This window comes from Schistocerca piceifrons, chromosome 1 (genome assembly GCF_021461385.2).
Source record: "Schistocerca piceifrons isolate TAMUIC-IGC-003096 chromosome 1, iqSchPice1.1, whole genome shotgun sequence".
In the NCBI taxonomy this organism is placed as follows: Eukaryota; Metazoa; Arthropoda; class Insecta; order Orthoptera; family Acrididae; genus Schistocerca; species Schistocerca piceifrons.
Genome location: NC_060138.1, coordinates 1,249,479,063 through 1,249,623,241, shown reverse-complemented (window position 1 = coordinate 1,249,623,241; position 144,179 = coordinate 1,249,479,063).

Genomic DNA, 144,179 nt, shown 5'->3' with positions numbered 1-144,179 from the left:
ATACACTCTGATCATTACAACATCCCCATTAGAACAACATCTGCTGTCTAGCCTATCAAAACAACTGCACACGACATGGCCTCAAATAGTACAGCTATCAACATCCTCTCAGCAAAGCACTAACCACCACAACTTCTGAATAAGCACTGCCAGTGGAGGCGGCGGAATACAACTCTTTGGCGCGATCTCTGCCGCTGTGACTCAGTGTAGCCACCTTTCAATATGAATCCTATTACGTCTGGATACGACTCTGTCAGGTGACACATACTAAGCATCCTCTTCGATCACCTGCATCCTTTCGTGTCCATTGTGAATTGCGACTTGGACGATTCCAGCAGGACAATGCAGTGCCCCAAACACCCAGAATTGCTACAGAATGGCTCCAGGAACACTCTTCTGAGTTTAAACACTTCCGCTGGTCACCAAAGTCCCCAGACACGAACATTATTGAGCATATCTGGGACGCCTTGCAACGTGCTGTTCAAAAGAGAACTCCACCCCCATCGGATTAATGAACAGCCCTGCAGGATTCATGGTGTCAGTACCTTCCAGCAGTACTTCAGACATTAGTCGAGTCCATGCCACGTTGTGCTGCAGCACTTCTCCGTGCTCGCGGGGGTCCTACACGATGTGAGGAAGGCGTACCAGTTTCTTTGGCTCTTGAGTGTAGCAGACTTCTCTTGATCAGGAATGCTCTTTTCGATTCTTCCAATGTAGCAGAACCCTGATGTTAAGTTTGTCGCTGTTCTCATTTTTGCTGTACCTCGTTACCTTCGACTTTCATCGATTTACTCTTAGTCCATATTTTATACTCGTTAGACTGTTCATTCCATTCAGCACCTCCTGCGATTCTTCTTCACCAACAAATTCCGAAAAATGGGGATCGTTCCTTTAAAGATTCGTTATGTGTGTGTGTGTGCGTGCGTGCGTGTGTGTGTGTGTGTGTGTGTGTGTGTGTGTGTGTGTGTATGTGTGTGTGTGGGTCGGTGAGTGGTTGGGTGGGAAGGGTGGGTGTGACGGGCTACAGGCGCTATCCTAGACGTGAAAACTGCTTACAAACCCCTATGTTCTGCCGACATATGTTCTAACTGACGTAGGAATATTGTACGTAGCGCAGAGAACGCAAGCGATACCTTCAATATTCGATGTTTCAAATTCCAACACGTTGATGATTAACTTGAACATGCACTGTAGACGTCATATTGGGCGTCATGCTGAATTCAGAATGTGAAAGTGATGATAAATGTGCATGTTTTTACCGTAAACTAGCGTGGATTCCAGAAAGGGAGACTTATCATTCCAGTCTTCCCATTCGTCCACTAGTACGACAACGCTTTTTTGAAGAGTATTTTAAAACTTTTGTAGACTTTGTGTTTGCGCGCCTTCATCTCTTAAAAATCTAAGTTCATCCTCATTTCTTGGATTTACCCATTCGAGATTAAAGTTTGAGTGAAAGAAATGACAGCTCATGTCAAGGAGTGTGTAAGGTAGGGTTGCAGCAATTCGCTACTGCTGTTCAGCTTGAACATCATAGAACAAAAGCTCGAGAAAAAGATGAGATACGTTTACGGTTCGCAGACTGCGTAGCCCTTCTGGCAGAAGTTAGGGAAGACTTAGAAGGCTAGCTGAAAGGAGTACACTGGATGCTTAACAGTAGTGTAAAAAGGAAAAGAGTGGTGCTAATTAGGAAACAAGATTACACTTAATGGCCAAAGAAAATACGTTGATTGCAACAAGAGAAGACAGCTTTCTGCAATAAAATGGCTTCACTGAATTTGTATTTTGAACAAGAATTAAGATAGAAATCTTCGAAAATAAACCTTTGCAGGAGAGCATGTTATGAAGAGTGAATAGTGATCCATCTTATATATATGGGGAACAGAAACTGGAAGCTGTAGGAATGTTGCGTAATAGAATATCTAAAAAGATCAGTGATCATAGACTGCTAAATGAAGTAAAATTACACATAACAGCAGAAGAAAGAAGACTCTTACCACAATAAGACACAGGTTAGGGGGATATCTGCTACAACGTCCAGGACTTGTTAACTTGGCGCTGGAATGAGTGGAACAGGAGAAAAATTATCTAATATTCAAAACAAATTACAGAAAGTGTAGGGTATACTAGTCACGTAAGGGTGAAGAAATTAACACGAAGTAGAAACAGCAACCTAAAAGAGAAGAATAGTGGTATGTTCAAGACATTGTCGAATATCTAGCATTTGTAACTGAGCGTGCAGTAAAATTAAAGGCTAGTAGTCTAAGAATCTATTACGCAAACCCTGGTACACTGCTGTGATAACAGCATTAGAGTAACACACACTTAGTACACTGCGATCACAGTACATAAACTTTTGTTATTTCAAGATGACCGATTTCGTCAATCTTACATTGCCATCATCTGTTCTAAGAGGAGAATATGATTATAATAGGGGCAGGGGAAGGGGGAAGAGACTTCAATTTCACAATGAGATTGTAACATCCCCCTCACTTATCGACCTTAATGATAGTGAAAAATTAAACCGCCTGTACCTAATGGAAATTGGGGAAAAGCAATCGTCACCGAAGTTAATCTGTCGGTAAAGAGGGAGGAAATGGTTACATCTAAATGAAAGGAAAAATGCAAATGAAACTAGCGGAAATTAATTTTGAAAAGGGGTAAAGTTAATAAGGAGAGTAAATGTGCGGCCGTTACGTTAACAATTAATTAGCGGTAGTTAGATATTTAAGATTTGCGGGAAATTACGGTCGCCAGTCCTATGGACAATTACTATAGTAACTGAAAAAGAAAGGTTATTACAAATATAATTAGCACTAGAAGCGTGGCAACTGAATGTTGACACGTTTATTGTGAAAACTGAAAGTCTGTCAGAAGTAATAAATTTCGCTACACTCTGACTTAATTTAGCAAAAGAATAAATAAAACCGGAAAATTGAAAGTTAATATAGTGACTGAAATTAATAGTGAGCTTTGTTTCTGAAGCACATCGAAATTCAGTAAAATAAGGTTACTCTTGGGCTACCTCAACAATCATTTCAAAAGCTACTTGAATCTACGCAATTTAGAAATAAGAGATTTAACTTTGAACTTGAATTAAATGATTCTGGACAATTAACAATAGTAACTTTTAGTACGTACCAAGCTGAGCTGCAATCACAGGTAAGCTAAAATATGGTAACAAAACTCGCACTCTTAATTTGTGCTTGTGTAATCTAAATATTGTAGCTAGCTATGAATACTTTAACTGAACTTTGAAATTAAAGCAGTGAAATCGTATGATATTACTTTAATGCTGGCGTTTGAATTTCAACGACACTCGGGTTCATTCCGGAAAAGGAAGGGACTCTGCTTGGTAATGCAATTGGGACAATGAGCAACAAAGGTTCATGCTACGTTGCTGTAATTATAGTTACAAAAATGGAACTGTTTGAAAAGCTGAGGGTTGCCATACAGTTCTAAAACTTTACGTGCTACCAGTCTTCCTTGTTGGTTGATTGAAGGTTTGAAGTCGTCTATCGAGGAGGTGGCGACAGTCACTCATTGTCGGCCGTCGCTGTTGCAGAAGCTGGATGTTGGCGCGCATTCTTCTCGACATGGTCGCCAGGCGAAACGGGCTCTTGATGTGCGCCAGCTAATTCTTCCCGTCCGAGACACCGTGTCAGTAACTATTATAGCAAGTCGAGCGCAATTACATGCTGCCAAACCCCGAAAGCGCGGCAACTCGCGGGAGCGTCACGCAACACACCTGCTCCACTGCACTACTCCAGCCAGACTCCCCTCTGCCCACGCTCCACGCGACAGAGTTAACACTACCAAGGATCCTAAACACTTTGGTTCTCCACATGGCTTATCGATGTAATCGTTCGATAGCATAGTTTTCCCTAGGCAAGACCCAGCGTAAAAATACAAACAATATTTACAAAACAACCAAGTATACATCGACATAAATGCATAAGTATATATATACAAATAGTAAAACAATTACAATATATAAAGACACAGAAACGTCATATTTTCAGGTAGCAAAATAAGGAAAAAAATTTATAGTACAATAGATGGAAATAGGATGATATGCATGTACGGCGTTACAAGATACAAACATTCATGTACCTTACGGAGCTTATAAAAATGTAATGCTACATTACGCGAAGTTAAAGCACAAAAGGCAGAAGGCACTCCACTGATACACAGGGTGAAGAAAAAAATGTCACACTTATAGCTGTCAGCACAAGATTTCTTATCACAATTCAAGACAAATTTGTACATACCAAAACTTATTCCCACTAATAAGTTTAATAGAAACGCGATTTCCAAAAACGAGTCCATGGCAACGCTATAACTGCGTGCAGCATGCCCAAGAACAAATAGCATGAGCTCTGCATTGTGCCGGAGCTGTCCCATCAGCGCAGACATTGAAAAGAAATGAGGAACGATCATGCAGACACACCGAGGTTCGAAGGGCGTTGGCGTCAAACGTTTTCTTTTCAGTTAAAGCATTAAATTTTATCCAATTTACTCTTTCACAATGGGGTACCTCGCTTATTTTTTTCTGTTACTGTTGCCTGTACTTAAACATTAAGATATAACAAGACCTTCATACAGACGTAAACGATCATTGTGTTTCATTCATGATACGTATAAAGCCAACAGGAAATAACAGTGAATACACTGACAAAAAACACATTAAGTAGGCTGCTGTAGACTGCATATTGCGCTATGCACAGTAATTCCATTCTGTACGTTTTATATCCTGGCTTATCTTCACAGAACCGAAACGTACACTTACGAGCTACCATCACTTTAATGTACAAAGCGAGCATCTTACATTTTCCAACACTTCACCACTCACTGGATCGCACCTTGCTGGATCCCACCCAACAAACTTGCAACCACCACTACCGAAGTAGCATGCACGCTAACTGTTCGGTCGTGTACATCCACGGGTGGAGTGCTATAAACCTGTTCCTTTAAGTGTCCGCACAAATAAAAAGCTAGTGGATTAAGTTTCAAGGGATTTGGAGGCAAGAACATTGTGTCTCATGACCAATCCGTTTGCCTGGAAACGCTTCTTTTAAACAGATACGCTTATTCATTTCAAAATTTTGCGGTCTACCAGTATGCTTTCGCTTGACACCAAGTGGAACCTGTCCTAATGCACCAGGAAAGTATTGCGAAGGAACGTACAATACAGTGGCGTACTCAACTTGTCCGGCAATAGGTAAGGGCTCGAAAGCACTCTTCCCATGAAGCCAGCCTACAGGTTTATGCCAAAGCGTGCTTGAAAGCCATGTTTACGGATGGGATGTTGGTTGTCTTTCTATCAATAACGTCTGTTGTGGAGGTTGAAAATATCATATTACGTTATTTATAAAATATTCGTTACCTTCCACTTGGTGCAAAACTCATTCAGAAAACTGTACACATCGAATGAGGTCTTGTGGCAGCTTGTTTTGAGTCACCGTGGAAGGTTATGGATACAGTTATTCATCGAGCAATGACCAGTCTTTGAGATGTTTGGAACTGCTTTTCAATATCGCGGATAGTTCGCCAAGGTGACTGTGCGAATGATTTCAAGGATCGTGACCTCTGTTTTGTGGTGTACGTATAGTCCTTGGATGACCTCCGTCCATTACTTGTGGACGAATACTACCGGTTTCCAGAAGGCGTTGCTCCAGGCGACGAAAAGAACTCTTATCAGGATGGAGTCTTTGAAGGTAGCATGCAGCATCACACCAGAAGCAGTAGCTTTGTTATTGGATGATCCCAACACGAAAAGTACATCCACATGTTTGTTCATCACTTGGGTACTCCATCGGGAAGTCGTCTACATAATCTGGACAGGACCAGTAATGGTTGTGCACTGCGTTGTTAGTGGATACATACATGAAGTTTAATGGATCCCACTGATGTGATACGCTATTGTCATGCGACAAAATAATGTCCTGCTTGTAAACGACGATAATTACGAAACGTAGGCCTAAAAATTAAAAAAAAGGAACTTGACAGAGATTCGAACCATAGCTCCATGGTGAATTTACGTTTTATCTCGCAGCACTCTTCTCAGGGAGCTACGATGGCCGGTGCAGTAGTGTAGAGTGATACTAGTGAGTGATACATTCTGATCCATTGAACGATGGTATAGTATTGCCAGCTCATCGTTTTCATACGTGTGTTTCAAAATACGCTCGATCTGATTTTGCTAGATAAACTTCTGTCTTGTATCTGGATGAGAAAGAGCATGCAAAGATCCAACTGCTGTATTTTCCCTTCACGCAGTATGCTGATTAAAAGACACACAGTTGATTACATCCTCGCAACATCCATACATATGGGCGCAAGACTATTGCAAGCCTGGCGTACAGTACTACGCAGAGAATTGTTAACCTTCTGCCCATAAGGTGGGGTGGAAAACCACCTGCCAACTTTTCTGCCATTTTGTACTCTTCCAACCAGTCACTCTCACAGTATTGGAGGAGTCGTCTGCTCCGTGGTATATACCACCCGACCCTGTTGCCGACGTCCTTCAGATCCTCCTTGTGGTCAGAGAGTTAACCTGCTTTAGAGACAGCATATCAGCTACAAAGTCAAATATCTCGCCTTAGGATGGTGTAAATAGTACGTCTAAATGATCACACGTGATAGTTGCAAGCAGTGAATACTGTGCAGCAGATGTAAAGATGGATTTTACAAAATGTCCACTGTAACAATTAGGAATGTCAACTGAGCATATATTTAAAATTACCATGGGTTTACGCTCAGCATAAAATCCATACTCATACATACCATTTGCTTATTGTACAGTGAGGAACTTACAGTAATAATATAAGAAATCAAAGAATAATAATGTGTATTTTCAGTTAACAAAGGAACATAACATGAAGAGAAAACCGCACTGGTGCTAGTGGCAATGTTAAGGCCAGATATGGAGACGTCCCAGAAAGTACTGGAAGCTAGCCTACGGTGGCGGCAGACACTGGCGGCGGTTCTCTGTCTGCCAAATGGCTAAAAAGTCGTGACCACCATACCCAAGAGGTGCCACATTCATCGATAGAGCAAGGAGATCTGGGAATAAACAGTGGCCCCTGTGTGGATTACCCCTGAGTTGGCTACCTAGACGTAACATTAATTTAATTACTTCAAATCCACAATCAAATAAATGACACCAAAGGGAATGGGAATGGATGTCACTGAAAAAATAATAACAAGGATCTACGGTATCACAAAGAGACTTATTAACTAATATCAAGGGCAAGAGAGAACAAACATATAAACAGAAACTTCAACTGTGTATCATTTCATTAACACGAACTCAGGTTGGTTGGTAGTAGACATGGGGAACCTAACCTGAATTGACGTGTAAATGAGACTGGCTTCTGTGAGTGGAAGGACGTCAGTCTAGGAAAGCACACTCTGCTATATCGTTCCACTGATTGGTCTCTCGCGTCAAGATACAGTTACGCATGCAATAGACACTGGGAGTGACTACTGCGAGTAAAAGGCTGCTATGACAAAAAGACGGTCGTCAAAACGATTGATAGGCTTCTGAATTTGACGAATCTGCGTAACGTTACCGATATAGCTGGTGAAAGAGGAGATGCTGTCGTCAGCGTGCGGGGGCTGCTGAAGCGTTGTACTGCGTGAGATAACCCCACGTCCTCCGGCGATTATCTCATGTCCACGAAAATATAAACTCTCGCCCAGCTGTCCCGACGTTTCATAACTAGCACCTCTCTCTGTAGAATCGTAAGATCTCTAGCGAGTGTACTCCATAACGGTCGAAAAGCAAGTCCTCGTCTCTCCCTTTTGCTCAAAACCTTCTGAAAAACATGCCCCCCCTCCCACCCCTATGTTCTCAAATAGACCTATCGTCGCCCTGCAGTTGTTACCATGTCAATCATGTTTTTTAGCAAGGAGACCCAATTCTCTTCAACCAATCACTGGCGTGCGGTACACATTCTAATCTCCGATAAAACAGCACACAGTGTCTGTAGGCCCAAACCCCCGGCGCATTTCACTAGATGAGGGAAGCTTGCTAGTGAAAACAAGCTCCATCTCGTCCATCAAACGATTTGGTGGGCGCCGTTTTGGCAGGGCGCGGTGGCATCTAAGAGACGCTACATCCGGAGAAATTCGTTGTCCCGTCCGTTCTTGTGATGAACACATTAGCCGGGCGCCGGCCCGACGCCGCTTTACCTGTACCAGTACACGAGATACAGGCTTCCACACCACGTCCAGTCGCTAATAAAGCAGTTAGGGCGGCACCAGGCACCAGGATGTCTGGCGCCGCCAGTTTCTAAAGAAGTGTCATTTCGCATTCAGCCATGGCGTTCCCACCCTATTGCTTGGACAACAGCGGAATAAGACTGACCACCAGAATGGCGGCCCTAAAACCACTGCCCTTCCGTGCCCACGGCCCACTTCAGTGGCAACAAAGGAATCCTCTAACTCGCTTGCTGTTCGGGGAAAGTTCTAAAGCTGCCCCTAATGCAATGCTCTCCTCCAGCGTCCAAAAATCTGTCTCTATAGCCGAGTTTAATATTACTACTGCTACTAAAGTCATTCAAGTACTGTGAGATTAATCAGTGGTTCACACTAACCCTAACAGTCCATCGGATTAATATCAGTCAGGGAAAATGTCGATGCCCCAAAGGCAAGTGAAGTTGTCTGATAATCACCGAAACAAAATGAAAGGGGAGGTGAGTGACGAGAATTACCACTGCAGTGGCCTGCCCAGAAAGCACCATCTTTCAGTACCACTCATAAAAAGGGTAAGCGTATAAAAAATCACGTCTTCCAGAGTCACCTAATTCAGATGTAAGCCTTAAAGGTGCGAGGTGCCTATTTTAAAGTCAAATCGAAATGATCTATACTACAAAAAGTAATGTAGACAACTACATTAAAATTAAATGTATGAATGGGTCATATCAGGCCGTATGCGAACATATAATGAAAGCGCACGACGGATATCTGTAATAAAAACTTCTATAAACGGTGGCATTTAAGCAAATAGTAGTGACGAACATCAAATAGCTGAGCTGAGTCCAAGGACGATATTTGGTATTATGGTTAAGAGATGAGAAGGAATCTGTTGTATCTGCTACCCCTCATGGTAACGCAATGATAAAGAATCAAATTAATGCCATAGGCAATACCCATTAATCCTCGATCTAAAGAATGTACCCTCTATTCAATGAGAATCATGTAGGACAGATTACCTATAACTCTTGAGGTAATGACATGGCACGTACATACTGTTCTATTAGGAGCACATCTATCATTGTTTATAGACCTTTTACGTATAAACCACCCAAGTTTAATCAGCAGTCTCCTCCATTGCCTCACCTAAACGTATAATACACCATCAAAAATGTTAAGTAATTTTAGTCAGCTGAATTAAATTGATCATTAAGATTGTGAACTGGGTATGTCTTTTTATTCGTCTAAATTTGTATGTTTTGCAGAATATTAAGAATTTTCTGAACAACAGCTTATGTCTGTTACACTGTGCTTAGATGCACGAAGGAGATAATGGTGGCTGTTTTATGTAGACTTTTGTGTACTCTGAAGCGGCTGATAAATGATCTCTCCGTATGGTCAACATAAAAGCCTCCGCACTCGCCACGGTATAGTTGTACAGGCAGCATTTCTGTACATATCTTTCTGATTTTTATTGTATATCTCAGTTTAGAGCGTAACGTATTAAATTCGTCAAAGTCAACAGCTATATCACTCACATCAAAAAACGTTTTGCATCACCCTGGTTGACAGAACTCATAAAGACTGAAATTGACTGAGTATTGTACCACAGACACAGTTCCTTTAACTGTTCAGAGAAGTCATTAAACCCCCTCAAAGATGTAAACAACCATGCATGAGCAGCGCCTATTAGACGGAGAGCCGACAGCCGATCAGTTCCAGTAATTCCACCAGGAATCAGGTACACGGCTCGTGTTGTCTGTAATTCAATAGAGCGGTTCGATCGCATCTGTTACTTTCTGCTAGGAAGGGCTCTCAACAAGGGAAGTGTCCAGGCGTCTCGAAGTGAACCAAAGTGATGTTATTCGGACATGGAGGAGATACAGAGAGACTGAACTGTCGATGGTATGCCTCGCTCAGGCCGCCCAAGGGTTACTACTGCATTGGATGACCGCTACTTACGGACTATGGCTCGGAGGAACCCTGACAGCACGCCACAATGTTGAATAATGCTTTTCGTGCAGCCACAGGACGTCGTCTACTGTGCGCAATAGGCTACACGATGTGCAACTTCACTCCCAACGTCCATGGTGAGGTCGATCTTTGCAACCACGATACCATGCAGCGCGGTACAGACGGGCCCAACAACATGCCGAATGGACCGCTCAGGATTGGCATCTCGTTCTCTTCACCGATGAGTGTCGCATATGCTTTCAACCAGACAATTGTCGGAAACGTGTTTGGAGGCAACCCGGTCAGGCTGAATGCCTTAGACACACTGTCCAGCGAGTGCAGCAAGGTGGAAGTTCCCTGCTGATATGGGGTGTCATTATGTGGTGCCGACGTACGCCGCTGGTGGTCATGGAAGGCGCCGTAACGGCTGTACAATGCTTGAATGCCATCCTCCGACCGATAGTGTAACCATATTGGCAGCATACTGGCGAGGCTTTCGTCTTCATGGACGACAATTCGCGCCCCCATCGTGCACTTCTTGCGAATGACTTCCTTCGCGGTAACGACATCGCTCGACTAGAGTGGCCAGCATGTTATCTAGACATGAACCGTATCGAAAATGCCTGGGATAGATTGAAAAGGGCTGTTTGTGGACGACGTGCCCCAGTAACAATTCTGAGGAATCTACAACGAATCGCCGTTGAGGGGTGGTACAATCTGGACCAACAGTACCTTGATGAACTTCTGGATAGTATCTCACGACGAACACAGGCATGCATCTGTGCAAGAGGACGTGCTACTGGGTATTAGAGGTATCGGTGTGTACAGCAATTTGGACCACCATCTCTGAAGGTATCGCTGTATGATGGTACAATGTGTAATGTGTGGCTTTCATGAGTAATTAAAAGGATGGAATTGATACATATGTTGCTCTCTACTCCAAGTTTCAGTACAGGTTCCAGGACTCTCGGAACCGACGTGATGCTAAACTTTTTTTGATGTGTGTAGAGTTACGAAATTGTTGCTCAATTTTCTACTAGAGTAGGCCATTGTAAGTCATAAAATATACAGGATCATTGTAATTGAAGTTAAACTTGCAAAAAGATGTAGAAATAGCATCACTGGTTAGAATGACGTCAAATTGTAACAGAACGTTATCTGTGAAGGGTGAAAACGTATGGCAGAAAAAAAAATAGTGTGAGAGTTGAACAACAGATGGCGCTGTATGTATCAGAATATGTAAATGAAAACACCTGTCATGCGCACGACGTCATGAAGTTGGAATAAACACGCAGGGTACACGGCTTTTAATCCTTCCGCGTCTGCGATGTTCGCCACGGCAGCCTCAATGCAGGAAAGCGCTCTTCTTGTAGTACAATATTACAAAAAGATGACTGCGTTCACGTTGATCTGCAGAAGTTCCGGACACTGAAAAAAGGAATTGGTCCCTTGAATGCCTTGGGTCTGGAGAAAATGATTCGGAAATTCGAACAGACGGGTTCCAGGAGGAGACGAGTGATGGTGTGTAAGAGTGTAGTGCGCAGAAAATTGTCTGAACATTTTACATACCCGTGAGCTCGGTGCGTAAACTCCTACGAAACATCCTTCTTTGCTATCCATTCCAAATTACTCACGTGCACGAGTTGCTTCCTGTTGACCTGCCACCAAGAGATGTTTTTGCTTTAGAAGTTCATGCTCGCACGAAAGTGGACAATGACTGGCCGTGGAAGATCTTGTGGACAGACGAAGTTCATTTCCATCTGACAGGATATGTCATTACACAGAATTGTCGAATATGGGCAACGGAAAATCCACACAAAAATCAACCAGTACCAATTCATCCTGAAAAGTCACTGTGTGGTGCGGGTTTACGGCATCATTTATCATTGAGCGTCATTCTTTAGTAGAGACAGGTGCTTCTGGTCCTGTTACCTGTACTGTCACTGGTAAGTGCTATGAGTGTCTGTTGTGCAACCACGTTATTCCACGATGTGTGGATGAGATCATTTTATACAAGACTGCGCACCTCCACACACTGCAAATCCAGTTAAATAGCTGTTGAAGCGCCATTTCGGAAATGCTACAATTATCAGCCGTCATTTCCCTACAGCCAAGCCGTCCCGAACACCTGACCTTAATCCGTGTGACTTCTGGCTGTGGGGCTATCTGACTATGTTCTGTTCATTGTTCCGATAGCTAGCTAAGCTGCCTTGAAGGCAAGCACTGCGCAACACATTCTGAAAGTGACCCCGGAAGCACTTCGATCAGTTGTGGAACATGCAGTTTCTCGATTTCGACTTGTTGCAGAAAACGGTGGACAGAATATTGAACGTGTTTTGCGCCAGTCACACGGAAATTAATAATCGGATTTGAGGCTGATTGATGCTTTTTACGTTGGTTTTGGCATCGGGTCAATTAAAAACCTATGTGATTGATGCTTTTTCTGGGGTTTTGGCCTCAGGACAATTGAAAACCGATGTGAGTGATGATTTTCAATGCGGTTTGCGTCCCTAGGACAATTAAAGACCGATTTTTCCCATCCGATGTGGTATAACCTTGTCTTGGTATATGGGCTTACGTAACTAACAGTATCACACCTGTACATGCATGCACACTGAGTAGTAGAGATTGTTTAACGTCAAACGTACACCTTAGGCATTGTCGTATAATTCATTTGTTATGTGTAGTCGACCACTGTTAAATTATGATGCTTACAGCGCCATCTATTGTTGCATTTTGTAACCATTTATTTTTCTTCTGCCATACGTTTCCCCCTTCTCCGATAATATTCCGTTGCAATTTGACGTCATTCTGAGCAGCGGTGTTATTTCTACAGCGATTTGAAAGTTTAACTTTAATTATAATCACCCTATAATTTTTCTCTTTTTTGTTATTAGTAGTTTTATTCTTTTTTTTTTCTTTTTCGCTCTTATACATTGACTATGGCTGGATCGTAAATATTTTTGCACGTGATACGCTTTAACGTTGGCATTTCTTACGTGAGACTACCTCGTTCCAGTGAAATACGTCATAGAATAAAAGTATGCTTCCTTGTGTTGGCTTGGGTGGCGTGAATTGGCATTAGTAATACGATTTATGGAGGTGGGTTCCCCTCCTTCATTTCCAACGATACAGATCGCTTCACTGCACAAGTACCTTACATTAGAGGAACAGTTCAACAGGTCTGTTCCGATAGCTTCATTACATTCCCGAGGCCTATGGGAAGTAAATGAGCTGCGAGAAGTGCGGTCGGCTAGACAACTGTGTTCACCGAACGGAAATAAGTTCTGTGCTGAAGGTCAGCTGTGCGTCTGTGTTGTAATTCTAGAGGGCCTCTATTTCTCCGGCAAATAACAGAGCAGCGTCGCCTGGATCCCATTTCCTGGCGTAATCTCTTTGATATACTGCGCATCTGGGGAGCAGCAACAATTCCGCGGCGCAGCTTCCTTCCCCCTTCCCCACTTCTTCCACCCCCTCCTCTCCCCCTCCATGCTCACTCCTGCTACAGTTCCAAGGAGTAGAGGACGCGAAGCAGTAGAGAAGCAGGCTGTTCCTTGGGTCGTGCCTGCAAGACATTCTCCTCCCCTCCAGCTAGCGGACTATCCACGGCTAACTGCCAAGTGAAAAGGGATGAAGTACACCAGATCTCTACATAAAACAAGTATATGTAATGGTTCTTACTCGCAGAAAAACACTGGACCAATATCACATTGATGCCGGAGTTTCTTACAATAGCAACGCATTGCATTTGTACGCAGCGGAACAAAAAATTGCAGCGCACGAAACATGACAGTAAAACCGTTTAACACAATCTTTACAATGCAGCCCAGGCGGCGTGAAACAGAATCCATCACTTCATTAGGTACACCATGTCAGTCATAGCCAGTCATTGGCGATTAGATTCCATAAAGACATAAAAGTGCTAGTATGTTTGTTGTTACATTTCACTTGCTGTTACAAGTGGTCTCAGACGTTCTCTATGAATTAAGATCGGTGACGTAGCCGGTAATCGAGGCACTATACGGTGCGTGCGTTTTCTTCGTCAAAACAGGAAGCATCCCTGTGAAAACTGGTGTTGTCATCTTGGAAGGAAGGTGTGTCCACAGCATATGGAAGAAAGGACAATATACCGACACCAGAGATGTTTAACTACCGTCCTTAACCATGTTTATGCAAATCTGATTGATTTGGCTTAAGTCATGGCTTGAAATAATATTCCCCATCTCTACAAACTTCCATTTAAACGCCTTATGGGACCGTATGTGGAATCGACTCTTTGTATCATTTGAAACAGGCAAAATCACAATTCGTCAGACGGGTTGAGGAATGTCATGGAATACCTCCTAACATCGTGTCAGACGTTTTACCTGGCGAAGGCCAGCGTTCTGACGTAGCATGGACTTAAAATGGTAGATGTAAGTCCCCTGCAGAAATAGCCGTCCCGCCTCCTTAGCCGTCCATAATGGCGAAAGTGTTGCCAGTCAATATTTTGTGTACTAAGTGACCTCTCGATTATGTTCAATAAATGTCCGATGATGTTCATGTCGGGCGACTTGGATGATCAAACCACTCGCTGAAACTGTTCAGAACAGTTTTGATCCGGTGCCATGGCTCACTCTCATTGATAAAAATTCCACCTTTGTTTGGGAACATTGTAAGTAGGCTGTTTAGGTTTTTATGTTGGTAACGCCACGTAGCGCTCTGTATGAAAATCACTGACTGTGCTGTGAGCAATCTGTGGGTAGTTGGACTCATTGTTGGATTATTCGCCTGTGTAGTGTTGGGCAGTTGGATGTGAACAGCACGTAGCGTTGGGCAGTTGGAGGTGTGCCTCCAGCAGTGGTGGATGTGCAGAGAGAGATGCCAGAGTTTTGAGATGTTAATATGAGAGGACGCTCTGGACGTGTGTACGTCAGAAAAAGGAAATTTGTGAAAATAGATGTCGAGAATGAATTTTGAACATTATCAAGGTAAATACATTGTTTTTTCTCTATCAAAGTCAATTCCTAACTATATGCCTATCAGTAGTTAGTGCCTTCAATAGTTAGAATCTTTTATTTAGCTGGCAGTATTGGCGCTCGCTGTATTGCAGTAGTTCGAGTAACGAAGATTTTTGTGAGGTAAGTGATTCATGAAAGGTATAGATTATTGTTAGTCAGGGCCATTCTTTTGTAAGGATTTTTGAAAGTCAGATTGCGTTACACTAAAAATATTGCGTGTCAGTTTAGTGATGATCAGAATAAGTAAAGAGAAAACTGCCTGAGTACGTTCAGTTTCACTCAGCTGTCTTTGTATCAAATAACGTAGTAGTTTAGTAGCACTGTCATTCATCATTTTTTCAAAGGGGACGTTACAACATGAAGTCTTTGAACAGCTGCAAATGGTCTCCAAGTAGCTGAACATAGCTATTTCCAGTGAATAATCGGTTAAATTTGACAAGAGGATCCAGTCCATTCCACGTAAACACAGCCCACTCCATTTTGGAACCACCACCAGCATGTACAGTGCCTTGTTGACAATCTGGGTCCATGGCTTCGTGGAGTCTGCATCACACCTGACCCCTACCATCATCTCCTACCAATTGGAATCTGGACTAATCCAATCAGGTCACGGTTTTCCAGTCGTCTAGGTCCAACCGATGTGTTCACGAGACCGGAGAGCCACTGCAGGCCATGTCGTGCTGATAATAAAGACACTCCCATCGTCCGTCTGCTGTCATAGCCCACCAATGGCAAATTTCGCCGCACTAACGGATACGTTCATCGTACGCCCCACGAAGACTTCTGCCGTTAAATTGTACAGTGTTTCTTGTCGGTTAACACTGACAGCTCTACGCAAACGCCTCTGCTCTCGGACGTTAAGTAAAGGCTGCCCGCCACTGTGTTGTCCGTGATGAGAGCTAACGCCTGAAATTTGGTATTCACAGAAGAGTCGCCTGCTGTTGTGGCCGAGCGGTTCTAGGCACTTCAGTCCGGAACCACGCTGCTGCTACGGTCGCAGGTTCGAATCCTGCCTCGGGCATTGATTTGTGTGATGCCCCTTAGATTAGTTAGGTTTAAGTAGTTCTTCGTCTAGGGGACTGATGACCTCAGATGTTAAGTCCCATAGCGCATACAGCCATTTGAACTCTATGAACGGAACACTCTTGTTACTTTGGATGTCGGAATATTGAATTCCCTAACGATTTCTCACATTTAATGTCCAATGCGTCTAGTCCCAAATGCCATTCGACGTTCAAGTCTGTTTATTCCTGTCGTGGTACCATAACCAAGTCGGAGTACAAAGGAAAGCACCGCCATTGCATTGCCCTTTTATATCTTGTGTATGCGGTGTTACTGCCATATGTATATGCGCATATCGCTAGTCCGTGACTTTTGTCACCTCATTTTACAGCTGTGAGGTTTATTGCAAATATTAGCTGAACTCAAGACATTTTCGTAGGGGCGCAGTTCTACATGGGCTCTGGTTGCTGGTGATAGAATGTCTAGACGATACTCAGCATCTCTACATGTCTTAGTTAGCATCTCTTTCGCCACGACCTCAGAGTCATATCATATTCATACTGAAAGGGGTTCCCCATACGAAGACAGTTACTTCGATTCTGTATTCTCAATACCGACCGTACGACGTCTGATAGATGATGGACTATGAAAAGCGAACTTACGTTTAAGCATTTGTAGACCTAGTGGAAACTTATGACAATACTGATTAGAATACTCTTTTTCCAATTCTAAGGATGGCAGTAGTAAAATACAGGGGGCGAAAGGCTATTTACAATTTGTACAGAAACCAGATGGCAATTATAAGTGTGAAGGGGCACAAAAGGGAAGCAGTGGTTAAGAAGAGCAAGAGACAAGGTTGTAGCCTATCCTCGATACTATTCAATCTGCATATTGAGCAAGCAGTAAAGGAAACAAAAGAGTAATTTGGAGCAGGATAATTCCAGGGAGAAGCAGTAAAAACCTTGAGGTTTGTCGATGACATTGTAATTCCGTCAGAAACAGCAAAGAACTTGGAACAGCAGTTGAACGGAATGGGCAGAGTCTTGAAAGGAGGGTATAAGACGAACATCAACAAAAGCAAAACGGGGATAATGGAATGTAGTCAATTTAAATCAGGTTACGCTGAAGGAATTAGATTAGAAAATGAGACACTTAAAGTAGTAGATGAGTTTTGCTATTTGGGCAACAAAATAACTGACTGTGGCCGAAGTAGGGATCACATTAAATGTAGATTGGCAATGGCAAGAAAAGCTTTTCTCAAGAAGAGAAATTTGTTAACATCGAGTATTGATTTAAGTGTCAGGAAATCCTTTCTGAAAGTACTAGTAAGGAGTGTAGGCATGTATTGAAGTGAAACATGGACGACATGAAGAGACCAGAATCTTTTGAAATGTGGTGCTGCACAAGAATGCTGAATATTAGATTGGTATGTCACGTAGCTAATGAGGAGGTACTGTGTAGAATTGGGGAGGAGAGAAATTTGTGGTACAACCAGACTAGAAAAAGGGATCCGTTGGTAGGACACATTCCGAAGCAGTAATGGATCAACAGTTTAGTACTGGAGGGAAGCGTGGTGTGTAACAATAGTAGAGGGTGGCCAAGAGATGAATATAGTTAGTTGATTCAGAAGGGTATGGGTCGCAGTCGTTACTCGGAGATGAAGAGGCTTGCATAGGACAGAGTAGCCTGGAGAGCTGTATCAGACCAGTCTTTGAACTGAACACCACAAGAACAACATTCTCAAAGTAAATTGGAGAGGTTATGTGAGATGGACTTGATGGCCATGATGTTGAAACCTCTTACCCATCCGTCTATCCAGTAAGGTGTATTGTCACAGCATCACAGATAAATTGGGCTACTTGTAATGTGTGATGTGTGATGTGTGTGTGTGTGTGTGTGTGTGTGTGTGAGAGAGAGAGAGAGAGAGAGAGAGAGAGAGAGAGAGAGAGAGATGCTGTTGGAACTCATGCAGAAATGTGCTCTTTTTAACTTCCTGACTTAAGGTTCCGTTTGGAAAAATCCTGCAGAGAGATGTCGAAGTGTATATGTGGAAGTGTATCCATTAAAATAACTTGTCGAGTTAATCTATCATTTCCAACAAACTGCACAACTGTACCAATTATAGTTCTTAGAATTTTTTTTTCAGAGATTGACTCTGTGCTCAGCTTGTACAAGTGAGAATACCTTACTTTTGGTGTTAGTAATTTTTCAGACCATTTTAAGTGAAGAAACAGGTGTGTGGCTTATAGTGCTTCAAATATGGAAAATAGCTATCTCGACAGTAATTACTTATTTACAGCGATTGTTTTACGAACCTCTTTTTAAATTGCTAATGACATTGCTTTCATTTTTACAGAATTTGCACGTGATGTACTAACTTTGAAACGTCCCCTTTTGATCATTTATATATGACTGTGCTTAACCTGACACACAATATTTTTTAGCGCAACGCAATCTGACTTTCAAAATTCCCTACAAAAGAATGGCCCTGACTAACATTAAACTATACCTTTCACAAATCACTTACCTCACAAAAATCTTCGCTGCTCAAGCTACTGCAATACAGCGAGTGCCACTACTGCCAGCTAAATAAAAGATTCAAACTATGGAAGGCACTAACTACTGATAGGGATAGTTAGCAAATGAAAGATATTAACAGAGAACAAACAATGTATTTACCTTGATATCATCATATATAAATATAGCAGTTCATGACAAATTTCAAAACTCCGCCATCTCTCTCCCCACATCCACCACTGCTGGCGGCTCACCTCCAACTGCACAACGCTACGCGCTGTTCACATCCAGCTGCCACTGCCCAACACTACAATGGCAGACAACAATGCAAACTACCCACAGACTGCACACAGCACAGCCAGTGATTTTTCATACAGAGGTGGCGTTACCAATAAAAAAAACCTAAACAGCCTACTTACATAGCCCCCATGCTCCCCACAAAAAATTTTACAAATTGGATTGGGCAGTGGCCAATACAGACTTGAAAAAAAAATTTTCATAATTACAATAACAAAGAAATCAAATGCACACACTTATTGATACAATGTTGGTCAAAAGCTAAAATTTTCTCACAGTCCATAAAGACAGTCCTGATTCATCACAGTAAAATTACAGTGTTTTTCCTTTTTTTTCAAAGTCTGAACAGTAAAAGAGAATGCACACAGAAGTAGTGGATTTCCATGCAGTCTTGAAGAAGTAGTGTCCTTCCATCAGAAAGACAGTGCTGACTCTTGACATGCTGACAGGTAATGGGCCACAACATAGCAAACCCACAGCAGAGTCATTCGACGTTTTGAAGAACATTGGTAGGTAGGTCATCACAGAGTAGACCCACTGCAGTCCTGGTAGAGATTACGGTATTAGTGGGCCATCAGAGTCGCAGACCCACTGCAGTCCTTGCAGAAATAATGGTACTGGTGAGTCAGCAAAGGTGTAGACCCACTGTAGTCCTAGTAGAAATAATGGTATTGGTGGGCCATCAAAGATGCAGACCCACTGTAGTCCTTGCAGAGATAATTGTATTGGTGGGCCACCAGAGGTGCAGACCCACTGTAGTCCTTGTAGAAATGTCCAGCAGCCATCTGTTGCGATTGTGCAGGTGCACATTCACCATCTAAGAGTCTTGCGGAGAACATAGCAAGTCCATAAACCACCACTTGTGCACTCACAAAGTTTTTGGAATTGTCCTTAGAACCAGCAATGCTGTTATCCAGTCCCTTGCTGAATTAGTAACACACGTGCAAACACTAACAGTCCCAACTTCTCACATATTGTCCATATACTATGACCAACAGAAACGTGTGCAGTGAAATGTAACTCACAAGTTACTTAATTTGATGAACTGGTGTCAAGTACAATTTTATAACATGAGAACACAATTACAAAGGTACAGAAAACATCATTGAAACATAATAATACAGATAACATTTGTAGATAATAGGGGCTTTACAAAAGAATAGAAATAAACATATACATCAATGTTACCGCAATTATGACATGAGTACATACATAAAAGATCGGAATAACTTTCGAAACATCAACTTCACACAGAATAAATAATGTCTAACATCTTTTCAAAGTAAATAACATATTATTAATGCAAATTATATTTGAGGATAACAGTATTCCTCATCATAGTGAATGTAGCTTAGTATTAGAAAAATTCTAGAATATAAGTCTTATCAGATAAACATATAAATACAGGAAAAACATAAATACCCAAGGGTACACAAACAAATAGCGGAATAATACAAGGAAAGGACAGGGTTTGTTTTACTGCAGTATTTTGCAAACAAAACTTTCTTTACTTCTCGGAGATCTCCCTTCGTTCTTCATTATTTCCAAAGTCCTATCTATACCTGCTTTCTGTACTTTTCTCGTATAGCCTCTCAGTGCATTTCTTCAAATTCATCGCAACTCATTCTCTTATAGGCTACCCCCTCTTAAGCTAACTTAAATCTACTGAGCTCAGATGCTAAACTAAGGGACGAGGCAATGCAGCATCACATGAAACAATTAATATAAACAGCAATGAAAAAGAATGGAAAATCGCAAAGCAAGCTACACTAAATCTAAATTACCAAGCAATGCAACATTACAACTAATATGAGGCAATGCGCAGCAAACAAAAAAATAAATCTGGCTTAGCAGAGTAACACAAATTAAAGTTCAGTAGCACTATGCCTGGCAAACAGCAGCTTATATCTAAACATGACATAGCTCAAGCAGAAAAAATAGTACACTAAAGATAACAATGCAGATAAGGGAAATGTATAATCACATCTTAATGTCTAAGTAATTAAAGTGGTGCACCACAACTACTTATTGTAAAAGAAATATTACCATGTACTTGAAAAGAATATTATGTATGCAGTTACTGTTACTAGTCCCTTCTTATTGTTCTTTCCTTTCCAAGTGCTCCTTTTTTGAAGAATGTGGATCACAAAATTATTATTTAACAGATCTGTTGACAGAAAGTGTTCACATTAGCAAATGCATTTAATTTTATTTTATGAAACCAATGCTGCAACACAGCTGGAAAACAGATGTCAAATGAAATAAGCAATTACGCAAACCAAAGCATAAAAATATCATTCAATAGTCATGTGGCATTTCGTAAGTCAGTAGCTCTCAACTCTCGTAGAAAGACACTTGTCATTATCAGGTTTGCAGATGTAAGAATATTTCCGAGGATAATGGCCTCCCCTTTTTTTTTTCTACCTGTGCCGCTGAAAGGCTAATGGCTTTTTTTTCGGGCGGCTGTCGCCCAGGTGGGTGCCCGCGACGCATTACGTGCAGGAGGTCACTTAACTTTCTTACGGAAATATTTACGACAGCAGTTTCCGCTACAGTGACAGTCTCACATAAAAATATTTCACAGGTCAAGAATTAGCGTTGCAAATCTGTAGAAACAAAATCCTATAAATATAAGTGTCCAAAAAAATTTTCGCTGGCATTGTGATACATTCACGCATTTACACACATTTCATAACTCTTAAAGTATGATTCTTGGTTTCCAACATCCTGTTTCACAAGTCAAGAGTCCCTACCCACTATTCATTACTCCTTACCTTATTACACATATACGTATCCATCGACACTCATCAATATTTCGTCATTATAAATATGAAGCATAATCCAATAACTCATATAGCCTCAGCCTATTAATCATAAACATACCTCAGCAGCATAATACACATCGTCGTCGTAAAAATTACATCAGAACACCTCAGTCAAATCTCAAAATCGTCGTAGCTTCCTCCAATAATTAAAAAAATTCTCTGCTCATGTCAAAAGTGTCATCTGCCTCAAACGTATTTTAAAAATCATGATCTCATACCAAATACATCATTCAAAGCTCTTATAATATCACAATGGGCCCAAAAAAATATGAACAGTTCACAAAGTACAGACAAAATACAATTTCGTAAGTGTGAAGTTATACAACGGTGTAATTACGTAAACATCTGTCCCTGACGTAATAAAAAAGTTTGTCTCTCTCAGTTAAATGATCAGATAGCTGTGTAATTTGTGTGTTAGAGAAATATGGTACCGATGTGTAAAGTTGTATAAGCAAATACCATATTAGCTAGGGTTCCTTGTGCTTGCCAAACACATGGTACACAAAGTAGGCGTATACCCCCCTGAGGATTAATGTAATTATACCCTCAGGTGTTACAGATTACAGCAATGGAATGAAATGTATCACGGAAAACTTTCTTTGTAATTCAAAAATCTTTAAAAATAAATGTTTTAAGTACAAAATTAGTCACTCAAATACGTGTCCTGTAGCGCTAAATATGCGTCTTGCTGTAAGATAATCTCTGTGGAAGTGTTGTAGTTATCGTCCTCCAAAAGCTAAGTTCTGCAGAAGTCAATGTACTGACCTCATGATAAACAAAGTGAAATGCTTTACGTATAGATATCATACTTATTACGCTTATTGCCGTGATGAAGAACGTACTGTACTGTAACGTATTGTTGTGCTACGGAAAAGGCAGTCTCATTGTAGCTATACTACAAAAGTTACTACTAAAACATGTTTTGCTTTCCAGAAGAATTCAGAAAAACTGTGCAGATATAAAACAGATACTCCACAAGAGCAACAATGTAAATTGTGTCACACATTAGTAACGTCGTGATAACATCGTGTAGCTGTCACATAAACTAACCACTGTGTCCTTTGGTATCTCACAGAAAGTACTTTAAACCCAGAATGTATTTTCAAGTAAACCAAAATGTTGCATTAAAATCTCATTAGCAGTACCAGTATGTGTCCTAAGTATGTAAGCCTGATAGTCGTTACGTAATCGTGCAACTAACAAGCAAGAATGTACAACTAACAACACTGTGTCATCTGTTCATTATAACAATGCATTCGTAATTTCTGTTTAAATAAGTTCTCTTGGTTCTTGACTGGATATTTAACTTCAAACATTGTTGTATGTTAACAGTTTCTTAAGTCTCACACAGCATACTAGTAATGTAAAGGGAAACGTTATATGGCAAAGACAAAGTTAAAAGGCAGATTATCTTTCAATAATCGGTTTTACATGTGAAATGTGGTACAATCTTTTACTCTTCAAAGTACTCAGAATTTCAGCTTGAACGCAATTATCATGCAGTATACGTCGGTAAAGAATACTGAAATTTTTCACAAGGTTAGCGTCAATGTTATTTTTCTCTGAGCCAGCCGGCGCACGTGGGTGCCTGCTGCACGAGTCATTGTCTGTCTCTTTGTTGGCGCGCGTTGTTATTGGGATTAGGAGACCTAACTTCTACAAATTCGCCTTGCCGAGAGGGCCCAGCTCTGTTAGAATCCCGGCAGTTCTGATGCAATTCAGGTCTGTCGTTACGATCACATCGTCTGTCGTCATGTCGGTAGTTCCTGTAGTTTCTTTCTTGTCGGTTAAGTTGTGGAGAATTTCTCCCTGAATCGTTACTGCGCGCTGGACCGTTGCGTCTAAAGTTATTCTGTCTCCCTTGATAATAATTGTTTTGGTTCCCATATTGTCTGTTTCTCTGATTGTCTCTGTGATAGTCACTACCGCGGAGAGGTGATCTTTCCCTGTAATTATTACTACTCTGCCAACGGTTGTCGTACGGGTGGTGTCTATTTTGGTCACGATTTGCGTTGTAAGAATAGACCTGTCGTGTCCAGTTACTGTTTCTGTCGTCACGGAATTGTGATGGAAGTGACCTGTAGTGCTTGTTTTCCTGTTTTCGCATCCCGCGACTGTCTGTGTCAATTTCCAGTTCTTGTAACAGTCCCTGAAAAGCCTCAATGTCTTCTTTACAACGTCCTGCTAAAATAATATGTCGTAAATGTTCAGGCAATTTGAGTAAGCAAATGCGGATGAGTTCTGAGGGGCTGTATGGGTTTGAAAGATACTGATTCTTATGCAACATGTCTTCAAAATATTTCATAAGACTGGAAAATTCAGATTGTTCGAAACGTTTCATCATTATGATGCTATGTTTTACTCGGTCTTGTGTGGCTTGAGACCAATATGCTGAGAGGAAGGCATGGTAAAATTCTCCTTCACTGTGACAATCGTGAATTACCGATCGCATTCTTACAGCTGGTTCATTCTCTAAATAGCCACACATAAATTCTAATCAGTGTTCTAACGGCCAGTTGGGAGGAAAACAATGCGAGAATTGATGGAGCCATGCTTGTGGATGAATGTCGTTGCCGGAATTCTTAAATGTTTTGAATTTACGTGTAGTAACGAACAGCTTATAGTCAAAATCATCATGTCGGCGAGTCGCATATCGGTCATTGTTAGGTCGTGTCGGCCGTTCCATCTCAAAATTCGGTGCACAATGCCAATTTCTTTCATAATTTCCGAAGCGTCCTGTGTTATTATTTTGTGGTTGTTCCGTATTTCTAAGTCCCTCTTCCCGTATTGGAGCGCGAGTGGCCTCTGAAATACGTAATTCTTGTATTACCTGTGTCAGCTGATCTTGTACTTCCCGGATTTCTCTTTGGTGTTGTGTATTAATTTGATTCTGATTTTGTTTGAATTTCCTAATTTGTTCGTACTCTTCCGTGTCATTAAAGACTACCGGTCTTGCGTCAATCAGATTATCATCAACCTTCGTAGATAAGTTAGTGAACTGATCCGAAAGTTCGGCTACTTTCTTCGATAGTGAACACATTTCCTCAATGTGTTTTTCTGAACCAAGTTTCAGAGTGTCCATTTGTGTTGAAATCGAATCTACTGTGTCCTTTAAGTTTTCCTGAGTTTTTGCAAGTTGCGTAACCGAATCGGTAGATGCAACTGAGTCAAATTTAGCTTGCAAGGTCTCATGATTTTCATGAACAATAGTTTGCAGTTCTTTTATGGCTGCTTCGTGATTCTGTAATGCATTTTCATGCCGCGAAAAAATAGGTTGAAAATGCTCACAAATTTGTGTTTTTACGTCATTACAGACTTTTTGACATTTCGATTCAATGTTATGTAACTCAGTAGTTAAATCTTCATGCGTTTGTTCAAGAGTTTGTTCCAATGAGTCTAACTTTTGAAGCTGTTGCTGTGTTTGTCTCTGATTTTGTTCCATTGTGTCTAACTTTTTGAGATTTTGTTCCACTGTGTCTAACTGTTGCTGTGTTTGTCTCTGGTGTTGTTCCATTGTGTCTAACGTTTTGACATTTTGTTCCACTGTGTCTAACTGTTGCTGTGTTTGTCTCTGGTGTTGTTCCATTGTGTCTAACTTTTCAAGCTTTTGTCCCATTTGTTGCATTAATTGTAATAACAATGCACTGGTGTCTGAAACATGTTCCTCAGTGCTTTTCGGCAGTGAAGTTGCACCGGCAACATTCACATTTTGACAAGCGGTAAATGTGTCTTGACTCATTTGAGAAAACGGTGAGAACCCAAAACCTGAATCTACAGTATTTGCGAAATTGTGTCCTGTCATTTCGGATTCCTGAGGCGAGCTGTTGCCGACCGATCGATCGATAATGCTTCCCTGTTCACTACCTGTTTCACTGTCTACACCATTGTTTGCAGCCCGCTCCATTTCCCTATGCACAATTACCAAATTACTACTTTGAACATCAGATAATTCATTACTCGGTGGCGCTAACACACTGCTTTCAATTTCACTGTCATTTCTCAGTTTACTTTGGAGCCTAGTATTACGTTTTTCACACGCCATTATTGTCACAGTATTTCACACGACAACAAAGAAAAACACAATTTGAAGATCAAAAATAAGAGAACACATTAACATAACACTGAAAATAATATCTAGTTAATTGCAGCTGCGAAATACTTGGTGCAAATCTACATGCATGCCACAACTGTTTTACTGTACAACAATGAAAGACTGCAACTACAAAGGAGATTTTCTCTACAGTTACGAGCTAGCAATAACAAAATCTACACTAATTACACAAACTACAACAAATGAAACGTCCCCTTTTGATCATTTATACATGACTGTGCTTAATCTGACACACAATATTTTTTAGCGCAACGCAATCTGACTTTCAAAATTCCCTACAAAAGAATGGCCCTGACTAACATTAAACTATACCTTTCACAAATCACTTACCTCACAAAAATCTTCGCTGCTCAAGCTACTGCAATACAGCGAGTGCCACTACTGCCACCTAAATAAAAGATTCAAACTACGGAAGGCACTAACTACTGATAGGGATAGTTAGCAAATGAAAGATATTAATAGAGAACAAACAAGGTATTTACCTTGATATCATCATATATAATTATAGAAGTTCATGACAAATTTCAAAACTCCGCCATCTCTCTCCCCACATCCACCACTGCTGGCGGCTCACCTCCAACTGCGCAACGCTACGCGCTGTTCACATCCAGCTGCCGCTGCCCAACACTACAATGGCAGACAACAATGCAAACTACCCACAGACTGCACACAGCACAGCCAGTGATTTTTCATACAGAGGTGGCGTTACCAATAAAAAAAACCTAAACAGCCTACTTACAACTTGACATATTTGACATTAATCCTACTTTTTCATTTCATTTGTTCTTTTTGCCTTTTATTAAATGTATATGTTTGTTTACAATGTTTTTAAGTATTACCCGTTGCTTATCTATCTACGCGAAGTTTATTACGGTAATTGTGCTATTTGGTGCAATGAGTTGGTGAAATAGGACTGCCATATAGGATCCGTCATCAAGCTAGTTGTTTTCGTCCAGTCAGGAAATACTTCGTGGATTTTCGTTAGTGAGGTGTTTAGGCTGCGACAGAACTAGAAACATGACAGATATTTAGTGATTATAGAATTGTTTATATCTTAGAACTCATCGTACTGCATCACTATAAAGGACATTACCCTCATTCCAGTAATAACGAATGAAGAATCATCAGGATTTTAATAAATTTTAGTTAAGTTAGAGCAGTAGCTGAAAATGTATTTCATAATTATTTCCTTTAACACTAATTTTTTGCAGTAGTAATATAACAAGGGAGACAGTTCTGTAATAAGCTGCATATTTGGTTGAGGAAGTTTCGTAGTAGTAGGGTAGTAGGGGAGAGTGTTGTACCTTGAGAATAGTGTATCTGGGGACACATGATGCTTCTTGGATGCATTTGAGTCTTCTGACTGATTTTAGAATCATCTGAAGGAATACGCTCTAGAGACTGCTACAAGCAGTATCCGCCACTTTCTATATATTTTGTTGTTGTTAGGCAGGACATTATGTTTTTTTCAGCAAGTTCTACACATTTCAGCGCTATATAATATATTCAAGCTGTTTAGAATATATTGCTAATTTTTCGAGTACAGAATTGTATGGCAAGTAAAATTATATACAGAGCCGGCCCTTTGTCAGGCTCTAACAAGATATAGATATTGTCGTTCGATACGAGTTACGATTGTGTTGTACTATGGTCTTTGGCTCAACATATACTAGTACATTCATCTCGGTGTTGGCTGAAGCACGCTTGATATTCCAGCAACGAGAACGTATTGTGAAGTAGTTTTTCAAGTTTGATAATGCCATTGAGGTGCAAGGTCAGTGATGGCGGGAGTTTGAAACAGAACTGTCAACCCGCCTAACAATTAAACGCATCATTGACAAGTTGGAATTGCGTGGAACGATTTGTGATATTCACAAAGGATGATCAGGAAGACAGCGTGCAGCTCTAAGCCCTGCTTCATCGGCTCTCGTGTTGGAAACGTTTCTTAATTCTCCACAGAATTCTGCTACGCAACGTGCACGTGAAGTAGGTGTTAGGACTTCAGGTGTACGAAGAATTGTGAAAGCTGCAAAGTGGGGAGTTAGCATTCCACGATTACTGCACGCGGTTAATGATGGCTTTCTTGATCGCCGAATGCAATTTTGCAAATGCTATGAGCAAATTCTAACTGATGACGAACAATCTGTTACGTGTGGTGTGGACTGTCATCTAGGGGCTTAGTAGGACGCTTATTCTTTTATACTACTGTCACCGGAGAAGTGTATCTGGAAATGTTACGCACATCAATTTTGCCAGGTATACGTGGGCCTTATAGACCTGATGAATAGGTCTTCTATCAACAGGACGGGGCGCCACCACACTACCACCTAGCCATAGAGCATTCCTAGATGACAATTTTCCGGGGCATTGGACTGGACGAAGAGGGCTCATTGAATTTCCTCGACGGTCGCCAGATCTAACATCTATGGACGCTTACTTATGGGGAACTGTGAAAGGTAGCGTCTATCGACGTAAGCCACGCCCGCTGGAGGAACTTCGCCAGGAAATTAAGTGACATGTGCAGCCATCTCCATTGTAACATTGACTGACGAAGTTGCGGCGACCGCTCGTCGTTCCGTTATGTGTATAGCCGCCAACAGTGAACATTGTTAACATTTAAAGAAATCACGTGCTAAACTGAAGGTTGTACAACATGTGTGAACAATTATTAAATGTAGAACAAACACGTAAGTAATACATCGCGTTCCTTAAAGTGTGTATACATTTTTCTGGAGGACTCTGTATTTAGTGGAGATGACTAAGTTATATATCGTCGGTCGTGCATAATCTTATAATTCGTAATGGAAGAAGGTATTTTAACATGGAAAAGGAGTATCTGCAAATTAATTGAATTTCATTAATGTTTTAAGGGTTTTACCTGTTTTGAAAATAGAAATTAGTGTCAATTTCCAGCAGCTTCAGCGTCAAAGTTTACTTGACTCTTAACTGGCTTTTGATAATATTTCTGCTCACCTTGATTTCACTTATGGGTTTTTGGTGTGTGGTACAATAAAAATGTAACAGGTAAACAACTAAGTACAGTGTGATTCTTCAGTTTCTCACGGCGTATTTGTTGCTCGGTCGTATATTAAAGAAACACCGAGTTAAAACCGTCTTTCGCCCGCCCAACAGAACACGGGCGTTACTGGGAAGTGTGAAAGATGACCTCGGTTAGAGGAAGGCCGGCATATACCAAATTCCCTGTGAGTGTGGGATGACTTATATCGGACAGATAGTACGCACCATCGAAGATCGTTACCGAGAACATCAGAGGCACACTCGACTGAAATATCCAAATAAGTCGGCGGTAGCAGAGCACTGTTTGTCCGAGAAACACGAGATGGATTATGAGCGTACCAAGATCCTGGATCAGGCCTCTAAATATTGGGACAGCGTTATAAGGGAGGCTCTCGAAATTCGCACCAGGGCAGATATCAACCGAGATTGCGGCCACAATCTCAGCAGGGCTTGGGACCCGGCATTGAATGTAATTAAGAAGGCTCTCAGCAAGAAGTACGAGCTGGCGACCAGGGCGGACGTAGCAACCACATCGACGCTACGACAGATTCCGACGCCCACATCTTCGCGACCGACAGAGAGCGGGCGCCGACGGCGAAGAGAGCGGGCCGCGGGGGGAGGGGATTTAAATCGGCCGCCCGCCCTCAGGAGCTCAGTTCGTCAGCGCATCTGATGATGGCGACATGTCTGATCGCCGAAATATTGTGCCCATTGGAAACCATGAACCGGCAGTATACACGTGGACTGTTCGAGGAACTAAGTACAGTAATGGCAAGATTTTCTCTATTCCTACAATTTTACATTTAAACAGAATAATTGTTTCTAGCTACATAACAACGTTGTAGCTTGTAACACGTTTTTGCATTAGAAAAATCCATAATTTTTCGGTGTAATTGCAGAAAAGGTGTGGAACACAAGAAAAATGTATTTTATCATTTAAAAATGGAATAAGAAAATATATTACACTTTTATTACCAAAGTAGCAATAGGCGGAAGTCTGAAAAGTGTCTCCTTGTATAGCACTCTACCTGAATATTGATTTTCACTGAGAGAAAATTGTGCCGGATTCGTTTCACAAGGTGTGTAATGGTTACCCCCCTGCAGTGGCGACGGATCCGCGAGGTGCCGCAGCGTCATCCAGCCGTGTCAGCACCGCGCCTCCCCCCTCAGACCAGTCCGTCAGCGGACAATGGCTGACGGATTGCGGGCGGTCACAAAAGGACAGCCGGCGACCCGCTTTGTGGCTCCCGCGCCGCTGCTGATCGATGCTGCCCCTGGCGGACGACCTGTCCGGTCCTCTCAGAGCTGAACAGGTGGCCCGCTAGGTCGGCCGAGTGTCGGGTGGTCGCTCGCACAGCCTACGAGTAGCACTACCACCCACAAAAGGGTTACACTCATCTACATCTACACCTACATGATTACTCTGCAATTCACATTTAAGTGCTTGGCAGAGGGTTCATCGAACCACAATCACACTATCTCTCTACCATTCCACACCCGTACAGCGCGCGGGAAAAACGAACACCTAAACATTTCTGTTCGAGCTCGGATCTCTCTTATTTTACTTTGATGATCGTTCCTACCTATGTAGGTTGGGCTCAACAAAATATTTTCGCATTCGGAAGAGAAAGTTGGTGACTGAAATTTCGTAAGTAGATCTAGCCGCGACGAAAAATATCTTTGCTTTAATGACTTCCATCCCAACTCGCGTATCATATCTGCCACACTCTCTCCCCTATTAGGTGATAATACAAAACGAGCTGCCCTTTTTTTGCACCCTTTCGATGTCCTCCGTCAATCCCACCTGGTAAGGATCCCACACCGCGCAGCAATATTCTAACAGAGGACGAACGAGTATAGTGTAAGCTGTCTCTTTAGTGGACTTGTTGCATCTTCTAAGTCTCCTGCCAATGAAACGCAACCTTTGGCTCGCCTTCCCCACAATATTATCTGTGTGGTCTTTCCAGCTGAAGTTGTTCGTAATTTTAACACCCAGGTACTTAGTTGAATTGACAGCCTTGTGAATTATACTATTTATCGAGTAATCGAATTCCAACGGATTTCTTTTGGAACTCATGTGGATCACCTCACACTTTTCGTTATTTAGTGTCAACTGCCACCTGCTACACCATACAGCAATCTTTTCTAAATCGCTTTGCAACTGATACTGGTCTTCGGATGACCTTACTAGACGGTAAATTACAGCATCATCTGCGAAAACCTAAGAGAACTGCTCAGATGGTCACCCAGGTCATTTATATAGATCAGGAACAGCAGAGGTCCCAGGACGCTTCCCTGGGGAACACCTGATATCACCTCAGTTTTACTCGATGATTTGCCGTCTATTACTACGAACTGCAACCTTCGTGACAGGAAATCATGAATCCAGTCGCACAACTGAGACGATACCCCATAGGCCCGCAGCTTGATTAGAAGTCGTTTGTGAGGAACGGTGTCAAAAGCTTTTCGGAAATCTATAAATACGGAATCAACCTGAGATCCACTACTTCGTGCGAATAAAGAGCTAGCTGCGTTGCACAAGAAAGATGTTTTCTGAAACCATGCTGATTACGTATCAATACATCCTTCCCTTCGAGGTGATTCATAATGTTTGAATACAGCATTGCTCCAAAACCCTTCTGCAAACCGACGTCAATGATATAGGTCTGTAGTTTGATGGATTACTCCTACTACCCTTCTTAAACACTGGTGCGACCTGCGCAATTTTCCATTCTGTAGGTACAGATCTATCGGTGAGCGAGCGGTTGTATATGATTGCTAAGTAGGAGATATTGTATCAGCGTAATCTGAAAGGAACCTAATCGGTATACAATCTGGACCTGAAGACTTGCCCGTATGAAGCGATTTGAGTTGTTTCGCAACCCCTAAGGTATCTACTTCTAAGAAACTCATGCTAGCAACTGTTCGTGTTTCAAATTCTGGAATATTCCATTCGTCTTCCCTGGTGAAGGAATTTCGGAAAACTGCGTTCAATAACTCCGCTTTAGCGGCACAGTCGTCGGTAACAGTACCATCCGCACTGCGCAGCGAAGGTATTGACTGTGTCTTGCCGCTTGTGTACTTTACATACGACTCCTATTTGTTCCTGACTGATTGTAGTTATGCGCTTAAACACACCTTCGTTAGTTATGGAAACGACAACACGGAAGATAAGAGAGTGGTATCTCAAATACGAAATCCTTTTTCCTAATGGATAGACTGTGAGCTGGATCCGTTTGTAACTCTATCTTCCGATACTAATTTTCCGACAACTTACGGATCTACTCCCTCGTTTTCTGTGTAGCTGAATATTGCGAGCTACTACGGACGAGCAATACCCATTTGTGAGCTTCGCTGGGTCGAGAAAACCATTTGCGACGTGCTACGGTTTCTCTCTATGCGCGATATCGGGAGGAACACATTGGCTCCACTGGATGGTCGCAATAATTTTAGTTCAATGTGAGTTATCTAGTGGCTCGAGCCCCCACGAGCTTCTGCACAAAAAAAAAAAAAAAAAAAAAAAAAAAAAAAAAAAAAAAAAAAAAAAACACGACAGTCGTCACCCAAGCACCTAAATACCATACATCCCCCTGGGGATCCAGTAAAATGTGGTTGGACTTATCTACTGAATAGGCTACGTTAGGTCTGAGGGGTGCCAACCACATCCTCTGCACTATCCCTAGGAATTTTAAATTAATGTCAAGTTTATGAAAAACAAATGTTAGCAGGTAGGAATTAACTTCAGTGAACACAACACAGTTTTACCTAACTGGAATTTACTTTAACATGTTCATCACAGTTTTGACTGAAATACTGTTAAGTGTTCATGATTTGACCTCAGACATTTACTGAGTTAGTTCAACAGCGGTTGTTCAGAGTTAAGGTTCGACACCACCATGTGGTAAGAAAATATTCTCAGTTCAACTCGTGCGCGAAATTTACACAAGTCTCACAAGCGCACCACCGAGAATTCTTCGACGTCCAGCACCACCAAACTGCTGAAAATCGCAAGTTCCATGCGACTTCGCGGTCCGAAAATATTCTAAATACAATTCGTGCACGGACATTTGCCAGTCACACTTGCTACCCCCTTCAACTCAACTGAAAGTCTGCCCCCACTACAGAAAATGATCGCCCTTAAAAGCCCTCGGTTTGAACACACTGAGTTCAAATCAAGTTTGTTTGGACATAAAATTTACTTTTACACTTAATATAGATGCAATGGAAATGAGCGGTTGGTGTCATTGGCCGGGGGCCCCTTACTGAGCAGGTCCAGCCGCCTTAGTGCAGGTCTTATTACGTTCGACGCCACATTGGGCGACCTGTGCATCAGATGGGGATGGAATCATGATGAAGACAACACAACACCCAGTCCCCGTGCGGAGAAAATCCTCGACCCAGCCAGGAATCGAACCCAGGCCTCTTAGGAAGGCAGTCCGTCACGCTGACCATTCACATATCGGGGCGGACAATACGGATGCAATAAAATGCATGTAACACTTTTATTAAGAAGGAAATTTTCCGCTGATTTCAGATTCATCATCAGAATTTCTATACGGGATCTTATTCTTGTATTATTAAGATTTATGTGTTCTTCATATAGAACTTTTCATTATTTAAAATACTTTCAATGGATAAATAACTGATATTATTATTCTATTACCTATTTCCTTATGTCTGCTTTTATTTATCAAAATTCTGCATTTTAATCACAAGAACAGCATTCTGGTTCCTCATTTGAATTTTTAAAAAATGTGAAAAAAAGTGACATAGATATCTTAATACTACTCACTCAGACCTTTCATTTGACACCTCGTTCGTAAAATTTTGTTAAAGCGTCTCCAAGATGTATAATTTACAATCTTACTTAGTTATTAAAATATTCAATTTATTATAATTCGGAAACTACCAGGGCGACTGGAGGCGCATTTATAGAAGCACAATCAGCTGATTTCCTGCTTTAAAACGAGCCTATAAGAGCTTTTGTGCCACATTGGGATCGGTTCTTCATACATTCACTTTGGCTCTATGCTACAAGCGGCCCAGAGAAAGCCTGCCGTGAGCCAGCAGGCCGGCCGTTGAGTGTCCCCGTCATATGGATGTGGTTGGACGCCAAACTGACCGTATTCGTTTTAAATTACCTTCATCTGTCGTTCAGTGCCGATGCTAGGACGATTCTGTCACTGTCAAGACGGCTGACACACACCCATCTTAGATGTAAACACGCCTGATTCTCGACTGCCACTTTGCCACGATTTTTACTACAGAAACTGCGGTCTTCACATTCCCCCCACCCCACCGCCCCCAAAGGGTCACCTCACAATAGTCACAAAAGCTTGGTAATCATTCAGCGATCCGATCGTTCGATGTGTTGTAAAGTATTTTTGGGCGAGTATTATTAAACTGAATAAATAAGATATGAGAAATTGTTGCACTTGTTACTATTACGAGATGATACTTTGGTTTACCGTCTCAGGAGCTATCAAGTGACCCTTGTACCAGCTACCAAAATTGCACCTTGTAGACAATGGTTACATGTGCAAAGGATTATTTCATGTTACTTGTCATTGGAAGGAAGGAGAGAACTGTAGGGATTTGACGTCCCGTAGATGTTGAAAACGGACCATAAGCTCGAAACTTTTCAAGGATGAGGAAGGATAGCGGCCGTGTCTTTCAAAGAAACCATCGCAGCATTTGACTGGACCGATTCATGGAAATCACGGAAAACCCAAATCCTGGATGGCCGGACTCGGATTTCAACCGTCTTCCTCTTACGTGAATCCAGCGTGCTAACCATTGTACCACCTCGCTCGGTAATTACCAATATGACCGTGGGCACAAGTGACCTCCCTCACTCCAACAAACATAGCAACAATATCCACACGGATGCAAAAGCGTTTGTTGTGACATGTAATAGCGAGCATATTGAGCGGTTAAACGAGTACGCCTTAACTACAGCGAGTGCACAAATAAATTAAAACGTACCACCAAATGCATGCTTGAACGTAGATGCAGGTAGTAGCGAAGCCTGCAGGTTGGACTGTTGTATTTGACCACGAACGATAAGTGTGCAATGTCGTTAATACATTGCCAGTATGAGTCATGGTCAGAGCAGTGTTCTGTGCAGTTGTGGGTGCATTATGTAACAATTCCTTCCATTCGAACGTGGGCCAATTGCTGGTATTCATATGGTGTGTGCTTCTGTAACCAAGGGAGCGGAAGTGTTTGGTGTTTCAAGAGGCACCGTGTCAAACATAGTATACAGGAAAAGTGATAGAATATCATCAGTTAAGTCACAATGATGTCGAATTTGTTTGTTGGGTGACCCTGACAAACGATCATTGAAGAGTACTTTGACAGAAAAGAACAGGACAGCAGCTGAAAAAGTCAATGCAGAAATGAACGTCGCAATCGAAGACACTGTCATCGCTAAAACAAGACGAAGGGAGCTCCACATGCAGGGAATTGCAAGGCGAGCTGGAATTCAAAGATCGCTCATGTTTGATGCAGATGTCAGTAACAGGAAAATATGGTGCCAAAGCCATAGTATAACCTGGACTCTGAAACAACAGGATAAAGTCATTTCTCGCACAAGATTCCATGGACCCATGGTTGCTCTGCAGGGTCGAATTACTACCAGCAGTTTTCTGACCATTTTGGCCAATGAGGTCAATCTCACAGTACAGTATCCCAAGACGACATGGCCCAGGACTGATGTGAGCGCAAAAATTAGCTGCTGTATCCGACCACCATGATCACCATATCTCAATATTAGTGAGATTTTGTGGTCGACTTTGGAGAGAAGAGCGCGTGATCGCTATCCACCTCTATCATTATTCCTTGAACCAGGCACAGTTTTGCGGAAGAATGGCATTAGAATATCTCGAAAACATATAGGATCCGTATTTATCCAATTCAAGACGACTGGAAACTGTTTCGAAAGACAGCGGTTTTTCTTGCACCATATTAGGCTTGATAATGTGGCGTACGTTTGGTGTTTCCATATTTTTGTCTACCCACTGTCTGTGTGAAACTTCCTGACAGATTAAAACTGTGTGCCGGACCGAGAGCCGGCCTTTGTGGCCGTGCGGTTGTAGGCGCTGCAGTCTGGAACCGCGAGACCTCTACGGTTGCAGGTTCGAATCCTGCCTCGGGCATGGATGTGTGTGATGTCCTTAGGTTAGTTAGGTTTAACTAGTTCTAAGTTCTAGGGGACTAATGACCTCAGAAGTTAAGTCCCATAGTGCTCAGAGCCATTTGAACCGGACCGAGACTCGAACTCGTGGCCTTTGCCTTGCGCAGGCAAGTGCTCTAACAAAGGTTCGCAGAAGAGCTTCTTGAAGTGTGCAAGGTAGGAGACGAGGTAAAGATGGAATTGAAGCCGTGAAGATGGGTCGTGAGTCGTGCTTGGGTAGTTCAGTTGGTAGAGCACTTGCCCACGAAAGGCAAAGGTCCTGCGTTCGAGTCTCAGTCCGGCCCACAGTTTTAATCTGTCAGGAAGTTTCACATCAGCTCACACTCCACTGAAGAGTGAAAATCTCATCCTGGCACTGTATGTGTATTTGGAAAATGGTAAACGCATAGTCTTCGGAAGAAGGGTGCACTGATTTGAGATAAAAAGTGGCGGAATAGCACAAATAAACTTGAAGCTGATTAATTTAACAGGGGGAGCAGTGTTTCAGCACATCTGGATGTCCACTAACATGAAAGTGTTTTGCCGTGAGTTTAGATGGTGGAGATTTTTTTAACGCCAAAAAAGCTCTTATTGCATCTGAAACGTGTTTCCAACATATAGCAGAAAAGGAAACGAGAGGTGCACATCTACTACAAGCAGCAACATGTCTACATGGAACGAAAAGCAATCCCATCTCTTCCTGGAAGCAAATTTCACACAGACGTGTATTTTCGAAAGCTTTCATAGTCCCATGCAGTTCTGATGGAAGTTTAATCTTAGTTCCAGCCTTTGCTGTACTCACTGACAGTTTATTTTGACAAATATTATCTACAATATCTTTATCCTTCACGAGAATCACAGACACTTGGAAAACCTTTCAGGCATCCATTACAATGTAAACACACTTTGATCTCCGTTACTCGTAAAAAGAATCCTGCTTCAGTTTCTTTGGATTAATAACCTGGCAGTTTCCAACGTGAAAGAAAGAATTACCGAAGATGTGTGTCCTAGATCTACATCGACGTTCTTCCTTTGCAGACCACTGTGAATTGTATGGCAGAGGGTACATCTCAATGCACCAATTATTACGGCTTCTACCCGTTCCGTTCAGATATGGAGTTCGGTACAAATGAAAGCTAAAACGCCTGCGTTGCACGTTGTAAACAGTCTAATATTGTCCTCGTGGTCCCTACAGGGAGGATACTTGAAGTGTTGCAGTATATTCTATTCAAGCTGGTTCTTGAAACTCTGTAAGTAGGCTCTCTCGGAACAGTTTCTTCCAGCATCTGCGTGACACTCTGCTGTGGTGAAACAGCCTGTGACCATTCGTGCTGCCCTTCTTGGTATACGGTCAGTATCCCCTTCAGCAATATTCTGCTATGTGTCACACGCGTGTTTTGTAAACAGTCTCCTTTGTCTACACTAGCTCTCTACCAATGACACAAAGTATTCCACCTGCTTCACCTTCAACTGAGCTCATCTAATTGTTCCGTTTCACATCTCTACAAATTTTCAAACGCAGGTACGAGGTGCTTTCATGTCATAACCCCTTTCAACTCTTTTCTCTGAATTAGAGACAGATAGTGTGGTTTGTTTTAAAATACGCTTGCACTCATTGTGAAAGGGTAACAGAGACGGAAGCACTGTAGAGCACACGGTGAGTGTTAAGGTAGTTTTTTATACTGAAAATTGCGGTGTTTTCACTACAAGAAAAGCTTGTGTCATTGATTTCTTCTTTTGCGTTGTGTGGCACCGGCTGTAATCCACGGCCAATTCAGTGAGACTGTAACGTCCCCTTTGAACAATTTTACATGACTGTGCTTAAACTGACACACAATATTTTGTTAGCGCAACGCAATCTGACTTTCAAAATTCCCTACAAAGGAATGGCCCTGACTAACATTAAACTATACCTTTCACAAATCACTTACCTCACAAAAATCTTCGCTGCTCAAGCTACTGCAATACAGCGAGCGCCACTACTGCCAGCTAAATAAAAGATTCAAACTATGGAAGGCACTAACTACTGATAGGGATAGTTAGCAAATCAAAGATATTAATAGAGAACAAACAATGTATTTACCTTGATATCATCATATATAAATATAGCAGTTCATGACAAATTTAAAAACTCCGCCATCTCTCTCCCCACATCCACCACTGCTGGCGGCTCACCTCCAACTGCGCAACGCTACGCGCTGTTCACAGCCAGCTGCCTAACACTACAATGGCAGACAACAGTGCAAACTAGACACAGACTGCACACAGCACAGCCAGTGATTTTCATACAGAGGTGGCGTTACCAATAAAAAAAACCTAAACAGCCTACTTACATAGCCCCCATGCTCCCCACAAAAAATTTTTACATATTGGATTGAGCAGTGGCCAATACAGATTTGAAAAATTTTTTTTCATAATTACAATAACAAAGAAATCAAATGCACACACTTATTGATACAATGTCGGTCAAAAGCTAAAATTTTCTCACAGTCCATAAAGATAGTCTTGATTCATCACAGTAAAATAGCAGTGTTTTTCTCAAAGTCTGAGCAGTAAAAGAAAATGCACACAGAAGTAGTGGATTTCCATGCTGTCTTGAAGAAGTAGTGTTGTCCTTCCAACGGAAAGACAGTGTTGACTCTCGACATGCTGACAGGTAATGGGCCACAACAGAGCAAACCCACTGCAGAGTCAGTCGAAGTTTTGATGAATATTGGTAGGTAGGTCATCACAGAACAGACCCACTGTAGTCCGGGTAGAGATTACGGTATTGGTGGGCCACCAGAGGTGCAGACCCACTGCAGGCCTTGTAGAAATAATGGTACTGGTGAGTCAGCAAAGGTGTAGACCCACTGTAGTCCTTGTAGAAATGGCCAGCAGCCATCTGTTGCGACTGTCCAGGTGCACAATCACCATCGAAGGGTCTTGCAGAGAATATAGCAAGTCCATAAACCACCACTTGTGCACTCACAAAGTGTTTGGAATTGTCCTTAGAACCAGCAATGCTGTTATCCTGTCCCTTGCTGAATTATTAACACACGTGCAAACACTATCAGTCCCTACTTCTCACATATTGTCCATGTACTATGACCAACAGAAACGTGTGCAGTGAAATGTTACTTAATTTGAAGAACTGGTAACAATTACAATTTGGTAACATAAAAATACAATAACAAAGGTACAAAATACATCATTAAAGAACATAATAATACAGATAACATTTGTAGTACAGGCTTTACAAAAGAATCGAAATAACATATACGTCAGTGTTCCAGGAATTATGACATGAGTACATACATAAAAGATCAGAATAACTTTCGAAACACCAACTTCACACATGAACATTAACACAAAACAGAATAAATAATGTCTAAACATCTTTACAAAGTAAATAACATATTATTAATGCCAATTATATTCGAGGATAACAGTATTCCTCATCATAGTGAATGTAGCTTAATATTAAAAGAAAAAAAAATTCAATGAAACTACACAGAGACAGGAAGAAAACAAATACACAAGGGTACACAAACATATAGTGGGATAATACAAAAGGAAAGGACAGGGTTTGTTGTACTGCAGTATTTTGCAAACAAAACTTTCTTTACTTCTTGGAGATCTCCCTTCATTCAACATTATTCCCAAAAAGTCCTATCTATACCTGCTTTCTGTATTCTATTCATATTTTTTTCAATATAATTATTTCTCAGTGCACAATACTCATTTTGGCCCAAGTCTGTTTCATATAACTTCGCAACGCATTCTTTACCTACTCTCCATAGTCAGTTTCTTATATAGTCTACCCCTCTTAAGCTAACTTAAATCTGCTGAGCTCTGATGCTAAACTAAGGGACAAGGCAATGCAGCATCACATAACAAATCAACACAAACAGCAATGCAAAAAAATGCAAATTGGCAAAGCTAGCAGCATAAATTAGCAAAAGTCAAATTCAATAACACTATGCCTGGCAAACAGCAGCAACTTATACCTAAATATGACATAGCGCAAGCAGAAAAAATATTACACTAAAATGGCCATGTCTAATACCTATGTCACATCTTAACATTAGAGTGATGCATCACAAAAACTTACGCTAGTAGATAAGTTACCAAATCGTAAAAAAATTATTTATACAATTCCTGTGAAGGGAAATGTCTTTTTGTGCTCCCTCATTTGTTTTGGATAGATCATAAAATTATTTACTGGATCTGTAGGCATAAAATATTTATATTAGTACATATATTAAATTTTATTTTAACCAATGCTGCAGTGCAGCTAGAAACTTGATATTAAACAAAATGTGTAAATAAATACATAAAGCAAGCCATATGGCATTTTTCTTAACTAGCAAGGCAATAGCTGTGAAATGTTTCTCATCGTTTCATTAGGCATTTCAGTAAATATCATAAATTACGAGCTCCACAGTATGCTTTCAACAAGGAGATGTCAGTAGTGCGGACAATGGCCTTCCCTTTCTTTTTTTTTCTACCTGTGCTTCTGAAGAGCCACTCACACTAATGGCTTGTTCTCCAGGCGTCTGACACACCTGGGTGCCCACGACGCATTATGTGCAGGTGGTCACTTAACTTTCGTACGGAAATATTTACGACAGCAGTTTCCGCTACAGTGACAGTCTCATATAAAAATATTTCACAGGTCAAGAATTAGCGTTGCAAATCTGTAGAAAGGAAATCCTATAAATATAAGAGTTCAAAAAAATTTTCGCCGGCATTGTGATACAGTCACGCATTTACACACACATTTCATAACTCTTAAAGTATGATTCTCGGTTTCCAACATCCTTTTTCACAAGTCAGAGTCCCTAATCACTATTCATTACTCCTTACCTTATTACACATATATATATTCGTCGACACGTCAATCTTGCGATGGCACTTTAATATTTCATCATAATAAATACATAGCATAACCAAATTCCTCATATAGCATCAACTTATTGATCATAAACATACCTGAACAGCATAATACACATCGTCGTCGTAATAATAACATCATAACACCTCAGTCAAATCTCAAAAACGTCGTAGCTTTCTGTAATAATTTCAAAACCTAAAAAAATTCTCTGCTCATTTCAATAGTGTCATCTACCTCAAACGTACTTTAAAAATCATGATTTCATACCAAATACATCATTCAAAGCTCTCATAGTATCACAATGATTCCGAAAAAATATGAACAGTTTACAAAGTACAGACAAAATACAGTGTCATAAGTGTGAAGTTACCCAACTGTGTATTGCGTAAACATGTGTCACTGATGTAGTAAAAAAAATGTTTATCTCTCAGTTAAATAATCAGATAGCTGTGTAATTTGTGTGTTAGAGAAATATGGTACTGATGTGTAAAGTTGTATAAGCAAATACCATATTAGCTAGGGTTCCTTGTGGTTGCCACACACATGGTACACAAAGTAAGTGTGTACCCCCCTGAGGATTAATGTAATTATACCCTCAGGTGTTACAGATTACAGCAATGGAATGAAATGTATTACGGAAAACCTTTGTATTATTGTACTTCAAATATCTTTAAAAATAAATGTTTTAAGTACAAAATTAATCACTCAAATACGTGTACTGTAGCGCTAAATGTGCGTCTTGTTGCAACATAATCTGTGTGGAAGTGTCGTAGTTATCGTCCTCAGAAAGCTAAGTTATGCAGAAGTCAATGTACTTACCTCATAATACACAAAAGTGAAATGCTTTGCGTATAAATGTCTTAGTTATTACGCTTATTGCCGTGATGAGGAAAGTACTGTGCTATAACGTATTGTTGTGCTACGGAAAAGGCAGTCTCATTGTAGCTATACCACAAAAGTTACTACTAAAACCTGTTTTACTTTCCAGAATAAAACAGAAAACTGTGCAGGTATAAAACAGAAACACTGCAAAAGCAACATTGTAAATTGTCACTCATTAGTAGCGTCGTGATATAGTCGTGTAGCTGTCAAATAAACTGACCACTGTGCCATCTCTCTGCCCACATCCACCACTGCTGGCGGCTCACCTCCAACTGCGCAACGCTACGCGCTGTTCACAGCCAGCTTCCTAACACTACAATGGCAGACAACAATGCAAACTAGACACAGACTGCACACAGCACAGCCAGTGATTTTCATACAGAGGTGGCGTTACCAATAAAAAAAACCTAAACAGCCTACTTACAAGACATGTGGTGATGGTATCATGGATAGTTATAATGTGCATTCATTCGTGAGTGTGACGGGCAGAACATTGTGTGACAGTAAACCAAGACACTCCCGGGTTTTCAGCAGCCGGTCTGAGATATGATCCATGGAGTGGAGAAACCTGATTTGGAAGATCGTCGAATAAGTGTCGTGTATGTTGCCTCCGAAAGTGAAATATCCGTAGGATCGGTGCACACAATCCAGTGTGAAAATGTGAAAATCAATTTCAGTCCTGAAATGCGGGGCCAGTCACACACTCATCGCAACCAAAACTATTTCATGTAAGCGCTTGGCCGAGCGGTTCTAGGCGCTACAGTCTGGAACCGCGCGGCCGCTACGGTCGCAGGTTCGAATGCTGCCTCGGGCGTGGGTGTGTGTGATGTCCTTAGGTTAGTTAGATTTAAGTACTTGCAAGTTCTAGGGGACTGATGACCTCAGAAGTTAAGTCCCATAGTGCTCGGAGCCATTTGAACCATTTTGTAAGCGCTAATGCCGAAAAAACGGTGGTGACCATGTTCAAAACAGCGATGGCGCAGTTCTGTCATTGCATTTCAAACGGTATTACGGTGACAAATGCATCACACGAAGGTTTTCTGAAGAACGAACTACTTCCAGCGATGTGTGAAGAACGGCCGGAAAATGCTGCTCGTGTAAGCCAACACACCAGTGCATAGGGCTTCGGAGTGAGTTCTCATGCTCTCTACTCGCCTGACCAGGGTCATAGCAGCTTTTGGCTGTTGCAGACATAGAAAGACACTCTCCCTGGTCGCGCATTCACTACCTGTGCCGCTATTGCATCAGCACTTTTCCAGCGGTCAAATCGGGCTCACAAAGAAGCGTTCGCAGCGGCCATGGAATCAAGGCGCCGACGTTGTTAAAATATGAATAGTTTCAGGCCGACTACACTGACAAATGATACTAGTTTCAAAGTTTTGGTGTGATTATTTTGTGAGATTAAAAAAGTCGAACTTTTTATAACTTGATTGCTCCTCGTATTTGTATGAGTTGACCGATACCAACTATCATTAAACCTCTTTTTCGCTTCGTGATGTGCTTAGTTTTAGATTCCCGGACAATTAAAGCGTTGTATCTTCTAGAAGATGCGGGACGGAGCGTACACAGCACAACACTGAGCTGCCTACAACTCAAGCACAATGACAAGTTTAGACTCCACAGAGGACGTACATGGCAAGGAAACCGTTATTGCTACCGTCTTACGTCACATAAACAGTTCATAAATGTACATCCATCCACCAGTCCTGAATATAGGCAGACACATGAATCCACTCAGCACATGGTACCTCAAGACAATCGTCAGACTGTTTTAGATCTTCGTATCTTAGAACTCACCTATGATCCCCACCATAGAGAGCAAAACTGGATGTTACACAGGCTATGTTTGTCATCATTCATTCGAACTGGCACTATAACTGTGTGTAAGAGACATATCAGTGCTCGTGAACATCAAAATAATTATAAAACAAAAGAAACGTCGTACAATGAAGAAATTACCGGAGTATGACAGAAATCGGTAGACGCGATTTTCAAACAAATAACTACGATTTCAGAAAAATTTGATGATTTATTCAAGAGAAAGACGTTGGCAAACTGAGCAAGACAGTTACCCATTGGCCCACATCTGGCCCTTACGCATTCCGTTATCCGGCTTGGCGTTGATTGACACAATTGTTGGATGTCCTTCTCAGGGACATTACCTGGTGAAATCAAAAGATGATGAGTATGACTTTAGTCGAAACGTCACTGTATCTGAGCCCGGCCACTCCGTCAAAAATCAGAGCTCTTCCTCTTTTTTGTGTTTTGTTTCCTGATGAAGTTGGCGTAAAGGAATAGACAGCAGAAATTCTGCGTCTTTTGTCTGTATTTGAAACCTGATGAATTAATCTACACAGAAATGTCAAGTGCACTCCCCGTAATTTAAATGCAGTACGTTAAATTATTTTATTTTATTTATTGCGTATTTAGCCTAACCAAACTGGGGCCTTAAATCTCTCTTGCAACTGACCAGGAACAACAAAAAACACTCGCAATAATAATAATGATAATAACTATAACAAAGGGCATCATCTGTACTATAAAGGAGTTCAGTATATTTGAAAACGTGTATTATCCAAAAGGGACACGGGAAAAAACAAGATTGACGTAATAACGACAATGTTTGGTTCAAATGGCTCTGAGCACTATGGGACTTAACAACTGAGGTCATCAGTCCCCTAGTGTTTGGTAAGAGACAACGTAATTTGAATACAAAATCTGCAGACACAGGCGAGGGAAAATTTGTGGGGAGGGGATACTGACCAGAGAGAGATGCCGTCAAATGAAACTGAAACAAGTGGAAAAAAGTAAGTAAACTGTTTATTATTTTAAAAGTAATCGCCACAACTTTTAAGACATGTGAGACTTACTGTGAGACTTGACTGGCAGAGCCATCATGGAAAATTGTCTTAGGTTGGCTGCAGAAACATGACTGTATCCATGCTTCGTTCGAAGCAAATCGACATCCACGACTATCTTTCGTTAGAGTTCCAAAAACAAACAGGCGGGTAGAAATCGGGACTGTATGGAGAATTTGTAGGGGCTTCCCAGCGAAACATTTTCAGCGTACTCAAACAACATTGGAAACATGTAGGCCCTCGAGATTTGGAAGCCCTCCAGGACAAAAGGTTTAATTGGGAAGACTTCTCTACCTCCTCAGCCTTATTCCAATACTATTTCTATTTCCGTTTCGTACAATGATTTTTTCAGTAGCTAATACTAATATTAGTGGTATTTCAATAAATGCTGTTAAATTTACGATGAGTGTAGTGGAAGTATAAACACATATCAATCACGTGAATTATCAAAGTATGGGTAAATATTCACTTCTAAGTGTACTATAAGAATAAATACAAATCACTCACCTAATTTTCAGCATATAGACACAAAAGCACTCAGAAAATATGTTTTGCATCTAAAGCTTTAGACAAATTAGGCACTGCAGTCGGGTACTGAAGACATTGTTCACGACGTTGAGTGTGATAAAATAATTACAACTCACTGATTGTGTACGGTGCAGAGCAAACAATTCATTTTCATACTTGCATCTAAAGAAAATGTCCGTAAATAAATCCGTGATCACAAGTAATGCAGTAATAGTTTAAGATATTGGCTGTGTAAATTACGCACAAAGCAATAGTAATCAAACGTGAAACAGAATTACATTCCGACAGAAGGCAATTTTGCTTCAAGTTAACTGCTATCGAACCAACCCACTCAACCAGCGAGGCTAGTACTGCAAAAACATTAAGCGTTGCTCCAGCAATGTCTGAGCATTAGGCTATTTCTTCAGTCTAGTATGAAACAAGAAACTTACATTATACTGTGTCTGTGTGCGGGGGTCTACATGTAAAACAGATCGGCACTGTAATATGGTTTCTCCTAGTGATAGAGAAAAATGCTTTACACAAAAGCATAATGTGATGCTAGTAGACTGTAGGTACGTGGATGGATGGTGGAAATGGATTAGCTGAAGTGTTGGCAGAAGAGCCAACACCGTGTTGCTAGAGGAGGCCGAAATGCACGCTTTTAAGCTCACGCAGATTGGCGTGAGGTCTGGAACAAGGTAAAGTAATTATCCTATAAAGAAAAGAACGTAGTTCTTGGAATGCTTAACTTTAATCCATAAGTGGTGTACATCGGTCTGACGGTACAGGCATCACAAGTTATACATCTATTGATAAAGGCGCCTTGCTAGATCGTAGCAAATGACGTAGCTGAAGACTATGATAACTATCGTCTCGGCAAATGAGAGCGTATTTGTCAGTGAACCTTTCCCAGCAAGGTCGGCTGTACAACTGGGGCGAGTGCCAGGACGTCTCTCTAGACCTGCCGTGTGGTGGCGCTCGGACTGCAATCACTGACAGTGGCGACACGCGGGTCCGACGTATACTAGCGGACCGCGGCCGATTTAAAGGCTACCACCTAGCAAGTGTGGTGTCTGGCGGTGACACCACATTAGTCATCCATCTCCATGCGACTTTCATATTTGTGGAACCCTGAAGAAAGACATTCGTGGCAGTCGGCTTGCTTTGGACAAAAAGGTGCACGTTGGGACCAGTTATGTTCCCGTAGTCAAACGCAAACATTTATCCACGGAGGCACTGGATATCTTGTTTCACAGTGGGGTAAACGTATTAACAGTTGTGACAATTGCTTTCCAAACAATAAATAATTTACTTACTCTTATCCATCTCTCGCGTTTCCATTTTACTGAACCTTACATACGAAAGAGTTGGCTATTTTGATAGAAGATGGACTATTGACTGTTTAAAAATTTAATATCTCTGATATTTCTAGGAAGGTTGTTCCAGCATCTGGTTCCTCGTACAGAAACTGAGTTAGAGAATATGAAAGTGTTACGTACTGCTACGGGGAGGATTTTCCTCGGTTTAGAATGAGTATTTCTGCTGTGATGGTCAGATACTAGAGTGAAATGCATACGACTGCAACGAAAGAAGCAAACATGTAGAATGGTAATCTCTAAACTCGTAGACTCGTAGCCTTGATAGCTGTTCGTAGGTAAAAGTGATATGGTGAAATAGCACAAGTCTTAAAGATATCGTACAAAAGTATTCACTGCCAGTGGCCGGTGGCCTGTGGTGGGAATGATTTACGTTTCCCATTAACGGCAGGAGCCGCCCGAATGGAAAGGCCTGTTGGGGTGCAGGAATGTAGCTGACTTAACCACATTGTCCTCTAGACGGCCGAATAGCGAACTAATACTTAGTATGTGTCGGGCAGCTTTAGTGATCATGTGGAAATTTAAGTACATCAATATGGGCGTGTGTTTGCACTGGACCATTATTCCCTCCCATGCAAATTGTCCTGTTCACTGCTTCTGCACATTTTGCACCTTTATTTAGTTGAGGGAATATCGATTGTGGTGTGTGTATCCAACAGGTGAAAAACAGTTGGAATACACGATCACTGGTTTTCTAGTCATTAGGACCACCTTAGATGACTTTGTAAATTATAAGGATGATTTGGAATCTGTTACATCACCGATATTGCTATTCGTAAGTGGGAATATCAGTTTCCTCTATTTTGTTTTTTCGGGTTTTCGTGTAAAGGTCTTTGCAGATGGGATAGGTTTCTAGTTACTCAGTGGTTTACAGCATGCTCCACCTTGGTAAAGTTTTGGGTTTCTAGAGAAATAATTTCCAATCTGTATCATTGGAATTATGTTGTGTGAGCAATATTGCAATGCAAGCATTATTGTTATGTGCTTCATATCGAGAAGTATTGCGAAGAAAATGGTATGATATTCTGGCAAACCATGCGAAATTATATGTGTTCTTGTAATCTCAGAATCTGGAGATTGCAGTAGATAAGCAAGCAAGCTAGCAGGTCAGGGCCGGAAGCAGTAACTCTTTTGTGCCAAAGGAGACGACCCCGAATTTGTAGAACAGCTCTGAGAGTGAGTTTGGTCTGCTGAGGGTGCTTTGGTCATGCGTTGGGAGTGGATGAGCATCCAACACCATGGGAAACATCTAGTGCAGTGAGGAGTATACCTACGGTGCATGTGCTTATGCTGTCTCTCTTGGCGGCATGTGTATGAGTGTGTGGTGGCCGATAGCTGTACGAATTATGTAAATGGAGCGATTTTGTATGGTACAGGATACGAACTGTATCTTTACTACACCGATAAGTTCTGCGGTGATATACTGCCGAGTTGGAGATCGGTTTGTCGCTCTAATATTCGAGCTCCCACCCTTAGTAGCAGAGCGGTGTAATTAAGTAAGAGTCTTTCCATATTTTACTATATTTAGGCCACTTTGCAGCATTTAATTGTCGGCGCAATATGGTGACCTTTTCAAAATAGCTTTTTGCCACTGAAAGTCTCATCTACAGAAAGAAAAAAAAGTGGTCGGTGCTTCCACACCGGTAGCATCAATAATTCGGTGGGTATATTCAGTAAGATTCAGTCGAAATGCTCCATTCATTCACAAGAAGTCCTTCATGCTGGGGCAGAGGAGTGCCTACAAACTGATTTGAACAAGATGCAGACACGGTATCTACAGAAAGTTCTGAGAAAGCTAGTGTTGAAAAACAAGTTGAAACGGACCGTCTATCTCTGGCTGGGATGCCGTCACTCATCTGCCACTGTGGCATAAGGACATGTTCAGACCAGTAGCTGTAGGATACCAAAAATTCCCGCCATTTTCCTGTTCTGTAGGGCAGTGCTTTGAATTCTGTTTGTATAATTGTTCTGATTTCCCGCCGTCTGTGCTTAGACTGTGCTCTTTTTCCAACCAACATGAATGGTTTTATGATTAATGGTGCTTTTGCGAGTGTACACAGATATGATGTAGGCTTTAGCGTTGAGAATGTTTAACATTTCTGATACATATGTTGACAGTAGGACGTCACGATTTCTAGGAAGGGAAGATGTGATGTCTCTTTAGAACCATGGGGAAGAATGCAATCGGTTTTAATCTGGGCTATCTTCGTAAACAGGGCCTTGTTGCTGTGCAAACATTTTGCAGTGATGCATCAGCCACACTGGGCAGGTAAGTGCCCGTGCATGGCTAGGCACAGCTTGCATGTCCCCTGAGGATTACAAGGGAGAAAGCAGTCGATTTTATTCTAGAGCATATTTCTATAGCGCGACCTGTGACGTTAGTATCCACAGGTGGAGAGGTTTAACGTAAGCAACAGTCAACACACGCTCGAGACCCAGACAATGACTTGGCACTTATTTACGTAGACTTGTGACATCAGTATAACGCTCGAAGAACTTTAACTGTAGACATGACTTTCATCTGCTTGCAGAAGGCGGCAGCGTCATGAGATTACTGACTGCCAGCACTGGCGTGCGTCTGGCAGTGCCTCATGGTGACATCAACATCTATGTGTGTAGGACATAGTTGTTGATACTTTGAAAGCGTTCTCTTTTTTTTTTTTTTTTTTTTTTTTTTACTTGCAATGAGAGTTCGTGCAGTGCTTCATTTTGAGCTGTTTAAGCCTTGTGAGCGTGTTTGTTTAGCATTACACATGCATTACCTTTTGCAAATTTTTCAGTTGTTTTCACGGTTGCACATGAGTGTACTGCAATAATTTGGTGCTTTATGAGTAGTTTGCAGGTCCGTATGGTGTGTACTGCATTATCTTGCTAATTTACAAGTTCTTTGCATGTCTGCACGTCAATGTACTGCAATATTTCGGTGGTTTACGAGTAGTTTTCAGGTCCGTGTGCTGTTTAGTCCATTATTTCGGTAATTTACGAGTTGTTTGCGTGTCTGTACATCAGTGTACTGCATTATTTCGACAGTTTACAAGTAGTCTGCAGGTTTTTAAAATGTATATTGTGACTTCAAGCACATTAGAGCGAGTGTTTTGTATCAGTGTAGTGAATTAAAATCTATGTGAAATTCTTCCCTAAAGAAACTGTTTGAAAAATAAATAAAGTACACTACTTCCTTCTCCAGCAGCCCAGCGCAGGCTGAGTCCTTTTCCCGCCATTTCTCCCCCATATCACCATTCTGGATTACATTAGGGGAGGGACGACAGCACCCTCTGGTGGCAGTCTCTGTACTGCATCAGTTGGACTCTGGGCCTCATAGTGGACACACTGGATGGAGCTACTGCCTCAGATTGTTTAAATGAACACTGCATGCAAAATAAAGACTTATGTCGATCATCTCTAGCAGCCCAGAACTGGGCGAGTTCTATTCCCACCTATTTCCCAACTCCAGACCTCCATGGGATGACGACACCCTCTGGTGGCAGTAATGTGCACTATGTCAATTGGACTCCAGACCTTGTAGTGAACACACTGGATGGTGGTACTGCCTGAAATTGTTTGAATACAGACTGACAATAAAGACTTATGTCCATCTTATCCACAACATGATGAGTCCATCCCCCACCAATTCCTGGGAAGAGGTGGTCCTGCGATGACTTGAAAATTTGAGTAGGTTGGTTGACTGTTAGGGGAAGGAGACCAGACAGCGTGGTCATCGGTCTCATCGGATTAGGGAAGAATGTGGAAGGAAGTCTGCCGTGCCCTTTCAGAGGATCCATCCCGGCATTTGCCTGGAGTGATATAGGGAAATCATGGAAAACCTAAATCATGTTGGCTGGATGCAGGATAGAACCGTTGTCCTCCCGAATGCGAGTCCAGTGGCTAAACTTTGAACTTCCTGCTGTCACATCATTGCGATGTTGCCATATCTATCACCGCCATTTTGGATCCGTTATCTTAAATAAATTTTTCAATAGTGGGGAGTAGGGTGATGTGCAGGTTATTCCACTAGTTGCATACACTGTGTGATTGCCTCTGATTCAGTGATGCACATGTTTGCAGCTACTCCCAATGTTGTTGTTGACTACTGTCTGACATATGATTAATGAGCATGTTGTTTGGCTGCTGTGGTGGCGGTGCTGTATTTTGCATCCAACCACTGGCTCTGGGATTCTGCCATGGCACATCTGCAGTCCCCGTATTTTTATTACAGTTGTTGTTATCAAAACCTATATTATATCGTCTTCTCCTGGTATTATTGTTGTTGCTACCGTTTGGTAGTTTACATTGTTGTTATTGGCAGCTTGGTGGTTATCACCATTGCCACTAGATTTTACCCAACCCTTATTGTTCCGACTGCTGTTTCTGGTGTTCCACCGTTCCACCATTTCTGCAGTTATCATCATTATGATGACTGTTATTGTTCCACTTGTTCTCGTTCAATTTCCTGTAGTCATCCTGTATGAGGACCAAGGAATCGATTACTGACAGGAAAGTTTCCAGCGTAGTATCAGCAACATTGATTATTTTGTTTCGTATATTTATGGGTACACGAGCCTTTAATATTCTGAGAACGTATCTATGAAATATCGGTTCATCTCCCTATGTCGTCATGTTAATAAATTGCCCAAAGTATTTTCTGAGATGTTTCCGCATTGGGAGTGTATAATTCTGGGTGGCATACAGGTTTCCTAAGATGTTCCTGCACACATGTAGGCCAGAACCGTCCTAGAAAACAAATCCAGAAAAGTGTTGCGTATGTCTGCAACTTGGAGTGCCCATAGTCATGCATCCCCAGTTACATGTGAGATAACAAACTGTCTTTCTGTCCATGATCTTGGTACGACACCTCGAATATTCATTATAAATACCACAGGATGGATATTCTTTTTCTCATCATTGAAAGTTTGGAACTGGCGATGTTTGATCAAACTTTCCCTTTGCATTAAATGTGTCAAAGTTGGTACGCCTGGTTCCGTGTTTTGTTTCGTTTGGAGCTGTTGATAAGATGTTTGAGGCTGTTGATTAAATACCGATATATCGATATTTTTTCCAAAAATATCACTCCATATCGGCAATAATTTTTTCTTCCATATATCGAAATCGATATGCCAATATCGAGTGCCGATATTTTTATTTTGTATTATGTTTTCTTCGCAATTTTCGTTACATATTTGAAATTATTCTTTTGAAAATGTAGTAGGTTTTACTTTCACTGTGTGAAGGAGTTTTATTGGGGGGGTGGGGGGCGGAGTGAATAGAACTAAAACACATTCGATGTGAAGAAACAGCACATCAGTTGCTTTTGAAAACAATTTTTACCCCCACTGGGATGCTATTTCTTCACAACGGCACTCTATCGAATCAGTTGCTTAAAATGATGAACAAAAATCAAAATGATGATGCTGGTCTTTGTGGTGGGCGGAGTCGTGTGAAGGCACATTCTGACATAATCGGCGCTCGGCGCTACCGACGGAAACAGCAGTGTTTAACTTCACCACGCAGTTTTGATACTTCAACTGCTAGGTCGCTGTAGGTTGCACAAATGAAAAAGCAGGGCAGTCGACATGAAGTGCTCTCGACAAAACGAATATGTGACGAAATCGAACGACGGATCCATCGGACACCTTTTATTGTGCCACTTACACGCAGTTACCATTATTACTAAAGTGGTTATCGCCAAGTGTAAACGTGCATCGATTTTCTTTACTTCTTGCTCCAAGGGGTTTAAGCAGGATGCAAGCTTGTTGTTGTACAGGATATCTGATACTTAATCAGTACTGAACTATACAGTTCTAAAACCAGCAGTATACTTACAATGTGGAGCGAATGTCTGTATAAGCTGGTACATCGATATTTTTACCGTCTATATACCGGCACTTTTTCCGATATACTGAGGTTCTGTATGACATTGTTTTCAAATATTGATGTATCGGATTCCGACATTTTTAAAAATACCAACAATCCTAGTTTGTCTCAAAACCGGTGTTATTACACGGCGTTCTTTCATCTATAGCCACGGGTCTGTACACAGGCAGTGCTATTGGTATATTACCATATTGAGGAACAGAGTAGCTTACATCATTTCGCTCTGCGTTGTTTTAATTATGTATATGCCTGTCAGGTTCTCTTACTTGCGTTTGTCGGTTACCTTGTCACATTGGGAATGTAGACTAAATGATTTCCCTAATACTAGTTAGCACATCATGCAAGGCTGGGAAGTTTCATCTTTGTCAAAAGCTACCTCCATTGTGGTATTTTCTACCTTTCTCTTTACCAGTGAATCTGCAAAGCAGTGATGTCTTCCTGAATACTGTTTAGATCCTCCTTTATATTCTCCGCTTTAGCTTTGTAGCGAGCATCTAAGACTACAGTTAGTCTTGATACTAACTCATCGACTCGAGCAGCTAGTGACTGATTTAGTTGTTTAATCATTTCCTTCTCTGTAAGGTCCTGCTTAGCATGTCTCTCTTCTTCTAATGTAGCCTGTTAGGCTTCACGCTTTATTTCTAATAAACCCCGTTTCCTGTCTCGTTCCTTTTCAAACTCGATCAGGAGTTGTTTTTCCCTACGAGGAATTCGTTTTTCACGCTCTTTTTCTAATGCAGCCTGTTGAGCTACACGCTCTTTCTCTAATGCAGCCCGTTTCGCTTCGCGCTCCTTTTCCTTTAACATCCAGTTTTTGTAACAGGATAGTAATTAAATCTGTTCCTGATAGATTCTGTGTAAGAGGATCATCTGAGGCTTCCCTCTCCACAGAAATATCTATAACATTTTCACTTCTGGACGTAGTAAACAGTTTCCTTTGTCTAGTATGTCCTGTTACGAAACCGGAATACTTTTATCTTTATTTTGGGTTTCTACTTCCCATGTGGGAATTGGAGTTCTCGGTAAAGCTCAATCATTGTCGTATGTGTTTCCTGTACACTGACATTCTGCTCAGTGTGTGGGGTTTCCATTCGCTTTGGCCCAACCATTGTGCTAATCTATTATTGAACCTCACACGCTATACACATAAAATACAAAAAATATAAAAAATAACTTATAACTAAACACACAAATGCCTACACAAAATTGTTTATCGGGCTGCTCTTAAAGTCGATGTAACAGTTTATGACTGTCCCGCAGCTGATATTTCGCATGTAATTCCTGCTGCGTTTATCTACACCCAGTTCAAAAAATATGCTGTATACACATAGCGTAAGCTTACTGGTAAACGACCAGAAAGTGAACACATGCATATATGTGATACCTTCTCTCAATAATACTGTGATACTGAACTGTATCACAGTTCAGTACAAGTGGTCAACTCCAGTTTGTTAGGTAATTGGATTTTGTATCCTTTATTTTCCTTCCTCTCAGTTCAATTACACGTCGAAGAATATGAAAAGAAAGTACATATTCTTTAGTACGACACAATCTGTGACTATATACACAGAACATTCAGATTAAATTTGTTTATCTGGCCCCACGTTATGGAGTGCCGGTGAAGTGTAATGCACATGATCTCTTTTGGTCCCAGGGGTTGAAACTTTGGGTTCGTATGTTTGTATACTTATAAGTAGCACACTGGTCTGTAATTTTAATGGCATGAAGCATATTTAGTAATAGCTGTCTCTGTAACGGCGCGACGGTGCGTACGTGAGTTATAACGTACTCGATATTTGTAGAGCAGAACGGCAAAATTTGCAACAGAAAATAAAATTAATAACGTATATGTTTTAATACTTTCATAAATACATAATTTGAATAAGTTATCTTAGTAACATCTGGGCGGGACGAACAGTGTTTACCAAAAAAAGGCCTACCAACCGTAATGGCGGACAAAAATAGGGTAAGATCGTAACTAATAAAACTTTCAGCAACTGCAGGAAAGGACACAATTCATCTTTAACTAAAAGATATTTTCAATAGTAACAAAAACCATTTGCATTCTGAAATCGATTTACATAAATTAACAATTACCACACTTTTTTACAGCCCTTGCTATCTTAGTTGTACTACCTGGAAAGATACAGTGTCTTTTCTTTTATCAGAGAAATGACAATTAACAGAGTATATACTGTCTTTTTTAACCATTGACTACACAGATAATAATTCGCGCTTATTTGCTTTGTCCTTTTCACTCGATGCACTTCACGTGAAAAAATATCAAAGTTTTTCACATAATACAGAAAAACATTAAATCATTTTTGGAAGTATGTTCATAGGGAAAAATACACCAGGATGCGGCACGGTAGTAAAGCACTGTAATGTTCAAACCATCCTTACGAGGTGGGACTGATTCACCTTGCCGCGTAATATCATTAGACTATTAAGGAATGAAGAGCATTAGCACTCCTAATCCAAGAAGAAACGATAACGTTGAAAATGTGACTGGAATAACCTTTCTTTCTTATCTTAATGGAAATGATCGTTGTAATGTCGGGGCTGGTTGTATAGTGGCATCGTTTACGCAACTGTAAGTGGACCAAGAAAGGACTTGCGCTGCTGACAAGGAGTTCACAAAGCAGCTGTACGACATGTACCCTACTTCGGTCTCGACACCAAACTGTGTTCCACCACAAGAAACAATACTGTCTTGTGGTTTCTGGGAAATTATGCCAGTTACATTATTTATAGCGGAGGAGATTATACGCGTACTAACATAATTACTTGCATGGAAATGGTGTAGCGTAAAACAACGAGTGTCAGTAACTTAAGAACACTTTATTTGGCATCATGATGAAAATAAAATTTGAAAAACACGGAGTATGGTACTCTACCGTCTGAGCTACCCAAGCAGGACTCACGACCCGTCCCCACATCTCTACTTCTGCCAGTATCTCGTCTCCTACCTTCCAAACTTCACAGAAGCTCTTCTGCGAACCTTGCAGAACTAGCACTCCTGGAAGAAACGATACTGTGGAGACACGGCTTAGCCACAGCTTGGGGGATGTTTCCAGAATGAGATTTTCACTCTGCAGTGGAGTGTGCGCTGATATGAAACTTCCTGACAGATTAAAACTCTGTGCCGGACCGAGACTCGAACTCGGGACCTTTGTCTTTCGCGGGCAAGTGCTCTAACTTCTGAGCTACCCAAGCACGACTCACGCCGCCTCTTGTTAGTTTTACTTCTGCCAGTATCTCGTCTCCTACCTTCCAACCTTTCAAGGTTCGCAGAAGAGCTTCTGTGAAGTTTGGAAGGTAGGAGACGAGATACTGGCAGAAGTAAAGCTGCGAGGACGGGACGTGACTCGTGCTTGCGTACCTTAGACGGTTCCGGCACGGTAGCTCAGCGTATTTGGTCAGAGAGTTGTTTGGCCTCTGTAATAAAAAACCTGAGTGAAAGGATCAACAACGAACTCGAACGGATGCCATGTACGTCCGCAACGACCAAACAGAACGAAAGAAATGAGGAAGAAAAAAAAAAAAACGATGGAGCACTTACCCACGGAAGGCAACGGTCCCGAGTTCGAGTTTCGGTCCGGCACACAGTTTTAATCTGCCAGGAAGTTTCATATCAGCGCACACTCCACTGCAGAGTGAAAATCTCATTGCGGAGTACGGTAATCTGTAGAAAGACGGAGAAAGGAACACTTTATTTTCAAAGAAGATATTTAAGTTAGAAGAATTGGTTCGAATGGCTCTGAGCACTATGGGACTTAACTTCTAAGGTCATCAGTCCCCTAGAGCTTAGAACTACTTAAACCTAACTAACCTAAGGACATCACACACATCCATGCCAGAGGCAGGATTCGCACCTGCGACCGTAGCGGTCGCGCGGTTCCAGACTGTAGCGCCTAGAACCGCTCGGTCACTCCGGCCGGCTTTAAGTTTGAAAAATCAGCTACTGATGAAGAATATTTTTTAATGTATTTTGGTACTTAAATTAATACTTGTTTCTAGAAAATTTCAACTAATGACGGTATGTTTTCAGAAAAGCCCGTTACATGACAAGTTTTCGGAATTAATATGAAGTTCAGCTAGAATACCTACTTTACTGAGGAACAAAGTCACAGATGAAGAATACATTAGTTTATAAAATCGAATTTTCAGAATTAAGTTTCACTAGGTTCACTTATAATTATAGGACGTGAAACTGACCGATGAAGTCAAAACTGGTGAACCAAGGAAAGAGAAAAGTTGTAAAGCGACTGCCTGAAGGTGAGAGGTCACTTGATCGGTTCCCGGTATAGCCCCTGAAAATTTTTCCGTCAGGCTTTAACCTACGCTTCGCCTCCCAGTGATGTAAAGGAAAGACAGTTGGTCGGACATCCACATTAAACTGTAGGTCCCATTTCACCGGTAGTATTGCTGATGTATTTTAGAGACACGGCCATCCGAGCGGTTCTAGCAGCTTCAGTCCGGAACCGCGCTGCTGCTACGTCCGCACGTTCGAATCCTGCCTCGGGCATGGTTGTGTATGATGTCCTTAGATTAGTTAGGCTTAAGTAGTTCTAAGTCTATGTTACTGATGACCTCAGAAGTCCCATAGTGCTAAGAGCAATTTTAACCATTTGTTAGGGACACGCAAGTCACTGAAGTGGCGTCAAATTGAAAGACTTGCAATAGGACATTAAGCCATACGAATTTATTATTACGGTGAAAAGGTACAGTATCGCCCGCCATTGAAAATAGGTACAACGTTCTTCGTTATTCTTCTTAGAACACCATATTTTTTGTAATAATAACTCAATTTCACTTAATACTCCGAAGCCGGATACCAGTGTAGGAAAGAAGGACAAATTATTTACTTAATTGATCACATGTGCACTCCCACAAAATAAATCCCTACATCCTGTTTGGTGAGATCTGTGAAATGAATGAATGTATGGTCGTCTGCTAACCGCAGACATTGAATGTGCAATATATGATCATCTTTGACACGGTCCTTTAGTCACCTTTGGTGGAACCAGAGAGATGAAAGTTACCTGAGCTTTGAGCGCGTGAAATGTGGCTGACCAAAACGGTAGCATGGTGCTCCCCCACCTTGGCGGAGGTGCTAGATCACCTGAAGAACTGCCATGTTTCAACACTCTGGCGCTGGATCTTGTGTTGGTAAGACCTGTCTTAGGTGTGCTCAGTAAAGACAAAAGAGTGGAGAAAATGGTATGCATGTGAAATACTTAAGAGTAGTTTGGAATAATTATTTCTCTATTTCAGGAACTTTTGTGTATGAGACAAAGGATAAAGAGAAGTACTCTTCCATGGTATCAGTTGAGGACTCGCATGTGTGACGAATATGTTCTTAATATTACTTTGCTGCTATGTTTCCGTGTGACGCTTGATTCAAACTCTAATACTCTGAGAGAGAATAAGGTGAGTCAGCCGTCTATCCAGCAACGCCACTTGGCTTGCATTGCAGAGGAGGACGTGCTTATATTCCAGAGTTCGTGATAGGAAAGACGAATATGATCATAATATTACCTTTGCGTGTTATGTTTCCATGTGACGCTAGATTGAAACTCTAATACTCTGAGAGAGAAGCAAGGTGAGTCAGCCGTCTATCCAGCAATGCCACTTGGCTTGCATTGCACAGGAAGACCTGCATATATCCTCCAGAGATCGTAGTAAGAAAGAAAACTTACGAAGTGGTGCAGTTTCGTATGAAACTGGAATGAATACTAATTGAAGTGGGAAAGCTGAAACTGAAGAGATTCTAACGTTGTGACTATTCTTTTTTATGCATTCTATGTTGCCAGTGTGATGTATTTCATGAAATTTAAGTATGTGTGGTTTGCATGGGAGAGTAGCAAGATAGGTTCAGAGGCAGTGGGTTATGCATGTTCCCTTTTTGTGCCGCTCGGTTTGGAGTAAATTTTCGAGATAATGGGTGTGAGAGTCGAAGTGTGAGATATAGCAAAAGATCCACCATTCTATCCAGAAAGTGCACTGTAGCGTTAGATAATTACAAGACCATAAGATGGAGAATCACCAATGTAAAGCCAATCCCACTGGGCGGAGTTTCTCATGTGTAATTGTTGTACAAAATGTAATGGTGTGTTTAGGTTATCTTTGAACCGTAATAGAATTTATCGCAATAAGAAAGATAGTGAAAAGAGAAAGACTGGTGGCCTTGTTCTTCGAATAGTGTGTAGTCATGATATCCAGAATTTATAATGTGTGTGCCATTCATATTCAGTGGTATGGCCACGTGTTGGTCAAAGCCGTTGGGTAAGAAAGAAAATGTGGTATTGCCAGTGCGTAGTGAACAATAAGAGTTGTGTAAATTACTAATAGTCAGAGGTGCGTTATCCGTTTCCATTGCGTAATATTCAAACAGGAGAATAATTTGTAGCTTATTGTGAGTACTAGAGCTCATAATCAGTCATTGATGTTACTCGATAAATGAAAATAAATCCACTTGCTTGGCGGACCACGCATCTTGCGGGCCTGACTGCTTGATGCCACAGTATGAGCAAGGCATGTGGGTGCCTCTCAATGGTACTATTATTATTCACAACAACGGTGATTAATGTTAATGAGGAGGCTAGGTCGACGACACTATCGTTCGATGTTGTGCCTAATAACATCTGGTATAAAGAAAAATGTAATATCATTACGAGTCAGGTAGTGTAAAGTGGAAAATATGATTCATGTTAGGACCCGTAGTAGGGCAGTTGAAGAACATTCACAGAACCATAGAGCGACCTGTTACGAAGCGAATGGGGCCCATTAGGAATAGATAGCACACTTTATAGCTGCGGCCTGTGAATTGTGGAAGGTGATTAGAGAGAAATGTGGAACCCGCCCCGTCAGGACTGCAGCAAACCGCAGAACTGAAAACGAGCCGACGTGCGCAGAAACAAAAAAGGTGTAGGTGAGTTACAAAGCGGATGTAGGGCACGCAGCGGCAGGAGTGATGACGCGGCCATCGACAGCTGCGGCGGCCGACCACAGCGGCGGCGCGCATGCGCACGCGTGCGGCGCTGATAGCCATCGGTCGCCCGCTGCGGCCGCCGAGGTGACAACTGTTTTATCGCGCCAGCCGCAATTTATCGCTCTCTGGCAGATTACTGAAACATAAATGATGACCCACGGCCGGCCGCCCCTTCCACGCCACGCTGGCCCGCTGGCCCATCACTAGCATCCCACGGCTCCGGCTGTCTGCCGCTGCGTGTCGCTTTGGCAACAGCGCAAACCGCTTCACCCCCTCGAGAAGAACAAATACTGCGAGGTGCCGGGGCTAGCAGTGTATTTAACACTAAATTCTTCTCGATTCTTCATATGGAAATGATGCTCTATTCCCTCTCCCCCCTTTTCTAACTCCGACTTTTGCTGTTGCACATGGATTTAGAAGAAACGCGAACTGACTGTAACCGACCCTGCAAGTGGAGTAGAAAAGAGTTTGGTACCTGCAATAATTTAATTGGATAGAAATTAAGGAAAGTTTCATTAAAGTAGTGAGAAACGAAAGGGTTGCTCTACCGATTAACAGAATGAAAGTTCTGTCCAAAATAACAATTTGATTTATTATGATTAAACTCAAAATAGTAAACAAAACACATGAAACATTTACAATACATCAAATTGGATACTCAAATAAATGCTGTGAAGGTGAGGTTGTCCATAAACTAGATTGTGACATTTATGACAAGTGGTATGTGGAGCCAATTCCTTGCATCTCAAATCAGCCAACCCAACATTAATTGCTGCTACAGTAGTGAGAACTCAAGCAATGAACATCCAAGACAGAACCATGTAAGAAAAGATGGGAACAGGCGCGCTCTGCTGAGCTCTGATTATCACAGAGCAAATTCAATAATCTGCCGGTGCTGCGGACATACATTACCAAGCTGTCCACTTAACTGCAAGGACACGATCTGGCGTACCGGAAGCAATGGCTGGTTGCTTTGACGTCCCGTCGTGGTGATGATAATGTCGCGAGTATAGCCCGAAACAAACTGTCCTGGTCTGGTAGTTCCAGACTAAAGACTTCCTATCAATACAAATACGCCTCTGAGGGAGGCGAAGAAGGCTCGCCACACAATCACTGCCGGTACAGCGAGTGATTTTAACAAGAGAAGTCAAATGGTTCAAATGGCTCTGAGCACTATGGGACTTCACATATGTGGTCATCAGTCCCCTAGAACTTAGAACTATTTAAACCTAACTAACCTAAGGACATCACTCACACCCATGCCCGAGGCAGGATTCGAACCTGCGACCGTAGCGGTCATGCGGTTCCAGACTGAAGCACCTAGAACCGCATGACCACACCAGCCGGCTCAAGAGAAGTCACACAGTAACTCCGGTACAGTCAACTTTAGCCAAAACTGCTCAAGATGGACAACATAGGCCGCTTGTACAGAGAACGCTCAATTGCCAACTGTACTCGGAAAGTTACGTTGAAGTCGAAACTTCAGCAACTTCGTCAAACAGTAACAATCAAATAGAAGTATATTAGACAGCCAACAGAAGGCAGGCTGTCCAGAGCAGCGAGAGCTCAGTCTTTTAACCTACTCCGACCGAAAGGCGAGAGTCGACCCTCACAAGAGCACCCGTACAAACCAAACACAGAACATTCACGCCCCCACAACAGTGGCCGTGGTTAAACGTTCCAATCAGCAACTCGAAAACCGGCGGAAAATTCCACTCTATTGCCGAAGCACTACCTTTTCACCAATGGAGATTCTTGGCGCCAATTTCTGCGCCGATTTTGCTACGTCACGGAGCTATGCCCTGAGCAAGCCAATCACAGCTACGATTTTGCAGAAAACGCGGCAATTATCCCGCCAAGACTGCCTGGGAACACGAGTCATTCCCATCCCTCGCTGGTAGCCCACCAGATACTTTTTTCACTGAGTTTCTGCGAAGTAACGGAATCTCTAGCCCAGCCGCCCCTTCCGGCCCATCTGGGCGTGTCGCTCCCACTCTTATGACAATGCCAGCATCTGGAAAGCATCCACTCGACTCCCTCACACCCGTCGGCTTAACCCTTCCAAGATCAGCAGTACTCGCCTGTCACCGGACCACCCGGGTGACGAGAGACGCTGCGTGGGAAGTCCACGTGTGAAGGAATAGCAACTTTTCACTGCATGTAATCAGAGAGGAAAATCGAATTACTCAGAGTAAGATAGAAATATGAGATGGGGCTCATGCCACCTCTCAATATGAGCAGCCACCTCTTACTTTTCTCACCATGTCTATCAGCTCTCCTGTTGATATGCTAAACTAAAACTAACTCCGTCCAAACAGGCTTTGGAAGGCCCAACGGTACCGAACGGCCGCCGTGTCATCCTCAGCCAACAGTATCACTGGATGCGGATAAGGAGAGGGGCATGTGGTCATCACACCGCTCTCCCGGCCGTTGTCTGTTTGCGTGACCGGAGTTGCTACTTCTCAATCAAGTAGCTCCTCAGTTTGCCTCACAAGGGCTGAGTGGACCCCGCTTTCCAACAGCGGTGGACAGACCGGATGATCACCCATCCAAGTGCTAGCCCAGCCCGACAGTGCTTAACTTTGGTGATCTGATGGAAACCGGAGTTACCACTGGGGCAAAGCCATTGTCCCTGTTGATATGCTACCGTCTGGAATTTCGGCACTTTCACACCGTTCCTTGGTAAACATATTAAACGCATATGAAATATCCTAACAAATAGTGTTGGGCTGAGGAGGTCCTGGCGAAGAGGAAAAATTTCCTTCGTAATACGGTGAAAGTTCGAGAAGCATAAGTAGCCTGAATGTGGACTGATGCGACTGGACTGATGCTACTCATAAAAATAAAAGAAGTCGACGCACCACGAAGGAATGATCTGAATGGACGGAAGGAATCAGGAGACGTTATGTACACTCATGCTCATAAATTAAGGATAATTGCAGAATGTGGTGCCACACAACGTGGCACTGCAGAATAGTGGCGCTAACAGCATAGGCACGTAGGGAACATACACGACACAGATCTGTAAGTCCATGGTATTGGTGATAAGTTTAGAAAACCGTCCCGAAACACATGAGCTACAAAACGCCACTGTTTCCGACATCAGTATGTGATATGATCACCATGTACACGTACACTGGCCGTACAACGGGTTGGCATACTCTGGATTAGGTGGTCGAGCACCTGCTGGGGTATAGCCTCCTATTCTTGCACCAATACATGTCGGAGCTCCTGAAGTGTCCTAGGGGTTTGAAGACATGGAGCGATACTTCAAACAAGAGCATCCCAGACGTGCTCGATGGGGTTAAAGTCGGAAGAACAGGCAGGCCACTCAATCATTCACCTGGTCTCTTCTGTTTCAAGGTACTCCTCCATGATGGCAGCTCGGTGGGCCCGTACGTTCTCATCCATCAGGAGGAAGGTGGGACGCACTGCACTCCTAAAAAAGGTGGACATACTGGTGTAAACTGACGTCCCGATACGCCTGACCTGTTACAGTTCCTCTGTCAAAGACATGCAGAGGTGTACGTGCACCAATCATAATCCCACCTAACACCATCAAACCACGATCTCCATACAGGTCCCTTTCAAGGACATTAAAGGGTTTGTATCTGGTTCCTGGCTCACGCCAGATGAAAACCCGGTGAGAATCACTTTTCAGACTATACCTGGACTAGTCCGTGAACATAACCTGGGCCACTGTTCCAATCACCATGTACTGTGTTCTTGACATCAGACTTTACGGGCTCTCCTGTGACCAGGGGTCAGTGGAATGCACCTTGCAGGTCTCTGGGCGAATAAATCATGTCTGTTCAGTCGTTTGTAGACTGTGTGTCTGGAGACAACTATCCAGTGGCTGTTTTAAGGTCGTGAGCAAGGCTACCTGCAGTACTCCGTGGCCGTCTGCGGGCACTGATGGTGCTATATCGATCTTCTCGTGGTGTTGTACACTGTGGACGTCCCGTACTGTAGCGCCTGGACACGTTTCCTGTCTGCTGGAATACTTGTCATAATCTTGAGGTCACACTTTCTGGCACACAGAGGGCCCATGCCTCGACTTGCTGTGTTTGACCATCCTCCAGTCACCCTAGTATTCTACCTCTTATAACCTCATCAATATGTGTTCTTTGAGGCTTTTTCAACACACAGTCACCATTAGCACTTGTGAAAACGTCTGCGCACTTACTCACTGCACCGTACTCTGACATGCACCAACACACCTCAGCGTATGTGGACTGCTGCCAGCGCCACCGTGCGACTAACGCAAGTCAAATACACCGCTTGGTCATACCCCGTGGTAATTTAACCCGCAAACCAGCCAACAGAGAGTTGTTTCACCATGTATCAACATTATCCTTAATTTATGAGCATAAGTGTTCATATACAGACATATAGGTGATTACAGATACAGCAATATCTGGCACTTATGCAAGCAGTTATTCTTTTTGGCATTGACTGATAGAGTTGCTGCATCTCGTCCTGGCGGTTATCGTGCAAACCTCTGATCAATTCCGGCGTTAGATCGTCAAAATCCCGAACTGGTTGGAGAGCGTAATATTTCTGGCTTTGCACCCATCATATTCAGGTACAAGGGGCTCCCCTTAGAGCAGCTCAGAAGGTAGAAGTGGCACGAATGACGTAACGTGGGTTAAGGTACCGATGACTGTCGGTTTGTTCGGTACGGGTTTAGTGAGAATAGTGGTCCTTCTCTGCGATTGGCTGTTACGTTCGGAAATTGCTCGCCAAAATGATAATCTTCTGTTATTAATATTAGACAAGACAAACAGCTTATTTACTTGCATTTCAAGTTAAAGAATCTCTCAATAGCGCACCATCAATCCATTATTTTACAAGCACTGATAACCAGCAGAATAATAAGCAACAGCTAAACGAAAAGGTTCCATTCTACGTCCACTACTTTTTCTTGTGTATATTAATCACCTGTCATCTGTTACATTAATAGATGCCAAGTTTGTCTTATTTTCAGATGATACAAACATTGCAATAAATATAAATTTAGAAAGGGCAGCTAATCAAATATTTACTGACATTAATAAGTGGTTCACAGCCAATTCACTGTCATTAAACTTTGAAAAGACCCACTATACGCAGTTCAGAACCTCCAAGAGATTTCCTTCCAGTGTGTTTATAAAATAAGATGACATGAAAACAGGAGAAGCCGACAGTGTAAAATTCTTGGGACTATAACTTGATAATAAATTCAGTTGGGAGCGACATACTAACGAACTGCTAGACAAGTCTGTATTTGCAATGCGAATGACATCAGACATAGGAGATATAAATATAAAAAACAGGCATATTTTGCTTCTTTTCACTCCTTTATGTCTTATGGTATATTTTGGGGTAATTTCACAAACCGAGAAAACATTTTTAGAGTCCAGAAGCGTATAATAAGAGTAATGCCTAGTGTAAATCCAAGAGCATCATGTCGAAACCAATTAAGAGAACCACAGCTTCTCAGTATATTTATTCCTTAATAAATTTTGTCGTAAATAATGCACCTCTTTTTCCAACTAAATGCTTAGTGCACAGTACCAATACTAGGAATAAGAACAATATACGTAAATATTTAAAATCACTTACTCTTGTCCAGAAAGGAGTCCAATATTCACCAACGCATATTTTCAATAAGTGACCAGCAACCGTTAAGAGTTTAATTTCAGAGAAGGCACAATTTAAACACAATTTAAAATAATTTTTGGTGGCCAACTCCTTCTATTCCATCCATGAATTTCTCAACAAGTGGAGTAGACCATTTTAATGAAAATTTATTATACTTCAATTTTTTACGACACCTGGTTGTAACAGCCAAGTAACTAAGTCTTAAGTCTGTAAATAGTGAAAGATTAATTTTAAATCCTGTACATAATTTGACTGTTCTTAACTGAGGATCATTGACATGAATAATTTACTTTAATTTTTGGCAATACCTGGTTGTATTAGCCATGTAACTAGCTACTGTGTGAATGATGGATTTAATGAAAGCAGATGTGACATTAAACCTGTATATATTAGAGGTTTAATTTTAATTCATGTACATAATTTTCCTATTCACTGACTGAGGATCATTAAAATTAATGAAACTCAAGTTTTCGAATGACATTTTTGTTATGTGTTTATGTAACATATTCCATACCCAGGACGATCCCCTCTTTTGTGGGTCTATGGAATCCTTAATTAATCTACTATAATCTAATCTAAGCATTTCCGTGATCTTGGATCGCCCCTAACTTGGATGGCGGGCGGAGTGGTTCAACTGCAATATCAGAGCTGGTTCGTCAGTGTCGGAGGAGAGACTCATTGTCTGCCGCGGTCAGCGTCACGTTAAAACTTTATTAGCGATGTATGCTTATTTGGAAATATAATTGAGAACAGTGTTATAGTACTCACGGAAATATGTAGTTCATTGTTTCGTTGATAAATGGACATTATTTGTGACTCTAAAATGGGATGTAATTGTGCAGTTCCTCGTGTTGTCAGCCGGCCGTTGTAGCCGAGCGGTTCTAGGCCCTTCAGTCCGGAACCGCGCTGCTTCTACCGTCGCGGGTTCGAATCCTGCTCGGGTATGGATGTGTGTGATGTCCTTCGGTTAGTTAGGTTCAAGTAGTTCTAAGTCTTAGGGACTGATGACCTCAGATGTAAAGTCCCATAGTGCTCAGAGCCATTTGAATCATTTGAACCTCGTGTTCTGATGATAGAAACGAAATGGCATCACGTGTAAATAAAATAATTGAAAATCTAATTATTCACATAATATCAGTTCCTCGCTAAGAGTTTCTTAGAGCCTCAAGATAACGGTTTCACTACCTAAGTGCTATTTTCTGCGCGGGGGACAACAACTACAGAAGAGTACAGGTTGGTGAACATTTATTAGCACTTATGCATTCAACTCTGGACTGTGGAAACAAATAGGCACCTAGCGTGTACTGCAATCTTAGTAGACATGCGATCAGTGGCAAGTCATCTGTGGTAACACAGGAGATGTATGAAATACAGAAATTTTCGAGGGAAGGGGTTTATAGTGCAATTATATATCAACCTCATTCACTCTCTCTTCTTCAACTAGCCATAAGGGCCCTGTCCATAGTCCTCCAAACGTTCTCAGTTGGGGAGAGAATCGGAGACATTGGTGGGTTACGCTAACACGAATACTAACAGTAGGATCTCTCACCGTTTGCCTGCGGGAATTATCTTGTTGAAATGTAAGCCGAGGACAGTTTGCAACGAAGGCAACCAAACGGGGCGTAGAATATCATTGATGTGCCGCCGTGCTGTAGGGGTGCTAAGAATGACAACCAATGGGTCCTGCTGTGAAAAAAACTTCCACCCCAGACCATCACTCCTGGCTGTTAGACTGTACGGCGGGTGACAGTGAGGTTAGTGTTCCAATTCAGGTTGGTAACCCACCGCTGTTATGGGGTGTCTCTAGAAACGTCTTCCCTGGACATAAGGGCTCAGTTCGAAGCGGGACTCATCACTGAAGGCAATTATGTTCCATTAAATAGGATTCCCGGTTGATGACGTTTTTGGAGATGCCTCGGACATTGTTGGGATACCGACCTGATTTTCAACCGCTATACTGCCCTACAACGACGGTGATGGTCTCTGGTGCTATTTAATTTTATTGCACCTGAGCCGTGGTGCGCCTTTTCTGGCACACCAGCTCTCTGGCACGACTATCGATTACCCGGCTGTACTACGATCTTTGTCACCCGTTGTGATCTGCCGGCGGGTATTTGCGGTAGGCGGGTTGGACGCCGGGACTCTCTACGAGGCGCTAGGACGTACTTGGGGGGACGACGGAGGCAACACGCGGGCTCGGGCAGCGGTGGCGCGGCCGGTCTGCCTTCCAAGACGGTCGCGACTTTCTGGTGGACCTGTCCGATGTCAACGGGGCTGCTCGTCGCATTGCTTTGGTGCCTGTTTTCTCGCAGAGACCCCATCCCTCGAGACCATTTCTAACAACGCTCTCCATCGTACGTGTAAGTGGCTTTGGTGCCTTCGTTTCGTCAAACGATTTGCATTGCAGCAAGTGAACTTGTTGGTCGTTTGGCAGCCGGCAGAGTCTGTGTGACTGTATGCAGACAGCAATTACTACACTACTGGTCATTAAAATTGCTACACCACGAAGATGACGTGCTACAGACGTAAAATTTAACCGACAGGAAGAAGATGCTGTGATATGCTAATGATTAGCTTTTCAGAGCATTCACACAAGTTTGGCGCCGGTGGCGACACCTACAACGTGCTAACATGAGGAAAATTTCCAAACGATTTCTCATACACAAACAGCAGTTGACCGGCGTTACCTGGTGAAAAGTTGTTATGACGCCTCGTGTAAGGAGGAGAAATGCGTACCATCATGTTCCCGACTTTGGGAAAGGTTGTATTGTAGACACTCGTGCATCCAGGTTCGTCGTTGAGTACACCATCGCAGGCGCTCCTGTCTGTGATGCAGCGTCAAGGGTAACCGCAGCCATGGTCTCTAAGCTGATAGTCCATGCCGCTGCAAACGTCATCGAACTGTTCGTGCAGATGGTTGTTGTCTTGGACACGTCCCCATGTGTTGAGTCAGGGATCGAGAAGTGGCTGCACAATCCGTTACGGAATGTTACGTGATACCACGTACTTATACTCTTGTGACTGTTCCGGCGCATCTATTACAAAGCGAAAAAGTGGTCCAATTAAAACACTCATATTTCTTTACGTACTATACGAATGTGTAATAAAAACTGGGGGTTCTTATTAAAAAAAAACGCAGTTGATATCCGTTGGACCTATGGCAACACCATCTAGCGGGCCAACCGTAGTGCCATCTGGTTTCCCGCTTCAAGCTAGACAAGTTTCGTTCGTTGTAGTTTTTTCGTTTGACGCTTATTTCCTGAGATATTTGGCCCAGTCACTATCAATGGACCACCCTGTATATGGGGGACCAGCTCGGATATCAACTCCATTCCAGTGCCCTTATTTGGTCTATCAAGGGTCAGTTACGACAGCTGTCGTCCAGCTTTCCACTGCATGGAATGTCATGGTATCATGATACGCTTCCCAGTCAACTCAGTGGACCCTTTCAGGCCCTAGGCTGTGCAATGTCATACAGTCCTCCGTTAATTTGACTTGATTTTCTAATTATTGCCACAGGGGAGTGTTATGGGACTATTGCTTTTCACAATATATATAAATGACCTAGTAGATAGTGTCGGAAGTTCCATGTGGCTTTTCGCGGATGATGCTGTAGTATACAGAGAAGTTGCAGCATTAGAAAATTGCAGCGAAATGCAGGAAGATCTGCAGCGGATAGGCACTTGGTGCAGGGAGTGGCAACTGACCCTTAACATAGACAAATGTAATGTATTGAGATTACGTAGAAAGAAGGATCTTTTATTGTATGATTATATGATAACAGAACAAACACCGGTAGCAGCTATTTCTGTGAAATATCTGGGAGTATGCGTACGGAACGATTTCAAGTGGAATGATCATATAAAATTAATTGTTGGTAAGGCGGGTGCCAGGTTGAGATTCATTGAGAGAGTCCTTAGAAAAGGTAAACCTAAAGATAATTAAAAATGCAACTTCCTGGCAAATTAAAACTGTGTGCCCGACCGTGAATCGAACTCGGGACCTTTGCCGTTCGCGGGCAAGTGCTCTACCATCTGAGCTACCGAAGCACGACTCACGGCCGGTACTCACAGCTTCACTTCTGCCAGTATCTCGTCTCCTACCTTCCAAACTTCACAGAAGCTCTTCTGCGAAACTTTCAGAACTAGCTCTTTCTGGAAACATCCCGCAGGCTGTGGAAAAGCCATGTCTCCGCAGTATCTTTTCTTTCAGGAGTGCTAGTTCTGCAAGTTTCGCAGAAGAGCTTCTGTAAAGTTTGGAAGGTAGGAGACGAGATACTGGCAGAAGTGAAGTTGTGAGTACCGGGCGTGAGTCGTGCTTCGGTAGCTCAGATGGTAGAGCACTTGCCCGCGAAAGGCAAAGTTCCCGAGTTCGAGTCTCGGTCGGGCACACAGTTTTAATCTGCCAGGAAGTTTCATATGAGCGCACACTCCGCTGCAGAGTGAGACTCTCATTCTGGATAATTAAAAATAATCAAACTTTAAACCCAAATAAGAAATAACCTTTATAACACGAAAAATCCCGTAACCTCCCAACTTCAATAAAACACCAGCGAGAATTATTCTACCTGAAATAGCCCATCAACAAAGGAGGTGACTTACAAAACACTCGTTCGACCTATACTTGAGTATTGCTCATCAATGTGGGATCCGTACCAGGTCGGGTTGACAGAGGAGATAGAGAAGATCCAAAGGAGAGCGGCGCGTTTCGTCACAGGGTTATTTAGTAAGTGTGATAGCGTTATGGAGCTGTTTAGCAAACTCAAGTGGCAGACTCTGCAAGAGAGGCGCTCTGCATCGCGGTGTAGCTTGCTGCCCAAGGTTTCGAGAGGGTGTGTTTCTGGATGAGGTATCGAATATATTGCTTCCCCCTAATTATACCTCTCGAGGAGATCACGAATGTGAAATTAGAGAGATTCGGGCGCGCACGGAGGCTTTCCGGCAGTCGTTCTTCCCGCGAACCATACGCGGCTGGAACAGGAAAGGGAGGTGGTGACAGTGGCACGTAAAGTGCCCTCCGCGACGCACCGTTGGGTGCCTTGCGGAGTATAAATGTAGATGTAGATGAACATCGCATATCATCTCTAACCCTGAAGCATCATCCCCTTTCTTCGTCCATGATTGGTTTCCTCACTCTTTTTATCAGTAAGTGTGAATGGGACTTTCACGTCGACCCCCTACGTTCACGTGGGGACGGTTTTACTGGCGTACCTGAGCGACACATCCAAGTTCGTCGGCAGAGTTAGCCTGCCCACTGCAGAAACGTGCGGCAACTCCACCGGTTCGGAATACCTTTCGCCGGTGTATCATTCGTTCGCTCTGGTAGTGCGGCGGACACGTCCGGGACGTCCTGCGGGAGGCGGAATGTGGGGCCCTTAGCGCAGTTGGACGGCAAGTTTTTATGGCGGCTCGCGGCAGGTCACCGGATGCTCCTCAGAGAAGTCCCGCCGCGAGGAGGGTTCGTCCAGGCGGCGCAGGACTGCCGCATAATGGGGCCGTCTTTATTCCCGTCAGGTGCCGGCCGCTATAAACTTATTTGCCGCGCGGCTCTGTAGCTGACATCCCGCAAAGATGACTTTACGGCTCCCCGCTGTATGGGAATATATGTGCGGCAGAGGCGGGTTTTATGCGGGCAGACACAGTTACTGCCGCCCTGCTGCCTCGCGCACGCTCGTCCACACGTCTGTCCCCGCCGCGGCCGGAAACAAAAGACACGCGCGGCCGTGTGTCCCGTGTGTGTGTGTGTGTGTGTGTGTGTGTGTGTGTGTGTGTCGCCAGTGCGTGTGTGGGCGCGACACGGCGACGTGAAAGAGCAGCGGCCGTGCTGTCTCCCGCAGGAAATGCTCTGCAAACGACGCGCAACTGAATAACGAGACGGCTTCTTTGACCACAGTGCGGCCTATCGAGTTTCACCGTAGCTTCCCAACTTCAAAAAGCTCCGAATCATGTCCTGACATGATATCTTCTCTTCTGTGTTTTTATCAGTCAAGAGTGCCATATTAGGAGTTTCCCTTTAGTTAGTTATTATGTGCAGTGGGCGTAACGCACTAACAGAAGTGACTCGAGTTAGCAGTAGTCACAAAATGTATTCGTGGGAACTTCCTTAAGGGGGGTAGGACGTCAAACGGGCCGACTTGGAGCACCACAGGACATTTTAATTTCCACTGTCTATACTTTTACAAAGAAATTCATAAAACTTTGAAAGCATGATCAGGAAGGATTCAAAATTCATACTCATAGTAGTGGAAGCTCAAAAACGTAACAGAGTAGCTCAAATGGCTCTGAACTATGCGACTTAACTTCTGAGGTCATCAGTCGCCTTGAACTAGGAACTAATTATACCTAACTAACCTAAGCACATCACATACATCCATGCCCGAGGCAGGATTCGAATCTGCTACCGTAGCGGTCGCTCGGCTCCAGACTGTAGCGCCTAGAACCGCACGACCACTCCGGCCGGCTAAAAAAACGTAACAAAATACTTCTTTTTTACATGTGAAATTTCATAATTTTTCACTTACTGCTGGCTACATTTGTTGCTATTGGTACACTTTTCTTCCTGAGTAAGAGAGATTGTTGTTGTTGTTGTGGTCTTCAGTCCCGAGACTGGTTTGATGCAGCTCTCCATGCTACTCTATCCTGTGCAAGCACCTTCATCTCCCAGTACCTACTGCAACCTACATCCTTCTGAATCTGCTTAGTGTATTCATCTCTTGGTCTCCCCCTACGATTTTTACCCTCCACGCTGCCCTCCAATACTAAATTGGTGATCCCTTGATGCCTCAGAACATGTCCTACCAACCGATCCCTTCTTCTGGTCAAGTTGTGCCACAAACTTCTCTTCTCCCCAATCCTATTCAATACTTCCTCATTAGTTATGTGATCTACCCATCTAATCTTCAGCATTCTTCTGTAGCACCACATTTCGAATGCTTCTATTCTCTTCTTGTCCAAACTATTTATCGTCCATGTTTCACTTCCATACATGGCTACACTCCATACGAATACTTTCAGAAATGACTTCCTGACACTTAAATCAATACTGGATATTAACAAATTTCTCTTCTTCAGAAACGCTTTCCTTGCCATTGCCAGCCTACATTTTATATCCTCTCTACTTCGACCATCATCAGTTATTTTGCTCCCCAAATAGCAAAACTCCTTTACTATTATTCGATGAATTTTGCACAAAACACAAACTATAGTTACATGTGTATGAAACTCTAGAGTTTATTTAATTTATGAAAAAATGAATGAACTGTTACATTTTAAACTTCTTGTTTAGAGAAAACTCAAATTTTATAGTTAATTATCTCAATTTTTACCACAGTTTTCAATAGATTTGGAAAATTCTAGAGTTTCATACTCCTGTAACTACTGTTTGTACGCTATGCCAAATTCATCGCAGAATCTTTCATACTTAGGAAGATAAGTGTACCTACAGAAACAAATGCAGCCAGCAGTAAGTGAAAAAATGATGAAATCTCACATGTAAAAAAAGGTATTTTGCTATGTTTTTGAACTTCCACTGCTATCAGAGTGAGTCCTCAATCCTTCCTGGTCATGCTGCCAAAATTTTATGAATTTATTTGTAAAAGTATAGACAGTAAAAATTAAAATGTCCTGTGGTGTCTCTCCTGCTCCAAGCTGCCCCATTTGACTTCCTACCCCCCTTAAAGGAGGACCTTGTTAACCTCTGAAAAGGATAGGATGATGGGGGAAACGAAGGGACATCCTCGTACTTGTGTTAAGTTAACAAGTAGTAAAACTTCCAGGCCATCTTAGACAGCTGTAGGGTGAAAAAACCGTGGTACATGAAGAGAAAGACAAGGATGCACAAGGTGACAATTATTGAAGTGTCTGAATTAAAATCGTCATAACCTCTGAACGATTTGCGTTCGGACATTCAAACCGCTAAGTTGGCCGCGTAATATGATGTGAATTAGTATTTGTATGCGCATACGAAGTCCATCTTCATTTGGATCGGTTCGTCTATTAGAAAGTCTGCCGCAGCTGGGGGACTGAGAATCCGCATTTCGCTATAGAGAAGTCCGTTCAGCCGCAACGGGCAGTTGTGCATTGTCCACTCAAACAATATTCTGTGCGATATTCCTTGATGGCACTGTGACTAACGAATGGTAGGTGAGGTTTTGGAACATGATTTCATCCCCGTTATCCAAAATTACCCTGATTTCGACAATATATGGTTCTTGCAAGTTGGAGCTCGTCCCCATCGAAGCAGGAGAGTGTCTGATGTCCTGGAGGAGCCCTTTGGTGGTACTCAGAGAGCACTGGCATGGGTCTCAATGGCCGCCATATTCACCGGATCTGAACACAGGCGACCCATTTTTGTTCAAAATGGTTCAAATGGGTATGAGCACTGTGGGACTTAACTTCTAAGGTCAAAAGTCCCGTAGAACTTAGAACCACTTAAACCTAACTAACCTAAGGACGTCACATACATCCATGCCTGAGGCAGGATTCGAACCTGCGACCGTGGCGGTCGCGCGGTTCCAGACTGTAGGGTCTGGAACCGCTCGGCCACTCCGGCCGGCGCTCCATTTTTGTATACATATTAAAGACAAAGTGCACAGCAATAACCCCAAAACCATTGCTGAGCTAAAAACAGCCATTCAGGAGGTCATCGACAGCATCGACGTTCCGACATTTAAGCGGATCATGCAGAATTTCGCTGTTGGTCTGCGCCACATCATCTCCAATGATGGCAGGCATAGCGAACATGTCATCACCTAAATCCCAAATATGTGTAGTGACTTTTATATGTTGAATAAAGTGTGTGCACGCAGTAGTTTGTCACTAATTTATGATTTTTTTTCTTACAGTTCAATAATTGTCACCCTTCATTTGGAAGATAAATGAGGAAATAGTCTGAAATGGAAACGGTGGCAGAATAGAGTGACTATTTGTAGGTCACATTAATCTACTTAGAAATCTGTTGTCCCTAAAAGAAAAAGAAAGCTGACAGACACTCTGAAGCATATTAGAGAAATAGTGGTTAATGTGTTTAGGCTCTCGGTACGGTAATGGACAAAGCAATTTTGTACATTCTTCGGTGGCTTAGTGTGGTGTCAGTGGGATGAGCGGCCTGAAGCTGTCTCCCTGCTGGCAGGTGAAAAAGTCTCATGTCATCCTCTGTTCCTTTGATAGTGGAGACATCAGTCTTCAACACCTACAACGTGGATTGGATTGCCTAAATAAACGACGTGAATAATGGAGAGAACAGGGAGAAACTACCGTTGAGTAAGAAGCAGTGAACTGAAACTATAGCAAATGAATTGTCACAAAGAATGGGTCTAGCAGACTTACAGTTATGAGCTATACTGCGAGCTGCTGGCTTACTGTAGGACAAGCTCAGTGTACACGAAAAATATAAAGAATCAAACGAGATGCAATGATCACGACCAGTCCTCAGGGAGAGTGATAATTGAAATGGTTCAAATGACTCGGAGCACTATGGGACTTAACATCTGAAGTCATCAGTCGCCTAGAACTTAGAACTTCTTAAACCTAACTAACCAAAGGACATCACACACGTCCATGCCTGAGGCAGGATTCGAACCTGCGACCGTAGCAGTCACGCGGTTCCGGACTGAAGCGTCTGAAACCGCTCAGCCACAGCGGCCGGTGCGATATATCTAATGAAACACAGAGCACGTTCCAGTCCTTGCCACGCACATTGCTATCTTATCTGCTTTAATTAACATGAAATTCTTGTTGGTGTGTTATATAGTCAGCTGAGTGGGTGGTAAATGGACGAAGGAAGTCGACTTCAAGGGATAAGATCGATACGGCGATGTAATTTAATGTTCTTACAGCTGAAGGGATCCTCGTAGCTGAAAACTGTAATTCCAATATTGGGGAGGTCTGTATCTTGCAGTGCATACATGTTAAGTAGTTAATGTATATGTAACGGTACATTTGAATTTGAATATGAGTAATTTTTATTCATGAAGGAGGTATTTGCTTTTATTTTATTCGAAAATTCCTCTGCGTTATTGAGGAGTTTCATGCTGTAACTTTTTTCATCTGCGTGTGAAAATACCAAGGCAAATGTGCCCTCCGTCCAAACATGCATCTACATGTTGTGCTCTTCAGACACGCAAATACGAATACGGTGGTAACAGCACTGAAAGGTTTTAATGTAGTTTTGTAGCTTCCCTCATACGCTATTACTGTACTGCTGTTTGATTCACTTTATCCTAAAAATTGTATTGTCATATATGACCAATTCAGTAAACAACTATTTAAGAATTGCATATTGTTCAGTATTTTCACAGCGGTAACTGATGAAAACTTTTCACTTTAAATTATATCTTCAAGCTTTAAGCCAAATTAATTCTGGTGCTCATCTCGAATATCCTGCTATTTTCATCGTCCTGCACTGTATTGGTAAAACTGGATACTGCGAATGTCCGCTGTATGTAATCATAGAAAGCAGGATTGTTTTGGAAAGTTGAAATGATGGACTTGGTAATCGAATACCTGGAAAGTAAAGCAGGTTAAAGCTATCGTCAACCCGAACATCACAGTGCTTCACTAGGCAACATACCACCTCTTTTTTGTCTTATACAGTCAAATAACTGCGCAATTCGGCGTGTTTCAGGTCAATAACATTGAGCGAAGTGGCAAGTGAGAGACAGAAATCTGGAGACTGATCAGAGGTGGAATCAGAAAACTTTTGGAGACAGAGCACTGTGCCCTCAGTCCGCTGATAATCAGTTGCTAGATGACGGTATACCCTCCAAACTACTCCTACCCCACGCTCCATCATTTCCATTTCTGCTGTTTACAGCCCGTCCACCTTCACAACGTCGCTACGTTTTGTCACGCCAGTAAATAAATTCGGTTGTGATTGCTGGTACCAATATCTGCCGCTTATTCTGTTAAAAAATCTTGTATGAAATCGTATGGAACATCCTTCTTTCTTCGAAGCTGTATTATTCCACCCCATACTTCACAGCGTCAACCTACAGGTTTTCAGCTGTGTATGTATTTCATCATTTAGTGTATTCAATGCGTGAGTCATAAGTGGGGCATAACATTCTGAAGACCATAGTTTGGTATGTGCAACTAGTAAAGAAGCATTTAAATATTTACCTTCTAGATACATTGTTTACAAAACAGTGAAAAGCATAAAGAGCTTAAGTACACACTAAGCGACTTTAAAATCTGAACACTTTTCTCCCACATAAAGAGTGCAAATAGTACTCGGTTGAGTGAGGATCGGTCGTGTTTGGCCCGGAGGCAGGCTGCGGACTCAGCAACGGGTTTTATTCAACTTTAAATACACATCACATCGCGGAGGAAAGGAATATGTGGGAAACACTGTCAAACAAAAGGGACAGAATGGTAGGACATCTGTTAAGACATCAGTGATTGACTTCCGTAGTACTATAGGGAGCTGTAGAGGGTAAAAACTGTAGAGGAAGACAAATGCAGGAATACATTCAGCAAAGAGGACGTAGGTTGCAAGTGCTACTCTGAGATGAAGAGATTGGCACAGGAGGGTAATTCATGGCAGGCCGCATCAAATCTTTCAGAAGACTTTTGACTAAAAAAAAAAAAAAAAAGTACGCACCCCTTCCTTAGTAATGCGATGCGGCCGCGCCCCACGCTGGCATCCATTGCATGCGACAGCTTGCTGGCGTGTCCATTGTGGAGGTAGGTGGAGACTGCCATGCACGGGGTATGACCTTTTGCGTTCTGGCCGGAGTCTGGTGGCAACAGGTGCTGATGCTAGATCAGTGGCGGTGGCTGGCCCAACCTCGTCTCGAACCTATGGCTGCAGCTGCCAGTGCGCAGTCTTCTCCTTGTGTGTGATGGACCTGGTGGTGCTGCTGGACTCTATTTTTACATCGACATTCACACCTATTTTTGTGTCTGTGATGCGCATTTGCTACACTATTCCCCAAAACCTGGTGACACAGCTCACAACATAGGTCTTGCTGTGGCGTGGTGACATTACCCTGCTCGCTGCATGGTGCTGATTAGGACTAGCCTGTCCTGCAACCCTTTTATGTTGGTATTATTCTAACACACATGTCACCACACTACACTTACCGAACCACAGTTGCTACTCCAATACTTGTGATGGCTTTCTTTCAACCTCTTACTAATCTCACCAAAAACTATACCGAAATGCATCGCATTACATACCAAAATCCTGAAGCGTTGGTATGGGTAAAATCGTATCCCATTGTAGAGTGCGAGTAATAGTAAAAAATCTTATGAACCACTCAGTGCTGGTAGCGACATTGTAAAAAAATGGCTCTGAGCACTATGGGACTTAACATCTATGGTCATCAGTCCCCTAGAACTTAGAACTACTTAAACCTAACTAACCTAAGGACATCACACAACACCCAGTCATCACGAGGCAGAGAAAATCCCTGACCCAGCCGGGAGTCGAACCCGGGAACCCGGGCGTGGGAAGCGAAAACCCTACCGCACGACCACGAGCTGCGGTCAGCGACATAGTAGATTAGATCCCTAATTCCTGGGAGTTCAGTGCAAAATTTTACTCCCAATATTTTTGTTTACTGTTGAAGGAATCGTTCAACATGAGTGTCCACAGAAACTAGGCTCCTGGTAACACTGTAGCATGACATTGTGAACAGTATTTTGCTGACAACCTCAGCAGTACGCAACCAATAGGTGGCGGGTACTGGCCGCTCATTGCCGTGCACAACCCAATGTTGTCCCTCCCTTGTACTTCGTTTCTGTTATAGAGCAGATGAGTCTATAGTATCTGCCTTTTTCTCTTGTCTTTCAAGTTCCCTAACGAGTAGATCTCTCTCTCTCACTCTGTTCTTCTTGATTGGCCACCAACTAATTCAAACTGAACTGTTTTCTTAATAAACATCATAGTCGCCGTTGACTCTATGAAATATTCCTTAGAACCATTTTCAAGTAACACTGCAAAAGTTACCTAAACTCAAAAATAAAGCACAGCGTGTATATACATAATTAAACAAGAATTCCATTGTGACAGTTGCGTAACTATTAAAAATTGGTGAGATATGTACATAACTTACATTCTGTCAGAATATAAAACTATCCGAACTCGTCAAAATGCAGCATTTTGACTGCGAGAGTCCCACAAAATCAGATGAGCACGACACTTATTACATCGTAAAATGTTGTTAAACATGTGCTGTATTGTCAATGTTACCATCGTTCCAATAATCTATCACAATTAAAAGCTCAGGTGCAGTGACAACACGTGGAGCTAAGTCTGTTGGTCCGAAAATACATTTACTAAAGATACTGCCTGTGCACGTAGCAAAGACAGTGCACACCAAGGATACAACTTAAAAGCCTTATATCGCAAAGTCTTTCCGTCTGTCGACATCATACAGCTTTCTAAATAGTGCTATGATTGTAAGGGGCAGTAGGACAGGATGGGAATATCTATTTATAACATAATAGAGGATAATACATATCTGTTAATAAGCTCTCACATTGACTTAAGTGCTCCTAAATGAGATGAAGACTGAGCTCTGATGTATAAATACTTTGTGTGCGTATACTTTCTACGAATATAAATGGCGTAAAATGCTCGCCAGTAATCCAGTTTAGTGTGCAGCTACACAAATCGGGACAAAACATTACAATGCCTCCGCACAAATACGCGATGCATTCTTCAACCCGGCTCTATTATAGCTAACAATACTAAGTAAATATGCATACTATTCCATCGACATTGCTTAAAATGATTTCGATAAGTGTCCAAAAATAACTTACAGTTCTATGAAACACTGCTGCAGTAGACTGATACAATAAATCACATTCCTCGGATGCAATGAAATGTCGAGGCTACATTTCATTTATAAAATACGCAAAAATAAATTACATTAGAGGATGCTTTTCTTCCCTCGTTATAGTCCATAAACTTTTCTTTGCGGTAAAAAACGCCGGGATTACTGATAAAATTTGTTACTTATGATTTAAGACAAAACTGGTCAGATACATCACATAAAAATTGGCGATCCTAAAATACATAAAATAACAGAATAGATACAGTGCAAGTGGAAGCAGATATGAAACTTCACAGTTACTAATATAATTTTGAGATATCCACGTATTTTTTATAAAACCTCGTTTACACCCTTGTCTATACAAAATGTCAGGGTGGTAAACTCCAATCAGATGACAAAGGTATTGCGCCCATAAGCCATTTTACAATCTGTCATTTGCACATAAGACAGACTGGAAATTATCTATAAATATTTTATTTTTTAAACCAGTTTATCATTAAGTAGGTCACTAGGATGGTTTTTAATACAGTTGTAAATCACTTTTTCTTTTAGAATATTCATGATTCTACTTTTAGGCACAGAATGCAGTATTTTAAGGGATGAGTCTACGTTGTTGACATGTGTTTATTCTCTCTTAAGTGTTTGCTAAAGGTAGAGGTATTGCTCTCTGTCTGCCTGATATGTTCTTTAAACCTGTCGTAAAAAGCCCGCCCAGTTTGTCCAATATAACATTTTGTGCATGAGACCAATTCTATTCTGTAAACCCCAGATCTTACAAACTGGTTTGTTTTACCTGTTCCATGCCTGATTTTTTTACTTAATGTATTGTCTATGTGAAAGCTAATTCCTACGTTGGTTTTGGTAAACACCTGTGTAGTTTTATATGGTACTACTCCTAAATATGGTAATTCGGAAAACTTAGTTTTTTTATAGTTAAATCATCTCTCTGAATTGTAATTTTATCGGTTATACCTGCCCTGCCTTTTGTAATGTTCCGTTCAAATAGTTCTGTGACCATTTTCACTCTGAAACCCTTGGTAATGGCCACTTCCTGCAAGATGTCTAGCTCCTTGTTTATTTCGTCATCGTCTAGCCGAAGGCTACTTAACCTATGTATCATAGAGATAAAGTAGGCTCGCTTGTGGCAGACTGGATGGCAAGAATCATTACTTATTATGTAATCCGTGGTGGTTGGCTAACGGAAAATTCCAAATTTATGCAAGCTGTTATTATTTGAAATTTGGAGGTCCACGAAATCAATGCTTTTGTTAAGTTCTATTTCTTTCATAAATTTTGTATTTAGATGCAAGCTATTAAGTTGGTCATGCATTGTACCTATGTCGCTAACAGATCCCTCAAGAAGTACTGAAGTGTCAATCACATAACTTTTATAGTACCGAATTTTCTTGGTTGTCTGTTAATAATTAGCGAAAAACGTGTCCCTAATGTGTTTATGAAGATGTCACCTGAAGTTCCCGCCAAACAGTTGCCCATTGCGAGACTCTCCTGTTCTTTATGAATAGCGCCCTGGAATGTGAATTAATTCTGGAAAGTGACTAATCCCAATAAGTCAACAAGTTCGCATATCTCGCCAGTAGCCAATTTCACCTGCTTAATTTAATTATTCGTTATTATTTCTATCGTCTCCTTAACTGGGACATTTGTGTACATATTTGTGAAGTCAAATGATACAAATATCCCGTCCTCTGGTGTGGGGGCAGACGTATTGTCATGTGCAACTTCATGTTAGTTGCGCACACTGTACTGTTTTTCGAATGTATAAAATTTTTTACGCAAGGCATCGAGTTTTTTGCTAACCTTATAGGCTGGGCATCGATACAGTTACAAATTGGACGGATTAGGATCAGCTGTTTATGCACTTTCGATTGGGCCCTCAATTTAGGAGCGCTAGAATTCATGTTAATACATTCCTTTATTTGTGCATCGGTGAAAAGGAAGTTACACGAATTAAGCTTTTACTTTAAATTATCGTTGAATTCTTTAGTGGGGTCTTTATCTATCTTGTTAATTGCATTGTTATCAAAAAACTGTAAAACTTTGTCATTACAATCATATTCATCCATAATAACGACTGCATTCGTTTTATCGGCCTTTAAGCAAATGGCATTCTGTGTCATAAGTTTTTCGTTAATACTTCTAATAGTTAACTGGTCTTCTCATTCTGAATTGCTAAAATGATCCTGATTACGTATTTTGTTCTGTTTAATGTTGGCGATTTTACATGTGATTAAATTTTGTTCATCTACTGGGAGTTTTATCATATCTAACGGTACTTTAGTATTTGCTATGGGATTCTTGATAGCACTTCCTTGGAGCTTATTTTTAACGTTAAACGTCAATCCTTTTGTTTCAAACACTTAACTCTTTCTCAGTAAAAACGATACCTGTTAAATTTTCAACTCTTGTAAAAAAATTTAAAATTACTATGAAAATTTTTCGTAGACCTTAGACAGTTTTCCCCATGTTGCTTTGTAACCAAATTTAGTATTTTCGTAGAATGCGTTGTCCTGATCTGTTTACTGACATAATGAGTGTAATCGTTCACTAGTTGCATCACGTAGTAAAACTGTAATGGGGAGATTACTTTTGATAGCTGCAAATGAGCTAACTATAACTTTACACCAAGCCACGTCTTATGTTTAAAGCTCTCTCTAATCTGTTCTTTAAGCCACATTTTTTGACATATATTTTTAGCTAGCTTTGCTGCTGTAAATGTCGTCTTAATTTTGACTTTCATATAATTAGGAGTTACATCGTCTGCTTTACATTTCTTATTACATTTTATACACTCTCTTGTCTTCAGTAGTTTAATCTTGGTGCGTTGGTAGTGCAGTAATATCCCATATGCCTGGCTAGGCATACATTTCATTAACTTTTCATGGTTGGGATTCACAGTCATATACACTCCTGGAAATTGAAATAAGAACACCGTGAATTCATTGTCCCAGGAAGGGGAAACTTTATTGACACATTCCTGGGGTCAGATACATCACATGATCACACTGACAGAACCACAGGCACATAGACACAGGCAACAGAGCATGCACAATGTCGGCACTAGTACAGTGTATATCCACCTTTCGCAGCAATGCAGGCTGCTATTCTCCCATGGAGACGATCGTAGAGATGCTGGATGTAGTCCTGTAGAACGGCTTGCCATGCCATTTCCACCTGGCGCCTCAGTTGGACCAGCGTTCGTGCTGGACGTGCAGACCGCGTGAGACGACGCTTCATCCAGTCCCAAACATGCTCAATGGGGGACAGATCCGGAGATCTTGCTGGCTAGGGTAGTTGACTTACACCTTCTAGAGCACGTTGGGTGGCACGGGATACATGCGGACGTGCATTGTCCTATTGGAACAGCAAGTTCCCTTGCCGGTCTAGGAATGGTAGAACGATGGGTTCGATGACGGTTTGGATGTACCGTGCACTATTCAGTGTCCCCTCGACGATCACCAGTGGTGTACGGCCAGTGTAGGAGATCGCTCCCCACACCATGATGCCGGGTGTTGGCCCTGTGTGCCTCGGTCGTATGCAGTCCTGATTGTGGCGCTCACCTGCACGGCGCCAAACACGCATACGACCATCATTGGCACCAAGGCAGAAGCGACTCTCATCGCTGAAGACGACACGTCTCCATTCGTCCCTCCATTCACGCCTGTCGCGACACCACTGGAGGCGGGCTGCACGATGTTGGGGCGTGAGCGGAAGACGGCCTAACGGTGTGCGGGACCGTAGCCCAGCTTCATGGAGACGGTTGCGAATGGTCCTCGCCGATACCCCAGAAGCAACAGTGTCCCTAATTTGCTGGGAAGTGGCGGTGCGGTCCCCTACGGCACTGCGTAGGATCCTATGGTCTTGGCGTGCATCCGTGCGTCGCTGCGGTCCGGTCCCAGGTCGACTGGCATGTGCACCTTCCGCCGACCACTGGCGACAACATCGATGTACTGTAGAGACCTCACGCCCCACGTGTTGAGCAATTCGGCGGTACGTCCACCCGGCCTCCCGCATGCCCACCATACGCCCTCGCTCAAAGTCCGTCAACTGCACATACGGTTCACGTCCACGCTGTCGCGGCATGCTACCAGTGTTAAAGACTGCGATGGAGCTCCGTATGCCACGGCAAACTGGCTGACACTGACGGCGGCGGTGCACAAATGCTGCGCAGCTAGCGCCATTCGACGGCCAACACCGCGGTTCCTGGTGTGTCCGCTGTGCCGTGCTTGTGATCATTGCTTGTACAGCCCTCTCGCAGTATCCGGAGCAAGTATGGTGGGTCTGACACACCGGTGTCAATGTGTTCTTTTTTCCATTTCCAGGAGTGTAATATTTCTTGTAAGACATCATAGTCATCATTGACTTTGTGAAATATTTATTATTACGATTGCAATTCCGGCCTTAGGGCCATTTTCAAGTAACACTGCAATAGTTACATTCTGCCAGTATGTAAGACTATCTGACATGAGCCACATCAGCTCAACAGAGCGGAAGGTAACTATTACACTACAGAAAAGAATTGTTATCGCTTATATATGGCTGGAAGTTTAAGCTTCGAACAAATCGCGAATAATTAAAATAGATGTTGAAACTATCCTTTTAGTAGGTTAACGAGAGAGACTCAGAGAGTTTCATTGTAAGGTGATCAATAAACAGGGTAGGACACACGCGAATATAGATACATTATGTAGGATGGCTGCTGTGTTGAGCCCACTAGAGCTGGCCACTGTGGCCGAGCGGTTCTAGGCGCTTCAGTCTGGAACCGTGCTGCTGCTACGATCGCAGGTTCGAATCTTTCTTCGGGCATAGGTGTGTGTGATGTCCTTAGGTTAGTTAGGCCTAAGTAGTTTTCAGTCTAGGGGACTGATGACCTGAGATGTTAAGTCCCATAGTGCTAAGAGCCATTTAAACCATTTGATCCCACTAGAGAAATATGTAATGGAGTGACAGAGAGTAGAAGTGGCCGATAAATACTGTCCGGCATTGATGTCACACTCACAGTCTGTGACAGTTGATGGCTTTCTCTGAAGAACGACAAAATGGAGACCACGCATAGTGGTTCTGGCAGCGCTTAGGGATGAATTATTGAGACAACCATATGACAATATGTGTCAGGTCGTGAAGGGGACAAAATGACGGACAGACGATAAGCGGAAAGGTTCTGGTAGAGAACAATAAAACCCAATACCGAGCAGGACTACGTGTCTTGTGCAGAAAGATCTGATCTTACTCAATAAAGAATCCCTTTACAAATACTATAAGAACCCTATCAGATGTTGGACTTGATATCTTAGGACCATTAAATAGAACTAATAGTAATAGATCATTTTCCAAGTGCCCTGTCAGTTATGACGACTCCTGAACAGAAGAATACTAAAGTAGCTCTTGCAGCTCGAGAGTCCGCACCCACATAGGTATGTCACGTTCTGATGTGGAGTAAAGGAGGAAAATGCAATGCCCCTATGAAATTATTATTCCTAAATTAGGACCTGAGTGTGAAAAAATTAAAAAAATATATAAAGAAGACATGTGAAGTGAGCCAAAAGTTAAAGCCGGCCAGCACACAATGGAACACAATGTGTGCGAAAGTTGTCACAATATCGAGTGGGTCAGTGCGTAATAGTCACTAAGTCTTACACACCTAAGGGAAAGAAAAGGAAGTTCTTGCTTAAACAGCAGGATCCTTATGAAATCACAGCGTTTACTTACCCTGTGAACATTAAAGCGCCGTTTCCGTATAAAATATGTGTTGTCCTTGTCATTAGGGCTAAACGTTTTGAAGGAATGACGGATACTTTGCTACATATTGCTACAATCCTGTAAGGGTGCGTGAGAACGACTAGGACAGTCGGGAACCATGTACCAGTGGTCAAGCATTATGCACATAGCATACCCTATGCATTAGGGTGAACACAAGTTTTAATACTCAAGTTTGGCTATTTTATTCCTTAGAGCTATTTCATTCATGTATCATACTTTTCTCTCTATTCTTGTTCGATTACATTCCGAATTAATGTTAGTTGCAGTAGATTGTTAGAGTTTTGTTTTGGTTGCATGTTATTTCTTAGATTTTCTGTTTTGTACAAGAATTTTGAAGGAGGGAGGGACTGATGAAAATTTATATACTCATCCAGCGGGAAAAGGATATCATGCAGCAAGTGACAGATGTCCCGGAAAATATCTTGGCGATACTTTATCTGATGTCAACTGTGAAAGTGAGTACGAACAGAGCAAAGATTTACATACTGGTCTAACTACGAGCAGTAGGAATGTGCGTGTGGTGTCAGCGTTGCACGTGTCACCACTATCTTGTAAGATGGGGGACAATGATTAACTGGATACAAGTAAAAACGTGAGAGGTATTAATAATTTCGGAGCATGGGGAAGATTGTGCACTAGGGGACCTACAGGAATGCCTGAAGGAAAACATCACTGCTTATCTATACAGAGGACTGCTACTAACGTGCATACAAGCAACACAATAATTTGCCTAGGGCAACAGAATGCCAGAAGGTAATAACGGTCCCACAACCTCATATCATAAAGTAGGAGCACATTATATCTAATCATTTTTGCTCCAGAATCATTAATTATGAACTGCACTGAGAAAACCAAAGGCTATGGTAAGGTTCTAGTAACATAATAGTGGTGTTTCGGTAAACAGCACAACCTCTGAGATCGCGGGGCGAACTTCCCCCTCCCACCTACACTCAAAGGTTACGACTGTACTCCAGCTAAATCACTCTGCATTCTAGTAGATAGAGAAACCGTTAGAAGTACTAAAGGTGTAAAATCTAACCGACCTTAACAATACATTACATCCTGACGTTGATTTAAAAAAATCAATTCTATAAAATATACTACAACAAAAACAAAATTATTTATATTAAGAATTAAATAAAGAAAAAATCAATATAATAAAGTAAATAATCAAGTACACTCTATAGATACACTAATAGCATCTCAGCAAGGAAAAATTTCCATGGGGCAGTTGTTTCAACACATTCAACGACATGAAAAGAACCGAAGTCGGTATGAGGTAAGTAAAATCATTACAACTTTAAGTCTTGTGGATCTCTGATAGCAATTTACACACTGTCAGTTCCAACGTAGCGGCTAACCGACCTCTTTCCACGAAGTGGGGCCGGGGCTGTACCTGAGCTAAGTAACATAGCTTGACATGGTACCACAGTACTTTAGCTTTTTACGTGTGACCGTGCCTTATTCTGCAGTGTATTAGTTTATTTTATGCTTCTAAAGAAGGCTAGATTACTCTAGCTGAAACCTGGGTAAAGACCAGTAACATTTCGCAACTGAGACGGATTTTTGACTTGTTTACCGAGACCTGTTACTCCTCATAATGATTCAAAAATGGATGGATAGAAAATATCTTCTAGCAGCTGAAATTTGATTCAATTTTCATCTTACTTCATATATTACGTAAACTTAAGAGACAAAGAACATTTATTTTGATGTTTCGGACGTGACGGTGTGTAAGATGACCGTATGTAGAAATCTGTTTCTCATTTTTCATGTCGTTTACTGAGAAAGAAACATTGTACACGTAAAGTAACATAAATAATTGAACCATGAAATCAAACCCTGGAGACTTTAGCTGTTTGATTAGAAGAACGCACCCCTCAGAAAACAAATTTATTGGTAGTGTATTACAGTCAACTTTAAAACATGTAAAGATATATGTCGTAATAATTCAAAAACATCACACGTTACGTAGGGACGCTACCATAGGGCATCAGCCGAGAACTTTCAGCCACAAGGAGAGACATTAGGCAGCACAGCTGAAGGCAGTTGTGAGGAGAACCAGCTGAATGCTACTCGGAACTTGAGAAAGTGGGAACTGGACGTGAGAGTGGACACAGACGAGTGAAGTTGAATTATGGAGGAAGAGTGAGATAATAAACGGTTATGGAGCAGAGTACTGAGGGTGGAAGGGTATGAAGGTATATTTTAAGAAGTTTGTTTTTGCATTCAAACTTATCAAAAATCAACACCATCGCAGCTCATCTGTTCTTAAGGTTGCTTTGAACTGATTTGTACGGTGGAGGTTGCAGCATAGTTCCTCTGATGAAGAAAATGACTTGGCTTGGGGTTGTCATTGCTGTTTGCATGTCACAGGATCCCCAAATAACTTTCCTTGCAATAATGTTTCACTCATAAATGCGGTCACATTCAGTAAGAGTGGCATACATAAATTCTGTCACACATGATCATTGACATTCTAGATCACATTGAGCTTGCTATACTTGGCTTAGCATACCAGAGTAAACACTGCTAATGAAAGGCTAACCGTACTTCTTAAGCTTTCCAGGGTATTATACTTAGGTTGGAATATCAGAATAAAATAACGAGCTATATAAGGGGAATATTTGCTACCACCAAGATGGATGGGATAGCGAAATTGGTCTTTTCCGGCTACATGTTTACCAGAATTGTTGTGAGAAGGTAGTACGGACTTTCATAAGAAAATGTCGTTCATTATGATGGCTCTCATTTTCAAATGTCATAACTTTTTCTCAGTACTTATCCTCCAACAGCGTCTTCCCCATTTCGGTTCTACTGCGTGCAAAAGTGAGTTATGAGTAGAATGGGCTCAACAGGGATTAGATAAGGGACAGCCCTAAGTTTCCAGCTTTGAGAAATCCAAACAACTGCAGTTTTTTTAGATACCTTCTTGTTTCAAAAGTATTATACTAAAGAAGTTGACTAAATAACAGATCTATTATTTTAAACATCAATATTCATTTTGGTGCACGAACGTCAATAGTACAATCCACAACACAAATTTATACCATATTCATGTAACTTAAACAATGCGAAAATTACTTTCCATTTCACAATCTCTACTCTTTTCTGAAGTCTCATTTTTATGCCCCTGAAAGCAAACTCATACACAACCTGTTAGTAATTTATTGCTATCTTTCGAGAACTTGATGCTTCTTTCAGGTTGGTCGTTCATCAACTGCCTGTGCTGTCCCACACTGGACATTTCTTCTGGTAGATGATATGGGAATACCTTACAGGTATGAGTGGTACCCAGGAAATGATTTCAAAATCTCTGGAAGGGGGGGGGGAGGGTGGACCAAAGATAGCAGTATAGGGGTATACACTACACTGAATTACAAAGTCTAGGGAGACAGTCAATCTAAGTGAAGAAACCCTGAAAAAGTAACCTGCTCATCCTGGATGGGGATTGGAGGGATGGGGCTGCGTCGTTCTTTGGATAAAGACATGCCTACGTCATTCAGCACAAAATACTGGCCTCGGACGGGAAGGTTGTACAGGCGACGACAGAAGGTAACTCAATATTCAGATGGAAGTCTTAGCTGAACTAATAAGCTAGAACTGGATGCAAATTCAGATACTAAGAAGAGAGGCTCCAGAGAAGAATAGTGTCCAAATGACGATATCTTCTGGCTGGAGACCCGACATGGATATCACAAATTACTACACTGGGAAAATTTACGGAGCCTCACCATATATAGAGACGAATTAGAAATACACGAGATAGGACACTACGAAAATATGGGCTCACAAGAATGCCACATAAGTACTTTAGAATCATTGTCAATGATAATAAACAAATCAAAATGGCTCTGCACAATCTCAGTTCTACCTCTTTCGACGATACACTGTGACACAACTTCTAAATGTTCTTTATATATTTCTTCATCAATGTCGATGCAGCGATTCTCAGAACTGGTATGTGATAACAAGTGGATATAGGAATCTTGATGGTGTTGGTTCAGAGTGAGTACCAAGAGAGTATGATGCCTGGCCTCCTTGTAAAGTCCCATGAGTGATAAGCGATATTAGCAGACTAGACTGGGAGAGCATTGGTGAGCTTTGTACGTGACTCATAGTGCAGAGTGGTGTCGAGCCGAAGTAGCTTCACCAATTTCATATCGGTGATGCTTATATCGGACACTGCTGTACTAACTTCCATGATTACAATGTACTGTCTGTTTGGATGTATCATCTAGTTAATTATTCCATACTAATGATTAAAAATGTAAGGATGGGACGCTGGCAGGTAAATTTTTTATGCTTCTAGCCCCTCTTCTCTCTTCCCCCTTCTACTTCGTCTCTTCTGCACTTGCCGCTTCTTCCCTAATTCATGCTTGTATCTTTTTTGAGCTGGGATATGAAAAATGGGTTTTGTGAGTGTAGTTTAATTGGATACATATTTTATGATGGTAAGGTATGTAATTTGGCGATTATAGGATTTTTTAGCACATTCGCACGAACTCATTCTCCAGCAGTCCGTTTCAAGCTTTTCCTACGTGGTACTGACACCGAATTCCATGCATCATCCCGAAAGGCTTGTTTTACGTAAGTGCTCTCCTGTCGTAAACTCAGGTGCTTGTCATGGCGTCCAATCAACTTCGTAGCTTTATTGGCCCCAGGCTGCCTCGCTGAACAGGTAAATGCCACTAAATGGGTCTTCTAAAATTTCTTTCGTCGCTCCAGAGTCTACCTGTCGCGTCGTTCTGTCTCTGCAGTTGAATACCTCTGCCATTCCTCAAATTGTCCGCTAAAGTAAAGACAGGGGAAGTAATTACACACGCCTCTCCTTTCACTCTTTCCGCCTCTCTCCGTCGTTTTTAAGCTGCCATCCCTTCCGCTGTTAGCCGGCCGGTGTGGTCGAGCGGTTCTAGGCGCTTCAGTCTGGAACTGCGCGACCGATACGGTCGCAGGTTCGAATCCTGCCTCGGGCATGGATGTGTGTGATGTCCTTAGGTTAGTTAGGTTTAAGTAGTTCTAAGTTCTAGGGGACTGGTGACCTGTGATGTTAAGTCCCATAGTGCTCAGAGCCATTTGAACCATCCTCCGCTGTTAGAAGTTCAAGCTGCCCCTGGGTCATCATCGAATTTTGATGTTGCGTTTTGTTTATCGTTATCCTCTCGTGTTCACAATAATTTTCCTATTGTATTACAAATTAAAACTACTTTTAAGAATATCACCCAAAAACTTTATAGTAGGTGTGTAACTTTTCAAATAATAAGACTCAATGTTGAGTTATAAGTATCGCTTCTTTGTAGATCATACCCAAGATTCCTCAACTTCGTTGAGGGAGCAAGAGTGCGGAATAATGGTCACGTACATTGTGAAAGGTTAGTCATAATATGTAGATAGTTCCCCATATCTTTTTTTCTCTCTGTTTCTGACTCTAAACCACGAAAGATTAATGCAGCATGAATATCAACGTAATCTGTCTCTAGGAAATCACTGCAGGTCTCCGTCAGTGCTCTCTTTCTCCTGAGGTATTCTAAAACAAAAATCAAATTATTGAAAACCTATGTTTACTACACAGTACCTCTGTTAACTGATTCTTGCCTCTTTACCTATCAAAGTTTCATCTTTCTAGATGAAATCCGTGTCCATACGTAGGCAATTACTTCGCTCATGCGAAAGTCCATAGTTATAAGTACCACTGTGATGTCAATTATCCCTGACCTGCAGAAGAAAGATCTAATAATGTCATCTAAAAGAATTAAAACAGCGTTAATGCCCTCCTTCTTCCCACATTCTTTATTGAGAGCTCCAAATACTAAACTGTCATACCTCATGAGCTTTCAAATGACTTACATGTTGCATATCCAGTGATTTTTCTGTCTATGAGTTAATCAGTTCCATGGCATTTGTGTGGACAACTCTATTGATTTCCATTAGACCTTTACGTGCTGCAGAGAATTTGTGCCATTCTGCCGTTTATTGGACAAATACTGTGTTTTCACAAGGACCTTCTGGCCTATAGAGACAGTTTTGTCGGCCCTGTTCTTCCTCTTAATAGCCGCGCAATGAATGCCGTTTAGCGCCACCGCCAATATAGTTCAATGTTGATCTCTTAAAATCGGAGGCAAATTTCATCACCGCCCTCATCATATCTGGGGCCTGTTTATTCTTTAGTTCTGCTGTCGGAGGATGTAATGTGGTAGCGTAGGGCATTTCATGGGTCACTATTTGAAAATCCTCTAAATATGTATTTTACGTGTTTAGTGGTCTTCAACCGGTGTTCTTGGTGTTTTCTGGTGAAATAACTTCAGAAGAAATTTTTGCGAACTGCTTTCAGTTTCGTTACTGTCATTAGACGTTTGATTTTCTTTCTGTGTTAGTATTTTGTTATATTCTCATTTGTTGTTGATTAATACTTTCAATAATAGTAGTTACTTCCCTTGTAGAGCAAGTTTGTGATAATTGTAGTCAGTTTTTAACATCTTCTTATTGTAGTAGCGGAACTTAGATAAAGTTGTTTTCTTGTTTCAATAATTGTAAAATTTTACCATGAGTGAGAAGTGTGGGCTTTGCCGTAGGTTCGTGAGTAGTGGATTGCGGTGTGAGACTTGTTCGAAGTATTTTCACTGGGGGGAATGCAGTGGGGAAGCCAGTGGGCATTCTGGTGAGATCCTCTCCTGGAACTGCAGGTTATGTAGCAAGAGTAAGTTGATAGAGGAGCAGGAGCGTAAGATCTGTGCCCTTCAGGTGCAGTTGAAAAACGCACAGGAGGAGCTAGATAGGATGAGGAGGGAGAAGGGGGTTGGGGAATGGGAGCTGGCTGTTGGCAAGAGATCTGCTAGGAGAAGGAGATTTTCAGATAGTTTTACTATTGGTGTTTGTAATAGATATGACCAACTGTCAGAGTCTAGTGGAGAGGAATCTCTAGTAGCTGTAGATGTAGGAAGTATGCAGCAGACCTCAGCAGTTACGGTGGCTAGGACAGTTGCAAAGTCTAAGAGAAAGAAGAAGGTTCTGCTGTTAGGTAGTTCTCATGGTAGAGGTGTAGGCCAGCAGTTGCAGGAAGTTTTGGGGAGTGAGTACCAGGTCACCAGCATTGTGAAGCCTAATGCAGGATTGGCTCAGGTGACTTTTAACATAGGGGGGTTATGTAGGGATTTTACTAAAGAGGATCAGGTAGTGATTGTGGGTGGGGCTGGTAATAGTATTGATAGGGATGGGAAGTATGACATAGATGGTGACCTGGAAAAGATAGCCACTCAGACTGGCAACACGAATGTGCATTTCGTGGAACTGTTTCAGCGTCACGATCGGCCTCATCTTAATATAGCCGTCAGGCGTAATAACATGAGACTTGGGGGTGCGCTGATGACAGAAGGCATGAGTCACATTTCAGTGGTGTCGGTGGAGTCTATCAGTAGGACGGGTTTCACTAGACATGGCCTGCACCTCAACAGGTATGGGAAGGGGAGGTTGGCAAAACTTATAGGTGACAGCATAGGTGGGGGTGGTGGGATCACTCATGGGAAAATTCCGGTAGTTGTGGGTGTTAGAGCTGTACCTTTTTTAGATTGAAGTCAGCTGATAGGTATTCCTGCTTAAGGGAAGTCTCTCTAACAAAGAAACCACTTTCTACAAAGCTTGGGTATCCGATTAATGAGGGAATTAGTATATTTCATCAAAATATACAAGGTATTCGAGATAAAGTTAGTGAACTGCTTATAGATGTTGACTCTGAAATTATTGGTATATCTGAACACTTCTTAAATAAGGAGATAATTCAGAGGCTTCCTTTACCAGGATACAGGTTGGCTGGCAGCTTTTCTAGGAGCTCTTTGCGGTGTGGGGGAGTAGCCATGTATGTGAAAAACGGTATCCCATTTGAGTCAATTGATGTTTCAAAGTACTGCACTGAAAAGGTGTTTGAATGTTGTGCAGGTGTGGTTAAATTTAGTGGAGCTAAACTTCTTACTGTTGTTATTTATAGATCCCCAGACTCCGATTTCACAACATTTTTGCTAAAGCTAGAGGAGGTTCTTGGTTCACTTTATAGGAAATACAAAAAGTTAGTTATATGTGGTGACTTCAATATTAATTGTATAAGTGATTGTGCAAGGAAAAGGATGCTGGTAGACCTCCTTAATTCATATAATCTTATGCAAACCGTATTCTTTCCAACGAGAGTGCAAGGGAACAGTAGAACAACCATAGACAATATTTTTGTTCATTCGTCATTATTAGAAGGGCATTCTGTTAGCAAAAAGGTGAATGGCCTTTCAGATCATGATGCACAAATTTTAAGTCTAAAAGATTTTTGTGCTTCAACACATGTTAAATATAGTTACCAACTTTTTAGGAAAGCTGATCCAGTTGCTGTACAGACTTTTGTAAACCTTATCAAGGAACAAGATTGGCAAGATGTTTATAGTGCTGATACAGTAGACGATAAATATAATGCTTTCCTCAAGACTTTTCTCGTGCTCTTTGAAAGTTGCTTTCCGTTAGAACGTTTAAAACGGGGTACTAGCACAAACAGGCAGCCTGGGTGGCTGACTAAAGGGATAAGAATATCTTGTAGAACAAAGTGGCAATTATATCAAAACGTTAGAAACTGTCAAAATCTAAATGCAGCAGCCCATTACAAACAGTATTGTAAGGTGCTTAAAAAAGTTATTAGGAAGGCAAAAAGTATGTGGTATGCAGATAGAATAGCTAAGTCTCAGGATAAAATTAAAACCATATGGTCAGTCGTAAAGGAAGTGGCTGGTCTGCAGAGACAGGTCGAGGATATAGAATCAGTGCGTAGTGGGGATGTCCGTGTTGCTGATAAGTCGCATATATGTACAGTACTTAATAATCACTTTCTGAATATAGCAGGTGAACTAAATAGAAACCTAGTCCCAACAGGGAATCATATAGCGCTCTTAGAAAAAAGTGTTCCGAGACTGTTACCTGAAATGCTCCTCCATGATACTGACAAGAGGGAGATTGAGTTAATAATTAAATCACTAAAGACCAAGAACTCTCATGGATATGACGGGGTATCTAGCAGAATACTGAAGTATTGTTCCACGTATATTAGCTCAGTACTTAGCCATATCTGTAACTTTTCCTTTAGCAGTGGTCGGTTTCCTGACCGATTAAAGTACTCGGTAGTGAAGCCACTTTATAAAAAGGGAGACAGGGATAATGTTGACAATTATAGACCTATTTCTATGCCATCGGTGTTTGCTAAAGTTATCGAGAGGCTTGTATATACAAGGTTACTGCAGCATTTAAATTCACATAATTTGCTGTCAAATGTACAGTTTGGTTTTAGAAATGGCTTAACAACTGAAAATGCTATATTCTCTTTTCTCTGTGAGGTTTTGGACGGATTAAATAAAAGGTTGAGAACGTTAGGTGTTTTCTTTGATTTAACGAAGGCTTTTGACTGTGTTGACCACAAAATATTACTGCAGAAGTTGGAACATTATGGAGTAAGGGGAGTAGCTTACAATTGGTTCGCCTCCTACTTTAAGAACAGAAAGCAGAAGGTAATCCTCCGCAATATTGAGAGTGGTAATGATGTTCAGTCCCAATGGGGCACTGTTAAATGGGGCGTTCCCCAAGGGTCGGTGCTGGGGCCACTGCTGTTCCTTATTTATGTAAATGATATGCCTTCTAGTATTACAGGTGATTCAAAAATATTTCTGTTTGCTGATGACACTACCTTGGTAGTGAAGGATCTTGTGTGTAATATTGAAACATTATCAAATAATGTAGTTCATGAAGTAAGTTCGTGGCTTGTGGAAAATAATTTGATGCTAAATCACAGTAAGACTCAGTTTTTACAGTTTCTAACCCACAATTCAACAAGAACTGACATTTTAATCAGACAGAATGGGCATGTTATAAGCGAGACGGAACAGTTCAAGTTCCTAGGCGTACGGATAGATAGTAAGCTGTTGTGGAAAGCCCATGTTCAGGATCTTGTTCAGAAACTAAATGCCGCTTTATTTACCATTAGAACAGTATCTGAAATAAGTGACATTTCAACACGAAAAGTAGTATACTTCGCATATTTTCATACGCTTATGTCATACGGTATTATTTTTTGGGGTAATTCTTCTGATTCAAAAAGGGTATTTTTGGCTCAAAAACGGGCTGTTCGAGCTATGTATGGTGTAAGTTCGAAAACCTCTTGTCGACCCCTATTCAATAGTCTGGGAATTTTGACATTGCCCTCACAGTATGTATTTTCTTTAATGTCGTTTGTTGTTAGCAATATTAGCTTATTCCCAAGAGTTAGCAGCTTTCACTCAGTTAATACTAGGCAGAAATCAAATCTGCATGTGGAATGCACTTCCTTGACTCTTGTGCAGAAAGGAGTGCAGTATTCTGCTGCATCCATTTTCAATAAGCTACCACAAGAACTCAAAAATCTTAGCAGTAGCCCAAACACTTTTAAGTCCAAACTGAAGAGTTTCCTCATGGCTCACTCCTTCTATTCTGTCGAGGAGCTCCTGGAAGAGATAAAAAATTAAGCAAATTCCAGTGTTACATTCTTGATTTTCTTTATTTAAACTAACGACTTGTTTCATTTTATGTGTTTCTACAATCGTGTTATAATTTCATGTATTGACTCGTTCCATGACCATGGAGACTTCTCCTAAATGTGGTCCCACGGAACAATAAATAAATAAATAAATAAATAAATAAATAAACGACACAATATCCCCAACTACGTAATCGAGAATTCAGCTGTATTCACACACAGTTTGTATTTATAAATGTACATAGGGCTCATCCTATATTTCTTAAGGATAGCCTACCAATGTTTGGATCCATACTATGGTCCGTTACATGACTGTATATGGTCAACTTTGCCAACTTGCTTCAAAAATCTTGATTGTGACCTTTACTAACACTCACCCCTTGTACAGAGGGGTGACGATGACATACTTATAAGTTAATTCTATTACCACAATAATGGAAATATGTCCCTTCTTTGTTCATGGCAAAGAGCCCATCAAATCTCAATTTTGAAAAACATAGGTAGTCTGGTCTGAAACTTCGCATGTGTAGCCCACTGAGTATCTTTACACTTGGCTTAGACTTCCCTACTTAGTCTGTCCATATCTGGAAGTAACATGACTGTTTCGACATTAAAAATAATTTTTCGGCCCATAGTGACCATTACTAAGGACTATATATGAAATATATTTGTTGCTCAGCTCATAACGTTTACACACAACCCATGAACTGATTTCAACACTAAGCCTATAAAACAAGACCTCATGCCTCAACAGATTATGCTGCCTAATTTCCAAGCAGTCTTTATTCTTCCGCTTAAGCTTGGTCCCCAAGATCTCAGGTTCTTTGTTTTCTTCATTTTTTTAAAATTTTGTAGTTATATAATTTTTAAATAGAACATTTTTCATATAATAAATCCTGAACTCTTCCTTCTCATTACTTCGTCCCATGTTGTTAGAAACACCTCATGGGGATCTCTAGAGGTCATTTGCGAAATGTTTACTACTACTAGGACACAAGTTATCGAGAAGTCATATTCTTGTATGATTGATATGCAACATGCACGTCTACCATAGGTTAATTTAAAAGAATACCAAGGATTTATGTCTGTAAATACCCTTTCTTTCCTACCAAATGGAAAATAACAAAATCTTTGAAATGTCCACAGTACAGCTAATGCCCCCAACTCTGTAATGAAGCTATTTCTTTCACTTTTAGTCAGGAGCTGACTTGCCAATGTAGTAATTTTATTAGTCATTTGTCCATTCTGTTCAAATTGTTGAAAGAACACTACCCCCAATCCCATTTTTGCCATATCTGTTGCCATTCAGAAATACTGTCGATCTGAGTATTCTAATATGGGTGCTTATAACAATGCTGTTTTTAGTTTATGGGATCCATCATCTGCTTGCTGGTCCCACACCCATGGTTTATTTTTGCCTGTAAGAGCACATAATGATAGCACTCCTAAAGTGTCGCTCCAAATGAATCGTTTATAGAAGTTGATGAGTCCTAAGAACCTAAGCAGTGTTTCTCTATTCTACTGTGATTCAAAATCACTAAATGCTGGCAATTAGTCTGGAACTGACATTGTCTATTTCTCTGAAATAATGTGACTCAAAAATTCAACCTACTTTGTTCCGGATATGCATTTCACAATATTCACGGCAATGCTACAATCTTCCAGAGTCTGGAGGAGTTCACTTCAGACCTCATTATGATGTTACCAAGGTGGTTCAGGAACTAATACATCATTCACAAATCATGTCAGTCTCTGCTGTAGCTCTTCATTTGAGATAGTACCTAAACCCCTTATAAACGCTGCAGGTTATACACTGTGTGCAAATTATAACCTTTTAAATTGATAGCATCATCTGATTTCTATAAAGGCCATATAACTCCTGTATTCTGGTGCTCACTATTTGCCAAAAGGTGGACCTCAGATCCAGAGACAAAAAGATCTTTGCACAAGGAGATTTTTGAATGAAGTTTTCTAACATCTCTGGCTGATCTGTCTCTGTAGCTATTACTGTGTTAGTTTTCCTAGATCTAATATGAGGCGAATACTGTCATATTTTTTGTCTACAACTCATTTAGGATAATCATATGGTGATGAAGAAGGCCTTATGACCGCACTTTCAATCATTTTAGGTAACTGAAGAAACACTTGTCGCCCATAGCAGAGTAATATGAAGTACGGTGGAACTGTGGTCAGGTTATCTTCTTCCACCTCAAATTTATACTGAAAGTGCTTGACAGTAGAGTGCTGTAATGCTCAATGTTTGACCAATCGCGGCTTGCCTGTTGACAGGGGGAACCGAACAGGTCATGTCTGAGCCCACACAACTTGGCTCGGTCACGTACCCGCCCCATGTCTGTTGTTCAGATTCTGGACATGCAGATAACTGAGAATGACCAGTCACCACTGACATCTCACCTCACCTCCCCCCCAGCTCACGGCACTGTACTGTACAAATCCAACGCCACTTTCTCTCTCTCTCTCTGTCTCTGTCTCTGTCTCTCTCTCTCTCTCTCACACACACACACACACACACACACAATGTATTTATCTTTGTATCTCTCTCTTTTAATACAAAAGGAATGTTTCCAAGAACTGGTACACGACACAGCTCAATTCATGAAGCACTTGGAAAGGAAATTGATATTACAATACGACAGCGGATAGAAGACGAGTCTCATTTCCAAACAGTAGATATATTTTTTCCTTTCATTAATAGGAAACTTTAAATAAGTGCTGTTCCTGTTATCTAGAGGACAACCATTTTCGTAAAGAAAGCATACAAAGAACATTAAACATTTACAGACGTAACTTGTCACACATTTCACTTGTTTGTAATAGAAACTAAATTATAGTTATTATTTATCAGCAGTAAATCACTAACGCATTCTGGATCTCATTAGCTGTGGTGATTTGTTAGTAACATGCCGGCTTTACTAAAGCATCTTTCACTAGGTGCGCTTGTTGCTGAAATATATAAACAACAACTGCAGCCAGGCCTGGTAGTTCTGTTTAATGTCTGTTTCACCACTTTAAGACGTCATCATCATACCCGGGGTGCACTAGAATGTAGAGATCTACTTCATCTGCCGCGGATGATCTGTTGTTCCTCCATTCTTTGAAACGGTCTCTCTTTCTGGGTGGTGAAGACACAGGACTTGCAGGATCTATGATAATTAACAAAAGAGACGAGTAATACAGAACTGATGTGGAAATCATCGAAACGCTCCCGTAAAAACGAGGTGTTTTTCGTTAATGAAATATTATACTAATTATAACATTCTCGTTTCTCTATAATTCACTGTCCACTAACTATGCAAAAACGGTTATATTAATGATTGCATGTTGTACCTGCGTATGTAGCCACATTTGTCGCACATTGCTAAGAAATTCCTGCTTTTCATTTATTTCAAATATATTACGATCACGGAAAGACGTCAAAGAAACATAGCAATTTTATGTCTAGAAGTGATCACAATCTTCTCACAAATGAAAGTCAAGGCTCGATTTTTAATCCTTTGTGTCTCTTATTACAAAATACATATCGGTTAGTACACATCAATTACGCTAGTTTATTATAAAATTATCACGTATCATAATGAAACAGTGCTTTTAACTGCAGTAAATACCACCTGACAGTCAGTGTCATTGACACTGCAAATTTGTTGCAGTTTGTGAAACCAAAGAAGAACTAACTGGATTGTCGGGTCTTTTTCGCCTTATAATTCATCTGTGGCCTCTTTAAATGTCTCAGAAAATGCGCAATTTTTCCTGCAAGCTCATTATCATATCCTTGCAATCTGTAAGCGGAGTCGTTTTCCGTCAGCAAAGCAGCAATTTCGTTGTACTAATTGTGTAAGGATTACAGCATAGTGTACAAGCTGTTCCAGCTGTGAAGACCTCTTGTTCAACGATGATTTCAAAGACGAGCAGATGCTACTTTTCTTAATGTACCTTACAGTGCATTTTGCAGTATTTATTGTTGATGCGATGTTCGGGGCATGATTTAACAAGAAGTTGTCTGCATCGAAAGTATGTCTAAGTGCTGTGTTTATACAATGAGCAGCACAAGGAATCCTTTCGTGATTTTCCAAAGCCTTTATTACATTGGCACCCTGGTCGGAGACAAAAACAAAACTGTGCAACATGTCCAGCGAAATGTCCCAATCAGCCATCCTCTCTTTAATTTCTTTCGAAATATTTACTCCCGTCTTATAACGTCCGGGAATTCTGTTGTAAATAAAACATTGTTCACAAGAGACCAACCTGTGTTAAGGTAATGTGTTGTAAGCGTCAGATAGTTCACCTGATTATGCGAATCAGTCCACATATCAACTGTCGCAGTACATGTTTTATTAATAACTTCCTCAATAACAGAAGGTATTATGCTGTTTCTTATTGTATCAGCTTGTTATTTGACGTGGCTGCTTATAGTATAGGGATGTGGGATGACATCTGGCACGTTAACTTCTCCACCTAGATGTATTAATTCTTGGGCTAGTTCTCTGAAACCTTCAACGAAAACAGCATTACAAGGTCTCATATCTTTAGCACACATAACAACACACTTTGCTGTAATACTATTTTTTATTACCGCCGGTATCCCTGAAGTAGCCGTATCTATGTGAGGTTTCTTGCAACTATGTTTCTTTAAATGAGTGGTTCCCAACTGGAAACACAATAATGTGGAGCAGTTTATGCACGATACGTGCCCAGTAGACGCACTATTTTCGTCTACAACCAACAGAAATGTACTCTACACTTGATTTTTTAGACCTTCCCGTTTCTTCACTGTGTAAAAACATTGGTTTCAATCTTACGTCTTACTGCATTGGCTTCCTCACGTTGCATGATTACAGACAGAGATACACCATAAATGAAAAGCCAGTACTGGCTGCAGTCTCACAAGGACAATGACACGTGTAATGCGCTTGAAGTTACATGCTACGGATTTGGTCACGGCATCTATGCTCGTTCACGAGCACTAGTGTGGGCAGCCGATCCAGTAAGGGTGTGCTCGCCCCATCTTTTATATTGTGCTCGCTTACTCGGTCATGCAGGACTCTACTTGACAGCCCCCAGCGTTGGTAGAAATATTCCCTCACTACTGCATAGTACCTTCTGAAATTCCTTTTTCTCATGCTCGTACATGTTATTTAAATCCTGTATTTTGTTATCTCTTTATGAATATCGTCCATAAGTCCAGCATCTGTTGGTCCGTCCAAACATACTGAGGATGTTTTATTCTCTGTCCCTTCCTCCACAATTTGCATGCTTAACATTGAATATTACGTTAGAATGTCTCCTTGTTCAAGCTTTTCCTCAAAGCAAAGAGTAACATTGGCTAATGTCACAGTACCTTTGCCCATGTCTAATGTGGCCTGTTGTTGGTTCAGAAAGTCAGGACCTAATCATTTCTACGGATAATTTCGGCACGATAATGAAGTTGTCTGTTGACATTTAAATGCGATTCTTGTCTGCTTGGTGATGTGAGTGGAGTGACCTACAACTGGTGCTTCCATCTACACCTTTCTAGTTTTGGACGCTGGAAGTTCATTTTCAGCATTAGAGCGATTAAACACTTGATCAGAAATGGCAGTCATTTCACTATCACTACCACTGCATTAATGACCATATTCCCCATTTGAGCTTTAATTATTGGGCATACTTCAGTAGGTAAATTCCTTTCGTCATCATACTTCAGAACTTCCTCAATAGAACCATAAAGAAGTTGGTTAACCTTCTTAATATCAGAAATGGAGATTTGTGGTCGACGTACATTGACAACTTCGTCTCTTGTCATGTTGACTACTTCCCCAGTTTTTCAGGAAAAATTTCGCAGCAACTGCAATTATAAACTCTCACTATGGGGTCATAATCCCCTGAAATACACTGAAGAGCCAAAAAAGCTGTTACCTTGCCTAATGTCGCGTAGAGCCCTCGCGAGTTTGCAGAACTGCCACAGCACGACATGACATGGACTCGACTAATGTCTGAAAAATGCTGGAGGGAACTGACACCATGAATCCTGCAGGGTTGTCCATAAATCCGTAAGAGTAAGAGTGGGTGGAGATCTCTTGTGAACAGCATGTTGCCAGGCATCCCAGATATGCTCAATAATGTTCATGTCTGGGGCGTCTTGTGGCCAGCGTAAGTGTTTAAACTCAGAAGAGTGTTCCGCTGTAGCAATTCAGGACCTGTGGGGTGTCGCATTGTCCTGCTGGAATTTCCCAAGTCCGTCGGAATGCACAACGGACATGAGTGGATGCAGATGATCAGACGGAATGCTTACGTATGTGTCACCTGTCAGAGTCGTATCTAGACGTATCGGGGGTCCCATATCACTCCAACTCCACACGCTCCACACCATTACAGAGTCTCCACCGGCTCGAACAATAACGTGCTGACATGCAGAGACCATCGATTCACGAGGTGGTCTCCATACCCGTACACGTCCATCAGCCTGATGCAATTTGAAACGAGAGTCGTACGACCAGGCTACATGTTTCCAGTCATCAACAGTCCAATGTCAGTGCTGACGGGCTCAGGTGAGGCGTAAACATGTAGCCCATATCGATGATGTTTCATTGAGTGGCTCGCATGCTGACACTTGTTGATGGTCCAGCATCGAAATCTGCAGCAATTTCCGGAAGTATTGCACTTCTGTCACGTTAAACGATTCTCTTGAGTCGTCGTTGGTCCCCTTCTAGCAGGGTCTTTTCCGGCCGTAGCGATGTTGGAGATTTCATGTTTTACAGGTTTCCTGATCAGGGTACACTCTCGAAATGGCCGTATGGGAGATTCCTCACTTCAGATGCTGTGTTCTATTGCTCGTGCTCCGACTATATCACCAAAGTCACTTAAAATCTTGATAACCTTCAATTGTTGCAGCAGTAACCGATCTAACAACTGCGCCAGACACTTGTTGTCTTGTATAGGCGTTGCTGACCTCAGCGAAGTATTCTGCCTGTTTACATATCTCTGTATTTTAATACGCGTGCCTATACCCATTTCCTTGGCGCTTTAGTGTATACGCATTTGGTTTTACTTCAAACTGCACATCAGCTTGGATTTCAATTATTCGTGGGTTATTCCCCATGAACTTTGCCTTCACTAGCTGCTGTGTTGAATATTGACAATAAACCATTTAACCCAATGTCATCTTCACTTCGTGTTACCTCGAGTGGTGGTCCTTCAGCCTCATCATCCGTCAAATTCCAGTCAATAGTATACCAACATACTAATCGTGTCTATTGACCTATGTGTTCTATGTCGGATAATGTTTCTTATTTCCCTGTGTCATACATTAGTCTATTATTCAGGTTGCTGGCAGCTTCGCAAATTTCAGTGGGTGGCTCGTTATCCTCTTGGTTCCCCACTTCCACAGCAAGGCAGTTTTGAGTTAGGTGGCCTAATCTCAACCTCAGGTTGTGTTTCGTTTCTAATTTGATTACTTGACATTCCCGAATTCTGTTGCTCTCTTCGTATAGTCCTGTTTATTTGACTGAAATCAATTTGGTCTATCAGCATTATTCGTGTTGTTAGTTTTTGTTATAATTAATATTTCGGTAGAATCGATTATTGTACCCAGTGTTGCTCCATGATGAGTTCCAATTTATGCAGTGTGAAATCTGATTCACCGAGGATTCTCTAAAAGGCCCGCACGTTATCTCCTCCTCTTCCTACCAATGTCTGTTGATACCGTAACAGTAATTTCATCGTACGTCGCTGCAGCAATTGTCCGTCACTACACGGATTGTCTAGGCACTGATTTTACTTTACGATGTTCTCAAAGAATGTTACTGGGGTTTTCTCTTTCCAATTTTCACATAATTCCTCTGAAGCAGCTAGTATTTGATCCTATTCTGCACTTCAGACGACCAGTATCTTGAGAGAAACGAAGATTTAATCTCATCATAGGACCTGTAGGTCTGTGCTATTCTTTGCATTGTTTCTGTGATAGCGCTGTCTATATGAGAACAAATGAAATGTAGTTACGTAGTAAGGGCCTACGTTCTGGTAAACCAACTGGAAATTGAGTTACAAATGTTCTTAGATGCAGGGAATTTCCATCCTCTTTATAGTCTTGAAACTTTTTCACAGTGAGTAGGTGGTCATCTTGAAATATCGTTGTTACACCACACGGTCTTTGACTTAATATGCCAGTCCTCCCTCCAATCATGCCTGCATGATATGCATACGTTTTCTGTGTTGCTATCGAGTACTGCAGACTTCCGCTGTCCTGTAAACGTGTATTATTAAGTGGCTACCGCTACACAGCTATTCCCCTCAAATTGCGCTGTATGTACCGGATTATCTGTCACTGGAAATGGTCCGCGACGTCGGCAAATACTACCAACTACCGAATCTCCACTGACATCGTACTATGGCATGGCTTGTACTGTTCTGTGCAGCAACTTGCTGCTGCCTGATTCAACTGTTGTGGTGCTGCGCATTGATCTCTTAGTTCCCAGTCAGCGTTAAGTCCAATTTTGCTTCTGAGGTTCTGGACTCTGTTGCACTCCACGTAATTCTGATGTACCGGAGACATTTTGCCAATACTCATTGTGTAGATCGGAAACTAGACTTTTTGCATGTTTTGTCACTTTCACATTCGTGCACTCAGAAACAGAGTCACATTCGCTTCTATTAACTTTTTCGCTATCTTCTTCCGTCTCGTTACTACCGTCAGGGGATTTCGGTGCGATCTTGAGAGTGCCACTGTTCGGATTTACTGTTTACTCGGACGTCACAATAGACTCCGAACACTCCCCGTCATTATCACTTCCAATAGACTCCGAACACTCCCCTTCATTATCACTTCCACCTTCGATAACTGCAACAATTCCAAACCACAGCCGTTGGAGTTGTTCCCTGCTTTCCTACTATTTTTAGAATTCGGCTATCAAATCGCTTTAAAGCTGCTTTTGTCACCCTTCTCTGTACAGTTGTCTCCTCGATGACTTGTTGAAAGTCTGTCGACGCGTTGGTAAACTTCTTTGAGACTCTGTTGACTCTCCTCACCCACCTTTTGAACCTCATCTATATCGGATAGCAATTTTTTGTGACAAAACTTTAACACTTCAGTCACATCTCGTAATTCTTTTGTGTCATTTAGAATTAAATCTGATTGTTTATCTACGTAGTGTATCCCCATTTTGATGTTTTGTATGACCTTTCTGGTTTGTTGTCAAAGTTTCAACAAGACTTTGTGCGCGTTTTTAATGGTCTGAGCCAAATAGTGAAACAATGCAAACATTTTATCGTGTTTGTTTCTAACTTCGCCGGTAGCCCTATTATGCAATCTTTATCTACTCTGTCTTTCCTGTGCCGATTAATTAAGTTCGTAACAGAGTGATGGTGCACTGACATTTATTCTTTCGGTTCTATTTTGTGACGGTTGCTTCAGTATGATTACATTCCGTTTTACGTACCATGATTTAGCAACACCTAGTCCGATTGCCTTGAAACTGTTTCTGTCTGATCGTGGCGTTCTCTGTTCTAAATCGTGTTCACGGTCGATCCTATACAGCTTGTCTAGTACCTGTCGTCGCTCTGATCTATGTGTATCTTATAACGGTCTCTGAGCTCCAATCCGTTTATGTGCCTGACTCTCTGATACGTAGAATCAGTTATGTAATTCATTCCAGAAACGGACAAACAAGCCATTGAGCAGGTGGTCATAATGTTGACGCTGCTTTAAACTTACTTCACAGTTTATAATTCCCTGTATCAACTAGCTACATACCTGTCTACCAGCATACTTTCCACTTCGTGGTAATGTTGGTTAGAACCGCTACCATATCATATTTTGGCACCTGCTTCCATAGTGGGAATTCGTTGGATGTACTACATTAATTTTACAGTTTCGTTCATTAAAATGTGTTTATTAAATAGGTGTAGGTGACACTGACATGAAACTGTAATTGATTATTATTCTGATTTAACTCTAAATTTCTATTTTTATTACTTTTTATCGGTATACACTTCATGATGATAGTGGTAGTTAACGTGGAGTTGACGACTGTTAAATTGCTTTATACATAAATAATTCACCTTCATATTGTACTCGTCAGTATATAAATGTGATTGTTTTGTTTCAACTGACTCATGGGCACTGCACTAGCAGTACATTCTAGTTGTTTGACTCAGTAGTTATCTAAGAATGACATAATTCTGACCTCCGATATACTGTTATATGTTTTCTTTCTTCCGGAGTTTATATTCTTTCATTGTGCATTTCTCAATTTATTATCGACTTTGATGTCTCAACTTATACAGTTTGGCCTTTGTCAAATCTTTATTACGTATTGCCACTGTGTATAGAGAGTCCCATTTATCTTGCTCAGCCGAAATAACTTTTTTCTGATGCGTTAGGTGAATAATTGTTTCAACCAGGGCTTTTTAACATAATTGTGTAGTTCTTGCTTAGCGTTAGCGTTTTATGTATCCCTACATATGAAGGAGATAAGGGGTAGAGGCTAAATTTCTTAAGAGGAACCACGCACATGTTATTCAAGAATACACTCACTCTCTCCAAGAGCTACTAAAAATGTAACGCACTGTATCATTATTGCCCATAAAACATAGATGTGCAGACGATGAAGAGTTGACAGGTCGCGCCGAGCTGTTTACTGTCTTGATTGTACACATTACGTACACAATGTAGATCTGGAGTAGATGTGTGGGTTCTGTTTATGTTTCCCGACTCATGTAAACACAGGTACTCTTCTCTCTGTCCGCCTGTCCCCCCCCCCCCCCCCTCCACGCACGTCAATTTGTCATTTATTGTTGCCTTAGCGTACAGTACACTGCATACCAATGTAGTCGTGCATCACAGTAACTTGGTATCTGCTTGGCGGTAGTACACATTGTGAATACAATTTTTGTTGTGTAAAGGTGTGTGATGCACATACGCGACGATAAGGAAGAAATGCTACTCATCTACGGAGAAATTACAATGACAGTAATTAATTCGTTCATTGCATTTTTATGTTGAGTACTGTTAGAGAACATTATGATTATTACGTTATTATGTGTATATTGTTCTCTACTGTACATACATGTACCGTAATTTGCTGTGGGCGGGCAAAATTCTTTTCAGGCACGACTACTGTACAGCAGACGGTTCCCAGACAAGCCATCGCAGGATAGTTGGTCGTCTCATTTCTCGTCTACGTGAAAGTGGAAGTATAAACGCAAGATCTCGAAATACTCGGAGAACATGAATAGATGAAGCTGCTGAGGTCGCTGTGCTCGCTGCCATAGCCGTGACTTCTCAAGTCACCACAGACGAATCCAACATGAAGTTGATATCTCGAAAACAAGTGCACATCGCATTCTGCAACGTTATAAGTTCCATCCTTGCCATGTTGATTTACATGAAGAATTTCATGGAAATGACTCCAACAGGGTTCAATTTTGTCAATGGGCTCAGCAACAACTTCTGACTAATCCTAATTTCTCCTCCTGTGTTCTTTTTACCGACGAGACGTCATTCTCCAACAAATTAATTGTCAGTTTGAGAAATATTCATTATTGTTCCATCAACAATACAAGACTGCTCCGATAGGTAGAGTGCCAACATCCATGGAGCGTTAATGTTAGGTACGGAATTATTTCAGATACCATTATCGACCTTTGGTTGTAAATGACAACAGAAATCGCAGTCAATGGGCCCGATTTTTAGGACACGCTCTTCCTGTTCTCTTGGACGCCATATCTCTGAATCGGTGAATGGTCAGACTGTATCAGCATGATGGATGCCATGCACATAACTCCGTACAAACACGATTAATTCTGGACCGTAAATACACTCGCAGGTAGACTGGATGCAGTGAGCCAGTTAGTTGACCGTCCAATCTCCGGACCCTACGCGCTGTATTGCTTTATAAGGGGAGCAGTCAAGGATGCTGTCTACCAAAATGTTCCAAAAACGCCATTTAGCAAGGCATTGTTGACACTTGTTCAGCCATCACAGAGGAAGTAGTAGCACGATGTAAAGCGTCCTTCATCCACCGATTGATCATATGTGTGAATTCTGGTGGCCACCATTTTGAGCATATGATGTAAACGCTTTGTTTGTCATGTACTGGTAGTACCACAGTAAAAGCTACTACAAAGAGCCATGTTACTTCTGCAGTGTCATAGGTGTTGTAATACGGTACTGCATACTAGTTACTGTACAGTGCAGAACTGTTGCATTCAGTGTTTATTGGTAATTTGTAAAATGTCCAAAACCACCTTGAAGACGTTAAATGATTTAATTAACGAACTGCACTGAAGGGATATTTAAATAAGAGAAGTTATCTATTGTTTACCATTTCCATAATTACTAGTTTCGTGGATAAAAAGATACAGTATGATACATTTTTGAGTAGTTCTTCGAGAGGGTGAGTGACTCTTGAATAAAATGGTTCCATTAAAAAAATTTAACCTCTACGCCGTATCTCGTACATCTATGGGGATACGTAAAAAGTATACTCTCAGCAAGAACTACCCAATGATGTTAAAAAGTGATTGAAACAATTTTTCATTTAATTCATCAGAAAAATATTATTTTGGGAAGCAAGATACATGGAACACCATATCTAACTCATCTCTTAATGTTTACCCCGCTCCTTCTGTTACATATTTCACACTGTCATTATTGTTGCTGTCTTTACAATAGGACCTGTAGATGTGTAGTGAAACGCCGAAATAGGTAGCACAAATAGCTTCCATTCGAAATATTGACGGCGGAAAGTGTTTTTAATTTCACATTTGGAAGGTCATCCTGCCGTCCCTTAAACTAACCATGCCAAACTTGTTTCTAACAATGCCAGGCTCGTGCAGTAACTTAAGGAAGTCTGCTCATGAGAAACTTTCGTTTGTTATCATCAACCTGAAACACAGAACCTGTCACACCCGCCCAGTGACGCAGACATGACGACTCACTGCCAGTATTCGTTTTGAGAAAAGTTGATGTCTGCAATGCGCATCAGTGGCGTCATTCCGAACAATAGTTATGAAATCCCAGTATAGCCAAGGATCTTACCTTACTACATTATTCTATAGTAATTTTAAAACTGTATTACATTCGTTTCATTTAACTGAGATGTAAAACCTAAGTCCTATTTGGTACTGGGATTTTCGTACCTGTTCTTTAAAAGTATTGCGAGATGTAAAAATATAATGAAATATTTGCATGTTCATACTGTTTTTTCAAAGAAAATTCCGCACTGGTTCTATGAATGGTTTTTATTATATCTGCGACCGGTGTCGCACCACATATCGGTGCATCCTCAGGCACAATACGCTATTTATGACATAGTAACGTTGAACATTGCCCTGTAGCCACGACTAATATAAGGTCATCTGGTGAAAGCGGGAGTTAAAATTTAAAACTCCTTTTTTTTAAATTTTTAAATGATGGGAGCGGCAATGACCGTGCAAGTGGAGAGGAGCCGCGGGGCAGCGGACACGGCCTGACGGCCGCAACCCAGAAAGGGCTCACGGAGAGTGGCGGAAGAATCGCGAGGCCGGATAACGTGTACAAGGTGTGAAGAGTGGGGGGGGGGGTGGTGTACTGAACATTTGATATAAAATTCCTTATGTCTACTTTCTTTAAAAAAAAGTCTTATGCCATACTAGGTGGCCAATATAAAAAATGGGCAGTTAGTTAAAACTATAAGGATAATAAATGTGCTTTCGAATGCGTACTCCGGGCCCTACAAAATAGCATTTATTCATACTGTTCCTTAAAGATCCATTTCCCTATGAGAGCTCTCCTCGGTATATAGCAGCAACTGAAGAAACAATGAAGAGGGGAGGCAGAAAGAGAGAGAGAGAGAGAGAGAGATAGAGAGAGAGAGAGAAATGAAGAATGAGAGAGAGATACGTGGACACAGTTCGCTGGCTTTCACTCGCGTGATATGTATCAGTCCAACGGACGATAGTTGTGCAGTTTGTCATTATTTCCTCCTGGCCCATTCTGGCACATAATATTTTGCTTTCATAAAAATGGTTCAAATGGCTCTGAGCACTATGGGACATTACATCTGTGGTCATCAGTCCCCTAGAACTTAGAACTACTTAAACCTAACTAACCTAAGGAGATCACACACATCCATGCCCGAGGCAAGATTTGAACCCGCGACCGTAGCGGTCACGCGGTTCCAGACTGGAGCGCCTAGAACCGCACGGCCACACCGGCCGGCTTGCTTTCATATTTCACTGTTTTATTTAGTTGCATTTCCATTGTTTAAAGTCGTGACATGGAAAAATAAGTTCGTATTGGAAGCTTCAAGTGTGAGTCTCAGCATGAAATATTCTCCTCATGTATGATTTATCCATAATTAGAAGCGCTGCATGTGCTGGTATTCAGTAACAGACCTCTCTTGACCTTACTGCATTATCGGGATTAAGAACAGAGGTCTCACTGTTTGTGGACTGAGAAAGGTTTATCTGTTAAATCTGTCGTGAGGAGCTCCGAGTACAGCTTGACAGTGTACTTTCCACAGTCCGCTCTTGTTTGCTTCAATGTAAGTAAATATAATTGAGAGCAACTAATTACGTAAACACCATTTGTTCCGCAGAGCTCCTAAAATCTGTAATTCACCCCAAAATTAGTTACGGTGCTATAGTTGCATGCTTAAGTAAGGAGATCCAATCAGTGCATGTATAATACGTTGACGTCGGGTACCATCAGTAAGTCAATTAGTAAAGGATTCCGATACCGCTCCGCCAAGTACAGTTCAATTGCTGGCTGAAAACGCTGCGAATCGCTAAACAGCGTTCTGCTGTACCAATTAAACGGGGCTTATCTTGAGATTATACATGGGGAACTCCTATTATGCACCTGCTATTGAACCGGGAAGCTCATCTTCTACTGACAATTCTTGACTGGCAGGAAGGATTAACCGTTCTTCAGATGCGCAACAGACTAGTTTTGGAACTCCGTGAAAAGTTCTTACCTTATCTGAAAAAGTTGTTATTAGAATTTTAGTTCCTCTAACTAGAAGCTGTTACTGTTTCTTCTCTCCTCGTAAAATTATTCTGCTTTGTAGACCGCGCAGTGTTGTAAAACGTACCAGCGTTTGCACCACTACTGCATATGACATTATAAAATATACACTACTTTTAATTCCTCTGACGAATGAATCTTGCAATGTGGTTGAAACTTTGGTATGCTATTTTAGAATATGGCATGGGCTACAATCCGGAAAAACAATATAACAATTGACAGTTGCTGCGGAAGACAACGAACGTTTGTAATTTTTCTCTTAAGCTTATAACTCTTTCAGGGAGATAGCACAATTGTCGACTTTCACAGAGTTCGTTCATTGTAGGTCTGATGCAGTGAACAGTGTGCAGATATACTGCATCATAACTGAATTTACTGAGCGGGTAGTACATTACACGCAGAATTTGAAGTCATGGAATATCTATACCTAGATATGTAGACGAGGATTTTAACCTACCTGTAAGTGAGTACAGTGTGTTACCACTGCGCACAGCTGGAACTGAAAGAATAAGAGGAGAAAAAGTGCTTCGTTCTTCTACATCTACATTTTCATCTACATACATACTCGGCAAACTACAGTACGGCCGTACGGTGCATGGCAGAGGATCCCGTACCGAACGAGGTGGCGCAGTGGGTAGTGTGTGTGTGTGTGTGTGTGTGTGTGTGTGTGTGTGTGTGTGTGTGTGTGAATTCATGAGGGACCAAACTGCTTAGGTCAAGTGGTCAGTACACTGGACTCGCATTTGGGAAGACGACGGTTCATACCTGCGTCCGGCCGTCCTAATTTAGGTATCCCGTGAATCCCTCAATCACTTTAGGCCAATTCCGGGATTGTTCCTCTGAAAGGGCACGGCCGATTTCCTTTCTCGTCTTACCCTAATCCGAGCTTGTGCTCCGTCTCTAATGACTTCATTGTTGACGGGATGTTCAATGCTAATCTCTTCCTTCTTCAGAGGATACACTGTATCACTTCTAGTTATTTTCTTTCTTTTTCAAGTCGCAAATACTACCGTAAGAGTCAGGAAAAAAATTTAATTGTGTGTGACTTCCTAAGGGACCAAACTGTGGAGTTCATCAGTGCCTAGACTTCACAGTACTTAAACTATCTTACGCTAAAATCAACACACACACACACACACACACACACACACACACACACACACACACACACACACATGCCCGAGAGAGGACTCGAACCTCCAGCGGGAGGGGCCGCGCAATCCGTGACATAGGGCCTCAAACCACGCGGTCATTCGGGGCGGCTCCATACCAGCCGGAATTTCTCTAATCTTACCTGTGTTGTCCTTACTCGAAATGTACTTTGGCGGCAGTAGAATCGTTCTGCAGTCAGCTTCAGCCGCCTGTTCCCTAAATCTTCTCCGTAGTGTTCCCTGAAAAGAAGGTTGCCTTCCCTCCAGTAATTCTCATTTGAGTTCCCAAAGCGGCACCGGAATACCTTTGACTGAACCTACCGGTAACATATCTAGCAGCCCGTCTCAGAACTACTTCAATGTCTTCGTTTAATCCGACATGGTGGAGATCCCAAATACTCAAGAGTGGGTTCTACTGTTCTACACGCGGTCAATTTTACAAATCAACCGCACTTTACTAAAATTCTCCCAGTAAATCGAAGTCGACTATTCCCTTCTACGAACCTTACGTGTTCGTTCCATTTCAGTTCGCTTTGCAACGTTACGCTTTGATATTTATTGGACTTGACTGCCTAGCAGTGCAATACTAATTCTGTATACGAACATTTCGAGATAGTTTCTGTTACTTATTTTCACTACCTCACAATTTTCTACATTTCAACATTCATCACACCAATCAGAAACTTTGTCTAAATCATCTGTTATCCTCCAACAGTCACTCAACGATGACACCTTCCCGTGTACCGCAGTATCGTCAGCAAACAGCCCCAGTCACCTTCTTACCCTGCTAGTCTGGTGATTTATGTCTCCTCGGGAGAGCTTCCACGATAAAACTATTCCATTTGGTGTGCAAGGTATATGAGACACGTAAAATACTATAAGATTTCAAGAATAGTATAGGAATTTCAGTCCCAAAGAAGGGTGTTACCATTGTTTGTGAGTCCGAATCGTCGCTTTCATAAGTCACGCTTGCAGACTACTGACAGGAAATACTTAAAAAAAATTGGAAATACTGGTAGAATCCGACCTCGAGGAAGGTCAGTTGGGCTCCACAGAAATCTAGAAACACGTGAGAAAACACTTAGCTTAGAAGATAGGTTACGAAACCGCAAACGTACTTCTATAGCACTTGTAGATTTTGAAAAGCTTTTGACAGTATTGATTGGAATCCACGTGCTGAAATACTGAAGGCAGCAGGAATAAAGTACAGGGAACACAAATTTATTTTCAACTGGTACAGAAACCAGAAAGTAGTTGTAATGGTCCAATAACAAAAAGCGAAGCAGTGACAGTGTGAGTCAGGATTTTCGCCTATCCCCGTTGTTATTCACTCCGTACATCGAGCAATCAATGATGGAAAGCAGGGAGATTTTTGGAATCAAAGTTTGCGAAGAAATACAAATTTCGAGGACTGCGCGATAACATCGTTATTCTGTCAGAGAAGGAAAGGTCTTTACTTGGAAGAGCAGTTGAACGAAAGAAGTAATGACTTGAAAATGAGTTTCAGTAATCTAATCTCTCAGGTACTCTCAGCACCATTGACTAATGGTGTGAGTTGGGTGTCCTGTCGGGTTTTTGTAGAAATATTCCGCGTACAATGAAAACAACTAGTCAGCAGAATACACGGAAGCTTCGTATTAAATTGTACATCAATAAAAATAAAAGCAGGGTAAGGGAATTTAGCCAAATTAAATCATACGACGCAGAGGAAATTAGACAAGGGAATTAGACACTAATCCCAGTAGATCTATTTTGCTGTTAGAGTTGTAAAATTGCGCGACTACCACAGCGGCGGAGGCTAGGATGAAACTACTGCACATGTAAATATTCTCTTATTCTGTGCAATTTTGCTTTGTATTCAAGACTATGTTACCTGTGCTCATACCTGGTTCTACTTTTTATTAATTCCACTTAGCGAGGTAGCGCAGTGGTTAGCACACTGGACTCGCATTCGGTATGAAGACGGCTCAGACCGGGGCCCGGCCGTCGTGATCTGGGTTTTGCGTGATTTCCCCAAATCACTTAAGGCGGTATGATTCCTTTGAAAGGGCACGGCCGCTTTCCTTTTCCATCCTTTCCTAATCCGAGCTTGGGCTCCGTCTCTAATGACCTCGCTGTCGACAGGAAGTTAAACACAAACCTTCGAACTGTAGTTAGTAGAAAGAAATGGTGTGTCGCTAAGAGCCTTACTCACATAATTCTAAGCGATCACATTTTAAAATATATGAGAAAACCCACTTTCTCCAACATACAGAGTTTGGACAAAAATATGGAAACACTGAAAACGCAACATATTACTACACCTAATACGGTGTAGAGAACCCAGTCATGTCTAAATGGATAACGATAGGTCCTGTAGGGTTGTCAAGGTAATTTTATACCATTATACCTGTAAAATAGAGGCAAGTACAGGTGACGCTAATGGAGACGCATAGCGATCATACGCTCTTATCCCCAAAGTACAGGGTGACACACGGGAGACGGACGGTTTTGAACTGCGTAGTGCTGAGGACACGGTGGTGGGAGGTGGTCGTGATAGGGATAGTTCTGATCCACACAAGACGCCATTTCATTTACTCAGTCACTATGGAGCAGTGAGACTTGCAACGTCGAGTGTTGGTCTATGACAGTTCCGTGAAAAGTGGTGTGTCTATTATTGCTACGCAGCGATTGTATCGTGAGCGGTTTAATGTCGGTCGATATGGAGCTGTTCCGAGCCGTGACACAATCCTGAGATGGGTGGAAAACTTCAGATCAACTGGAAACATACTGGATAAGAAGCATCCTGGCCCGAGACGCAGAGTAACGACACAAGAAAGTGTTGAAAGGGTAAGGCAAGCGGCAGTCAGAAGCCCAGGACGGTCAAGTAGACGTCATGCTAGTGAGTTACGAATCAATCGTGAATCGGTTAGACGAATTTTGCATAAAGAATTAAAATTCCATCCCTACAAAATGCTCTTTGTCCAACAACTTAAGGAAACTGATTTTGCTGTATGACAAGACATCGCTTACAGAATGCAACTAATTTTCGGACCGAATGAAAATGAAATTCTATTGATAAGCGATGAAGCTCATTTTCATTTAATTAGCAAAACCTACGTTACTGGGCTCCAGAGCATCCACACCTTATCAAATGGTTATAATGGCTCTGAGCACTATGGGACTTAACATCTGTGGTTATCAGTCCAATTGAACTTAGAACTACTTAAACCTAACTTACCTAAGGACATCACACAAATCCATGCCCGAGGCAGGACTCGAACCTGCGACCGTATCGGTCACGTGGTTCCAGACTGAAGCGCCTAGAACCGCACGGCCAAACCATCCGGCTCCACACCTTATCCACCAGCGTCCTCTACACTCAGAAAAAGTAACAGTCTGGTGTGCTCTTGGCTCTGTTGGCATTATTGGACCTCTTTTTTTAAAAAAAAGAAGAGTTTGGGCCACAGTTACTGTTCATTCGGTTCGTTACATTCGTGTGCTTGAAACATTCGTGAAACCAGAACTAAGAAGATGACGAATCCCTTTAAAACCCGTTTCCTTCCAGCAGGATGGAGCAACATCGCACACCACAAACACTTCAATGACAGTTCTTAGACGCATGTTTCGTGGCCGGATTATCTCACGTTTTGGCAATGTTCCTTGGCCTCCCAGGTCTCCCGACTTGTCATTATATGACTTTTTTCTGTGGGGATACCTTAGAAACTGTGGTTATAACCACAAACAACGAAATTTGGACGAGATGAAGAATGCGATCATTCAAGAAATTGCTGCCATCCCTGCAGAGATTTTAGTCCGTGTGATAGAGGATTTTGAGAAGAGACTTGAGTACTGCATTATTTTTCACAAGTAACTTTGTTAACTAAAATGGCAAATAATGGTCTTTGATCTTGTGTAAATAAACATGCATTAATTTTAAAGTTGGCTGAGTATTATTACATTAAAAACCAGTACTGGACGGCGCGATTACGTGTGAAAAGCGGCCCTGTCGTCTTGGGACAATGGCCACTGGGGAACAAACATCGTACCATGCCATAGACTTGCCAAAATGGTCACATAATTCTAGGAAATAATTCGACCTGGCAAAGCCCGTGGGACACCACGATGGCTGTCCTAATCATCACCGAATCCCTCCAAGTGAGACATTCCGTTCTGCAGCTGCTGCACTGTCGCACTACGTGTTTGGTAACAATCCCCTTTACTGAACTTCTGACTGGATCACTGAACTAGGCGGATAATGCTTTCCGCTTTTTCTGTATACGGTATAAATCTACGATACGAAACAGTACTCTCTTGGTTACAGAAGGAGAACTAACAATTTTCTCAGGTTCTAACTCACTTACCTCCATGTAATGGCGTCTAAACACACAGAACACTGCCCTGACCAAGTCTGAGACTTATTGGGGACGTTACACGTGTCGTTCGTGTCCACATACAACGGTTCAACCTGCTGGTTTAAGTATGTTATGCATTTATGTTCAAGCACGAATTACTAACCGTGTTTCCATATTTTTTCCCACCTCACTATATCTTGCCTAGTCACCACACCATTAATATCAAAGATATTATGGCTCTTACAGATGGGTACCGCAAATAACCACAGCCACACACTGTACAGAGGTTTGCAGTGAGCAGATATACCTATGGATTTCTGTGAGTAGGCAGCTGTGGTGAGTGCTGCTCGCTGACGTCATAATTGTCCTATGTATGCGAGGCTTATCTATAGACAATTTTGTATACTGACTGGCCTTCTGATGGAAATCAATGTGGGGCGTACGACAAACCTATCAGTTAGGACAGTGCGGCGAAATCTGGCATTATTGGACTATGGCAGCAGACGAACAACGCTAACAGCATGATGTCGCCTGCACCGCCTCTCCTGGCAAACCTTGGTCTGGTCATATGAGTTCAGATTTCGGTTGGTAAGAGCTAATGGTAGGGCTCGTGTGTGGCGCAGATCCCGCGAATCCATGGAACCAAATTGTCAACAAGGCTCTGCGCAAGCTGGTGTTAAGTTCTTAAAGATGTGGGCTGTGCTTACATTGAAATTACTGGGTCCTCTGGTCCAACTGAACCGATCATTGACAGGAAATGGTTATGATCGGCTACTTGGAGACATTTCGCAGCCATTGATCGACTTCATTTTGCCAAACGATAATTGAGCGTTTATGGATGATAGTGCACCATATCACTGGGCCCCAATTTTTCACAATTGGTTTGAAGAATTAGCCCCCAAATCTCCCGAGATGAGTCCCTACGAACATTTACGGGACGTAATCGAGAGGTCACTAATTGCAGAACATGCAGCAACGGCAACACTTCCGCAGTTACACGCGGTTACAGACGCAGTATGGATACTTCTGTACGTGACTTCGAACGACTTGTTGAGTCCACGCAGAACTGCTGCACTACGCCGGCTTAAAGGAGGTCCGATACGACATTAAGGGGTATCCGATGACATTTGTCGCCTCAGTACAGTGTCAGTTTCAGTACTGATGGAACTGCAGGATCTACAATTACAATGAATTGTGATAGACATAATTAATGCTTCTAGCCAACGGGAGTACGGTCGCTTGTATATAAATGTGACTTTTGATCACTGACGAGCACTGAATGAAAACGTGAGCGGGTGTGCAGGGAAGAGAAGAGAATTTGCAGCCTACTCGAAACATGCTATTTTCCAAAAACCACTTGTTAAAATAATAGAGTAAGTCCACATTTGGTAACATTTTACTGCAAGTGTTAAGAGTACTTAAAGGAGGAGTGATGTGTAATGAGCTTTTCAGAGGAGTGTAGAGAGGTAAATGGACGAGATAGCGAAGCCATCAGAGAGAATTTTAGAAAATATTGCGGCTGAAGCAATTGCTATATTGTGCCCCTAAAAATTTGGTCTAGTTGATGGTGTTATGTAGCTTTGATAACCAATGGGAATGGCATTCTGAAACACCGTAAGCAGCTGTTTAAATTAATCTTTTACGTGCGGCTGCTGTCTGTCAAAGAGCGTTATCCAGCACATGTTGACCTAACGCCATGAATAGAGAGAAGTGACAAATGAAGAGGATGTTCCAATATTTTAGTAGTCATGTGGATCGAAAAAGGACACAGTGTCAAAAATACAGTAACTGTCAATTACGTTTAATTATGCACAGGTGGGTTCTGGAGTGATAATTATACACAATCATCCGAGGAACACAATATGAACGGAAACGTTTCAAGAGAAACTGCTAGAGTTATAAATCGCTAAACTGTAAATCCCCGTATGCCTAACTGAAATGAATAGGCCCTCGTGTGTAGCATTACCTTTGTAACGAGTAAGTACTAATATTATCAATCTTTTTTATTTTGATGATTTCTTCGCTCAAAATAGAATTTAGTTCTTTAGCATCAAGTGTAAATGTTTCCATACAAAGGAAACTGTTCTTTGAGCTATAAAGCTTTCGAAAATGAAGTAGCCAGTGGAACACTCATAACAACAGATGGGAGATTATAGTGAGGTACGCGTTCTGCCTTCCAGGAATAGTAAACTAAGCACTTATATGATCAGTAGAGAGGACTGCCCAAAGTATATAACATGCCAAAAAAATTCTAGATGTCGGTAATGTAGTTACAGAGATGTGAAAATGTTGGAACGAAATAAAAAAAAATGCCTCATAAATCAGCATCAAACTAAGTGAAATACTGATAATGTGAAAAATAGTACAATGATGTACTTCTAATTATTGTGCAGGAGTGACCGCAGTTTCCATATCGGTAGACAGAAGTTACTCCACAAAACAGTTTCAATTTTCCTTTCTAACAACAGGTCCTAATGGTATTTACAAACACTCAATCATTTCACAAAATTCAAGCTATGCCAAGGTTGTTAATAATTTAAGAAGGCATAGAAAGAAATTTTCCTCAAATATCAGTAGAAAATATATCAAAGATAATTTGTTACGTAATATAGGAAGTTAATCAAAAAATGTAACACATTTATTTCCATAGTCTTCTGCTTTTTCATGTGTCCTTTTCCCGTACTGGCGCAGGGTCGTTATTGCCTGGTCAGCTTAAGCGCTTGCTGGATGCACTTCTTGTCGCCACATTGTTAGCCACCACGATGGAATATCTGTACCCCAGTACTGTTATCTAAAGTGTTCTTCATGTGACAGTGAGCGAATTTTTTTCAGCTTAAGTGTGAATAGTGTAACTGAGTCGGCACTTGCGTACAAGCTCGGTTTTCACCTAGTGGGATGTGGGAAACCACCTAAAAGCCGCATCCCGGCTGGCTGGTACACCGAAGATCGCCGCACGGTGGATTCGATTCGGGGCTGGCCCAATTACCCGCGTCGAAAGTGGCATCATCTGGACGGGTTATTTATCTCCATAACAAAATCTCAAATTAATCTGAATGATCTCAATTATTTTTCAGATGCTAAGTAAGTGAAAAAGCAATTTCATCTCGACATTTGACGATCAGGATTCAGGTGAAAGGAGGTATGACCAAGCTTAGCTCCAAGAATGGCTGTGACCATTCCGTGACATTGTCGACTAACAGAGGTGGATGTATATGTTCGACTATAGGTGAAATCTGGTGACAGGCCTGATTTTCACGACAATGAAAAACTATGTCCCATTGTTTTTTTTCCCCTAACGGCTTACGTTCAATTTTTTTTTTCAGTGGCTCAACACATATGTTGTTAAATGGTGTGGTTACACTGCAGTTTACGTTATACAAGAAGACAAAATCCACAAGTAGGCGTTGATCACCACATACTCTTTGCGCATTGTGTAACAAATGTTCTTTGCCGGCGGGATGGAGCGTGACGTCACAGCCATGATGCGCTACGGTGCAGGGTCCATTGTCACCCCGCACGCCACGGGGGCGGCCATCACAGCGTGAACCAGATACCGGCTTATCGCGCGGTTCGCAGCCCGGCACCGCAGAGGCGGCTGTGATGGAGGTAACAAGCTCTCTACCCCCCGTCTCCCTCTCCGCCATCCCTCCTCTGCTGGGCGTGAAGGTTCTTTGCATCGTGGTCCTGGGATCGCCACCCGGTGCTTTTTAACCGACTATCCGTCGCCTACTGTGCTCGGAATTACAGTGGATCTCAAATCTATTATCTTTCTGCAGGTTGTGAAACGTCGATGTCAACTGTGCTGCATAGTTAGAGAAGTTTGGGTTATATCTATCCTTGGTCGACATCTCCACCAGGTCCTCAAGAAATACGTAGCTACTTTACGCCGATGGGGAGGTGAACATTATCTTTCGCTCGCAAAGGCCTTAGCGACTGAGCTGTCCAACCAGAAGAATCCTGCATTGCTACAATTTTGTCACTAATTCGTCCTTGCATTCTAAACTCCACAGAGACACTTTTGCAGCCTTAGTTTCATTAGTACCCGTGATAGAAGAAACACTGATGAGAAATAGCTTAGCGTTAGCTTGCAGAGTGAATATGTCACTGCGCCTTGCAGTGTGTGCAGTTTGAAAGCACTGGACATTTTGAAAATCTATGCTGGAATGGGACTCGAAAGGGGAGATTCTTGGTTCGAGTCACTGTTTGATGCATAGCTTTAAAATGGTAGATAGCTTCAGAATGCTTGCACACTTCGATGTAGGGTAAAATACTGATTCTTCCTAATGTTTGAGTTATAACTAAGCCAGCGAGTGACGCAAAAATTGCCAACAAAGCCAAATTTAGAAACAGTACATCTTTATACTGAATAATTTAATGAGGTCCTTTGATGGCTTACATAAAGTTGTATTTGCTATTTTCTACACTGAATAATCGTTTCCTGTACGCTGGGCTTTTTTGTAACTATTGGTGTTATCTCTAATGTAGCATTATCAGTGATCGATCACTGCATATACAGGCCTAACACTGTGGGCAGAAAGCAACCAACACTCACATACAGTAAGAAAGACGTCAGGAAAATACCTTTGGCTACCAGTAATCTGGAGACAGGAAATGGCTCCCTTGCTGAGTGGGGAAGAATATTGCGTATGTTGGAGAGTATTCACACTGAAGAACTATGTAACTATAAATGGTATATAAGTAAATACTAGGCATTGTACAGACATGGAAAAAGCTTAGAAGTTAAGTTATAAGGAATGCGCTGGTACTTACAAAATTTATATCACTGATGATATTACACCGAGCGAGGTGGCGCAGTGGTTAGCACACTGGACTCGCATTCGGGAGGACGACGGTTCAATCCCGTCTCCGGCCATCCTGATTTAGGTTTTCCGTGATTTCCCTAAATCGTTTCAGGCGAATGCCGAGATGGTTCCTTTGAAAGGGTACGGCCGATTTCCTTCCCAATCCTTCCCTAACCCGAGCTTGCGCTCCGTCTCTAATGACCTCGTTGTCGACGGGACGTTAAACACTAACCACAACCAACAATCACTGATGATATTAATGTGACTGTGACGAACAAGATGTAATCGATTAGCTGTCGTTAAGGGCAATCGATTTAACTGCACAGTATTTATATGCGGTACTTGAAACCGATGCTGTAGAATAATACAATTAATCTGTTGATAGACACTTGGTAGTAGGATACAGACTGACACAAAGCAGCTTCCCGTTCTGGGATCAAAGAAGCAGCATAAACCCTAATTAAAATGTTCAGCTGACTCATGTATATGTAGATAAGTTGATGATGAACTGTGATACAATAAAGTAGGCAAACTAGGAAATTATAAAAAGAAATGACACAAATCCGATTTCATGGTGGAAAGCATGTGAAAATTTCCCTTCAGAACATCGGTAAAGGGTAAATTAATATTTACACGTATTTACCGTGTACCATAAACTGTGCAGATTAAGCTCAATATTTAATACGAAGGTTGTTCAGAAAGTAAGTTCCGATGGGTCGCTAAATGGAAACCCCAGTGAAAACGAGAGGAGGAGGAGGAGGAGATTACTGTTTAACGTCCCGTCGACAAAGAGGTCATTAGAGACGGAGCACAAGCTCGGATTACGGAAGGATGGGGAAGGAAATCGGCCGTGCCCTTTCTAAGGAACCATCCCGGCATTTGCCTGAAGCGATTTAGGGAAATCACGGAAAACCTAAATCAGGATGGCCGGACGCGGGATTGAACCGTCGTCCTCCCAAACGCGAGTCCAGTGTGCTAACCACTGCGCCACCTCGCTCGGTTGTGAAAACGAGAAACATCTTATTTGCAACAGTTAGGTACAACTTCCACCTACTTCTCTACATAGTCGTCGCTCCAACTTCGAGTTTTGTCGTTGTATCAACTTTCCAATATCCTCGTCATAGAAAGCAGACGACTGTGGTTTCGGTCAGTTATCTGCACTGGCCTGCAGCTCGTTGTCTGTGGAAAACTTTTGTCTTCATAGCCAGCAGTTCTTGTGAGCAGAGATGAGACTCAGGGGGAGCCAATTACGGGCTGTATTGTGGGTGGTTAAACACTTATCATCGGGAACGCCGCAGGAGCGTCTTCATTTCCCCTCCAGTGTGCGGCAGAGAATTGGCATGAAGAAGTTATGATATGTGAGCTGCGTGACACAGGCGAAATCTCTAACCAGGCCCTCATACTTGGCGGGAAACGCTATTCCCTACGCATCTTTACGTGCTCAGTGTTCACTCAAAACTGAAAAGAGCGACGCGACACGATCGACGAGCATACTAGAGACACTGCCCAACATATCTTTGGAAAGCTTTACCGGATTTTCCCAGTGGTTTCCATTTCGGACCGATCGGAACTTACTTTCTGGGCACCCCTCGTACCATGTATGTCGGTTATCGATAACTGTAGTCTCGTGTGTTCAACATAACTGTAAGTAGGCTGTTTAGGTTTTCTTATTGGTAACGCCACGTAGCGCTCTGTATGAAAAATGACTGGCTGTGCTGTGTGCAGTCTGTGGCTAGTTGGCATTGTTGTCTGCCATTGTAACGTTGGGCAGTTGGCTGTTAACAGCGCGTAGCGTTGCGCAGTTGGAAGTGAGCCTCCAGCAGTGGTGGATGTGGGGAGAGAAATGGCGGAGTTTTGAAATTGGTAAGACTGGATGTCATGAACTGCTATGTATATTATGATTTTTCAACACTATTAAGGTAAATACATTGTTTGTTCTCTATTAAAATCTTCCATTTGCTAACCATGCCTATCAGTAGCCTGTGCCTCCCGTAGTTTGAATCTTTTATTTAGCTGGCAGTAGTGGCGCTCGCTGTATTGCAGTAGTTCGAGTAACGAAGATTTTTGTGAGGTAAGTGATTTGTGAAAGGTATAGGTTAATGTTAGTCAGGGCCATTCTTTTGTAGGGATTATTGAAAGTCAGTTTGCGTTGCGCTAAAAATATTCGGTGTCAGTTTAAGCCCAGTCACGTGTATAAATTGTTCAAAGGGGACGTTTCATATGTCGACCCTTAGCCGAGGATACCTCACTGGAATCTACTGATTTTTTCTTGTAGTTTGTGTAATTAGTGTAGCTTTTGTTTATTGCTAGCGCGTAATTATAGAGAGAATTTCCTTTGTAGTTGTAGTTTTTCATTGTTGTACAGTAAATCAGTTGTGGCATGCATGTAGATTTGCAGCAAGTATTTCGCAGCTGTGCCTGCAATTAACTACATACTATTTTCAGTGCTTTGTTAATGTGTTCTCTTATTTTTGCTCTTCAAATTGTGTTTTTCTGTGTTGTCGTGTGAAATATTGTGACAATAATGGCGTGTGAAAAACGTAGTACTAGGCTCCAAAGTAAACTGAGAAATGACAGTGAAGACGAAAGCAGTGTGTTAGCGCCACCGTGTAATGAATTAACTAATGTTCAACATAGTAATTTGGTAATTGTGCACAGGGAAAAGGACCGGGCGGCAAACAATGGCGTAGGCAGTGAAACAGTTAGTGAACAGGGAAGCATTATCGATCGATCGGTCGGCAACAGCTCCACTCAGGAATCCGAAATGACAGGACACAATTTTGCAAATACTGTAGATTCAGGTTTTGCGTCCTCACCGTTTTCTCAAATAAGTCAAGACATATTTTCTGCTTGTCAAAATGTGAATGTTGCCGGTGCAAATGCACTGCCGAAAAGCGTAGAGGAACAGATTCCAGCCATAGAAGAACTGAAAATTATTGTTCATGAAAATCATGAGACCTTGCAAGCTAAATTTGACTCAGTTGCATCCACAGATTCGGTTACCGCAACTTGCAAAAACTCAGGAAAACTTAAAGGACACAGTAGAAAGACACATGGAGGAAATTAGTTCATTATCAGAGAAAGTAGTTGAACTTTCGGATCAGCTAAATAATTTATCTACGAAGGTAGATGATAATCTGAATGACACAAAACCGGTAGTCTTTAATGACACAGAAGAGTGCGAACAAATTAGGAAATTCAAACAAAATCAGAAACAAGTTAATACGCAACACCAAAGAGAAATCCGGGAAGTACAAGATCAGCTGATACAAAAATTACATATTTCAGAGAACAGTCGCGCTCCAACACGGGAAGAGGGACTTAGAAATACGGAACAACCACAAAATAATAACACAGGACACTTCGGAAACTATGAAAGAAATTGGCAAGGCACACCGAATTTTGAGATGGAACCGCCGAAACGATGTAACAATGACCGACATGTGACTCGCCGACATGATGATTTTGACTATAAACTGTTCATTACTGCACGTAAATTCAAAACATTTAAGAATTCTGGCAACGACATTCATCCGCAAGCATGGCTCCATCAATTCTCTCATTGTTTTCCTCCCAACTGGTCATTAGAGCACAGATTAGAATTTATGTGTGGCTACTTAGAGAATGAACCAGCTGTAAGAAAGCGATCGGTCATTCTCGATTGTCACAGTGAAGGAGAATTTTACCATGCCTTCCTCTTAGCATATTGGTCTCAAGCTACACAAGACCGAGTAAAACATAGCATCATAATGATGAAACATTTCGAACAATCTGAATTTTCCAGTCTTGTGAAATATTTTGAAGACATGTTGCACAAGAATCAGTACCTGTCAAACCCATACAGCCCCTGAGAACTCATCCGCATTTGCTTAATCAAATTACCTGAACATTTATGGCATATTATTTTGGCAGGACGTTGCAAAGGCGACTTTGAAGCTTTTCAGGAACTCTTGCAAGAATTAGAAATTGACCCTGATAATTGCGGAACGCGAAAACAGGAACACAACAATTACAGGTCACATCCGTCACAATTCCGTGATGGCAGAAACAATAACTGGACACGACAAGTCTATTCTTACGACGCAAATCGTGACCAAAACAGACGCCACCCATATGACAACCACTCGCAGAGTAATAACAGTTACAGAGAAAGATCGCATTTCCGTAGTAATGAATATGACAAGAGATTACCATAGAAACAGACAATATGGGAACCAAAATAATTATTATCAGGGGAGACAGAATAACTTTAGATGCAATGGTCCAGCGCGCAGTTCCGATTCAGGGAGAAATTCTCCACCACATGACCGACAAGAAAGAAACTACAGGAACTACCGACATGACGACAGACGATATAATCATAACGACAGACGTGAATTTCATCAGAACTGCCGGGATTCTAACAGAGCTGGGCCCTCTCAGCAAGGCGAATTTGTAGAACTTAGGTCTCCTAGTCCCAATAACAACACGCGCCAACAAAGAAACAGACAATGACTCGCAGCGCAGGCAGCCGCGTGCGCCGGCTGGCTCAGAGAAAAATAACATAGACGCTAACATTGAGAAAAATTCCAGTATTCTTTACTGATATATACCGTATGATAATTGCGTTCAAGTTGAAACTCTGCATACTAGGAAGAGTAAAGGTTTACACCACATTTCACATGTAAAACCGTTTATTGAAAGATAATCTGCTTTTTAACTTTGTCTTTGCCATAAAACTTTTCACTTCACATATCTAGTATGCTTTGTCAGACTTAAGAAACTGTTAACATGCAACAATGTTTGAAGTTAAATATCCAGTCTAGAACCTAGGGAACATTTTTAAACAGAAATTACGAATGCATTGTTATAGTGAACACACAACACAGTGTTGTATTTGTACATTCTTGCTTGTTAGTTGCACGATTACATAACGACTATCATGGTTACATACTTAGGACACATACTGGTACTGCTAATGAGATCTTAATGCAACATTTTGGTTTACTTGAAAATACATTCTGGATTTAAAGTACTTTCAGTGAGATACCAGATGACATAGTGGTTAGTTTATGTGACAGCTACACGATTTTATCACGATGCTACTAATGAGTGACAATTTACAATGTTGCTTTTGCAGTGTTTCTGTTTTATATCTGCACAGTTTTTCTGTTTTATTCTGGAAAGTAAAACATGTTTTAGTAGTAACTTTTGTGGTATAGCTACAATGAGACAGCCTTTTCCGTAGCACAACAATACGTTAGAGTACAGTACTTTCTTCATCACAACAACAAGCGTAATAGCAACGATATCTATACACAAAGCATTTCACTTTTGTTTATCATGAGGTAAGTACATTGACTTCTGCAGAATTTACCTTTCGGAGGACGATAACTACGAGACTTCCACAGAGATTATCTTACAACATGACGCACAGTTTAGCGCTACAGTACACGTATTTGAGTGATTAATTTCGCACTTACAACATTTATTTTTTTAAGATATTTGAAGTACAATGATACAAGGGTTTTCCGTGATACATTTCATTCCATTGCTGTAATCTGTAACATCTGGGGGTATAATTACATAAATCCTCAGGTGGCTACACGCTTACTTTGTGTACCATGTGTTTGGCAAGCACAAGGAGCCCTAGCTAATATGGTATTTGCTTATACAACTTTACACATCGGTACCATATTTCTCTAACACACAAATTACACAGCTATCTGATCATTTAACTGAGAGATAAACATTTTTTTTACTACATCAGTGACACATGTTTACACAATTACACAGTTGGGTAACTTCACACTTATGAAATTGTATTTTGTCTGCACTTTGTGAACTGTTCATATTTTTTGGAACCATTGTGATACTATGAGAGCTTTGAATGATGTATTTGGTAAGGGAGCATGATTTTTAAAGTACATTTGATGTAGATGACACTATTGAAATGAGCAGAGAATTTTTTTTAGGTTTTGAAATTATTGGAGGAAGCTACGACGATTTTGAGAGTTGACTGAGGTGTTATGATGTTATTATTACGATGACTATGTGTATTATGCTGTTGCGGTATGTTTATGATCAATAAGCTGATGCTATATGAGTTATTTGAGTATGCTACGTATCTGTTATGATGAAATATTGAAGAAGTGTCGACGAATAAGGTAAGGAATAATGAGCTGTGGTTAGGGACTCTGGTTTGTGAAAAAGGTTGTTGGAAACCAAGAATCGTACTTTAAGAGCTATGAAATGTATGTAAATGCGTGAATGTATTAAAATGCCGACGAAAATTTTTTTGGACTCTGTTATATCAATAGGATTTTGTTTCTACAGATTTGTGACACAAATTCTTGACCTGTGAAATATTTTATATGAGACTGTCACTGTAGCAGAAACTGCTGTCGTAAATATTTCCGTAAGAAAGTTAAGTGACCACCTGCACGTAATGCGTCTTGGGCACCCAGCTGTGTCAGACGCCTGGAGAAAAAACCATTAGTGTGTGCCTTTTCAGAGGCACAGGTAGGAAAAAAAAGTGGAAGCCATTATCCTCGCTATTGACATTCCTTTGTAGAAAGCATCACAAATACGACACGCTCAAACTTGAAAACATATGATTATACTGTGGAGCTCTTAATTTATGATATTTACTAAAATGCCTAATGAAACAATGAGAAACATTTCATGGCTATTGTCTTGCTAGTTGAGAGAAATGCCATATGGCTTGCTTTATGTATTTATTAACTCATTTTGTTTAATAACTAGTTTCTAGCTGCACTTCAGCGTTGGTTAAAATAAAATTTTATAGATGTACTAATATAAATATTTTCTGCCTACAGATCGAGTAATAATAATTTTTTTCAAAAAAATGAGGGAGCACAAAAAGACATTTACCTTCACAGGAACTGCATTCATAATTTTCTTTTCAAGTACTTGGTAATTTATTTTGTAGAATAAGTTGTGGTGCACCACTTTAATGACATAGATATTAAGATGTGAATAGACATTTCCCTTATCTGCATTGTTGTCTTTACTGTAATATTTTTCTGCTTGAGCTTTGTCATGTTTAGATATAATTTATTGCATTTGCTGCTGCTGTTTGCCAGGCATAGTGCTACTAAATTTCACTTTACATTACTCTGTTAAGCCAGTTTTACTACTGATTTATTTTTCTTGTTTGCTGCTCATTGTGTTATATTAGTTGTAATATTGCTGCTTGCTTGGCCAATTTGAATATTTGGTCATTGCTGTTTGTGTTAATTGTTTTGTACTGCTGCATTGCCTCGTCCCTTAGTTTAGCATCTGAGCTCAGTAGATTTAAGTTAGCTTAACAGGGGGTAGACTATATAAGAGAATGAGTTGCAATGAATTGGAAGAAATGCATTGAGAAGTTATACAAGAAAAGTACAGAAAGCAGGTATAGATAGGACTTTTTGGGAATAATGATCAAAGGGAGATCTCCAAGAAAAAAAAGGTTTTGTTTGCAAAATACTGCAGTATCAAATGTTACACTGAAAACAAACCCGGTCCTTTCCCCCTGCGTTATTCTGCTATGTGTTTGTGTACTCTTGCATTTTTGTGTTTTTCCTGCTTTATGTGTTTAGCTAATAAGATATATGGCTCTGAGCACTATGCAACTTAACTTCTGAGGTCATCAGTCGCCTAGAACTTAGAACTAATTAAACCTAACGAACCTAAGGACATCACACACATCCATGCCCGAGGCAGGATTCGAACCTGCGACCGTAGCGGTCACGCGGTTCCAGACTGAAGCGCCTTTAACTGCACGGCCACACTGGCCGGCAATAAGATATATGTTGTAGAATTTTTCTAGTACTAAGCTACACTTACTATGATGAGGAATACTGATATCCTCAAATTTAATTTGCATTAATAATATGTTATTTACTTTGTAAAGATGTTAGACATTATTAATTCTGTTCTGTTTTAATGCTCATGTGTGAAGTTGATGTTTCAATAATTATTCTGATCTTTTATGTATTTACTTATGTCATTATTCCTGTAACACTGACGTATTTGTTTATTTCAATTCTTTTGTAAAGCCCCTATTACTACAAATGTTATCTGTATTATTATGTTTTTAATGATGTATTTTGTACCTTTGTTATTGTATTCTTATGTTATAAAATTGTAATTGGTACCAGTTCATCATATTATTAACTTGTAAGTTACATTTCACTGCACACGTTTCTGTTGGTCATAGTATATGGACAATATGTGAGAAGTAGGGACTGTTAGTGTTTGCACATGTGTTAATAATTCAGCAAGGGACTGGATAACAACATTGCTGGTACTAAGGACAATTCCAAAAAACTTTGTGAGTGCACAAGTGGTGGTTATGGACTTGCTATATTATCAGCAAGACTCTTCATTGGTGATTGTGCACCTGCACAGTCACAACAGATGGCTGCTGGCCATCTCGACAAGGACTACAGTGGGTCTGCATCTTTGATGACCCACCAATACCATTATTTCTACAAGGACTACAGTGGGTCTACACCTTTGCTGGCTCACCAGTACCATTATTTCTATAAGGACTGCAGTGGGTCTGCACTTCTGGTGGCCCGCCAATACCGTAATCTCTACCAGGACTACAGTGGGTCTACTCTGTGATGACCTACCTACCAATATTCTTCAAACCTTCGAATGACTCTGCTGTGGGTTTGCTCTGTTGTGACCCATTACCTGTCTGCATGTCAAGAGTCAGCATTGTCTTTCTGTTGGAAGGACAACACTACTTCTTCAAGACTGCATGGAAATCCACTACATCCTTGTGCATTGTCTTTTACTGCTCAGACTTTGGGAAAAGAAACGGCAGTTTTACTGTGATGAATGATCAGGACTGTCTTTATGGACTGTGAGAAAATTTTAGCTTTTGACCAACATTGTAATAATAAGTGTGTGCATTTGATATCTTTCTTACTGTAATTATGAAAAATTTTTTCAAATCTGTATTGGCCATTGCCCAAAACAATTTGTAAAATTTTTTGTGGGGAGCATGGGGGCTATGCAAGTAGGCTGTTTAGGTTTTCTTATTGGTAACGCCACGTAGCGCTCTGTATGAAAAATGACTGGCTGTGCTGTGTGCAGTCTGTGGCTAGTTTGCATTGTTGTCTGCCATTGTAGCGTTGGGCAGTTTGCTGTTAACAGCGCGTAGCGTTGCGCAGTTGGAGGTGAGCCGCCAGCAGTGGTGGATGTGGGGAGAGAAGTGGCAGAGTTTTGAAATGGGTAAGACTGGATGTCATGAACTGCTATGTATATTATGATTTTTCAACACCATTAAGGTAAATACATTGTTTGTTCTCTATTAAAATCTTTCATTTGCTAACTATGCCTATCAGTAGTTAGTGCCTTCCGTAGTTTGACTCTTTTATTTAGCTGGCAGTAGTGGCGCTCGCTGTAGTTCGAGTAAAGAAGTTTTTTGTGAGGTAAGTGATTTGTGAAAGGTATAGGTTAATGTTAGTCAGGGCCATTCGTTTGTAGGGATTATTGAAAGTCAGATTGCGTTGCGCTAAAAATATTGGGTGTCAGTTTAAGCACAGTCATGTACGAGGGCAGTTCAATAAGTAATGCAACACATTTTTTTTCTCGGCCAATTTTGGTTGATGAAACCGGAAATTTCTTGTGGAATATTTTCAAACATTCCCGCTTCGTCTCGTATAGTTTCATTGACTTCCGACAGGTGGCAGCGCTGTACGGAGCTGTTAAAATGGCGTCTGTAACGGATGTGCGTTGCAAACAACGGGCAGTGATCGAGTTTCTTTTGGCGGAAAACCAGGGCATCTCAGATATTCATAGGCGCTTGCAGAATGTCTACGGTGATCTGGCAGTGGACAAAAGCATGGTGAGTCGTTGGGCAAAGCGTGTGTCATCATCGCCGCAAGGTCAAGCAAGACTGTCTGATCTCCCGCATGCGGGCCGGCCGTGCACAGCTGTGACTCCTGCAATGGCGGAGCGTGCGAACACACTCGTTCGAGATGATCGACGGATCACCATCAAACAACTCAGTGCTCAACTTGACATCTCTGTTGGTAGTGCTGTCACAATTGTTCACCAGTTGGGATATTCAAAGGTTTGTTCCCGCTGGGTCCCTCGTTGTCTAACCGAACACCATAAAGAGCAAAGGAGAACCATCTGTGCGGAATTGCTTGCTCGTCATGTGTCTGAGGGTGACAATTTCTTGTCAAAGATTGTTACAGGCGATGAAACATGGGTTCATCACTTCGAACCTGAAACAAAACGGCAATCAATGGAGTGGCGCCACACCCACTCCCCTACCGAGAAAAAGTTTAAAGCCATACCCTCAGCCGGTAAAGTCATGGTTACAGTCTTCTGGGACGCTGAAGGGGTTATTCTGTTCGATGTCCTTCCCCATGGTCAAACGATCAACTCTGAAGTGTATTGTGCTACTCTTCAGAAATTGAAGAAACGACTTCAGCGTGTTCGTAGGCACAAAAATCTGAACGAACTTCTCCTTCTTCATGACAACGCAAGACCTCACACAAGTCTTCGCACCCGAGAGGAGCTCACAAAACTTCAGTGGACTGTTCTTCCTCATGCACCCTACAGCCCCGATCTCGCACCGTCGGATTTCCATATGTTTGGCCCAATGAAGGACGCAATCCGTGGGAGGCACTACGCGGATGATGAAGAAGTTATTGATGCAGTACGACGTTGGCTCCGACATCGACCAGTGGAATGGTACCGTGCAGGTATACAGGCCCTCATTTCAAGGTGGCGTAAGGCCGTAGCATTGAATGGAGATTACGTTGTAGCTAAAAGATTGGGGAATAACCTAGTGTATTTCAATGCTGAATAAAACAACCCCTGTTTCAGAAAAAAAATGTGTTGCATTACTTCTTGAACTACCCTCGTATAATTGTTCAAAAGGGACGTTTCATAAGATGAAAGTAACTGTTAAGTAATGTAAACATTGACCATACATAGCACAGAAGATCAATGAAACAAAGATGCAAACAGACGAAATGCAATCATACTTTTATTCTAAGACAACAATTTCACTGACATCACCGTGGTTGGTGACAGATCAAGGCTACTACAAACGGCGGGACGTGGTTCTGGAACGTGTAGCAACACGGACGGCACTGCACACTCTCAAACGTGGTTCCATGTTGTCCACAGAGTTGGTAAGGATTTCTTGTGGCAGGGCGTTCCAGCACTGCACCAGCGCTGTTCATAGCTGCTGGATGTCCGTTGGTGCATGAGGACGTCCTGCAATATGTGTGCCGACCGCATCCCGCCCCCGATACATGTCATTTACGCCTGGGGAACGAACAGGCAAATTAGTTCGTCGAAGATCCTAGTTCCAGAAGCTCCTCCACCTGCACTGTTCTACATCTACATCTACATCTACATTTATACTCCGCAAGCCACACAACGGTGTGTGGCGGAGGGCACTTTACGTGCCACTGTCATTACCTCCCTTTCCTGTTCCAGTCACGAATGGTTCGCGGGAAGAACGACTGTCTGAAAGCCTCCGTGCGCGCTCGAATCTCTCTACTTTTACGTTCGTGATCTCCTCGGGAGGTAATAGTAGGGGGAAGCAATATATTCGATACCTCATCCAGAAACGCACCCTCTCGAAACCTGGACAGCTACACTGCGATGCAGAGCGCCTCCCTTAAAGAGTCTGCCACTTGAGTTTGCTAAACATCTCCGTAACGCTATCACGCTTACCAAATAACCCTGTGACGAAAGCGCCGCTCTTCTTTGGTTCATCTCTATCTCCTCTGTCAACCCGACCTGGTACGGATCCCACACTGATGAGCAATACTCAAGTATAGGACGAGCGAGTGTTTTGTAAGCTACCTCCTTTGTTGATGCACTACATCTTCTAAGGACTCTCCCAATGAATCTCAACATGGCACCCGCCTTATCAACAATTAACACTATTCCAAGCGGTCGCGCATTGCCATCCACAAAAATGAAGTCAGGTCCGAATGCACCAACGAAAACGTTTGTGACAATCTTCTTACGTGCGTTACATGCTCAAAACTCTTGCCATATGAGGATACGCAGTGCTCCCGGAAACATTGTCAAACATGATCGTTTCTGTGGTGTAGGTGTTACGATGTTAATTGGGAGGACAGACATTCAAATCTTTGAATACCGTTTCCTAGGCGGTCAAAGCTGACGTGGCACTCTACGTGCGTATTTTCAAGGGTGTCTTCAAAAATTTAAATGGTTCAAATATCTCTAAGCGCTATGGGACTTAACACCGGGGTCATCAGTCCTCTAGACTTAGAACTACTTAAACCTAACTAACCTAAGGACATCATACACAGCCATGCCCGAGGCAGGATTCGAATAAGCGACCGAAGCAGCTGCGCGGTTCCGGACTGAAGCACCTAGAACTGCTCGGTCACAACTGGCGGCGGTGCATTCGAGCCCGACTTCATTTTTATGGGTGACAGCGCGCGACCGCATCAAACAGCACATGGAACGAGAGAATAATAGGCTTATGGACCGACAGGCATGTTTCCCCGAATTAAATCCGATTAAGCACGCGTTTGATGTGTTGGGGAGACGTGCAAAAGTACGTTCAGACGCACCAACGACCTTCCACTAGTTGTCAGCTGCGCTAGTGGCGGAATGGAAAGTTCTCCCACAAGAACTAACCAGCTTTGCAGCTAGGCCTCTGGTCTAGTGGTATCGTTTTTGATTAGTAATCAAGAAGTCCTCAGTTCTGGGTTCGAATCCCGCCAGGACTGAAATTGTGATTAATAATCAGCTTTGGCACCCGAACACACCTTTATTCAGCCAAAGGATTTTTGAAAGAGGGTGGAGGAGCGGACAGAGTTTCAGGACACTCTCGTGTCCTTGGGGTGGGGGGGGGTGGGGGGGAAACTGCCCCTAAAGGCCTTAGAATCAACAACGGCCAACGGTAGGAGGATGCAGAAGGCGATGGAAACCAATGTATGAAAGACACATAACATGTACCCACAGGATATGTGGCTTGTAACTGAAGAAGTGTCGTGACGATCTCTGCTTTGGCAAAAGATTTCAAAATCGTCCCCCATTCGGATCTGCGACAGGCGGCTGCCAAAGGGGAAGTGACAATGAGAAAAAGATTGGATAACCAACGAAAGTACAATGTTCAACGAGTCGGGGCATGGAATTTCACAAGCTTGAACGTGGTAGGGAAGCTATAAAATATGAAAAGGGAACTGCAAAGTTTCAGTGTAGATATAGTAAGGGTCAGTGAAGTGGAATGGAAAAAAGACAACGATTTTTGATCAGAAGAGTACAGGGTCATATCAACGGAAGATGGAAATGATATAACGGGAGCAGGATTAGTTATGAATAGGATGGTAGGGGAGAGAGTGTGTTACTGTGAGCAGTCGAGTGATAGGGTTGTTCTTATCAGAATGGACAGCAAGCTAACACCGCCAACGATAATTCAGGTATACATGCCGACGTTGCAAGCTGACGAAGAGATAGAGAAAGCATGTGGGATATTGACAGAGTAACACAGAACGTAAAGGGAGATGAAAACTAGCAGTCGTGGACGACTGGAATGCAGTTGTAGGGTAAGGAGTAGAGGAAAATGTTACACAAGAAAATGGGCTTGAGACAAAGAATGAGAATGAGAAAGACTACACCCGCATCTCGTGGTCGTGCGGTAGCGTTCTCGCTTCCCACGCCAGGGTTCCCGGGTTCGATTCCCGGCGGGGTCAGGGATTTTCTCTGCCTCGTGATGGCTGGGTGTTGTGTGCTGTCCTTAGGTTAGTTAGGTTTAAGTAGTTCTAAGTTCTAGGGGACTGATGACCGTAGATGTTAAGTCCCATAGTGCTCAGAGCCATTTGAACCATTTTTGAGAAAGACTACGACTAGCACTGGCAAAGAGGACGCTTCTGTCTAAGAGAAGTCGACTATTATAAACATACGGCTACATGATGACATTTCTGAGAATGTTCGTTTGCAGTACAATACTGCATGGCAGTGAGACACGGACTTGGGAAAACCGGAACAGAAGACAATCGAAGCATTCGAGATGTGTTGCTACAGATGAGTGTTGAAAATTAGGTGCACTCGTAAGGTAAGGATCAGAAGTTCCATGCAGAATCGGAGGGAAAATGAATATGTGGGCAGCAATGACAAGGAGAAGGGACAGGGTGATAGAACATCTATCAAGACATCAGTGAGTGACTTCCATGGTACTAGAGGTAGCTGCTTGAGAGGAGAAGAAGTTCACTTCTAACAGTTTATAAAGCTGTAGATGATGTTGAGTTGAGTGCTCAACCAGTAAGTGGACAAACATGTTTGCACGGCCCATCAGTGTTTTGTAGAGTTGTGTTTAATTTTACATTGGATAACCTTGAAGCAAATGATCATGGAAATGGTTGGGTGACCGTAGCTGTTGTCCGACATCCAGGAGACAAAGTGGCCAGTGTTGGAGGACTCGAGAGCTTCAATGAAACAGACATTAATCCTTATCGCACCTTTCAAATATGTGAAATTTTCGAGAGAACAAGGCCTTATGTCTAGGATGCCGTTGGTTCTTCGCACAAGGAATCATCGCAAAAGAACTGAGCGTGAATCTGCCCGTATTTTTGTACTTGGGCAGCTCAGAACTTCACCGTCTTCACGGAACTAAGACACGCTGGGTGTTGGTGGGGGGGGGGGGGGGGGGAGGGCGATGCGGGGCTCAGCCATCCCTGCATGTAAGGGAATTAAAACAGGGAACTGTTCTAGCCTGTGTTGCTGGTGCGCATCACAGTCTGACGTGTTAACAGTGATAGAAGTCACATCGATCCGTCCACGCTACACCCAAGAGATCCTAGATTCCAGCGAGGCCACAGCAGGAGTGCATATCAGCTCATCCACCAGAAATGCCGTACCGGAGGCCGCTGTATCACGGAATCCCATGACAAAATATTCGCCTCGCTCGCCCATGAGCTAACAGCTTCAAAGTTCTATGACTGTAAGCAAACTGCGATAAAGAAGTCCATGTATCAACGAACTGCCTTCTCCTGCTGCATCTGCATCCATCTTCGGCAGAGCATCGCCACCCACACCCACCATTCTAGAAACCCCATTATAAATGACGTAAGAAGTGTGTCTTTCTCTGCACCCGCCAAAGTTCTTTAACATTCCGTGACCTTTTCCGTCAGCATTGCCACACATTTCTCCTTCTCATCGTCATTAAATTTAATGACGTTACTAGCGAGCCACCGTGGCTGCCCCCGGAGACATTTTCTGCTATCACTATCCATTCCCGCACTGAGAAGCAACAACGAACACTACTTGCACACTGAACGGAAATGTTTCTAGACACGTGGCGAAATTATTTAACGCAGCAGCTGAGTCTACGATTCACCCTGTCGAGTAATAGTTAAGTCGGCCGCATTGGACGAGCGCTTCTAGGCTCTTCAGTCCGGCACCGCGCGACTGCTACGGTCGCAGATTCGAATCCTGCCTCGGGGCATGGATGTGTGTGATGTTCTTAGGTTAGTTAGGTTTAAGTAGTTCTAAGTTCTAGGGGACTGATGACCTCCGATGTTAAGTCTCATAGTGCTGAGAGCCACTTGAACCATTTTTTTCGAGTAATACTTGAATAACTGGTATACAAGTGTTCATTATCTCCTCTGGCAAACATACGATCGATAGCACCCGCGGAGGAACAAACCAGGAAACTTGGGTCCGTCTCATTGCGAGCGAGACGCCCTCTCCCAGCACACTCGCACCGAAGCCTCCGCTTCCGGCAGCTGCTACACGCGAATAAAAGCTAGAAATACGGCGGCGCGCCCGGGGGCGGAAGTGCGACTTTATTTGCGACGCGAATTCGTGCCTTGTTTTATGAAATCCCGTGCAGTGCGGCGGCCTTTATATTCATGCCCCCCGCCGCTGCGCGAGTAGAGCAGGGGGCCACAGTTGGGACGCCAGCCCCGGCTGTAGGCGCTGTCCCAAAGCGATTCGCAGCCCGCAGTGAGCCCCACTCAACTTTCCTCCTAATTCTCTGCCTCATGGAGCGCGGCTACGTCTCTGGTGTTATTACTCTCCTTTAAATTTCCTCACAGTATTAGAATATGGCACTCGCCTTGGCCGCGAATTAAGAGGCCGCAGATGGTAGAGACAGCACTTGAACACCCAAGAAGTTTCACAGCAACCTTGTAGCAAGAACTTATTCTTACGACTGAAAGCAGCTATGCATATGAGAGTGTGAACACATACTGATATATGACACACATACGAAGCGGGTGTCCGGGAAGTAAGGACGAATTTGAATTTAGCGCCATTTTGTCGTATGACGGCTGGCAGCCATGACGTTTTGGTGTTTTTATCTACATCTACATACATACTCCACAATCCACCATACGGTGAGTGGCGGAGGGAACCTCATACCACAGCTAGCATCTTTTCTCCCTGTTCCACTCCGAAACAGGACGAGGGAAAAACGACTGCCTATATGCCTCTGTCCTCCCCCAATGAACCATGGACCTTGCCGTTGGTGGGGAGGCTTGCGGTCCTCAGCGATACAGATAGCCGTACCGTAGGTGCAACTACAACGGAGGGGTATCTGTTGAAAGAACAGACAAACACGTAGTTCCTGAAGAGGGGCAGCAGCCTTTTCAGTAGTTGCAGGGGCAACAGTCTGGATGATTGACTGATCTGGCCTTGTAACACTAACCAAAACGGCCTTGCTGTTGTGGTACTGCGAACGGCTGAAAGCAAGGGAAAACTACGGCTGTAATTTTTCCCGAGGGCATGCAGCTTTACTGTATGGTTAAATGATGATGGCGTCCTCTTGTGTAAAATATTCCGGAGGTAAAATAGTCCCCCATTCGGATTTCTGGGCGGGAACTACTCAAGAGGACGTCGTTATCAGGAGAAAGATAACTGGCGTTCTACGGATCGGAGCGTGGAATATCAGATCCCTTAATCGGGCAGGTAGGTTAGCAAATTTAAAAAGGGAAATGAATAGGTTAAAGTTAGATATAGTGGGATTAGTGAAGTTCGGTGGCAGGACGAACAAGACTTCTGGTCAGGTGAATACAGGGTTATAAATACAAAATCAAATTGGGGTAATGCAGGACTAGGTTTAATAATGAATAAAAAAATAAGTGTACGGGTAAGCTACTACAAACAGCATAGTGAACGCATTATCGTGGCCAAGACAGACACGAAGCCCACGCCTACTACAGTAGTAGAAGTTTATATGCCAACTAGCTCTGCAGATGACGAAGAAATTGATGAAATGTATAATGAGATAAAAGAAATTGTTCCAGTAGTGAAGGGAGACGAAAATTTAATAATCATGGGTGACTGGAATTCGTCAGTACGAAAAGGAAAAGAAGGAAACATAGTAGGTGAATATGGATTGGGGCTAAGAAATGAAAGTGGAAGCCGCCTGATAGAATTTTGCGCAGAGCATAACTTAATCGTAGCTAATACTAGGTTTAAGAATCATGAAAGAAGGTTGTATACATGGAAGAACCCTGGAGATACTAAAAGGTATCAAATAGATTATATAATGGTAAGATAGAGATTTAGGAACCAGGTTTTAAATTGTAAGATATTTCCACGGGCACATGTGGACTCTGACCACGATCTATTAGTTATGAACTGTAGATTGAAACTGAAGAAACTGCAAAAAGTTGGGAATTTAAGGAGATCGGACCTGGATAAACTGAAAGAACCAGAGATTGTATAGAGTTTCAGGGAGAGCATAAGGGAACAATTGACAGGAATGGGGGAAAGAAATACAGTAGAAGAAGAACGGGTAGCTTTGAGGAATGGAATAGTGAAGGTAGCAGAGGATCAAATAGGTAAAAGGACGAGGGCTAGTAGAAACTCTTGGATAACAGAAGAAATATTGAATCTAATTGATGAAAGGAGAAAATATAAAACTGCAGTAAATGAAGCAGGCAAAAAGGAATACAAACGTCTCAAAATTTATATCGACAGGAAGTACAAAATGGCTAAGCAGGGATGGCTAGAGGACAAATGTAAGGATGTAGAGGCTTATCTCACTAGGGGTAAGATTGTTACTGCCTACAGGAAAATTAAAGAGACCTTTGGAGAAACGAGAAACACTTGTATGAATATCAAGAGCTCTGATGGAAACCCAGTTCTAAGCAAAGAAGGGAAAGCAGAAAGGTGGAAGGAGTATATAGAGGGCCTATACAAGGGCGATGTACCTGTGGACAATATTATGGAAATGGAAGAGGATGTAGATGAAGATGAAATGGGAGATATGATATTGCGTGAAGCGTTTGACAGAGCACTGAAAGACCTGAGTTGAAAAAAGGCCCCCGGAGTAGACAACATTCCATTAGAACTACTGACAACCTTGGGAGAGTCAGTCCTGAGAAAACTCTACCATCTGGTGAGCAAGATGTATGAGACAGGCGAAATACCCTCACACTTCAAGAAGAATATAATAATCCCAATCCCAAAGAAAGCAGGTGTTGACAGATGTGAAAATTACCGAACTATCAGTTTGATAAGTCACAGCTGCAAAACAATAACACGAATTCTTTACAGACGAATGGAAAAACTGATAGAAGCCGATCTCGGGGAAGATCAGTTTGGATTCCGTAGCAATGTTGGAACACGTGAGGCAATACTGACCCTACGACTTATCTTAGAATAAAGATTAAGGAAAGGCAAACCTACATTTCTAGCATTTGTAGACTCAGAGAAAGCTTTTGTCAATGTTGATAGGAATACTTTCTTTCAAACTCTGAAGGTGGGAGGAGTAAAATACAGAGATCGAAAGGCTATTTACAATTTGCACAGAAACCAGATGGCAGTTATAAGAGTAGAGGGGTATGAAAGGGAAGCAGTGGTTGGGAAGGGAGTGAGACAGGGTTGTAGCCTATCCCCGATGTTATTCAATCTGTATATTGAGCAAGCAGTAAAGGAAACAAAAGAAAAGTTCGGAGTAGGTATTAAAACCCAAGGAGAAGAAATAAAAACTTTGAGGTTCGCCGATGGCATTGTAACTCGGTCAGAGACAGCAAAGGACTTGGAAGAGTAGTTGAATGGAACGGACAGTGTCTTGAAAGGAGAGTATAAGATGAACATCAACAAAAGTAAAACGAGAATAATGGAATGTAGTCGAATTAAGTCGGGTGACGCTGAGAGAATTAGATTAGGAAATGAGACACTTGAAGTAGTAAAGGAGTTTTGCTATTTGGAGAGAAAAATAACTGATGATAGTCGAAGTAGAGAGGATATAAAATGTAGAGTGGCAAAGGCAAGGACAGTGTTTCTGAAGAAGAGAAATTTGTTAACATCGAGTATTGAGTTAAGTGTCAGGAAGTCGTTTCTCAAAGTATTTGTATGGAGTGTAGCCATTTATGGAAGTGAAACGTGGACGATAAATAGCTTAGACAAGAAGAGAATAGAAGCTTTCGAAATGTGGTGCTACAGATGAATGCTGAAGATTAGATGGGTTGATCACATAACTAATGAGGAGGTATTGAATAGAATTGGGGAGAGGAGGAGCTTGTGGCACAACTTGACTAGAAGAAGGGATCGGTTAGTAGTACATGTTCTGAGTCATCGAGGGGTCACCAATTTAGTATTGGAGGGCAGCGTGGAGGGTAAAAATCGTAGAGGGAGACCAAGAGATGAATACACTAAGCAGATTCAGAAGGATGTAGGTTGCAGTAGGTACTGGGAGATGAAGAAGCTTGCACAGGATAGGGTAGCATGGAGAGCTGCATCAAACCAGTCTCAGAACTGAAGACCACAACAACAACATATGCCTCTGTACGATCCCTAATCTCTTTTATGTTATCTCTGTGGTCTTTCCGCGAAATATAAGATGGCGGCAGTAAAATTGTACTGCAGTCAGCCTTAAATGCTGGTTCTCTAAATTTCTTCAGTAGCGATTGACGAAAGGAACGCCTCCTTTCCTCCAGAGACTCCCACCCGAGTTACTGAAGCATTTTCGTAATTCTCGTGTGATGATCAAACCTACCAGTAACAAATCTAGCTGAATTGCTTCTATGTCCCCCCTCAATCCGATCAGAAAAGGATCCCAAACGCTCCAGCAGTACTCAAGAATAGGTTGCATTAGTGTTTTATAAGCCGTATCCTTTGCAGATGAAACACATCTTCCCAAAATTCTACCAATGAACCGAAGACGACTATCCGTCTTCCCCACAACTGTCATTACATTCTTGTACCACTTCATATCGCTCTGCAATGTTACGCCCAAATATTTAATTGACGTGACTGTGTCAAGCGCTACGCTACTAATGGAGTATTCAAACATTACGGGATTCTTTTTCCTATTCACGTGCATTAATTTACTTTTATCTATATTTAGAGTTAGTTGCCATTCTTTACACCCAACACAAATCCTGTCCAAGTCATCTTGTATCCTGCTACAGTCACTCAACGACGACACCTTCCCGTACACCACAGCATCATCAGCAAACAGCAGCACTTTGCTATCCACCCTGTCATTTATGTAGATAGAAAACAACAGCGGACCTACCACACTTTCCTGAGGCACTCCAGATGATACCCTCACCTCCGATGAACACTCACCATCGAGGAAAACGTACTGCGTTCTATTACTTAACAAGTCTTCGAGCCACTCACATATTTGGGACCAATCCCCTATGCTCGTACCTAAGTTAAGAGTCTGCAGTGCAGCACCGAGTCAAACGCTTTCCGGAAGTCAAGGAATATGGCATCCGTCTGATACCCTTCATCCATGGTTCGCAAGATATCATGTGAAAAAAGGGCGAGTTGCGTTTCGCAGGAGCGATGCTTTCTAAAGCCGTGCTGATGGATGGACAGCAACTTCTCTGTCTCAAGGAAATTCATTATATTCTAACTGAGAATATGCTCGAGAATCCTGCAACTAACCGATGTTAAGGATATTTGTTATTTTGAGGATCCGTCCTTCTACCCCTCTTATATACAGGCGTCACCGGCGCTTTTTTTCAGTCACTCGGGACTTCACGTTGGGCAAGAGATTCGCGATAAATGCAAGTTAAGTAAGGAGCCAATGCTGTAGAGTACTCTCTATAAAACCGAATTGGAATCCCATCAGGACCTGGCGATTTATTTATTTTCAACCCATTCAGCTGCTTCACAACCACAGGGATGTCTATCATTATGTCCTCCATACGGGAATCTGTGCGAGACTCAAACGGCGGTATGTTATTATCTGCAATCCTTCCCATTAGTAACTTGATAGCTTTTGTGTGGTGAGCCTTGTTGTTGGATGTTTATTTTCTTCATGAATCAGATGACAACCGAGCAACATTTCCAAGTCATAAAAAGTTCATAAGAAAATAGTGAAAGTCCCGCGGCAACGGTTCGTGAATTGCGTGTTACCCTCGGACGTAATGCTGGTCCAGCCGAATCATCAGTTCGGAAGTTGATACGGATATCTGAGACGACAGGTTCTGTTTCAAACATTAAGAAAACTAGGACGACAGCGCTCTGTTCGAACACAAGAAAAGATTGCAGTCTTGCGTGACAATGTGACCGTAAGCCCCAGAAAATCGGTTTGTCGATGAGCGCAGCAATTGAATTTATAACCAAGTTCATTGTCCTTTCAAAAGATCTGAAAATGCCTGGGTACAAGATTCAACTTATACAACAGTTGAAGCCTGGGGATCACGGAAAGAGACATCGATATTCTCAGTGGGTTCTGAATATCTGGTTTTGAAGTTTCTGAGTGTTTGTCCTATGTACACAGACAGGCAAGTGTTGCATGTGAGTTCATATACTCCTGATCTGTTGAATTTAACCATGGGTGTTTCTTGTGTTCTGATCTGTTTCTGTGTTCTGTTTCTCTGTCCTGTATCCTATTTGGAGTCCCTGTTTCTCTAATATGTTGCCTATTCTGTGAATAATCTTGATATTGTAGGTGAGAAAGTGCCATTTAGTTTTATGTGTGTCGTTGCTCTGTTGTGAATTGTGTGTGGTCATTGTTTGTGTTTCGTGTTGTTGTGTGTTTCGTGAGTATTTGTGTGTGTGGCATGTTCATTTTTATACTGTTGACATATTATTTTTTATTTAACGTGTCTACCAAATGCGTATCACAACCATTTTCTACTGATATTTGTTTTATTGTGTTTAATTTGTAGCGTCAAAAGTTGTTCTGAGCGAACGTTTGTTTTAGGATAGCTTGCTGTATGTAACTTAGGGGGTTGACATCTAGCGGCCTACCTGGGAGACATATGTGCATCTGTCACTGCCTGCGGTGGGAAAGCTATCCAATGTCTCATACTGAACGTGTACATTCACCACCTATAAGAATCTAAATAAAGCATAGTACTTTTTCTGTAATCGCTTTCAAAATTTGTATACTGCACTTTGTTATTAATAGAAAGGTTGTGTGAAAATCTCAGATTTCAAGCGGACGTAATTTCGGAGATAGAAAAATTTACTTTAAAGTTAGAAAAACTACACTTAAGAAAGGAAATTCAACTGGGAGCATTCACTACTTGTTTTTGATTGTCAATTGAAATACTCACCTGAAGTGTCAGGGTATAGAATTGTTTAATCGAAATTTAATTTAAAAATTTCAAATTGCTTACAATTTTCGTAGTATGAAATCTAGAATAAATTCTGAAGGAACTATTAAAACTAATATTTATTTTATTATGTGTTATGTGAGCCTGTGAGTTAATAAGAGCGTGTATGTGGGACATTCGTCAAATTTCAGTATTGCATTATATACTGTCTTAAGTAACGTGCCAGAGTTACACAAGCCTGTTGTGGGGAAATGATCATAGGGGATTTACCCATTTTGCTGATGGCGTATGTCTAAATGTGATTGCTAATGTAACAGAGCAGCCAGAAAGTCAACTATTACTCTAGTTGACTGTATCTAAAGAATATTTCCAGAGTTATTGTCTTTTCGTTTACATTTATTAAACATTAGTATAATATTTGTATGTCAGGTTGACGTAAATCCATCTGTATAAGGATTGGTGAAGACCAGTTTTGGAGCAAGTATGATCACGAACGAGTATTCTTATTGGCAGTGAATATGGTCAGCCAATCAGAATAGAGACAGGGAGTGAGGCTGGAAGAAGGGAGTCGCCCGCTAGCTTTGAACGTGGATGGTCATGTTACTGGTGCCAGCAAAATAATTTGTAAGACGAAGATTCAAGCAGTGTTTGAGTTATTGGTGAGCTAAGTGGATAGCAGTTCATGTTGAGGACTGCTTAGCGAAATTTCTGAGGTTTTGACTAAATCTGTTGGACAGATATTCGTGTGTGAAATAATGGCCTTCATAGAATCCGCGTGGTATGTTTGAGTATTCAAGCAGTAGGCATTTTTGGCGAGCAGTCTCTTTTTTTAGAAACCCACAAGAAGGACCGAATGTAATAACTCATATTAAAGGAGAAATTAATTACTGTGAAAACGTTGTTTAGTTTGGGTCGGGTTTCGACAGATTTCTGGCTGTTGTACATGTGAAATGTGTATATGAATCGTGAACTGGAAGGAAATAGCCAATAGTTTGAATGTGAACTGAATAGTACCTTTTCATTGGTTAACAAGAACAAAATAAATAATATTGTGTGGAAATTTCGGACATTATTTTCCAGAAGCCAATCCATTTTCTTACTGTCCGATAAAATTGGATGACAGTATTTCCACAGAAATTTCTTTCATAACTAGAGTTGTGTGGTCTCAGTAATTCTAGATATTAGGCGGTGTTTTCTATCAACGCTGCTTTCACATAAGCCGTTCCCGAT